This window comes from Xenopus laevis, chromosome 2S (assembly GCF_017654675.1).
Source record: "Xenopus laevis strain J_2021 chromosome 2S, Xenopus_laevis_v10.1, whole genome shotgun sequence".
Lineage (NCBI taxonomy): Eukaryota > Metazoa > Chordata > Amphibia > Anura > Pipidae > Xenopus > Xenopus laevis.
The window spans coordinates 166,152,465-166,296,643 of NC_054374.1; the positions used below are offsets into that span (position 1 = coordinate 166,152,465).

Consider the following 144,179-nt stretch of genomic DNA (forward strand, 5'->3'; position numbering starts at 1 on the left):
GTTGTTTCCTCCCATAAGGCAGAATGATATTTGGGGGTGTATAAGGCCTGTACATGGGGGTGATGACAGTGAATACACCCAGCTTGGCACTAATCTCACTGATAATGTTCCTTTATTCGGTGCCCGAGCAGAGAAGTGACTCATTATATGCGCTGGTTCCTCTCCCATAATTTAACCCCCCATTAATCTGATCCCCCCGTTTGATTTCCTCTCTTGTCTTTCATCTCTCACAGTCGCTAATACGTCAAATCTTTCAAATCCGCGGCAACATTGATTTCACCTCCCAGTGCCGCTCATTAAGACTGATGGAATTTTCTTGGAAGACTAATTCAAGGAAGCGTCTCACTCATTATACGGAGCAGCAGCCGGCCGGGCACAGCACCAGGGCATTGTTCCTCTAAACCAATGAATCCAGGTGCCAAATGCATTGGGAGGAATGCATTATCTGCATGGTTGCATTATCTGCCCCTTTCCTCAGGCTCCTGGGAAATGCATGGTATTCACTCGGGCAACTCTGCACTGACAGAAACTGGCACATAGACTGCCCCCACATCAACCCAACGTTGCTTTCATTATTGCTCCTGTAACAATTGTGACCAATTAGATCGTTCCTTTCATTATTCTAACTCCATCTCCATCTTGTTCTAATTTCTTGTTCTTGTCCTACTGTCTCCCTTTTGTCCTACTCTCTTGATCTTGTCCTACGGTCTCTATCTTGTCCCAATTTCTGAATCTTTCCTACTGTCTCCATCTTGTCCTACTGTGTCCATCTTGTCCTAATTTCTGAATCTTTCCTACTGTCTCCATCTTGTCCTACTGTCTCCACCTTGTCCTAAATTTCTTGATCTTGCCCTACTGTCTCTCTTTTGTACTACTGTCTCCATCTTGCCCTACTGTCTTAATCTTGTCCCAGTGTCTCCATCTTGTCCTACTTTCTCCATCATATCCTACTGCCTTGATCATGTACTACTGTTTCCATCTTGTCCTAATTTCTCAATCTTGTCCTACTGTCTCCATTCTGTGCTAATTTCTTGATCTTGTCCCACTGACTCCCTTTTGTCCTACTGTCTCCATCTTGCCCTACTGTCTTGATCATGTCCTACTGTCTCTAGCTTGTCCTAATTTCTCATTCTTGTCCTAGTGTCTCCATCTTGTCTGACTGTCTCCATCTTGTTTAAATTTCTTGATCTTGTCCTACGGTCTCCCTTTTGTCCTACTGTCTTTGTCTTGCTGTACTATCTTGATCATGTCCGACCGTCTCCATCTTGTCCTACTTTTTCAATATTGTCCTACTGTCTCCCTTTTGTCCTACCGTCTTGATCTTGTCCTACTGTCTCAATATTGTCCTACTGTCTCCAACTTTTGCTACTGTCTCCATCTTTTCCTACTGTCTTGATCTTGTCTTACTGTCTCCATCTTCTTGTTATGTCATATCTTCCCCTGCTGGCTTTATCTTTTCCTATTGTCACCATCTTGTCCTACTGTCTCCATCTTGTTTTAATTTCTTGATCTTGTCCTTCTGTCTCCCTTTTGTCCTACTGTCTCCATCTTGTCTTCATTTCTCAATATAGTCCTACTGTCCTTCTCTTATCCTACAGTCTTGATCTTGCCCTACTGTCTCAATATTATCTTACTGTCTCCATCTTGTCCTACTGACTCCATCTTATTCTAATTTCTTGATCTTGTCATACTGTCTCCCCTTTGTCCTACTGTTTCCATCTTGTCCTACTTTCTCCATCGTATCCTATTGTCTTGATCATGTCCTACTGTCTCCATCTTGTCCTACTGTCTCCTTTCTGTCCTACAGTCTTGATCTTGTTTTTATTTTCATATCTTCCCCTGTGGGCTTTTCCTACTTTCGCCATCAACATTTTGCCAGTTTTTTTTCTAATATCTCCATCTTGTCCTACTGTCTCCATCCTGTTCTAATATCTTCTTATCCTGCTGTCTCACTTTCACCTTCTTTCTTTATCATTGCCACCTTACAATACTGTCACCTACCTTACTTTTCTTCCACTTACTTTTACTTAGAACTCTGTGGGCCACACAATATGCAGGGACCTGGGTAGTAGCCCCTATATGGACCAGCTAGACACATTTCTGGATACAGATATCCGTGTGGTCACTGTCACTCATCACTGGCCATGCCAGACTGGGGAGCCGAGCCAAAGTGAGAGTCGTGCTGAGAGAAGGACACCACGTGTGCTGTTTTCTTGGCCAGTGAGATGGGTGCAACAGATGTCGGCTTGAGGATCTGATCAGGCTTGAGAAAGGGTCAAGCAGAATGTTACGGAAATCCCTCTTCCTCCTCGGTGAGCTGATTCTCTGCTCCCCCCACCCACCACTGCCCCCTAAATACATGACATATAGTCGTCTCCCCCCTTTCCCCTCAGCAGGTTCATTCCTAATTCCAATATGTCAAACATGAAGCTCTACAGCTGCTCAGAGTATTAAAGGGATAATGTTCTGTGTTAGAGAGCAGGGCTTTCTGTCACTTTAGTTCCCGTCTTTCTCCTCATACACAAATTCCTCCTCTGCTGAGTTAACATAGACTCCCATAAAGCATTGCACCCCATGAATCAGGTAATTCTTATTGGCAGCAATAAAGGTAGTCAGAATTCCCATAATGCACCAGAGACTACCCTGATATTACCAGGTTTGGACTGGTGGGTGCAGGGCCCACTGGGACTGCTGCCCAGGGGCCCAAGCACCCCCCAAGGGTCCCCCCAATGGGGGGAGGACTAGTAACGAGCCCAGGTCCCAGGTTTTCCTTACCCAGACCCTTATCCGAACAGAACAGACAACCTACTCATATAAAAGGGTTGCCTCATAGAGCCTCTTAGTTGTGCAACGTTACAGTAAGTGAAGCAACTAATATTTCGGGTGAAATGATCTGTTACGGCTCTTGCTCCCAAGGTGATTTCCCGGCAAGTTTCTTTTTAATAAGACAGAGAATAAAGTTCCCGGGAATATCTTGGATCGGGGAGCAGATATCTGTTTTATGTCACGTTTGTTTGATCAGCACATTCCCGTTCAGTAACTTGAAAGCTCAATAGAAATACAGGGAAAATGGAGGTTTAATTGAGGGTATTGTGTGATTTGTGATTTCAATAGAACAAGGAGTCTTGTACATGTTGGTGATGATCCCTCTACAATGTGAACCCTGCACATATGTGCACCCCAACAATTAATATACAGCACAGAGAATATTTTAGTGGGACCCACAAAGCCCTTTGTTCATACAACACATTATAAAAATCCTGCTGACCAGGAGGCAGATGAATGGCTGGTGGGTTCCCCATCCCTCCCAAGACTTTGCCTCCATTCAATCCGCACCTTCTCATGGCCGATGATGGGACCACTGCAAATGCCCAGATAGGGTTAATGGAGATCAGCTACCGGCGTTGGCCAGAAATTACTAAATCAATCCAACCCTCTTGACTTTCAAGGTTCTGTTTGGCTGAACACTAAGTTAAAACTAAATTCAGGCTTGGGCACATGATTTATCTGATCCAACTTTTACTCCAGCTGAAAGTGTGGGGCTTCACTATGATGGGGTTATGTTGGGAAACCTAGAAGGGAGGCTTAATGGACAACTGGGGGAATAGAGGGGTGGCAATGAGGTCCTGTAGACAGTACATACTGGATCTCGGCCAACTTGATCTAACTCAGGTTAGTTGGGTAAAATGTTCCTCAAGGAATTAGGCCTGGAGCTCTTTATATGGATGTAGCCTCTGGTCCTGCCCCTGAGATCCAGATAAGCCATGGTGCTGGTACCTGCACCAACCAGTTAAATCATCTAAAATTTCATGACCCACAAAACATATTGTCATGTAACTGTGTAGGCCCCTGATGTTAGGGTCTTGGCATGAGAACGTGTATGTGCCTTCCTATATACAGGTCTGGGACCTTTTATCCAGAATGCTCGGGACCTGGGGGTTTCCGGATAACCGATCTTTCCGTAATTTGGGTCTTCATGACTTGTCTACTAGAAATTAATTTAAACATTAAATAAACCCAATAGGCTGGTTTTGCTTCCAATAAGGATTAATTATATCTTAGTTGGGATCAAGTACAAGCGACTGTTTTATTATTACAGAGAAAAAGGAAATAATTTTTAAAAATTTGGATTATTTGGATAAAATTGAGTCTATGGGAGACAGCCATTCGGTAATTCGGAGCTTTCTGGATATCGGGTTTCCGGATAAGGGATCCTATGCCCGTATTTATATTTTTCCCCTATTAATAACATTGGGACCAACCATAATTTTTACCGGCCAGGTGGCAATCCTAGTTGTGTGCAGTGTAAGTGCAGGAGTGGACGTTGTGGGTGTGATATTTCCTTGTTTTATATTTCAATTCTTTGGGGCTGGAACACCCCAGCCAGTTGTAGGCTACATTCTGTGCCCACTAGTTATAACCCAGTATCCCCAGTATCCCAGACTCTTGCTGACAAGGTTTCCCAGCAGGAGAAATGTTAGAAGGTGCAAGTGATTGTGGTGCAAAGAGTTGTGCACATATGCAATATACATGTACTGTACTTATAATTACATAGGGACAAGGAAAGATCCATAAATCCTTTACTTGGAACCTTTGCTAAATCTACCTTGACTTGATTCATATGAAAAGGAAAGCAAATTAAACCTTCACAGCTGCCTAATCTCACGGAATGGGAAAGATTTCCTATTTGATCCAAAAATTGACTATAAATGTACTTACATTATGATTTTAATACCTACAGATGACTTTTCATGATACCATTATATCAAGACTCCTTAATGTCTCTGGGGCAGGGATTTATGGGAATGTGATAGGGACCTTAGATTGTAAGCTCACTGGGGCAGGGACTGGTGGGAATGTGATAGGGACCTTAGATTGTAAGCTTCATTGGGAACGGGACTGATGGGAATGTGATAGGGACCATATATTGTAAGCTACACTTGGGCAGGCACTGATGGGAATGTGATAGGGACCTTAGATTGTAAGCTACACTTGGGCAGGCACTGATGGGAATGTGATAGGGACCTTAGATTGTAAACTCACTGGGGCAGGGACTGATGGGAATGTGATAGGGACCTTAGATTATAAACTCACTGGGGCAGGGACTGATGGGAATATGTTAGGGACCTTAGATTGTAAACTCCATTGGGAAAGGGACTGATGGGAATGTGATAGGGACCTTAGAACAAATACATGAATACGACTGGATTTGAGAGAACATGTGACTGTGCTGGAAGCTTTGGGATATCTGGGCATCATATTGACCTGCTTTGCTGTCTAGAGAGGTCACTGTCCAGAATATTATACGGGTTATGTTTCAGATCTCCTCTCACTCAACCAAAATAAATGTAGAATTATACCCTGCCCTGGGCACAAGGTGTGCACCATCTGCTAATGCTATTTGCCACTTGTCTACAGATGCCAAGGAGAGGGCCTGCCCAGCTATGGACTGAACCTTTTACTGCCCACCCTGCAGGGGCACCAGTTTAACCCCAGGGGGCAAAGCCAATACAAGAAACTGTGAATCATTCAATGAATAATATGAAGTGTATGTGTCTTCTGGAGTTGCCATTACAGATGGCCCACATAGATAAATGGCCAAACATCATCAGATGCCTGCACCTTAGAGGACAGGGACGAGCCAACTGGGCACACAAGTCAACTCAGCCGGTCACCAAGTCAGTGAAGATAAGGAGAGCCAGGGGCAGCAGGAAATCCCACACTAACATTAGGCAGAAGTCTTTTCAAGGGGTACCAGCCCAATGACCCCCAACAATTGTGACCTAGGCAGGTGCATCTTTTGCTGAGGCCTTGTTTCTGCCTTGTTTGAGGGACACCAAGTAGTTATGGGAGGACTTTAGTACTACTCACTTTGGACAAGAGTTGGGAACAAGTAATAATAGACTTTATTATGGGGAATATTTTATATTGCCAGGAAGGAAAAAGAAAACACTCCCCTCTACAGGGGAAAAGGGGCCACTGACTATGTTCCTGAGCAAGAAAGCCATAAAGACCTTAGTCCATGGCTGCCCCCCGGGCTTCCATCAGTATTCACGGGGCCTGTACAAGAACATTTTCTGGGCCCCTTGGTCCCCGAACCCACCTCAGCCTAGAGCCCAAGCCCCACCCCAGATCCCGCCCAGCCCACAGTAAAAAGGACATCAGGGCTAAAAACAGTAAACTCCCCCCCCCACACACACACACAAGTTATAAAAAGTCATTGGTTTAACTTATAAGTTAAAAAAAAAAAACATTTTTAAAAAAGATAAGAGTTGCAAGTTAAAGAGAAACATTGGTGGCCAGGGGCCTATATAGTATTAACATAATACATTGGTGGCCAGAGGTTTAATAACATTCTAAAAAAACACATTGGTGTTCAGTGGAACTTACCTTGGGCTCCTTTTGTGACTTTAGGTCTTTTCGTGGCTTCAGGACTTCAACTTCTGGTCTTTTTGTGGCTTTCGTCTTCAGTGATTTGAGTCTTCAGCACTTCAGCGTTTCGGGACTTCAGCGATGTCAAGGGCCCCCCTTTAGGCCCAGGCCCGGTACAACAGTACCCCCTGTGCCCCAGTCACCAGATCTCAACTCAATTGACCTCACTACACAACTGCACCTCTGGCAGCCACTATATAACACCATATAATGGATTGACAGATGTAGAAACCCTGGAACCCTGGTTGTGCTCATCCATGTCTAACTGTCAGTAGAGATTTCATGTCCTCCCTGCTGGTGCATCTACTGGAGACAAAGGCCCAACACACAACTTTGTATAAATCCTACAGTCTGGATCAAGCTCACACCCCCTGACACACCCTGGGGGTCATTATTCGTATAAATAACCCATTTTTTTTAAAATTCCTATTATTACCAAACGATGTATTTCTTTTACCAAATGTTTCTCTTTATTCTACCTACACATCTCCCCCACTCCTGAAGTACAGTGTGTTCCTGTGATATATTGCACCTTGCCCAAACATTGTGCAACCTGGACATATTTGTTTACTGTTGGCAGAGCGCCGCTCCTAGGTAAGGTTGGGGAATAAAAAGTCTCCTTGTACCAAGGTGTGACTTGGACCTCTGTTTATTAGAAGCTGCTTTGAGGGAGTCAGGAAACGTCTGCATTGCAGTCACTAGGGATGATGATGATGATGATCTTTCCTCTTATGACATATTTTCATCAAAGCAAGCCATCTGTCATCCTCCCATGTCTGATAGAGCCTTCTTACAGCCGTCTGCCTAGAGAAGGTGACAGTTTGTCTTGTTGATCATGCCCCAAGTGACATTTGATTCTGAACCAGGGACATATGACAGCCCTGATGAAGTCAGACTTGTACAGTAGATGCTGGTGGCCTTTATGAATCCCAGCAGGTGGCTTTGGGACTGGGCCCGGAGAGCTACTCTGCTTCTCTTGAGCCTGCCTTGGATTTTTGTTTACAAGCTCTCTCCATTAAAGGTGGGGCTGTCATCACAGCTCCCGAAACTGCGTCTCCTACACCTACTGAGAGCTCCGTGGGGACCTCGCCAGAGACAAAGTGGCAAGCGGAGTGTTTAACAAGCTCTGCCTGTGATTCATGTTCAAGCCGCTCTGCCAACTGATTAACCTGTGAAGCAACTGAAGTTCTGGAACCAGCCACAGTTATAAAACCTTTTCTTCTTGAACTCATAATAAAGCAATTTATATAGTGCCTTTAATGACGGTACCCCAACGCATGGCAGAAATAAAATAAACCCGCCTTCTTGTTGTCATGGAGGTTCTAAGTCTAGGAAAGAACTGAAGTTTTTCTGATGGTTTGGGGGTCGATGTTAAAAACCAAATTACACCATCTGGGAGAGGGGCTTGGTGGTCTCAAATAAACATCTCGTACCTGTGTATAAATAATGTGAAGGTCCATAGCTGAATCAATGTGGTTGTACAGTATATGCTGAGATTGGGTTGGACAGCTTGGATTTTTTTTTTTTTATGTCAGGGGTGCCCAAATGGTAGATGGAGATCTACAGTAGACCTTTAGCTGATGATCAGTAGATGTCAAGACACTGTCAACAAACAGCTTGTCTAAATCACTCTCCTATTATATGCTTTTCATTCAGATATTTATGTTAAGGTTACATAAATAATAGGTATTTGTTAATTATAGCAATAAACAATTTCCCATCAATCAATATTTAAGTACTATTTTCCATGGTAAAGAATGCTTTTACAGATGTAGATCATAATGGGACATCATCACTAAAAGTAGACCTGAAATTAGCAAAGTCTGGGCACTCCTGATCTACATCATGGGGCCCAACAGACCAACATGGATCAAGGATCAATCATCTCTGACAAAACCTTTCGGTTTTTAAGGTAAAATGAAGAGGAGCCATATCTCTGCAGCTCGTTCTCCCTTCTTGCTGTTCCTCTCATTGGTTGGCCCAAATAAACAGAACAATATGGCCTGTTGTACAATAACTGCCATTTTGGTCAGCGGCCAGCCAGTCGGATACTGTGCATGTTGGGTTGTGTATGATCACCTTCAGGCTGCTCAATCCCAGTAGCTGGGCATATCCAGGCCTGGTTTTAAGGCAAGGTAGGGAGGTCATCTGCTCTAGAAAACAAGATTTCGAGGGAATAATTGGCCATACATTTCCTCGGTAAAAGTGTCAGCACAATATACAAGTTACAGTAGATGAATAATAACATTAATGACAGATTTGTCTGGATTTATGGAAGATTATGTAACACTTCATATCTGGACTGTCCAAAGTGCAGCCTCCAACTGCTTTTGAAGTACAATCTCCAGCATCCCCCAAAAGCCAAATTGTGTATAACTTTCACTGAACCATCATTTGGCTCAAACATGAACATCTCTATCATTGTACTGGAAACTTGGGTACAGTGACTGGTGGACCTAGAAGCCTCTCTCCTCCTACACTGGTTTCTCCTAGAAGATGAATGAAGTGTGCAAAGTGATCTAGGTTACCCCATGAATGTTCAGCACAACTGACGCTGCACTTCACATTCAGACAAGAGAACATTTTGTGTGCTGGTCAAGGGTCAGTAGAGGGGGATAATGATATAATTCTCCTATATACGTCTATGTCATACTAAATTATTATTTAAAAATGAACAAGCTTTATAGGTCAGTCTCTCTGCTCCCAGTCTAATTTAGTCCCGCCCCCAAGTCTTTCTACTCCCACCCTAATTTAGTCCCGTCCCCATGTCTCTTTGGTCCCAGCCTAATTTAATCCCGCCCTCATGTCTCTTTGGTCCTAGCCTAATTTAGTCCCGCCCCTAAGTTTCTCTGCTCCCATCCTAATTTGCCCAGATGTGACGTCAGTGGGCGTGTCGGGATGTCAGTGGGCGGACCCATGACATCAATGGGCGGGGCTATGATGCGGCAATCAGCGGTTGCCCGATCGCCGTGTCAATCAAGGGAATCCCAACCGGTTTTCCTTATTTGGAAAACCAGGCAGGAAGTATAGACCCGGGCAGCCCCTCAAAATACCAAAAAAAAAAACCAGCACCAAGTACATTTATTTCTTTACTCCTGGAGTTTGTGTTTCTTCTCCCTCTTTCCCCACAAGAGCACAAATATGGGGGCCACCAAAATGGTGGTAAAAAAGCCAGAGCTGAAAGTCCATGAGGAGTGGGGAAATGAGAAAAGTGATATGTGTAGTTATTAACAGGCGATGGTGAAAAGGCAAATAGGAAGAGACAGAGGGAATATGAAGTAAAAAGAGGAGTAGAGGCAGGACTGAGAGAAAGGAGAGGAACATAAGGAAAGAATAAGGGACGTCATGGGGATAAAATGGAAATATCTGATCTGTACTGTTTGTCTGTAAGTGAATGTTTTCCCTCAACCAAAAAGGTGCCACGAAGGTGCAAGAAATACAACAAATACATTAGAGTTAGCGCTGCCTATAACTAGTCATTGTGTTTTCTCCACCTCTCCTGTGCATGAAATAATGTCTTTTATTGTGTATAATGTCCCTGGAGTGTCCCTAGCCACTGACTATTATTATTATTGTTATTATTATTATTATGTGCCTGTGTGTGATGTTCTTGGGCATTCATTAGTCACTAAGATTATTATTATTATTATTTTATCATTATTATCATTATTATCATTATTAATATTATTATTATTATTATTATTATTATTATTATTATTATGTGCCTGTGTGTAATGCGCTTGGGCAGTCAGTAGTCACTAATATTATTATTATTATTTTATGATTATTATTATCATTATTATTAATATCATTATTATTATTATTATGTGCCTGTGTGTGATATTCTTGGGCAGTCAGTAGCCACTGCTTATTATTATTATCATTATTATTATTATTATTTTTATTATTATTATGTGCCTGTGTGTGATGCACTTGGGCATTCAGTAGTCACTAATATTATTATTATTTTATGATTATTATTATTATCATTATTATTATTATCATTATTATTATTATTATCATTATTATTATGATTATGATTATGATTATTATTATTATGTGCCTGTGTGTAATGCGCTTGGGCATTCAGTAGTCACTAATATTATTATTATTATTATTATTATTATTAATATTTTATGATTATTATTATTATTATCATTATTATCCTTATTATCATTATTATTATTATTATCATCATTATTATTATTATCATTATTATTATTGTTATTATGATGTGGCTGTGTGTGATGCGCTTGGGCAGTCAGTAGCCACCCTGTGCTGCTTGTGGTGTCAGTGTATCCAGTGCTTTTTGTTGAATAATGTGCTAGAAATGCTGCTAAGTCATGTGACAGTATTACGTGGTACTACCCCCTTCCACATTAGCTACTTCCAACATTCATCCTGCAGCCCCAAGCTACAGTTCAACTACACCTCTCAATATCCTTACACAGGCAAAGCCATATAGTGGCGCCTTTTATCTGAAGAAAATTAGATATTAAAAGGGAAAATTTAAGCTACTCCATGTCTGCTCCTTGCGAGGCAGTTAATTAGATTCCCACTTTCCCCTCTGTTGTCAGTGATTTCAGCAGTATCTCAAACAGAGGAAATAATCTCTACACTTACTCATCTTGCCACTAGCCATGGGCTATTCCTTGCCATTTTCTTTATTTCTTTACCAGAGGATCATCATAAAAACTAGAACAGTCCGGACTGAGAATTAAAATAGGCCCTGGCATTTCAGGTACACAGAGGCCCAATCAGCCCACACAGAGGCCCAAATAGCCTCCACTAAATACTGACTTTGTATGGCACCTTATAGCAGCCCCTCTGGCATTTGCCAGAACCCACAGATTGCCAGTCCGAGCCTGGCTTCCATCACTCTCCTACCTGCCACAGATCTTACATTCTAGAGTATTCACTATCAGGGACCTAACTGCCAGCACAGGACTTGCTCTTTCTTCTATGGGACACACTGTGTATATGGGACACAAGCAGAGAGCTTTGCTCAAAGTGTCCTGGGAAATAAGGGGTTAAGTGGCCCTCCCAAACACAAAAATCACCCTCCAGCCATGGCGTGGTCAGACCTATAAAGTGGTCGACTTGTTACAAACGGCACATTTTTGGATTTTATTGCCCCCAAAGAAGTCCTAGCGGCTGTAGATCACCGGAGATGATACCATTAAGTCTTCCTGCGGGGGCTCCAGGCTTTGGCTGGCAGTTAGTGTGGGCTCCGTCCCTACATCTGGTTAAGTGTGCGAGGAATTACGAGGCCTGCATCCCATCATGGGCTTCTTTAAAATCAGCTGAATATTTAGTTTAAAGAGAGGATTTTCAGGTCCACTTGGTTAATAAGGAGGTTTTTTTCATTTAGCATTTAAAAAGTGGAAGTCGTTTGCATTAGACTTAGGGATGATATCATTAAAGGGGTTGTTCTCCTTGAAATACATTTTTTGTATTATCTAGAATGGCCAGTTCTAAGAAACTTTTTAATTGGCCTTCGTTATTTATTTTTTCTTCTGATTCTTTCCAGCTTTCAAATGGCTACAAATGTATAGTTGTTGCTGCTTTAAATTCCTCATCTTTCTATTCAGGCCTCTCCTATTCATATTCCAGGCTCTTATTCAAATCAAAGCATGGTTGCTTGGGGAATTTGGACCCTAGCAACCAGATATTGCAAATTGGAGAGCTGCTAGATAAAAAGTGAAAAAACTTCAAATAATACAAGAAGAAAACCAATATTCAGTTATTCGTATCTTTATTTATAAACCTTTATAGACAACACAAGACTGACGAACAAGAAAATATTCGGAAAATATTTGACTTAAATTTATCAGACAGAAATAGATATCAAAATAAATACGTCGATTTGTCAAAAAACAAAAAAAAGTCTGGGTTTATGTACGAGATTATGTGAAAAGAAGCACGGGACCGCACGTTGCCTTTACTTGTTGCCATTACTAGTTGCCATTACTAGTTGCCATTACTAGTGGCCATTACTAGTGGCCATTACTAGTGGCCATTACTAGTTGCCATTACTAGTTGCCAGTACTTGCCTGCAAGGGTTTTTCCTCTCGGGGCAGAGATACAAGAATGATAAAGTTCTCATACACTATGGAGCCCGGTACACAGATTTATAGGCATCTTAGTGGCTAGTGCTTGGGTAGATATATAACAGAATTACATATGAGATACAACAAAAGACTCCATTAAAGCAGATAGGAGCTCCCTATGGAAAAGTTCCCTAAATGCCTAAAACTTCCCTCTTCATCTAACTCTGGAAGGGCTGGAGACTCATCTAGAGTCAAAGGACATTCTCAACCCAGATATATTCAGCCTGCTGTAACTCCCACCATTCTCTCAACAGACCATAACTATGGGTGGAAGGGGGTTTAGGTTGGTATCAACTGGACAAGCCCAGGACAACTGGAACGATCCCAAGATTATGTTATACACAACTTGCTCCAGAGCACAAGACATTGGACAAAAGGCAAACGTTGGAGTCTTCTGAACTTTGCAGACCAGGCATTGGCCATGACACATTGCAAATATAAGATTACCCATGGTTCACGTGAAATAGCCCCTATAGATTTCGTTTTTCATTTGTTCACAGTCATAATTAATGAAAGGTGAGGACACCCTCATAACAGTTAAAAGGCGCCTTCCACGGGACCTTTGTTCCTACAATTTTTGGTTTGATTAGAGGAAGTCAAAGATTTTCTAGAGGGAGGTCACCTGAGAGAGAGGGGTCATGTCATTCCTGGGCAGTCTTTAGTGGATTAAATGAGTTTATACTAAAATGATGCCCTAGGAATAAGACATTTACTGTCGATTGGTGCCAAACTGCATCCCACAGAGCCAGGGGTAATCCTGGGGTAATCCTGGGGCTGCTGCTGCCTCAGGCACAAGCTTAAAAATCAGTGTCGGATCGGGTCAAATGGGGGCAGCATCACTAGTGCAATGAACGCAATAGAGCTTTCTGCATTAGCGGAGGTGAATTTCTGGGTTAAAACCCGACTTTTTGCCACCCCTTTTAACTGGCCACCCTTCATAGAGCCCATACAATAAGGATAGGGTTGGCACCTGTCCAAATTTCACTCAGACAATCTGGTTTTCAGAAGGGCTGCTCAGGTCAAGAAAGTAAGCCCAGTTTTCCAAATAAGGAAAACCGGGCAGGATCTCCCTTAATTGATATGGCGATGGGCAATCAATGTGTCATAGCCCCACCCCTGTAACATTGCTTCCCCTGCCTGAAAACATCATTGGTTCGCCCCTCTGATGAAATGGCTCCACCCCCTGTCTGACTCGCAGGCCACAGAAGGGCGGCAACCCTAAATAAGGGCCTGTGCCAATATCCAAGTGCTACATGTACTTCTTGTCTTACAATGGGTTGAAAGGCATAGCGAGAAACAAGGAATCCCATACTTGAAGGAGAAGGAAATTCACTGTGTGTGTGTGTGTGGGGGGGGTCCGAATGTTAAACACTCCCCAGTGACTGCAATTACTTACTTGAACCCCCATCCGGTGTCCCTGTTACAATAAAACTGCACCAGCTCAGGGTACTTCTGAGTGATCACATGGAGCGACCTTCTTCTGCTTCCTCATTCTTCAATGGTCCTGGGCCAATGCATGTGCAGTAGAGTGGAGAGAACATCTTTTTGCTTAAAGTTCAGCTTTAGTGTGCAAGTGGGTGAAGAAGGAAGAAGCAGGTAGGTACCCTGCAGGTGCAGTTTGCTACTAACAGGAGCACCAGGCCAGGGTACCAGGTAAGCGATTGCAACTTGACATTCCTTCTCCTTTACGTACAAAGCTCTGGAGCATTTTGTGCCTCCTCCCCAGTGGTAGGCATTCAAACCGTGAGTACCTTTACTTCATTAGGAATATTTTAAAGGCATGGTGAAAATACTTATCTCCTTTTAACTCTACCTCAAGGGCGTGTCTGTAACCTAACGATGTCACTTGATGATATCATCGTGTTACAGAAGTTTGTCAGGAAAGCATAAAGTCTAGTCTGGGTCTCAGGAGAAGGACAAGGTGGACAACATGCACAAGGCAGTGGACCTGAAGCTGTGAAGCTGAGTTGTAAGGTGCTGAATTATAACAGGTCAACAGGAAAGTTACATTCAGAAATACAGGATTTTGTATAAAGCAAAACAGGTTTTCAAAGCCTCAGTAATGTAGTGTATATATATATATATAATATCAAAACAGGGGGGTTGTGGGAGCACTCTAAAGGCTTTAAAGTATTTATATAAGTATAATAAATGCTATTGCATATGTACCTGTTTTGATATTGTATATTTCGCCAGGAGCTGTGGCATAGCTTCAGTGGTTGTAGCACCCCATACCCCCCCTTTGAATTAGTGGTGATCCTATGCTTTTAAAATTGGGCGTTTGTTTTGGGAATATCTCTCCTTTAAAAGCCTGATTGCTGGCTGGGGAGGATTTAGCCCTCAGTGAAAAAACAGCGTTCAATGGACATTGATTACAGGTAATGCTAAAATGCACATAAAATATAAAACAAGTTAGGGACCGCCATTCGGGGTTTACCTTGACGTGGTATGGTGGCTTATCAATTTTATGATCATAACTTTAACAAAATAACCCCTGTTTTGGGTACATATGCAATAGCATTTATTATACTTATATATACTTTAAAGCCTTTAGAGTGCTCCCACAACCCCCCTGTTTTGATATTATATATATATATATATATATATACAGGGTTTGCAAGCCGTACACAGCAGGCGTATGAATAGGACCAAGCAAAACGTAAGCCTCCCGAGCTGAACCCCTAGGGCCAACACTCAGGAAAAGGGATCCAAGGAAAGGCAGGAAATCTGAGTCATCTGCTTGGAGGGATGAAAATCAAATCCATTGTGTTATTAAAGGATAAGTAAACCTTTAAAATAAGTGAATGTAAAACTGATGAGGGGTCTATTCTAAGAACTTTTGCAATGTACATTCATAATTTATTTTGTTTTTATTCCAAGATATTAAGGGATACATGTACTGTTAATATGAATGAATTTTGTTACAACAGCGCCACCTGCTGGTCAGTTTCCCACCAGTCTGACCAGCAAGTAGTCAAGGAAGTTGTCAGGAGAAAGAAAGAGGCTGATGTTCTTCTGCTTAGGAAAGATGTGAGAAAGGTTTCTAATTTTATTCCTAAGCAGAAGAACATCAGCCTCTTTCTTTCTCCTGACAACTTCCTTGACTACTTGCTGGTCAGACTGGTGGGAAACTGACCAGCAGGTGGCGCTGTTGTAACAAAATTCATTCATATTAACACTACATGTATCCCTTAATATCTTGGAATGATAAAAAAATCAATTTTACATTCACTTATTTTAATGGTTTACTCATGCTCTGGGATTCCAAACTTCTTTTCCCAGAAATAACTGGGGTTGCAGTTTGACTGTGGCTTAAAGGTAGAGGGCTGGAGATCTCTAATACAGTTATCTGTGTTATTACAGAGAGATACAACTGGAGGCCGTGGGGTTAGATGTGGCCCTTTATAAAGGTTACATTTAATTGTAGGAGAGAATTGTTATGTTATCTGACCACACACACTCACACAATATTCTGGGTAATTGCAGGCATTGGACAACACTGCACATCGGCCAACTATCTAGGCCACCATGCTGGCAGATCATGGCATTATTATACAAATTACCAGTATTTCATACCAAATTTTCATTATAGTTTTACCAATTATTTTTTTTCTCACCAAGAGACCCCAATCAGTCCTGCTCATTAAACCAGCTCTGGATCCATGATAGGCCTGGCCACCCAACCGCGTCCGTTAGACAATGTTTATCCAATGAAGCAAGCATAAAGTATAGTTCATAATGGCATTCAATTTGATTAAAAAAATGTGAAGTACGGAGCTTTCCCTTAGAAGACAATTTGGGGGGTGCGGGGTGTTGGCTTTACAATAAGTCTTCATTCCCCACAGGAGATTCTCTTTATCTGCAAAAGGCAATGAAATCTTCCAAAGTGCATCGTTCAGCTCTTGGACTGTTCCAAGCCTTCTCCAGGTTCCCTACATTGTGCATGTTGAATATGGTTTTGCTTTGGACTTTGCAGTTCTCAACTCATCATGTCAGCTCCATAACATTGGCTTTAGGTCACAGACATCACTCATTACAAATTCTCTACTTCTCTTTCGGGACCCTCCGTCATGTTTAGGTCAGGGGGCTGGGGCCGGAAGATATTCCACTGACCTGGAAATAGAGAGGAAAGTTGAAAAACAAATGTTTATTTGTGGTTGAGATTATTTCATGTGGCACCTACAATGGACTTATTACAGATATACATTGATATAACACTGTCATATCCCATAAGCCCCTAAGGCAGAGTTTTTAAAACTATTTGGACTCAAGGTCAAATACTTTATTTAATCTTCTCTCTGTATCTCAAAGTATTACAAATAAACACTCACCCCAAATCTCCCCCTAACTGACCTTCAGACTGGGCCCCCTTAGCTCATAACAAGGTTACAGATATATAGAAACATTGGGGTGTCACCCTGCTATAGTTCCAGGGGTACCCAGGGTACAAATAAGCACTCACCCCAAATCTCCCCCTAACTGACCTTCAGACTGGGCCCCCTTAGCTCATAACAAGGTTACAGATATATAGAAACATTGGGGTAACAGTCACCCTGCTATAGTTCCAGGGGTACCCAGGGTATATGGCCGTTATATGGGTGTATATAGCAGTTATATGGATGTATATAGCATTGTGCTATGCAGTATAATAAAGTATTAGGCTGTGTAAGCTCCTGCAGGAACCCAGTGATGGATTAGTCATTACAGACAAGGCTCCCAATAGTCCCGTAATATTTGCTTGAGGGAAGAAGGATCCCGTGCAATGGGTTTAACAGAGACATTTTTCACAAGTGAGACCTGACCTTTCCTGTTCCTGCCATAACTCTTCCCTTGGTTTCATCAGCTCTGAGCACTGCAGGGATTTATATACTTACAGGGTCACACTAGATAAATTATTAGGGACTGAAACCATTTCATTTCTCATGTCCTGCAGGTTTTATTCATTGGCCTCTAACAGCACATTCACTTACAGTCCTCTATATATATACTTGTACAGACTATGAGCAAACTTAGGGGACTGTTCCTGCTGAATTGTGCTTAGTACAGGGAATACCTATGCTGCCATAGTTTTATGGGATCTCTCTGTACAGACTATGAGCAAACTTAGGGGACTGTTCCTGCTGAATTGTGCTTAGTACAGGGAATACCGATGCTGCCATAGTTTTATGGGATCTCTCTGTACAGACTATGAGCAAACTTAGGGGCTGTTCCTGCTGAATTGTGCTTAGTACAGGGAATACCTATGCTGCCATAGTTTTATGGGATCTCTCTGTACAGACTATGAGCAAACGTAGGGGCTGTTCCTGCTGAATTGTGCTTAGTACAGGGAATACCTATGCTGCCATAGTTTTATGGGATCTCTCTGTACAGACTATGAGCAAACTTAGGGGACTGTTCCTGCTGAATTGTGCTTAGTACAGGGGAATACCTATGCTGCCATAGTTTTATGGGATCTCTCTGTACAGACTATGAGCAAACTTAGGGGACTGTTCCTGCTGAATTGTGCTTAGTACAGGGGAATACCTATGCTGCCATAGTTTTATGGGATCTCTCTGTACAGACTATGAGCAAACTTAGGGACTGTTCCTGCTGAATTGTGCTTAGTACAGGGGAATACCTATGCTGCCATAGTTTTATGGGATCTCTCTGTACAGACTATGAGTAAACTTAGGGACTGTTGCTGCTGAATTGTGCTTAGTACAGGGAATACCTATGCTGCCATAGTTTTATGGGATCTCTCTGTACAGACTATGAGCAAACTTAGGGGACTGTTCCTGCTGAATTGTGCTTAGTACAGGGGAATACCTATGCTGCCATAGTTTTATGGGATCTCTCTGTACAGACTATGAGTAAACTTAGGGACTGTTCCTGCTGAATTGTGCTTAGTACAGGGAATACCTATGCTGCCATAGTTTTATGGGATCTCTCTGTACAGACTATGAGCAAACTATAGTACAACTTCAAAAGAGAAAATTAGTAAACCCCCGCTCACGGACCCCCCACTCTACCAACCAATTCTAGTGCTCTAGCTGCTGATGAAAGTGCTCAGTGCAATGAAAATTAAGGTGCTGAATTAATACTGTATCAATTAGTACAGTTCTAATTAAAATAAATAACATTTAAATAGCTAAATAAAAATCCAAGTTAAATGCAGGGTCACTCATGTATAATGCCCCTAGGTTACATTGCAGGATCATTACAGTACAAATTCCTTGATACCCCAAACCACACTGATAAGATGAATGAATTAATAATTTTATATCTAATCTCCCAGAACACATGACAGTGCCCACTTCATGTAAAAATACCTCCAATAATCCATAGCAGGATTCATGTATAATAATGTATAATATATACATATGTTGTAAGAAATTCATCCTTAGTATCGATAACCCTTCATTAAAATCAAATATTGTTTCATAAGTTATTGATAGAGGCATTACTTCTTTTCATAAGCTTTATATGGAGATACTTGTGCTAGTTCCATTATCTATAGATGGAGACTCCAGATCTTCTTCCATAAACTATAGATGGGGCACTATTCATAGTTCCATAAGCTATAGATGGAGGTATTAGTTCTTGTGCTATAAGCAATAATTGGAGGCATTTGTTCTTTTGCTATTAGCTATAGATGGAGTTATTGGTTCATGTGCTATAAGCTATAGATGGAGGCACTGGTTCTTGTACTATTAGCTATAGATGGAGTTATTGGTTCATGTGCTATAAGCTATAGATGGAGGCACTGGTTCTTGTACTATTAACTATAGATGGAGGTATTGGTTCATGTGCTATAAGCTATAGATGGAGGCACTGGTTCTTGTACTATTAGCTATAGATGGAGGAATTGGTTCATGTGCTATAAGCTATAGATGGAGGCATTTGCTCTTGTGTTATAACCTACAGATAGAGGCATTGGTTATTGTGTTATAAGCTGTAGATGGAGGCATTGGTTCATGTGCTATAAGCTACAGATAGAGGCATTAGTTCTTGTGTTATAAGCTTTAGATGGCTTTATAAATATAATTGTTGGGTATCCTGTGGTACCAGTGGAGTAACTATAGAGGGAGCAGACCCCACAGCAGCAGGGGGAACAGGGGAGCCAGGACTGTTGGGTCTGCTTCCTATATAGCTAATAAAAACCTCCTCCCCAGCCGCTCTCTTACCTGCATCGAGGAAGGGGGACGCAAGTTGGGGGTGCGAGTGGGTGGAGTAGGGTAGGGATGGGGTGGAGGCGGGACATGGGCAGACGGAGGCGGCATGGGAAGTGGGTGGGAGGATGGGGATCTGAAGGTTTTATTGTAGGGGGGCACACTCTAGTTACGTCACTGTGTGATACCATATATATATATATATATACTGTATATAGCAGCCCTGCAAGTCATTGGGGTGATTGAGTGTCAATAACAGGTGCTCATAGAAAAAACTGATTTAGTGACTGCACATATTCAGCCCCTGGCTCTCAACCGTCTCCCTCTCGTTTCTCTCTCTGATTTCTTGGCAGTCACATTTTTATGAGTTGTGTCATGAAATTCTCACTTCATACAGCAGGGCTCCGGCAAGAAACGGTGTGAGATTTATGGGTGCCAGCAGCAGAGATGATCCCATACTATATGGAGCTATAAACATCAATAGAAAGAGGAGGCTGCTCGCTCATCATAAATTAGCTTGCAGCGCGGGTGATGTCTTTCTGCACCCACAAACAGCTCGTTGCTCCGTGGCACAATGATAACCCGATATTTTCCCTATTAAACAAGAATTGAAGCACTAATGGGTTGTGCAATAAAAGGCACTAAGTTTGCCCAAGTGCAGTAACTCATAGCAACCAATCAGCAGGCAGCATTTCCTGCTCACCTGATACTGGTCACAGATAGCAGGACTAGAACACCCGAAATGTCTTTTAACATTATGTGTATACACTCAGAGTAGGGTCACCATTGTGTGTAATTGTGTCCATCTATCCCTACTGCCAACAAAATTAATCATGGGGAGGGCAATTGCAGATATAGGACCTGTTATCCAGAATGCTTGGGGCCTGGGGTTTTCCTGATAAGGGATCGTAATGTACGTAATTTGGATATCTCGACTTTACTTAGAAATAACTGAATTATTAAATAAACTAGGGATGCACCAAATCCACTATTTTGATTTCGGCCGAAACCTTCGCGAAAGCTCCGACCGAATACTGAACCAAATCCTAATTTGCATATGCAAATTAGGAGTGGAAAAGGGAAAACATTTTTTACTTCCCTCCCGCCCATAATTTGCATATGCAAATTAGGATTCAGATTCAGTTCGGCTGGGCAGAAGGATTCAGCCAAATCCGAATCCTGCTGAAAAAGGCCGAATAGAGTGGAGTCTATGGGAGATGGCCTTCCCTGTAATTCAGAGCTTTCTGCATAACAGGGTGCCGGATAACGGATCCCATACCTGTATTAGCTTACTGGTCACCTGCACCCTGGTTGGTGGGCTCTGCTAAAAAGTAAAATATGTCCTAATGGTAAAAAAAATCATTCTATTTCATTAGGGATGCACCAAAACCACTATTTTTGGTATTGTGCCAAATCCAAAATCCTTCTTGAAAGATTTGGCCAAATACTGAACCGATTCCAAGGGGTAAAGAGAACCGAGTGCTCTGCATATACCTCCCAACATTCTGGAAATAGAAAGAAGGACAAAAAGATTTGCCGCGAAGAGAGAAAAAAAGACCACGCTCATTTTGTGACCACACCCCCTAATTACCGTTTTCATTTTACAAAATGTGGTAGGTTATGAAAGTCTGAACACATTTCTGTGGTTTTTATGTGTTATTTCAGTTTTGCTAATGAAGGTGAAATGTCCTTTAAGATGCAAGTCCCAGTTTCCCCAAGAGACCTGCTTATCGTAAATTGTTACAATTGCTTATTTTAAATTGTTAAAAAAAAACTAAAGTCTAAGTATCTGTTGTGGGCTCTCTGGCCAAAAGCCAATTAAGTTAGAAACTTTGTATTTTTGTACATTTCAGTAACAAATCCGGGACTGCGGGTTGAGCTGTCAAAATCGGGACTGTTATTCCAAATAAGGAAAACCAGGCAGGATTCCCCATGATTGACACATCGATTGGCCAATCGATGCATCATAGCCCCTCCCCTCGATATCACGGCCCCGCCCTATACAGCACGGCCCCACCCCCTGGGGGGAAAAGGTGGCAACCGTAGGAGCATCTCTCAATCTTAGGGCCCCTGTTTGTCATGGGGCCCTTGACTGCAGTACTCCCTGTACCGTAATGATGGCAGGATGGATGAAATATTTTAATGTTACAGGAAATTAAAAAGTTTTTTTTTTGGTACTTTCTACTGAAACCAGCATTTGGCTTTCTATTCCCTGCGCTGCTCATTCCGACTACTGAAACAATGTATATGAGGCCAGCTGATTAACTGACCTGTGGAAAAGTATGAAGGCAACTGAAGGAGCTAAAGTCTCGGCTGGACGGGCTCTAATGTCTGCTACACTGTTTCAAGAGTCAGGACCAACAGTGCGGACAGGAGCAAACCAATACTACGTTCATTTGCAATTACATTCACTAACATCCTACTCAAAGTTTATACTGGAAAGTTGCTTCGAATCTGTTGACTTGGGAGGTCCCGTCCCACGACACAGTAATAAACATTCCTGGTTATACTACTGTTTGGATCAGGCACAGGGCCCTGACTCCCTATAAAAATACCTCCAGTCAGTGTCCGTCTGAATACAAAGCACAGACAGGCGTTTATTGGGCACCACCAAATGTCTTCACTGGGTTATTGCCCCTGACAGCTCCAGCTACTGAGCCATTCCTCTGCATTTCTCTATCTTAAGAGAGGGAAAAACGGGACTCATTTTCTTCCAAATTTCTGCTTTGAATTTGACTCCAAAATGCTGAGCGCCAGTATCCCTTGTTGCTCGAATGGTCCAAACAAAAACATTATTGTTGGCTAATGTGACTCCCACAGACAAGCACTTCATGTTCCACAAGGCTGATCCCATCCGAGACTCTCAACTTTCTTCTCATACCTCTTAATGTATAAGAACTCAATGATTAGACCTTCATATCTATATACTCATATCATGGAACACTGATCTACCTCACTGGGAATGGCTTGCAAATTGGAGTGGTTCTACTTAGACAAAAGTGGTCAGGAGAAAGGAGATTTCACCATCAGCACAGGAAGGAGTTCTTTACTGTAAGGGCAGTCAGGTTATGGGATTCCCTACCAAGAGAGGGGAATGAGTGATTCATTGGTGGGGAGGAAAGGAGATTTCACCATCAGCATAGGAAGGGGTTCTTTATTGTAAGGACAGTCAGGTTATGGGATTCCCTACCAAGAGAGGGGGAATGAGTGATTCATTGGTGGGGAGGAAAGGAGATCTCACCATCAGCATAGGAAGGGGTTCTTTACTGTAAGGACAGTCAGGTTATGGGATTCCCTACCAAGAGAGGGGGAATGAGTGATTCATTAGTGGGGAGGAAAGGAGATCTCACCATCAGCATAGGAAGGGGTTCCATTACTGTAAGGGCAGTGAATAATTGATTCATTGGTGGGGAGGAAAGGAGTTTTCAGCATCAGCATAAAACAGGTTCCATTACTGTAAGGGCAGTCGGGTTATGGGGTTCAATACCAAGAGTGAACAGGACATTCCGCGGGCCCCATACATGGACTAATAAACTGCTATGGAGAGGCCAAGTTTTTATCACCCTCTCTCTATTCCCCTTCTCCTGCCATAGACTCATGTGAGATTCAGACATTAGGGGGTTAAGCAAGTTTTCATCCCCTATAGAAACCAATCAACAAGTAACATTTACTGGTCACCTGTTTAAAAGTAAACATCTGATTGGTCGCTATGTATTTCTGCATCTGGGTAAACTTAGTGCCTTTAATAAGGGTGAGAGATCTATGGAGCAGCCTGGGCCAGAGTATTACAGTTCAGCTGGGAGACTGAAAAGGACTGGGATCAGAGATGCCGGAAGTTATTGCAGCAGTGCCATATTCCAAATATTGTATTTATTATATAACCCTGTACCTTCACTTGTTCTGGTGACCAGCCTGAAATGTTCTGCCTCTTGCTTGAAGTCTTGCTTTGCCATTTTTTTAATCTGGATCAGGTGGAAGATTCCTGCGCAGCCCAAAAAATGGATAGAAAAATAAATCCAGATGGTGAAAAGAAAACTGAGCATAAAGAATATAGAACCTTTATGTACAGGTTTGGGATCCGGTATCCAAAAACCAATTATCCAGAAAGCTACAAAATACGGAAAGGCCCTTTCCCATAGACTCTATTTTATCCAAATAATCCAGATTTTTTAAATAGATTTTTTTTTCTGTGCAATAATAAAACAGTCGCTTGTACTTGATCCCAACTAAGATATAATTAATCCTTATTGGAGGCAAAACCAGCCTATTGGCTTTATTTAATGTTTATATGATCTTCTAGTAGACTTAATGTATGAAGATCCAAATTACAGAAAGATCAATTATCTGTAAAACCCCAGATCTCTAGCATTCTGTACTAACATTCCTGCTACATTGCACTTATTTCAATATCTGTTCTGCCATAGTTTTATGGGATCTCTCTGTACAGACTATGAGCAAACTTAGGGACTGTTCCTGCTGAATTGTGCTTAGTACAGGGGAATACCTACTGTATGCTGCCATAGTTTTATGGGATCTCTCTGTACAGACTATGAGCAAATTTAGGGACTGTTCCTGCTGAATTGTGCTTAGTACAGGGGAATACCTATGCTGCCATAGTTTTATGGGATCTCTCTGTACAGACTATGAGCAAACTTAGGGGACTGCTCCTGCTGAATTGTGCTTAGTACAGGGAATACCTATGCTGCCATAGTTTTATGGGATCTCTCTGTACAGACTATGAGCAAACTTAGGGGACTGTTCCTGCTGAATTGTGCTTAGTACAGGGAATACCTATGCTGCCATAGTTTTATGGGATCTCTCTGTACAGACTATGAGCAAACTTAGCCGACTGTTCCTGCTGAATTGTGCTTAGTACAGGGAATACCTATGCTGCCATAGTTTTATGGGATCTCTCTGTACAGACTATGAGCAAACTTAGGGACTGTTCCTGCTGAATTGTGCTTAGTACAGGGAATACCTATGCTGCCATAGTTTTATGGGATCTCTCTGTACAGACTATGAGCAAACTTAGGGACTGTTCCTGCTGAATTGTGCTTAGTACAGGGAATACCTATGCTGCCATAGTTTTATGGGATCTCTCTGTACAGACTATGAGCAAACTTAGGGACTGTTCCTGCTGAATTGTGCTTAGTACAGGGAATACCTATGCTGTAATAGTTTTATGGGATCTCTCTGTACAGACTATGAGCAAACTTAGGGACTGTTCCTGCTGAATTGTGCTTAGTACAGAGGATACCTATGCTGCCATAGTACAGGTCTAATTAAAATGAATAACATTTAAATAGCTAAATTATGGGGTGCCGTTTGTCCCAAATACATTCTGTATACAAAACTCTCCCTAATACACAGAATGAATGTCTCTCATGTTATATAAGTATTTGTGACCATACACAGATATATATATATATACAAAAGACTTATTTCTATTAAGGAATGAAAACAAAATCTGGTTAGTGCACAAAAGGATGTCATTATATCACAAACTCCATTCTATACAGTTTAACAAGCAATCTGTCTCACAAATGTATAACCTCCATGTAACGGACGCACTTATGTGCAAAGTTACTTACAGAATAAATTATGTAAAAACAAAGTTGGACATAATATATAATAGTGTAACTAACTAGTGCTTGTCAAGCTAGATTTGACTGACAAAATAGATATCTGTGACAGAAAGCAAGATTTTATAGTACAGGATTCATTCTTTCCACAAAATGACAGTTTTGTTTCACAAAACAGATAAAATAACCATTATGTGAAGCAACACTGTCAGTCACATTCCTGAACCAATAAGAACAAAGCTTATTGCCATATACAAACAAGATGAGAAGTGGCCAGCTCTGCTCCACATGGCTAAGGCAAAGTATCTGACCTGATATAGAGGGCGCCCTCTAAGGTCCCCTGTGCTGCATAGTAATAAACATGAACAAACCTTTCCTAAAAGGGCTGCTGTTAAACACTACAGGTTCATAAATGGAAGTTTTTACAAATGGCTGAGAAATATAATGCTGCACTTATAATGATTGTAGTGAAAGAAAAGTATGCAAAACATAAATATGATCATTTTAGGTGATATGGCTATTCTTATTGTAGTAACCTGCTTGTGTGGCCATTTTGGTTAAGGGCATTCCTGCTGTTTTGCCATTATCTTATGACTTACTCCTATTCCTCTTCCTGTCTAAGCTGAGAGCAATAATGGGACAGGCCACACCCACCTGCCATCTTCTATTAAATGTACCAGAAGTTACTGTGCTTGTCTGGCTGCTTTGCCTGACTCTCAGAGTCAGTTATAAGTTTTGTATATGATAGTTAGACTCCAATGTCTCCTCCTAGCTGTAATCTTGCACCAATTAGCTTGTAGTAGTCTCTTAATAATGTGCTTAGCTATAGTTCAACTACTACATAATAGATTTAGCCAGAGACTTGGGACTGATTATGTACATCACACATTGTGTATAGTATGATGTGTAGGTTATATGAGCAGCCACTCCTGAGTACTGTGTGTAAACAAAAGACTTCAGGACTTCAACTTCACCTCCTTTCGTGAATTTGTGTCTTTTCACCACTTCGGGACTTCAGCTTCATCTTTTCGGCACTCCCGCATTCGGTAATATGTGAAATGGCCGCATGGCTCGGGCGCTCGTAAAGGGGACCCGGCTCTTTGAAAAATGCAGCACTTCTGGGCCCCCCTTCAGGCCCGGAACACTTATCCCCCCCCTGCTGGCGGCCCTGGACATGCATGTGACATGGGCGCAGTTGTGCTCTCTGCTCTAGTGTTGTGCCCCCCTCGACCCACTCTGATGTGAAAGGGTTAAGCACTGGGCAGATAAGGGGACGGCATCATTAGAGTCTTTTGTTATAAATAAATATAAAGCATTGTATAGCTTGTTGCTTCTATATAAATAGATTATGATGATTGCCCCTGCTTAAATGACCCCCTTTTGTTTATACACAGTACTCAGGAGTGGCTGCTCATATAACCTAAACATCATACTATCCAGAATGCGTGACTGTGCACATGATCAGTCCCAAGTCTCTGGCTAAAGCTATTATGTAGTAGTTGAACCATACCTACCAACATTTTGGAAATAAAAAGAGAGCCAAAAAATTTTTTGCATGTAGTGCAGCAATTTTTTTGACCACACCCATTTTGTGGCCGCACCCTATAATTACCATGTTCATTTTACAAAGTTTGGCAGGTTATAAAAATTTGAAAATATTTCTCCTTATCTAAACTGTTAAAATTACTTATTTTCTTATCTCAAAATTGTTATAAAGCATCTTAGTTGCACCTGTTAGCTGTACTGGCCTCTCTGCCAAAAGCCAATTAAGTTAGAAACTTTGTTTCTTTTTCTGGCTGTTCAGTGCAGAGAAAAGAGGGACTTTCCAGTACAAATGAGGGACCTCAAGTTGAGCTGTCAAAAGAGGGACTGTCCCTCTGAAAAAGGGACAGTTGGGAGGTATGTGTGCACATGATCAGTCCCTAAGTCTCTAAGGCTAAATCTATTATGTAGTAGTTGAACTATAGCTAAGCACATTATTAAGAGATTACTACAAGCTAATTGGTGCAAGATTACAGCTAGGAGGAGACATTGGAGTCTAACTATAATATACAAAATTTATAACTGTGTGGCCTGTCCCATTATTGCTCTCAGCTTAGACAGGAAGAGGAATAGGAGTAAGTCATAAGATAATGGCAAAACAGCAGGAATGCCCTTAACCAAAATGGCCACACAAGCAGGTTACTACAATAAGAATAGCCATATCACCTAAAATGATCATATTTATGTTTTGCATACTTTTCTTTTTCTACAATCATTAGAAGTGCAGCATTATATTTCTCAGCCATTTGTAAAAACTTCCATTTATGAACCTGTAGTGTTTAACAGCAGCTCTTTTAGGAAAGGTTTGTTCATGTTTATTACTATGCAGCACAGGGGACCTTAGAGGGCGCCCTCTATATCAGGTCAGATACTTTGCCTTAGCCATGTGGAGCCGAGCTGGCCACTTCTCATCTTGTTTGTATATGGCAATAAGCTTTGTTCTTATTGGTTCAGGAATGTGACTGACAGTGTTGCTTCACATAATGGTTATTTTATCTGTTTTGTGAAACAAAACTGTCATTTTGTGGAAAGAATGAATCCTGTACTATAAAATCTTGCTTTCTGTCACAGATATCTATTTTGTCAGTAAAATCTAGCTTGACAAGCACTAGTTAGTTACACTATTATATATTATGTCCAACTTTGTTTTTACATAATTCATTCTGTAAGTAACTCTGCACATAAGTGCGTCCGTTATATGGAGGTTATACATTTGTGAGACAGATTGCTTGTTAAACTGTACAGAATGGAGTTTGTGATATAATGACATCCTTTTGTGCACTAACCAGATTTTGTTTTCATTCTTTAATAGAAATAAGTCTTTTGTATATTTTTTTATCTGTGTATGGTCACTTACATACTGATATAACACGAGAGACATTCATTATGTGTATTAGGGATAGTTTTGTATACAGAATGTATTTGGGACAAACGGCACCCCATACTAAATAAAATACAAGATAAATACAGTGTCACTCTCATGTATGATGCCCTTAGGTTACATTGCAGGCTCATCAAACTTAGGGTTCCTGCTGAATTGTGCTTAATACAGTTTCTTATGCTGGTGTAGTTCTACAGTACCTCTCTGATTATATGTAGGATGCCCTATAGTAGGGATATAAATAATACCAATTATGTACAAGCATTTTGCAGGTCCAGTATAAACACATCTCAAATCCCTTTGTCTTTTCATCCTGCCACTTTATGTTCCTCTATAGGGACGAGACAAAAAACTTACCTTTAACCATTTTCCAGACATAGATCTCAACGTCGTCTGATGCTTCTTTCTCAATGGCAATCTTCCTTACACTCTCCCTCTGACCCCCACTGCTGGACGACATGTACATGTAGACTAATATCTTGTTGGGGTTCCGCACACACCTACTGCTACTGACCTCCTCTGTGGGACTCACCTTGTCATCTGAGGGGGGTAATGAGAGCAACAAGGTCTAAATGATTTTTATTTATTCACCTACAAGTGATCAGACCCAACATATGGACAGGTAAACTGGTTTTATACAGGAGTTATACAGGGAGCTCTGAGTATCACTCATGTATTATTGTATTAAGGGATATTGTACCCCCTACTGTAAATGATAAGGATATTAGAAGTCACTGAGGGGTTGTTCTGTGACCATATAAAGGCACAAGGCTGCAGGCTGAGTTATACAGGGAACTCTGAGTATCACTCACGTATTATAAGGGATAATGTACCCCCTACTGTAAATGATAAGGATATTAGAAGTCACTGAGGGGTTGTTCTGTGACCATATAAAGGCACAAGGCTGCAGGCTGAGTTATACAGGAAACTCTGAGTATCACTCATGTATTATAAGGGATAATGTACCCCCTACTGTAAATGATAAGGATATTAGAAGTCACTGAGGGGTTGTTCTGTGACCATATAAAGGCACAAGGCTGCAGGCTGAGTTATACAGGGAACTCTGAGTATCACTCATGTATTATAAGGGATAATGTACCCCCTACTGTAAATGATAAGGATATTAGAAGTCACTGAGGGGTTGTTCTGTGACCATATAAAGACACAAGGCTGCAGGCTGAGTTATACAGGGAACTCTGAGTATCACTCATGTATTATAAGGGATAATGTACCCCCTACTGTAAATGATAAGGATATTAGAAGTCACTGAGGGGTTGTTCTATGACCATATAAAGACACAAGGCTGCTGGCTGAGTTATACAGGGAACTCTGAGTATCACTCATGTATTATAAGGGATAATGTACCCCCTACTGTAAATGATAAGGATATTAGAAGTCACTGAGGGGTTGTTCTGTGACCATATAAAGGCACAAGGCTGCAGGCTGAGTTATACAGGGAACTCTGAGTATCACTCATGTATTATAAGGGATAATGTACCCCCTACTGTAAATGATAAGGATATTAGAAGTCACTGAGGGGTTGTTCTGTGACCATATAAAGACACAAGGCTGCAGGCTGAGTTATACAGGGAACTCTGAGTATCACTCATGTATTATAAGGTATAATGTACCCCCTACTGTAAATGATAAGGATATTAGAAGTCACTGAGGGGTTGTTCTGTGACCATATAAAGGCACAAGGCTGCAGGCTGAGTTATACAGGGAACTCTGAGTATCACTCATGTATTATAAGAGATAATGTACCCCCTACTGTAAATGATAAGGATATTAGAAGTCACTGAGGGGTTGTTCTGTGACCAAATAAAGGCACAAGGCTGCAGGCTGAGTTATACAGGGAACTTTTGAGTATCACTCATGTATTATAAGAGATAATGTACCCCCTACTGTAAATGATAAGGATATTAGAAGTCACTGAGGAGTTGTTCTGTGACCATATAAAGGCACAAGGCTGCAGGCTGAGTTATACAGGGAACTCTGAGTATCACTCATGTATTATAAGAGATAATGTACCCCCTACTGTAAATGATAAGGATATTAGAAGTCACTGAGGAGTTGTTCTGTGACCATATAAAGGCACAAGGCTGCAGGCTGAGTTATACAGGGAACTCTGAGTATCACTCATGTATTATAAGAGATAATGTACCCCCTACTGTAAATGATAAGGATATTAGAAGTCACTGAGGGGTTGTTCTGTGACCATATAAAGACACAAGGCTGCAGGCTGAGTTATACAGGGAATTTTGAGTATCACTCATGTATTATAAGGGATTATGTACCCCCTACTGGAAATGATAAGGATATTAGAAGTCACTGAGGGGTTGTTCTGTGACCATATAAAGGCACAAGGCTGCAGGCTGAGTTATACAGGGAACTCTAAAGATTTGCTGTCAGGTAGAATCACACTCACCTTGGCATATTTTACAGCATTTTCCTTCCACCTTCTCGGGATATTCACAGGGATATTCCTCGGGACAGATCACCCTCTGACAATCCTGGTTTCCATCTTTACATGAGCACAGAATACAGGGAATTGCCCCAAAGGTTCGGAAAACGGGATTCCAAACCTCCCCGTGGGAATATGTTTTTCCATTATAAACACAAGCTGAAATGTCATGAAAAAAACCATTAACACAACAAGAAAAAACAAAATGTGCCTGTGTATAGTTGTTGCTAATACTTCCAAGTCCAGTAACATTAGCAGGTTACCTGTGAAAAGCAACAAAAAGGCTTGAAAAATGTGTATCCAGCCAAGGGTTAATAGGAATTAGCAAATGTGGGATGAGCCATAGAGACTAGAGAAGCAGGAGGTTCCCATAGCAAGAGGCAAGAGTCTGATTGGATGTAACTCATGATATAAAGGGTAAATGGACCCAACTCTCCTGCAGATTTATTTGCTGAAATCTAAAACCTTTTTACCTTTTTTGTGTTTCTCTTTCATTAGAATCTTCACTGTTGTGCCACCCCCTCCTCCTTTCTGCTTGAAGCTCCTTGGGTTGAACCCGAGGGATGGGCTGATGATGGTCGATGCAGTGGCCCCCAAAGACTTCTTGCTCATTGGGTCGCTCACACATTGCTCATGGGAGTGTCTCTGCCAGAGTCAAGAAATATCCCCCTCATGTTAGAGGCAAAAGGAAAAGTCACAACATCCAGTTTTAGGTGGAGGTTTCTTTCAACTCAAGTTGCCCCCAAATCTCCACCCTATAAATGCAGCTTTATATGAAGGGTCTTATCATCACCTCTTAGGCCCTACACTCTACTCCAGGGATCCCCAACCTTTAGAACCCGTGAGCAACATTCAGAAGTAAAAGGAGTTGGGGAGCAACACAAGCATGAAAACTGTTCCTGGGGTGCCAAATAAGGGCTCTGATTGGCCATTTGATAGCCCCTATGTGGATTGTCAACCTACATTGAGACTCTGTTTGGCAGTACACCTGGTTTTTATACAACTAAAACTTGTCTCCAAGCCTGGATTTCAAAAATAATCTCCTGCTTTGAGGCCACTGGGAGCAACATACAAGGGGTTGGAGAGCAACATGTTACTCACGAGCTACTGGTTGGGGATCACTGCTCTACTCCATCATCTATTACTCCACCTAATCATCTACTACTCCTAACCATTCCCAGTATTTTACTCATGATCTCATAATCATCACCCCTACAGTCTACCGATGTTCTCCTACTCCTAACCTCTTTCTACACTCTACCCATGTTCTCTTACCCTAACCTCTCCCTATACTCCACCTATGAACTGCTGCTCCAATCATGCCATACACTCTACTACTACTCCTATCCCTTTTCTACATTCTGCCCATGATCTCCTACTCGTATCAGTTCCCTACACTTTACTCCTGGGGGCAAATTTACTAAAATGTGAAGTGGCTAACACTTGTCACTTGATAGCCTAGCGCAACTTCGCACCCCAATGCTGGTGAAGTTGCACTCTGGTGAAGGGGGGCGAAACTACGCAAATTTACTAAGATTTTTTTTTGTGAATGTTACCTCCTTCGCCAGAGTTTACTTCGCCAGGTCAGAGCATGCAAAGTTCAATAGAGAAGATAGGAGTTTGTAAAGAAAAAGTTGAAACATTTTCAAGTCCTGGCATTTTTTGGGTGATAGGCTGAAAACTTGTTAACATATGGCAGATTACATATACTGTGGGCACATGTGTAGGGCATTAGAACACCAATATAGACTTTTATTGAGTTTCCCTGGGCTTGTGTAGTGTTCTGTATGCGCTACATGTCCATTCAAATTTAAATTTGGTGCCGTATGCAAATTAGCCTTCGCTAGCGCAACTTCGCTTAGCCTGACGAATTAACGCTAGTGCAACTTCACTACCTTTCGCCTCCTGAGAGCAAGTTCAGATTTTAGTAAGTTAGCCAGGCGAAGTGTGGCGCTAGCGCAACTCCGCAGGTTAGTAAATTTGCCCCATAGTATCTTACTTCTAAGCTTGCTTTACATAATTCCTATGAACTCCTAACCAATCCCTGCAATTTACCCATCATCTACTAGACTCCTACTCATAACACACACTCTACATTATACCCATGGTCACTTTTCCTAACTTCTACCTACACTATACTCATGATCTCCTACTCATATCCACTCCCTACACTCAACCCATGATCTCCTACTCATAGCTACTCCCTGCACTCAACCCATGATCTCCTACTCATAGCTACTCCCTGCACTCAACCCATGATCTCCTAGTCATAGCTACTCCCTACACTCTACTCATGCTCTCCTACTCATTTCTACTCCCTACACTCAACCCATGATCTACTACTTATAGCTACTCCCTACACTCAACCCATGATCTCCTACTCATAGCTACTCTCTACAATCTTCCCATGATCTTCAACTCTTGGCATATTCTGTATTGGATCCATGACCCTACTCACAACCCCTCCTTAATTCTACCAATGATCTCTTATTCTTAACATCTCCCTACATGCTACCCATGATCCCATACTCCCAACCTCTACATACACGCTACCCATGATCTTCTACTTCTTACTCCTGCCTACATACAATGTATGATCTCCTACTTCTCCCTACACTGTATACACTTCTCACCACTCTCTGCATTATATACAAGATATCCTACTGCTCACCATTCCCTGCCCATGATCTCTTATTCCTAAACCCTCCCTACATGTTGCCCATGACTTCCTACTCCTAAACCAGAACAGTCTACAAGTAAATCTCTTACTCATAATCATTATATAATCTGTCTCTATAAATGTTGTACAGCATTGATCTACCTTTACACAAAGCTCAGCCACCAGACCCCAACAATGTATTCCCTCAACAATAACTATTAATGTATTCCTAGTTCGGCATATACCCCACAAATAACATATTTTGTTAATTCCAACAAGTTTGACTGTAAATAAATACTCAGTCTAACTTACAAAATCAAAAATAATACAAAAAATCATGCCACGTACCACACCTCTGTGTAACTGCAGTGGCTCCTCTTCCACTGACCTTTCAAATGAACTGTCTGCAAAATGTAAGTTATTATTATTGTTATTAAAATTAACATATCTTTATAAATAACAACACATTCCACAGCAAAACTTTAGGGTTTATGGGAGAGAAAACATTTTATTAATTACATTACATTGCTCAGTTAAATAATAAACTCCTCCTTATCAGTAAAACCAACGCAGCTCTTAATGTCTCCTATAGGTTAGAGAGGGGAGAGGGAGTAATGGTAAAAAACAGAACAATAATCTATTAGTATGTTACAATGAAAACACACATACAATGTTTAATTAGAAGAATAGGCTAAACATATTTTGGTGCAATTTATTAGCCTCATGCCTTTGGGATTCATTCTGTTCATTCTATATACTCATATACCTCATATACTCATATACCTCATACAATGCTGTTTTCCTTCAAGTGAAATCTATAACAATTGGCAATAGCTTTTTAACGAAGCATGTGCCAGAGATTTAATCAACAGGACCATTCTATTATATGAAATTGATATAATTACTGCCCAGTTTGCCCTTGTTAATGTGAGTTCAGTGACCCAGACAAGACCTTGTAGTAATACTTATCTAGAACAACATTAACAACAACATTTCTCCAGCTCCTCCTGGGCCTGTTTATGATATTACAGTTCTTGGCAGAGGGGATGAGAGTTTTTCACCTCCCTAATCCCAGTTTGATCTCCATGCCCCTCACTTGGGAAGGGAAAGTGTTTCAGCGAGTCTATAAAATGTGCGAATCCAGCAAAATGGCAAAAACAATGTCCTTCTGGTTGAACAATAGCTGAGCTGCGGGAATATGCGCCAGGGAATGGGAATGATGAGAACATTTTGCCCTCTAACAGTTTTGGGAAGCAGATCTGCACCTGTTATGCACATGCCACTGACACTTCATCTCTTACAAGAACCAAGAGTCATGGAATTCATATTGCACAGAATATTAACAATGGCCAGGGAGCTGCTACTACCTCTGCAAATGGGGCAACAGGAATCAGGGACAGTCAGAGTAGAGGAACACACCAGCTCCTGGCAGGTCACCAAGCCACAGTAGATTTGTCCATCCTGAAAAATATATATATTTATATTATATATAGTCTGAATATTACCTTCTATGAAATTACATGGATAGCACAGTAGTGCATAGAGTAACACTGGGAATAACAGTCTCTGGGAAGGGAGTGTGACTGTAGGATAGCAGGTATAGTAGGGAGAGATGGTGCCTATAGTAACAGTGGATAATAGTCTCTGGGAAGGGAGTGTGACTGTGAGATAGCAGGTATAGTAGGGAGAGATGTGTCTATAGTAACAGTGGATAATAGTCTCTGGGAAGGGAGTGTGACTGTGGGATAGCAGGTATAGTAGGGAGAGATGGTGTCTATAGTAACAGTGGATAATAGTCTCTGGGAAGGGAGTGTGACTGTGGGATAGCAGGTATAGTAGGGAGAGATGGTGCCTATAGTAACAGTGGATAATAGTCTCTGGGAAGGGAGTGTGACTGTGGGATAGCAGGTATAGTAGGGAGAGATGGTGTCTATAGTAACAGTGGATAATAGTCTCTGGGAAGGGAGTGTGACTGTGGGATAGCAGGTATAGTAGGGAGAGATGGTGTCTATAGTAACAGTGGATAATAGTCTCTGGGAAGGGAGTGTGACTGTGGGATAGCAGATATAGTAGGGAGAGATGGTGTCTATAGTAACAGTGCATAATAGTCTCTGGGAAGGGATTGTGACTGTGGGATAGCAGGTATAGTAGGGAGAGATGGTGTCTATAGTAACAGTGGATAATAGTCTCTGGGAAGGGAGTGTGACTGTGGGATAGCAGGTATAGTAGGGAGAGATGGTGCCTATAGTAACAGTGGATAATAGTCTCTGGGAAGGGAGTGTGACTGTGGGATAGCAGGTATAGTAGGGAGAGATGTGCCTATAGTAACAGTGGATAATAGTCTCTGGGAAGGGAGTGTGACTGTGGGATAGCAGGTATAGTAGGGAGAGATGGTGCCTATAGTAACAGTGGATAATAGTCTCTGGGAAGGGAGTGTGACTGTGGGATAACAGGTATAGTAGGGAGAGATGGTGTCTATAGTAACAGTGGATAATAGTCTCTGGGAAGGGAGTGTGACTGTGGGATAGCAGGTATAGTAGGGAGAGATGGTGTCTATAGTAACAGTGGATAATAGTCTCTGGGAAGGGAGTGTGACTGCGGGATAGCAGGTATAGTAGGGAGAGATGGTGTCTATAGTAACAGTGGATAATAGTCTCTGGGAAGGGAGTGTGACTGTGGGATAGCAGGTATAGTAGGGAGAGATGGTGTCTATAGTAACAGTGGGATGATAGTCTCTGGGAAGGGAGTGAGACTGTGGGATAGCAGGTATAGTAGGGAGAGATGGTGTCTATAGTAACAGTGCATAATAGTCTCTGGGAAGGGAGTGTGACTGTGGGATAGCAGGTATAGTAGGGAGAGATGGTGCCTATAGTAACAGTGGGATAATAGTCTCTGGGAAGGGAGTGTGACTGTGGGATAGCAGGTATAGTAGGGAGAGATGTGTCTATAGTAACAGTGGATAATAGTCTCTGGGAAGGGAGTGTGACTGTGGGATAGCAGGTATAGTAGGGAGAGATGTGTCTATAGTAACAGTGGGATAATAGTCTCTGGGAAGGGAGTGTGACTGTGGGATAGCAGGTATAGTAGGGAGAGGTCCTATATGGAGATATTTAGATGAGATACAAAAATTAGGACAAGGTGGACAAAGTAGAATAAGATGGACAACGTTGTGCAAGATGGAGACAGTAGGGCAATATTATTAATATTATAATATTAATGAGACTCTAGGTTTGTTCTCTGACCTTACATAGTAACATGGTAGTAATATGTCCTATTAGAGGAATTTAAAGCAACCATGCACCAATTACTTTGGCTGAGCAGTTTGTTAGAAGACAGAGATCACGTATCTGATTGGTTGCTATAGGTTACTGGATCAGGGCAGACTTTTACCATGTTACTTCCTATCCCTAAAATAACAACCGTGCTTGTGGATTGGCTGATTGGTTCCAGGTATTGGGACTATAACACACCGAGCAGCTGCACTGCACACACTGGTTAGATTGCCGTGCCGGGAACAGCTCGTGAGTGGTGAACATCTCGCCCTGCTGATAGATCGTCCCGTTGTGTTGGCAGAACTTCACAGGCGCCCGGAGCCCAGAAGGAGAGTGCGGCTCTGTGAGGAAACAGAGAAAGTGATCACCGTGGGGCTGGAGATACTCTGCACTGCTATATATGGCAGCCTGATGTTAAGCAGATCTCCTGCCCTTCAGCCTTGATCCTGACTAATGGGCCCATCTTTCTGGGAGAGAGGGATAAGCACATAAACACTTCTATCAAAGTCCCAGGGATGAAGAGAATAGTAGCCATACATGGAGCTTTATCTGCACTTGCCTAGAGCTGCTCCACCCATTAACCCCTTGCATCTTGGGTATCAAACCCCTATCTCTTCACTCATGATCCAAATCATCCGAAGGGGGTTTTATATGTTACCTTTGTATTTCTGCTCTGAATCTGAAGGTGTAATTAATGGTTTCTCTAAGTGCCCCCCTACCTTCTTTACAACAGATTTAGTCCTGCCAAGGCTGCTATTGTTTCAGACTTCCCTTATCACCTGCCATAGCCATCCTGTTATGTTATAATCAATATATCAGAAATGAACTATTCTTATAGCCTGTACAGCAGGGTGACTGTCACCCCAATGTTTCTATATATCTGTAACCTTGTTATGAGCTAAGGGGGCCCAGTCTGAAGGTCAGTTAGGGGGAGATTTGGGGTGAGTGCTTATTTGTACCCTGGGTACCCCTGGAACTATAGCAGGGGGACACCCCAATGTTTCTATATATCTGTAACCTTGTTATGAGCTAAGGGGGCCCAGTCTGAAGGTCAGTTAGGGGGAGATTTGGGGTGAGTGTTTATTTGTACCCTGGGTACCCCTGGAACTATAGCAGGGTGACTGTTACCCCAATGTTTCTATATATCTGTAACCTTGTTATGAGCTAAGGGGGCCCAGTCTGAAGGTCAGTTAGGGGGAGATTTGGGGTGAGTGATTATTTGTGCCCTGGGTACCCTGGAACTATAGCAGGGTGACACCCCAATGTTTCTATATATCTATAACCTTGTTATGAGCTAAGGGGGCCCAGCCTGAAGGTCAGTTAGGGGGAGATTTGGGGTGAGTGTTTATTTGTACCCTGGGTACCCCTGGAACTATAGCAGGGTGACACCCCAATGTTTCTATATATCTGTAACCTTGTTATGAGCTAAGGGGGCCCAGTCTGAAGGTCAGTTAGGGGGAGATTTGGGGTGAGTGATTATTTGTACCCTGGGTACCCCTGGAACTATAGCAGAGTGACACCCCAATGTTTCTATATATCTGTAACCTTGTTATGAGCTAAGGGGGCCCAGTCTGAAGGCCAGTTAGGGGGAGATTTGGGGTGAGTGTTTATTTGTGCCCTGGGTACCCTGGAACTATAGCAGGGTGACACCCCAATGTTTCTATATATCTGTAACCTTGTTATGAGCTAAGGGGGCCCAGTCTGAAGGTCAGTTAGGGGGAGATTTGGGGTGAGTGTTTATTTGTACCCTGGGTACCCCTGGAACTATAGCAGGGTGACACCCCAATGTTTCTATATATCTGTAACCTTGTTATGAGCTAAGGGGGCTCAGTCTGAAGGTCAGTTAGGGGGAGATTTGGGGTGAGTGTTTATTTGTACCCTGGGTACCCCTGGAACTATAGCAGGGTGACTGTTACCCCAATGTTTCTATATATCTGTAACCTTGTTATAAGCTAAGGGGACCCAGTCTGAAGGCCAGTTAGGGGAGATTTGGGGTGAGTGCTTATTTGTAAGCTGGGTACCCCTGGAACTATAGCAGGGTGACACCCCAATGTTTCTATATATCTGTAACCTTGTTATGAGCTAAGGGGGCCCAGTCTGAAGGCCAGTTAGGGGAGATTTGGGGTGAGTCCATTTACAGATAGAATACTCTTTGTTACCTAAACATCGTGGGCAGCACTGATGTGGGTCAGTCACAGTATGGACACAGTGCAGGACTGGACACTTTATTCTGTAACAGTTTACACTGCCGCCCTGTTGGAAAGAAAGGAATGTGTTAGTAATAGAAACTGTCCTACAAGTCTGTATAGGATATATAAATATATTGGGGGAATTACATTCAAATGGTAGACTTTACAATAACTTCTCAGGAAGAAGGAAAGCAGTGACATTGAGTAACTTTAAGAGAAACCTTTATTTCCCAGTAAGTCTTGCAGTGCTTGTGACGTGTCCCAGTTTGCTGATTGCGTCTGGTTTGGTGGATAAATAGTTCAAGGCTCCCATTGCATCTTGCGCCTATAGGGGCAAATTCACTAAGGCGCGAAGCGCTGAACGCTAGCGTTAATTCGCTAGAGTTTGGCATTTTTGCTACTGCGCAAATTCACTAACGAACGCTGGCGTAGTTTTGCTAGTGTTACTTTGCAACCTTACGCCAGGCGAATCTTCGCTAGCGACGAAACTACGCAAATTCACTAACTTGCGCAGTGTACTGAACGCTACCTTTTACGCTAGACTTCCTTCGCCACCTCAGACCTGGCGAAGCGCAATAGAGTAGATAACGATTGTTTAAAAAAAGTCAATTTTTTTTCTAAGTCCCAAAAAACGCTGGCGTGTTTTCTACATGATGGCTGATAGGCTGAAAAAGATCGAAAATTTTTTGGGGCTCCCCTTCCTCCCCCTACATTTCCTGACTCATGGCAACTTACCTAGACAGTGGGCACATGTGTAGGGCAAAATAACATTTTTATTTGCAGATTTGAAGGTTTTCTAGGCATTTGTAGTGCAGATACGTGTTCCTCCATTGAAATTTGAATTTCGCGCCGTATGCAAATTAGCCTTCGCTAGCGCAACTTTGCTTTATATAGCGAATCAACGCTAGCGCAACTTCGCAACCTTACGCTACCCCTGTGCGCAACTTCGGATTTTAGTGAATTTGCGGAGCCCTGGTGAAACTACGCCTGGCGAAGTGCGGCGAAGTTTCGCCTGGCGCAACTTCGCATCTTAGTGAATTTGCCCCATAGACTCTCACAGTTGCATCACATATATCAGTTCTATTAACCATTTAGCCCACAGTTACTTTTAGAAACCCATCAGTCTTTGCTGTGTTAATATATCACTTGTAGAACATCGGCAGGAGGCAGGAAAATGTTAAACATGTAGTGAGTGGATCAGTACAGCATCAGGTCGGGTTTCCGTGTGAAATACAGAAGGATCTCAGTTAACAGGAAAAATCTCTATAAAACCAGTTATTACACTGGCAGATTCAAGGTGCAGCCTGGCAATATCACTGACATATGACTAGCTGGTTCTAATTACTTATTAATAATAAGGTATCTATCAGTACCTGGAATATGGGGGGCACATGATACATTTCTCTAGGGTCTATCAACACAGACAGTTGAATTATAATGATTCATATCCAGTACACTGTGCTGGGGAATTAGAATAGTCCATCTTCGGTACTTTATGATGGAAATTATAATAGTTAATTTCCTTTAAAATATGCTGTGCTGGGGAATGGTCCATTGCCTGTACTCTAGGGTGGGGAATTAGAATGAGCCAACCAGACTGGAAAAAACCCGGTGGGCCCTCTCCTGTAATCTGCCGAGCCCCAAGTATAAACTCTTTGGCGCAGCATGCGTCCCGGTGTTCACACACGCGCCTGGGCAGCTTCGGAAGTGTGGAACCTGGTGGGCCCCCTTGCTCCAGTCAGACCCTGGGTCCAAATACTGTACTCTATGCTGGGGAATTAGAATTGTCCATCTCCTGTACTCTTTGCTGGGGAATTAGAATGGTCCACCATCTTCTGAACTCTATGCTGGGGAATTAGAATGATCCATCTCCTGTACTCTAGGCTGGGGATTTAGAATGGTCCATCTCCTGTACTTTAGGCTGGGGAATTAGAATGGTCCATCTCCTGTACTCTAGGCTGGGGATTTAGAATGGTCCATCTCCTGTACTTTAGGCTGGGGAATTAGAATGGTTAATCTCCTGTACTCTAGGCTGGGGATTTAGAATGGTCCACCATATTCTGAACTCTATGCTGGGGAAATAGAATGGTCCATCTCCTGTACTCTAGGCTGGGGAATTAGAATGATTGTATCCATCGTGTGTTTCAGTTTGAAGCCTTCCATATATAGCTGATTAGTAACTCCCAACACCCTCAGCAAACCCAGCTTTTGTTGGTGGGTATTTGTTTAGCCACGAGTTGAAGACCAAAATTCAGCCACAGATGAAGTTCATCTCCCTTCCAGAAGAACCAACTGCTATTGCTATAGATATACATATATAATATAGATATACATATATAATATAGATATACATATATAATATAGATATACATATATAATATAGATATACATATATAATATAGATATACATATATAATATAGATATACATATATAATATAGAAATACATATATAATATAGATATACATTAATAATAGCACAAAGTCCAGTAGTATCAAGTCTTATGACCTGAGAGTGCTGGACTTGGCACTATTATGTGGTTTATCTGGTTTCACAGCAGAACATGATAGACAGTCATTTGTGAACATGTAAACTAGAATTATTTGAAATCAAGCTGCTTGTTTCTACTTTGGTGCTGATCTGTGTCGGCCTGTCCATCTAATTCCAGTGGTTACTCCCTGCACTGAAGGTTTGGGGCATGGGCACCTGGAGCCACCGTTTATAGTGGTAATTTCATCCCCTTCCAGTAAGCGACTGCCTGTATTACGTGTATAAGAAGCCGATGAGGCCTGGAATGCTAATGTGCCAGGTGATGTAAGTAGTGTTTGGCAGCTATTCCCTGCACCCCTGCCATGTTTGTGTCGTCTGGACACTCCGGGAGTTGTGTGTACATCATTATCAATTAGCTATTAAGTGCTATAAACTCTGCCTGCCGGGGCCCATGAAAGGGTCCTTGTTACCGTGTCTGGGAGCTCACAATCTGTGGTCAGAGAAATGGATTAGTCACACTTATGGCTGAATGTGAGTGGGAGGCAGTCTGGGGATAATGCGGCAGTGTATGTGGACGGAGCTCTGTACCTTCACTCCCTGCTTCTTCTCCCCAGGATCAGGTGTGCCCTACTGTCTCAGCATTGGGGTGTCTGGATAGGGCAGAGTATGAGTTTGGCTCTGAGCTCTGTGTTTCCACTCACTGTCTCTTCTACCTGTCCCCATGCTGTAGGTGTCTGATAGAGGTGCCCTGGGATAATAGGGTGTTAGTGTGGCCCTGAGCTCTCTACCTTCACTCCCTGCCTCCTCTTCCCTCTCCCATGCTCATGTGTGCCCCCTGCTGTCTGGGTATAGGGGTGCCTGGGGATAATAGGGCAGTTTATTAATGTGGCCGTGGGCCTTATTATTTAATTTCCTGCCTATAATCCCTATAATCAGGTGCACCATCAGGATAAAATATAGAAGGATGCTATTATATAACACAGGAGGGAATGTAACAGTTAACAAGCCTCCTGAGTGTCAGTGGTTCCAAAGACTTGTCATTTAAATATAAGAAGGCAGATACACAGACATACAGCAGCGAGGGAGACAAAATCAGGCATCTGTATGTCAGAGACAGGAATTCTGTGTCTTAACATGGAAAATAGAATGAGTGGAACTGTGGGTAACAGTGGGGGGCGGCTGTTTAGTAAGAGCAGAGCACAGCAATAACATACACAGCAGAAAGCACTTGTTGTAAAGACACAGATGCAACTTTCCCTATACTGCCCAATGGCCCTAGGATTGGACCAATACTGGTAAATTACAAGGAGGCAACAGCAGGGGTGACACAGCACAAAGTGAATATGGGAGCATTGGTTTCCTCCAATTTCTTGGCAAAAACGAATTTATAGACTGCTCAGCTTGCGTAGATATTTATACATAGGATAACAAAGTCAAAAGTGACCCGCTGAGTGTAGCAGATACTACAACTAGACGATGATTTCTACCCCACCCGCAGCGTTGGAAGTACCCACCTCAGTGCAGGTGCAGCGGATACAATACACGACTCCCTGTGGCTCGAGGTAGGGGTGCCAGCTCTCTCCCGGGGTGTACCGCTTGCCATGGAATATGCAGAACAAATCCGGACCTGGGGACAGGGAACAGGCTGTAAGTATAGGACTCCAAGTCACCATTGTGCCTTACTAAACTCCAGTGATCCCCGACCAGTGGCTCAAGAGTAACATTTTGCTCACCGACCCCTTGGATGTTGCTCCCAGTGGCCTCAAAGCAGGGGATTATTTTTCAATTCCAGGCTTGGAGGCAAGTTTTGTTGTATAATAACCAGATGTAGTGACAACTCCTGTAGGCTGCCAGTCCACATATGGGGCTACCAATAGCCAATCACAGCCCATTTTTGGCAGCCCAGGAACTTTTTGCATGCATGATATTTTATAACTTCTGAATGCGGCTCATGAATATAAAAAGGTTGGGGACCCATGTTATACGCACTGTCTCAGAGTTAGTTACAGCCCATTTGTCTTACTATACACACACTTATAGACATGTCAACTGAAATCAGCTTGTGTTATTCTACACGACAACCCATGTAACAAAAGAAAACAAATACAACTAAATAAGGTCCATGTCGAAATTGGTTTTCTTTCATTTCTGCTGTTTATAGACAAACGCTAAGATGGATTATGGAGGGAGAGACAACATGGTGTAGAACTATTAGCTGTCTATGACCCTTTCAGAATCTGATAAAATTCTGCAGCTGGGAGAATGTCCTACGTAACCCCCCATGGGTACCAAATCATCCCCCAGGTGCAAAACCGGGGGCAGAGGACAGAAAAAGCAAACTTCTGCTAGCCAAGGATCTGTTTCCATGCTGGAGGTGATAATAACCAGTTACACTATGGGGACACATATATCAAGCGCTTCCTACTGCAGCCCCACCGCAAAAACGTGGGAGATCCTGGATACTGCTCAGCATGTGGAACATGTTCCAAAAACACACAGGTTGCAATACAAATCATATCTGAGCACTATTCACCCAGTGATTTTGTATTTTTAAATTTAAAAAAAAAAAAAAATGTTCTTGTTTACTAAAGAAGATCAGTGACACCACAATAGATTATTACAGTAAAGCAGCGACACCACAATGGGTTGTTTTCTAATTAAAACCATTAATGCCACAATGGGTTACTGATTGAGGAAAATCAGTAACACCACAATCACTTGTTTACTACACAAAAGCAATAATGCCACAATAGGTTGTTTACTGAGGAAAACCAGTGACACCTCCAATGAGTTGCTTATTATAGTAAACAAGACATGCCAAAATGAGTTGTTTGCTAAGGAAAACCAGTGATGCCTCAATGGGTTGCCTATTAGGGAAAACAACATATGCCAAAATGGGTTGTTTACTGAGGAAACAATGTGAGGCCACAATGGCTTGTTTATTAAGAAAAAACAGATATGCCAGAATAATTCGTTTACTAACAAAAACTAATGTAACAACGGGTCATTTGATAAGGAAAACCACAGATGCCCCAATGGGTTGTTTACTAGGACTAACCAATGAAGCCAAAATGGGTTGTGTATTAGGGAAAAGCAGTGATGCCACAATGGGTTGTTTACTAGGACAAGCCAATGAATCCAAAATGGGTTGTGTATTAGGGAAAAGCAGTGATGCCACAATGGTTTATTAAGGATAAACAACGATGTTGTATGTTTACTAAGGAAGACCTGACACAGTATAAAGGAAAAGCAATGGTGCCACATTAGATGAGTTGTTTACTATGAAAAACTATTGATGCTACAATGGTTTGTTGACAGCAAAAACAGTGATGCCCAAATTAGTTGTTTACTAATAAAAAAACAGTGATGCCACATTAGGTTGCTTATTAGATAAAAAGAGTGACACCCAGATGGGTTGTTTACTATGGAAAACTAGTGATGGGCGAATTTATTCGCCAGGCATGGATTCTGCATTTCGCCAGCTGCAAATGTTTTCACGAAACGGCCGTGAAAATTCCCCATGGAAAATTTGCTGTGACAAAAAAAATAGTGGCATGTCAAAATTGTTGTGCGCATAAAAATTGTCAAGCATCAAAATTTTTCAGACGTCCATTTACTTTAAGCATTTGGACAAAAGAGGCGCATATAAAAAATTGTTGCTCGTGTCAAAATTGTTGCGTGTCAAAATTATTTTGACGCCCGTTGATTTCAATGCGTTTCGCAAATTTTTTTCCTTTTTTGCAAAATTTTATTTGCCAGTTTTCTGCGAAGCGAATTGCGATATATTTGCCCATTACTATGGAAAAACAGTGAGGCTACAATGCTTTGTTGACAACAAAAAACAGTGATACCACAATTGGTTGTTTACAAAGGAAAACCAATGATGCCACAATTGGTTGTTCACAAAGGAAAACAAGTGATGCCACATTAGGTTGTTTATTAGACAAAAGCAGTGACACCCAGATGGGTTGTTTACTATGGAAAACCAGTGATGCTACAATGGTTTGTTGACAGCAAAAACCTGTGATGCCACAATTGGTTGTTTACTAAGGAAAACCAGTGATGCCACATTAGGTTGCTTATTACAGAAAAGCAGTGACACTCAAAAATGTGTTGTTTACTTATGGAAAACCAGTGATGCCACATTAGGTTGCGTATTAGAGAAAAGCAGTGACACCCAGATGGGTTGTTTACTATGGAAAACCAGTGATGCTACAATGGTTTGTTGACAGCAAAAAACAGTGATGCCACAATTGGTTGTTTACTAAGGAAAACCAGTGATGCCACATTAGGTTGCTTATTAGAGGAAAAACAGCGACACCCAGATTGGTTGTTTACTATGGAAAACCAGTGATGCTACAATGGTTTGTTGACAGCAAAAATCTGTGATGCCACAATTGGTTGTTTACTAAGGAAAACCAGTGATGCCACATTAGGTTGCTTATTAGAGAAAAGCAGTGACACTCAAAATGGGTTGTTTACTATGGAAAACCAGTGATGCTACAATGGTTTGTTGACAGCAAAAACCTGTGATGCCACAATTGGTTGTTTACTAAGGAAAACCAGTGATGCCACATTAGGTTGCTTATTACAGAAAAGCAGTGACACTCAAAAATGTGTTGTTTACTTATGGAAAACCAGTGATGCCACATTAGGTTGCGTATTAGAGAAAAGCAGTGACACCCAGATGGGTTGTTTACTATGGAAAACCAGTGATGCTACAATGGTTTGTTGACAGCAAAAAACAGTGATGCCACAATTGGTTGTTTACTAAGGAAAACCAGTGATGCCACATTAGGTTGCTTATTAGAGAAAAGCAGTGACACTCAAAATGGGTTGTTTACTATGGAAAACCAGTGATGCTACAATGGTTTGATGACAGCAAAAAACAGTGATGCCACAATTGGTTGCTTACCAATAAAAACCAGTGATGCCACATTAGGTTGCTTATTAGAGGAAAAACAGCGACACCCAGATTGGTTGTTTACTATGGAAAACCAGTGATGCTACAATGGTTTGTTGACAGCAAAAATCTGTGATGCCACAATTGGTTGTTTACTAAGGAAAACCAGTGATGCCACATTAGGTTGCTTATTAGAGAAAAGCAGTGACACTCAAAATGGGTTGTTTACTATGGAAAACCAGTGATGCTACAATGGTTTGTTGACAGCAAAAACCTGTGATGCCACAATTGGTTGTTTACTAAGGAAAACCAGTGATGCCACATTAGGTTGCTTATTACAGAAAAGCAGTGACACTCAAAAATGTGTTGTTTACTTATGGAAAACCAGTGATGCCACATTAGGTTGCGTATTAGAGAAAAGCAGTGACACCCAGATGGGTTGTTTACTATGGAAAACCAGTGATGCTACAATGGTTTGTTGACAGCAAAAAACAGTGATGCCACAATTGGTTGTTTACTAAGGAAAACCAGTGATGCCACATTAGGTTGCTTATTAGAGAAAAGCAGTGACACTCAAAATGGGTTGTTTACTATGGAAAACCAGTGATGCTACAATGGTTTGATGACAGCAAAAAACAGTGATGCCACAATTGGTTGCTTACCAATAAAAACCAGTGATGCCACATTAGGTTGCTTATTAGAGAAAAGCAGTGAAACCCAGATGGGTTGTTTACTATGGAAAACCAGTGATGCTACAATGGTTTGTTGACAACAAAAAACAGTGATGCCACAATTGGTTGTTTACAAAAGAAAACCAATGATGCCAAAATATACATAGCGCCTGGCATGCCAACTGCCACCTGCCCTCGACTCATAGACAATGCAACTGATGCTGTATCCTTAGCAACAGCACGGATTAGAGGAGGACAATATTAGAGGCAAGTTACTGGTTCTCATGTGATAAACAGATTTTGTTTCTGGCGGAACAAGAGAAAGTCTGTGATACAGTGAGAGGCAGGTGGCAGTGTAATAGCCTGGCCTGAGCGGAAGGTTCCCTGGGGGGGGGGTGTATAATTGGGTTAAAGTCGGCAGCACATGTTTATTATTTCTGCACCTACAGAAGAATTCAGCCGTTCTCTCCCTCGCCCCACACTCCATTCTCTAACCGAGCCCTGGTTATAGGAACACTTCTCAGCAACCTGTGCCTCTACAATAACCGCACTGTTAGTGCAGCCGGCACTTCCAATAAACCTTACCACTGGCCAGTGCTTGTGGCAAGCATGTGCTCAGATGGGCCACCAATAACTCCTCTGGATAATTCACCCTTTAGTTGCTGCAGAATCATCCGTTTACTGTAGTATTGTTTTATTTATTGACTCTGTTCTTCTTTGTACTCCAGACAAATAAAAGGGGAAGTAAGCCAAAAATTTTAATTCTGAGCAAGTTGTTTTGAATTTTTTTTTCTTTTATTACGCAAAACTTAATTTCATTTTTTTTTCATCCCCTTTAAAGCAGCAGTATTGGAATTTGGTTTGGTTTTCAAATCAAATAAAAATAAATACATAGAATAAATAATATGTGTTGGAAAGAGTATAATATTACTACTTCATTCCTTCCCATCAAGGCATTGAAGATCTCCTTCTGACTGGAAATGTGTCAAAAGAGTCAATCAACAAACTGTATATGAGTCAGTGCTCCCCCAAGGGTACTCAGGGTACAAATAAACACTCACCCCAAATCTCCCCCTAACTGACCTTCAGACTGGGCCCCCTTAGCTCATAACAAGGTTACAGATATATAGAAACATTGGGGTGTCACCCTGCTATAGTTCCAGGGGTACCCAGCTTACAAATAAGCACTCACCCCAAATCTCCCCCTAACTGGCCTTCAGACTGGCCCCCCTTAGCTCATAACAAGGTTACAGATATATAGAAACATTGGGGTAACAGTCACCCTGCTATAGTTCCAGGGGTACCCAGGGTACAAATAATCACTCACCCCAAATCTCCCCCTAACTGACCTTCAGACTGGGCCCCCTTAGCTCATAACAAGGTTACAGATATATAGAAACATTGGGGTGTCACCCTGCTATAGTTCCAGGGGTACCCAGGGCACAAATAAGCATCACCCCAAATCTCCCCCTAACTGACCTTCAGACTGGGCCCCCTTAGCTCATAACAAGGTTACAGATATATAGAAACATTGGGGTAACAGTCACCCTGCTATAGTTCCAGGGGTACCCAGGGTACAAATAAACACTCACCCCAAATCTCCCCCTAACTGACCTTCAGACTGGGCCCCCTTAGCTCATAACAAGGTTACAGATATATAGAAACATTGGGGTAACAGTCACCCTGCTATAGTTCCAGGGGTACCCAGGGTACAAATAAACACTCACCCCAAATCTCCCCCTAACTGACCTTCAGACTGGGACCCCTTAGCTCATAACAAGGTTACAGATATATAGAAACATTGGGGTGTCACCCTGCTATAGTTCCAGGGGTACCCAGGGTACAAATAAACACTCACCCCAAATCTCCCCCTAACTGGCCTTCAGACTGGGCCCCCTTAGCTCATAACAAGGTTACAGATATATAGAAACATTGGGGTGTCACCCTGCTATAGTTCCAGGGGTACCGAGGGTACAAATAAGCACTCACCCCAAATCTCCCCCTAACTGGCCTTCTATGTTTATAACAGAGCATTCTGTCCCAGTGGCTGCACAGATTCTATCTGACCCCTATTGGAAGCAGCAGTCCTGTTCTGCTTTATGGCTGAGATTATATATATTAGATTCTAGTTTAGCTATAACACAGGTTTTAGACCACAGTGGTTTGAAATCATGTCTGAAAGTCATTAAAAAAAGAAAGCACTTGCAGAAAGGAAGCAATTTCACAGGAGTCTTCGGGTGTATATTGTTCAAACTGCATATATTTATGCCTAGCATGACCTGAATGTGCATTAAAATAATGCAGAAATATGAAAAAATAAATGACAGTACTCATTTAATTTAATGGTGAGCACCTCCTTTTTTGAAGGGAAGTTAAGTAACATTTAGGATGCTCTTTACCTCTTCTCGATTTGAGATTGGACATAAATAGCTGAAGGGATAACATGGCTCTTGTCCAATGTCCTTTTGAGATAATGGCTGTATAGCCACGAAACGCGTCAAGCTCATAGTTCCCTGATGTTTTCTGTGCTGATTTTAATGGACGAATAACATTTTGAATTTTGTAACTAGTTCTTTACTTTCTCCCTCCGTGGTGCACCGTGTCTTTTTGTGTGGTCTTGTCCAATGTTTCCCTGCGTCCGGGAACATTTCTGGATTGTGTGATACAAGAACCATATCCCTTTCTTAACTGAGCACTTTCTTATCTGCACTAATTGGCTCTCAGCAGCAGCAAGAGAACCACAGACTCTGGGTTTGTGATAATAGTGAACTCTAAAATTATCAGGGACACCAAAAGCAGTGATTTCCATTAGTACTGGGAATATTTACGTCTACTATTCCTGATAGAAAAGCAAGGTTACAAATGCACAAACCTGCCTAATTAGAGTCCGGGGCTCAAAGAACCCTCCAAAGCATTGGTTGGACCCCAGATTTAAAGAACAGATAGCAATCGTCTTCCAAATGGCATTATCGTTCTTGCCTATTAATAACATTGGCATCAAGTATGAGCAGCCATATAACATAATGTGGAATTCCTGTCTATTAGGAACAATGAGGAAAGACTCAATGCCATTAAACTGGGCAGCTTTATAGAAGCAGGAAACTTTGGCGATTGCACCTGGACCTGTACCCCCTTGGGACCCATCGGAGCTGAGATTAGTGATATCATGGGCAGAAGGGCAGATGGAATATTTAGGCTTGCATTACAGGAGCACCCTGACACTCAATTCCGTAGTGAGGGGCTGTCGGGGGCCAGTGGGCACTATTCAGCAGGAAGTTATATTTTGGACCTTTGAGAAAGAGATGTTACCTTCATTAAACGAATAACTAATATTCTAAACTTATAGAGACATGGCTTCTTTATAGAACCAGAGAGGGGCAATGCTGAGCCATAGAGACAGGTCAGCTTCATAAAAACAGGAAGTGTCACTCTGAACCATAGAGACAGACCAGGGTTACACAACCAGGAAGTGTCATGTTGAACCATAGAGACAGGTTAGCTTCATAAAAACAGGAAGTGTCACTCTGAACCATAGAGACAGGCCAGCTTTACACAACCAGGAAGTGTCATGTTGAACCATAGAGACAGGTCAGCTTTATACAACCAGGAAGTGTCATATTGAACCATAGAGAGAGGTCAGCTTTACACAACCAGGAAGTGTCATGTTAAACCATAGAGACAGGTCAGCTTTATACAACCAGGAAGTGTCATATTGAACCATAGAGAGAGGTCAGCTTTACACAACCAGGAAGTGTCATGTTAAACCATAGAGACAGGTCAGCTTCATAAAAACAGGAAGTGTCACACTGAACCATAGAGAAAGGCCAGCTTTATACAACCAGGAAGTGTCATGTTGAACCATAGTGACAGGCCAGCTTTATACAACCAGGAAGCATCACGGCATCATATTGAACCATAGAGACAGGTCAGCTTTATACAAACAGGAAGTGTCACACTGAACCATAGAGATGGGCCAGCTTCATAAAACCATGAAGTGTCATGTTGAACCATAGAGATTGGTCAGCTTTATACATACCTCCCAACTGGACTGTTTTCTGTGGGACAGTCCTGATTTTGACAGTTCAGCCCACAGTCTTTTCTCGTTTCTTACTGAAATATCCCGAGTTTCTCTTTGATCTCCTGTGCTGATGCCAGGAAAAGATACAAAGTTTTTGAAACTTAATTAAAATAAGAGGCTTTTTGGTAGAGAGCCAAGAACACTCAGCACTTGCACTTTGATACATTTGTCACAATTTAAGATAAATAAAGAAACAATTCTCACAATTTAAGATAATTAAATAATACAGTCTCTAAAGGGCAAATTCAGCTTCATTAGCAAAACTGCTACAACATAACATAAAACATAGCCCTACAACTGTCAGAAATGTGTTCATACTGCCAAATCTTGTAAAATGGACATGGTAATTAGTGGGTGTGGTCAGTTTTTTTCGATGTGCTGGGCACATACAACCATAAAGCAACCTGCTGAACCACAGATATATACTGTATATAACCTGTCTTGCTTCTCATAATACAGTGAATATACAGTATATGATCACATCATTTGTATGTAGGGTTGCCACCTGTCTGGATTTCACACGGACTGCCCAGTTTTTGGAAGGAAATTATTAAACGGGGGTGAAAAATTTAAATCCCCCTTTGGCTTTGGGGAGTGAATATAAGACTTTTTCCAATAGCGATTCATTATTTTCTATGAGCAGTTTTTCAGGCAATAGCAGCGCAATCATATCCCCCACATACCTGCTCCAGCTTCAGCATCGCAATTTACATTTTTGACCATAGAGCCCCTTTAAATCCGGACAGGACACTGAAGTGAATGACATAGTGATCAGCCAATCGATGATCACCACATCATCAGTCCCGCCACCTACGTCACCCACCCTGCCTCCGATGTCCTCCAGTCTGCCCCCCACCGCCCCGCCTCCAACACCATCTGCCCCCAACATCACGTCCCGCCCCCTATCCAATTTTCCCCAAATAAAAAAGGTGGCAACCCTATTTGTATGTCCCCTTCGGAACATTTTCAAGGTTCAAACATGGTGGTACCATGATATTAGTATTAAACTATTATATTTTTTATGAAAATGGTTTATTAAGATAATTGCACTGCGTATCTTGACAGCGCTATATAAATAAATGATGATGATTAAGATGAAGAAGAGTTTTTCTTATGAGCCGTTTTACACAATATATGTTTATATAGATCTACACGGGTAGAGTTGTCCTTTGCGGAAGATTCGGCCAAATACCGAACCAAATCCTAATTTGAATATGTAAATTCGGGGCAGGAAAGGAAAATGTGTGAACATTTTTTTCACTTCCTTGTAACTTCCTAGTTACGTAATTTCCCTCCCTGCCCCTAATTTACATATGCAAATTAGGATTCGGTTTGGCCAGACACAAGGATTCGACCAAATCCTAGCCGAATCCCAAACCGAATCCTGGATTCTATGCATCCCTACCTTTAAGCATATAACCCTGATGTTGATGAACTACAGCTTTCAGCTTTAGCCCATTATATTATGTAAAAGCCTGGTAGGATGTGAAGTCTAGATGCCCATTAATAAACAAGCCCCTCCATGTAGCACCAGGCCACTGTTTGTGAATAGAGATGAGAAGGAAAGTAGATTCCGCACACCGGCTTGTCAGTTAAAAAACATCATCTTTATTCGACCATGTTAAAACACACGCTGCTTGATGCGTTTCGGGCTCAGCTGCCCTTAATCATAAGCATTATGATTATTATATGCTTATGATTAAGGGCAGCTGAGCCCGAAACGCGTCAAGCAGCGTGTGTTTTAACATGGTCGAATAAAGATGATGTTTTTTAACTGACAAGCCGGTGTGCGGAATCTACTTTCCTTCTCATCTCTATTTGCACATGGCGTGGGACGCCGAAGTTCCTGCACCTGGACTTGATCAGCAATTTGCCGGCTTTTGAATTTACAGAAACTGCGGTGAGTCGGAGCGGTTACTTTATATCTCCACTGTTTGTGAATGCCTCCAATGGGCAAGTGAGTGGGCTATTAGTGTGGATTCAGTCACTCAGGGATCTGCAAGAAGAACTCTCATCTCCAGCCCAAGCAAAGACACGACAGCTCATACATACACAAATGGGTTAATTCTCGTTTTCCAAGAATTCGTTGTTTCACCCTGCACAAAAGTAAAAGAATCTTTAGACAAGTGTAAGGCGAAACCCTCGTAGGATTATCACAATGTCTAGTAGTGAGTAATGAGTAAGTGGAAATAAAAAATGAAGCCTGTCCGACATAAACGGATCATATGTAAGCTCAGCAGCTCACCCCAAGGCCTATTACTAAACAATCAACGAGGGAACCTGCTTTTTATTCCTCATATGGGCATGGACTTTGTGTATTCTGGCCCAAATCTACTGGAACGATCTCATGGCAAAGAAAAAAACGATTTCCAACTCCCTCACCTTCAGGGAAACCCCCATTTTCGGCATGTTTGAGAATATAATGACTATTTTAAGACTTAAATCCTAGTCAAAATAAGGAAAGTAAAAAAAAAAAATCAGTTTTCCTGAAATTCTGGTGCCAACGTCCATTTTAGGTACTGGGACTGGAGACCAGTGTGAAACCTGCGTATACTTAGTAAGTACATTGATCTTTTTTTTTAACTCATTTATTTAACTTTTTTGGAAAAGTCATCATGTTCTCCAGATGTCATCACGTTGCCCTGCAGTTTCCATATTGTCTATATTTGTGGTGCGTTACCAACATGGACCTCAGGTTCTCTACCAACTGATGTTCTGGGGTTCCTACTAAGTGCAGGTTCCTCACTCTAACCCACCTAAACACAGTTATGGTGCAACTTATAAAACTGTGGATTTTATTGGGTGACTGTAATATTATTATGGGTGTTTAACCCTATTTGGTGACACCTCACTGGGGCTTTTTCTCAGTCTATGAATCCCTCAGCTTGTGCTCTATGGATACCCCTATAAAGCCCAAGAAGATGGAGGTTTAATGAGTGTTTTTGATACAGACTGACGGTGGAGTTGCTTCATCTGTTCCAGGCAGTAGCTGGTGGGACAAACCAATCATTCAGAGCTTTGGGTTAAAACAGCTGTTTCCATTAAAGGGGGATTTACACCAGAGCGATAGCTTATTAAATCTTTCCTGAAGGAGACGAGCCAGAAGGTTCCAGGAGGGGAGATACTGCAGGTGGAGAATCTCCTCTTGGAAAGTAAAGGGACACTGGGGAATTCATGATCTATGGCCGCTTATTGCAAAATAGGAACCTCACTGAGCTGGGAAGGATCATGTGTCTGTCACTCAAACAACGAGAAGTTCAAGGACTCCATGTTAGTAATGAGTTGCTCCAGGAGGATGGGAAAGAGCAGCAGAAATATTGCCAAAGTATGAACAGATTATTCATTCACTAGTAACAACTGTACTATTGATGTGTTGCCACACACTGCTGCACGGACTGGACTGGAACACATCTATATGCAGCGTTGCACTGGTGAACTCTAGGGTAACTGCCTCAGGGGCCCCCCTAATCTGCCACCCCCCACACCCATCTGCCAGCCTCCCCTGTGCACCCCTTGTTTTGTCTTTTTGTGGCTGTGATTGGGGTCAATTGGGTCAGGGAGCAGCACCCAGGGTCTCAGTTGGGGAGTGGGTTGGAGGGTCCCACCGAGTTTATTCCCGGGGTCTCGCAGGCCCAGTCCTACCCTGTCTACATAGTGGATTCTGACTTTAACAAACAGTATATAGCTGCAAATTGTATATACTTCATATACTGATACTGTTATCTCTGCACCCTGCTGTATCCAACAATTATTACTATATCAGCACCTGCACCCAGATATTTTTCAGAAACTATTACTATAGAATTGTCTGAACCCCACTGTATCATCCACTGCACCCTGCTATATATAACTGTATATTCTCTATATTTCTCTATATATCATTCTCTCTATCCTACTGTGTTTATGACTTCAACTCTATGTCAGACTCTGGGCCACTGTATGTCACACCCTTATACTGTAGCACCCTCATACACTGTAATACTGTAGCACCTCATCTAAAGCTCGGCATATACACTGTAGTACATACACGCTGTAGTATCTGCTCATTTGGTGATGTTGTCTAATGATCTGATCTTAACTTAACTTGTCCAGCAACATATTGGTCTAAATCTAGATAATCTGAATGTTTAGCCCCAGGGCCAGTGTACAGTTTATAATGGGGACCTTTGAGACTTGCTGGGAGAGAACTAAATCAATTCGCCAATGAGACTTTGTAATTTGCCCAATAAATTTGTGGCCAATTTCCGCCGTGCAGGGGCCAATAAACTGCCAGTGTGTAGCTGATCTAATCCTAGCTCTATAATATACTCAATATACAAATGCCCTATGATTGACTGTATGGGGGGAGCCCCTTCATCATCATCATCATCTCTTTATAGTGACAGGTATATAGTGACAGGTATATAGTGACAGGTATATAGTGACAGGTATATAGAGACAGGTATTTAGAGACAGGTATATAGAGACAGGTATTTAGAGACAGGTATATAGAGACAGGTATTTAGTGACAGGTATTTAGTGACATGTATTTAGTGACAGGTATATATAGTGACATGTATATAGTGACAGGTATATAGTGACAGGTATATAGTGACATATATATATAGTGACATGTATATAGTGACAGGTATATAGTGACAGCTTTATAGTGACAGCTGTTTGGTGCTATATATATAGTGACAGGTATATAGTGACATGTATATAGTGATATAGATATATATATATATATATAGTGACAGGTATATAGTGACATGTATATAGTGATATAGATATATATATATATATATATAGTGACAGGTATATAGTGACAGGTATATAGTGATATAGATATATATATATATATATATAGTGACAGGTATTTAGTGACAGTCAGGTGATGTCGTAAGAACTGGGGAATCTTGTTAAAGCCTTTGGGTTTTGTACAGTCTGAGCAGTAGATATAGAGACAGTGATAGATTTGTACTTGTGTTGGTTACGCAGCCTTTTATTTCCCTTACACTCCCCCTACTGGCCAACCTGGGAACTGACCAGTAAATCATGGAGCTGGACTGCTTAATTATCTCTCATTAATTGGCACAATCATCCACATAGTTATGTGTAAGGAAATTGATGCTACGTTTGTAAACAGATCAAATGAATTGCTTTATATATAAACTATAATGATGGATTCTGGACATTTTACCCAATGCAATCTTTTAGCAGCCCAAGCGCACAAATACACACACAAACACACACACACACACACACACACACAAACACACACAAACAAATAGCCACACACACACACACACACACACAAACCTCACAAAAAGCACACGTGCAAAACACCCTAAAACCACCCTTTATTGCCCCTTGTGTGAATCAGCTGAAACAGTGCTTAAAGGGATACTGTCATGGAAAAACATGTTTTTTCCAAAAATAGTGCTGCTCCAGCAGAATTCTGCACTGAAATCCATTTCTCAAAAGAGCAAACAGATTTTTTTTTATATTTAATTTGGAAATCTGACATGGGGCTAGACATTTTGTCAATTTCCCAGCTGCCCCCAGTCATGTGACTTGTGCCTGCACTTTAGGATGGAACTGCTTTCTTACAAATCAGTACAAAATAAACATTGCACAGAGCACAGAATAAAAAACAAATCAAATAATCAATCTGTAACCTTCAATATTATCATTAAAGTTTAACTTTCTATTCCTCAATCCATTTACTTTTAGGGTTTCAGAGATTTAGCTGCTGATGTTCTCCTTATCTTTCCTCCTGAACCCCACTCATTCCTGGGGATCCCTCATCCTCTTCTAGGAAGACACTTTGCCCTTCACTTGAAACCTCCAGCTTTCCCTTCCTTTTCTTCCCAGAATCCTCTTCCAGACCCTTCAAGCCTCCTTAGACCTGTTGTTTTACAGGGGAGTCTAAAGTGACCCCCAACTGTCCATCACCATTTCTTTCCTCCTCAGAATCCCCCCCACCTCTCTGTCTCTGCTTTCGTCTCTCTCCAAAACGTTTTAGTTCCTCTTCCTCCTGTTCCATCATCTTCCCCCAACCTTTGCTCTTGAAAAAAGTTCTATTGGAGGTCACTGGCTTTGCCTTGGATGTAAATCTCTTCTTCTTTTTCCTTTTGTTTCTTACCTTCTACTACTGCTCTGTTTGCTTCAACCCTGACCTCCTTCATCTCTGTGTCACCTTCCTCTGTCCTCTCTATGCTGCTCTTCTCCCTAGCAGGGACATTCACTAAGACTCGTTGTTGCGCCAGCGTCCGCTTCGCCAGCATCTGCTTCGCCAGCGCTACGCAAATTCACTAAAATCCGAAGTTGCGCTCAGGGGAAGCGTAAGGTTGCGAAGTTGCACTAGCGTTAATTCGCCAAGCAAAACAAAGTTACGCTAATGATGGTTAATTTGCATACGGCGCCAAATTGAAGTTACAATGGAGGAATATGTAGCATCACTACACAAGCCTGGGAAACCTTCAAAACAGCAAATAAAATGTTTATTTTGCCCTACACATGTGCCCACTGTATAGTTAAGGTGCCATGAGTTAGGAAATGTTGGGGGGAAGGAGGGGAGCCCCAAAAAAATTTCGATCTTTTTCAGCCTATCCCCGATAAAAAATGAAAAAACGCCAGCGTTTTTTGGGACTTAGAAATTTTTTTAACTTTTTTTGAAGCAATCCCTATCTACTCTATTGCACTTCACCTGGTCTGAGGTGGCGAAGGAAGTCTGGCGTAAAAGGTAGCGTTTAGAATAATTCGCACGTCAGTGAATTTACGTCCATTGCACAAGTTTGCCAGGCGTAAGGGTGCGAAGTAACACAAGCGAATTTACGCCAGCGTCCGTTAGTGAATCGGCGAATTAACAAAAAGGCGCTATGCTGGCACATTCACGCTAGCGTTAGACGCTTCGTTGTTTAGTGAATTTGAAGCACTGGCGGGGCTGCTCTGGGTAAAAACAGGAGCTTCTCTCTTTCCCTATGAAGAAGGAATTTGGGAGATGCCTGGTGATGTTATTCTGTACCTGCAGCTTCACCTGCACCTGCCACCCAAAATCCTTCCTCATCATACACCTTTCTCAGGGGGGTCAGCACAGAACATTTAAGCCAGACCAGAACATCGGGGGGTGGAACGGACTCATTTTTGAACATTACAGTGACCAGTAAGAAGAAAAAGAAGTAGCCCGTTTGACCTTTAATACATGGAATTTCCAAGTTGTAATCAGTCTAAATGACCTATAAATGAGGAATCAACACTCTACAATAGGGATGTAGCGAACGTCGGAAAAAAAGTTCGCGAACATATTCGCGAACTTGCGCAAAAATGCGAGCGGTTCGCGAACGGTTCGCGAACCCCATAGACTTCAATGGGAAGGCGAACTTTAACATCTAGAAAAGACATTTCTGGCCAGAAAAATGATTTTAAAGTTGTTTAAAGGGTGCAACGACCTGGACAGTGGCATGCCAGAGGGGGATCAAGGGCAAAAATGTATCTGAAAAATCTGCCTGTGTGTGCTTGGAAGAGATAGTGTAGGGGGAGAGCTGTTAGTGATTTCAGGGACACCAGTCCCACTCCCCAACACTGCTAGACTAATAGCACTGGGCTCTTATAGTAGTAGTAGTAGTAGTAGTAGTAGTAGTAGTAGTAGTAGTAAAACAACAAAAAAATAAATAAAAGCAGTCCTTACAAGGACTACTGTTATTGCAGCAGTCAGCAGATGAGATCTGAAGCAGGACAGCTGCCCACTGCAGCTACATACAGAGCACTGCAGTAGAAGGTAGATTACTAGCCAGCAAAGCTACCTAAGCTTAAATGTCCCTCAAACCCCTGCAGACTTCTGTCCCTACAATAACAGAGCAGTATCAAAACGATTACTAGCCAGCAAACTTTCAACTGTCCCTGAAATCACTAACAGGCAGCAGCTCTCTCCCTACACTATCTCTTCAGCACACACAGGCAGAGTGAAAAAACGCTGCAGGGCTTCGGTTTTTATAGGGAAGGGGAGTGGTCCAGGGGAGAGCTTCCTGATTGGCTGCCATGTACCTGCTGGTCTGGGGTGAGAGGGCAAAAAAAAGCGCCAACAATGGCGAACCCAAAATGGCGAACGTCGCGCGACGTTCGCGAACTTCCGGCGAGCGCGAACACCCGATGTTCGCGCGAACAAGTTCGCCGGCGAACAGTTCGCGACATCTCTACTCTACAATTCTCCCCAACTAAACCCTCAATCAAATATGTAAAGTGCAAGTGCTTCGGGTCCAATAGCCCAACAAAGACAATACGACTCAGATTAAATACCCAGAATCAATTATTAATAACCAAATAAATACAAATTAATTAAACCCAATCAATTGTAGGTTATAAATAAATGAATAAAGTGAGGTTGTTTCTAAAGTGCTGTGCGTAATAGAAAAATTAATTACAGTTCCCAATTCATTCCATCAGTTAATTAGAGTAGGACACCATTATCTTACGTAGATTGAGTGACCAGTAAATTAATTAAAGGATAAGTAAACCTTTAAAATAAGTGAATGTTAAACTGATGAGGGGGCTATTCAGGGCCGCTCCGGCCATGAGGCAAGGTGAGAATCTTGCCTCAGGCAGCACGGAGCGGCCAGTTACCAGGGGCGGCAAAAAGCCGCCTCTGGTAACTTTAAGAGCCGAATTTCCGTTTTTTAAAATGGAAATTCGGCTCTTCTAGCGCAGCGAGCGCAATAGCGCTCACTGCACTTGCGATGCGGCCCCTCCTCCATCCGCTCAGACGCTGGTAGTTAGAAGAGCGGAGCAGGAGGAGGGGCAGCATTGGGGCTGCTGCCTCAGGCGGCAGCAGCCCCTGAAACGTGCCTGGGGCTATTCTAAGCACTTTTGCAATGTACATTCATTATTTATTTTGTTTTAATTCCAAGATATTAAGGGATACATGTACTGTTAATATGAATGAATTGTGTTACAACAGCGCCACCTGCTGGTCAGTTTCCCACCAGTCTGACCAGCAAGTAGTCAAGGAAGTTGTCAGGAGAAAGAAAGAGGCTGATGTTCTTCTGCTTAGGAAAGATGTGAGAAAGGTTTCTAATTTTATCCTTTAAAGATTGTTTAATATAAAGTGCTAGTGCTGGGATAGAATTAATAGGATTCCGCAGAAGAATTAAAAAATGTGAAAAGACAGGATTAATCTGGATTCCAGAATTAAAAATTGCTAAATTGGTGAAAAAAGGCCACTTGCTCAGGTTCAGAAAAGAGTAAAAAATGGAAAATGGAGAATGGTGGAGTTGTCCCAAAAGCTACTGGTTATTGTTTTCTAAATCCTTGGGACACCACAGAGATGGAGGCAACCGTGACTGTGGTCACAAATATTACACTACCTGTCACTCTCAGGTGCATCAATCACCTCTCCTGGAGCTCTAACACTCAGCTCTAACACTCAGCTCTAACACTCAGCTCTAACACTCAGCTCTAACACTCAGCTCTAACACTCAGCTCTAACACTCAGCTCTAACACTCAGCTCTAACACTCTGCTCTCTCTGTTACACCTGCATTAACCTCTTCATTGCTACTGGGGAACATCACTGGGGAATTGTAGAAACTTCCAGCCGGGCCTGGGGAATCCATTGCAGGTTCTTCCTCACACTGGGGCTGCTCAGGACCTGGAGCAGGTAAATATCTGGTGCCTTTGCGCATGACTTTAATCTTCCCACGCAGGGGGCCTCTCTCTCCAGTCTGCTCCGCACTCTTCTTTGTACCCAGTCCTGGGCCCACTGGCTTTAGTCTCATGAACCTTAGAAGCTGCATCAGGTTTTTTCCTCATTTTGATCAAAATGCAAAACAAACAAAGAAAAGAACAAAAACTCTCACCAGGTTTTACCCTGATGCACTGAAATCCAACCCCCAGACCCTCAAGGGACCTGAGGAAACTTCCCACTGCAGCAGCAGCAAACGCCACACAAGCTCTTAGGGAAGGGGCACACGGCGATTCTGCGCTAAGCGAGTTGTCGCTGCGTTTTTTAAGCCGAAATAGCTTTGCTAACTTTGGCGCTGGCGTCAATGCAAATCGCGGCGAAATCGCTGCGCTAATTCACACGTGGCGATTCGTTTTCTATTGTCGTCCGAAGTTGCCTCGCTGGGCGTTTCCGGGCGACAGTAGAAAAAGAATCGCCGCGTGTGAATTAGCGCAGCGATTTCGCCGCGATTTGCATTGACGCCAGCGCCAAAGTTAGCAAAGCTATTTCGGCTTAAAAAACGCAGCGACAACTCGCCCAGCGCAGAATCGCGGCGAAATCGCGCCGTGTGCCCCTAGCCTAAGTATGAGGGTCTGTTATCTTGTGTTAGGGAGCTGTTATCTGGTTACCTTCCCATTGTTCTTTTGTTTGGCTGCTGGGGGGAAGGGAGGGGGTGATATCACTCCAACTTGCAGTACAGCAGTAAAGAGTGATTGAAGTTTATCAGAGCACAAGTCACAGGACTGGGGGCAGCTGGGAAACTGACAATATGTCTAGCCCCATGTCAGATTTCAAAATTAAATATAAAAAAATCTGTTTGCTCTTTAGAGAAATGGATTTCAGTGCAGAATTCTGCTGGAGCAGCACTATTAACTGATTCATTTTGAAAAAACATGTTTTCCCATGACAGTATCCCTTTAAGGAAAACTATACCCCCCCAAACAATGTAGGTCTCTATAAAAAGATATTTCATAAAACAGCTCATATGTAAAACTCTGCTTCATGTAAATAAACCATTTTCATAATAATATACTTTTTTACTAGTATGTGCCATTGGGTAATCATAAATAGAAACCGCCATTTTTAAAAACATAAGGGCTGACCACGCCCACTTTGTGACCACACCCCTTAAATACCATGTCTGTTTTACAATATTTGGCAGATTATAGAAAGTTTGAACATATTTCTATGGGTCATTTTTAATGTGTTTTTACAGTTTTGCTAATGAAGGTGAAATTGCCCTTTAAAGGGGTGGTTCACCTTTAAATTTAACTTTTAGTATGTTATAGAATGGTTAATCTAAGAAACTTTTCAATTGGTCTTTTTTTTATAGTTTATAACTATTTGCCTTCTTCTGACTCTTTCCAGCTTTCAAATGGGGGTCACTGACCCCATCTAAAAATTCAATACTCTGTAAGGCTACAAATGTATTGTTATTGTTACTTTTTATTCCTCATCTTTCTATTCAGGCCTCTCCTATTCATATTCCAGTCTCTTATTCCCATCAGTGCATGGTTGCTAGGGAAATTTGGACCCTAGCAACCAGATGGCTGAAATTACAAACTGGAGAGCTGCTGAATAAAAAGTTAAATAAGTCAAAAACCACAAATAATAAACAATGAAAACCAATTGCAAATGGTCTCAGAATATCCCTCTCTACATCATACTAAAAGTTAAAATAAAGGTGAACAACCACTTTCAGCTGTGAGTCTCAGTTCCCCCAAGAGACTTGTTTATCTTAAATAGTTACAATTGTGTCTTTGCTTATCTTAAATTGTTACAAATGTATCTAAGTGCAGGTGCTGAGTTTTCTGGGCTCTCTGCCAAGAGCCTTTTGTTTAATGAAATTTTAGAAACTTTGTATCTATTTTTGGTGTCATTGCAGGAGATCAAAGAGAAACTCGGGACATTTCAGTAAGAGACCCGGGACTGCGGTATGAACTGTCAACATTGGGACTGTCCAATGAGAAACAGGACAATTGGAAGGTTTGTATTCATGGACCATGGGCACAAAATGACCCTCCTTAGGGCCCAGGCATAGAGAATTCATACCCATGGTGCCATGCAGTGTGTCCTTTGCACCTTGTAGTTGTGTAAATTGTGTCAATTCCTAAACACTTCCACCACTTGCTTTTAATGTCCCGCATGAAGCAATGTGGGCACAGAGGGGTTACTGGGCCCCACGGCAACATCACGGGGTTCCTAACATTCCAAATTTAGGTAAAAATTCGGCATCTGAAAGCTGGCAGTGGCAGACCCTAAATTCCATTATTTCCAGTTGAAAATGACGAGTAGATTGTTTTTTTTACACGTTTTTAAGCAAGTTTTTGAAATGCACATTTTTTTAAAATAAATAAACACATTCTAGTTTGGTGGGTTTGAGTTTTATTTCTAATTAAATAAAAATCAAACAATCACAAATTTAAATTTTGACATTTATCAGCCCCTTAGCCCCTCTCCAAATAACGATTATACGGCAACATGGAGTGAGGAGGTCGCAGGCGGCACTTACTGGCTCCTCACTGGGCCGAACATTAATCAAGTACAATTTGTTGGAGAATATTCACAACTCCCGCTCATTGACATGTTTTCATACCTCCCAACATTTTTGAAGTAAAAAGAGGGACAAATAATTTTTTTCCACACGTAACGCGGCAATTTTTTGACCACACCCCTTTCTGTGGCCACACCCCCTAATTACCATGTTCGTTTTACAAAATTTGGCAGGTTATGAAAGTTTGAAAATATTTCTCCTTATCTAAACTGTGTTTTGTGTCTCAAAATTGTTACAAAGTATCTTATTTGCACCTGTTAGCTGTTCTGGGCTCTCTGCTAAAAGCCAATTAAGTGAGAAACTTTGTTTCTTTTTCTGGCTGTTCAGTGCAGAGAAAAGAGGGACTTTCCAGTACAAATGAGGGACTGCGGGTTGAGCTGTCAAAAGAGGGACTGTCCCTCCGAAAAAGGGACAGTTGGGGGTTTTGATGTTTTACACCCACAATCTCACTATTATTCCTGCAAGAAACCCGCTGAATGCTGAGCCACTCACTGTTCCGGCTCCATGAGTTCTTGCACACTCAGCTCCACATCCAATGGAACCACTGCCTGCACACTTGCCACTATATCCAGTAACACACCCATAAATTACATGAAAGCACAAGTATATTGTTGGTGCACATTCACAACACTATGCTCACAACACTATGCTCACAACACTATACTCACAACACTATACTCACAACACTATACTCACAACACTATACTCACAACACTATACTCACAACACTATACTCACAACGCTATACTCACAACACTATACTCACAACACTATACTCACAACACTATGCTCACAACACTATACTCACAACACTATACTCACAACACTATACTCACAACACTATACTCACAACACTATACTCACAACACTATACTCACAACACTATACTCACAACACTATACTCACAACACTATACTCACAACACTATACTCACAACACTATACTCACAACACTATACTCACAACACTATACTCACAACACTATACTCACAACACTATACTCACAACACTATACTCACAACACTATACTCACAACACTATACTCACAACACTATACTCACAACACTATACTCACAACACAACACTAGGACTCATGAGAGCTGCTGTACTCATTACTAGAAGCAACTGTCAGCACAATTTGCATGTTTCACAACTTACAGGTGCTTGCACACTTACACAACTTTTGGTTTGTGCATTCACTGGCACAACTAAGTGCTTGTATACTAGCTGCTTGCACACTTACTGCCACAAGGAATATGACAAATAATCAGTGGCAGAACAATGAAAGTTACATACTCACATCCACAAGCAACTTGCTGACTGCTTGTATCTACTCCTATTACACACTCACTGCCTTCTTGTACACTTACAGCCATAGCAATACTGAGTACTTGCAGACTATGTGCCACTAACTGCCACATACAACTCACCTCATTCTTGGAAACCTCTTGGCACAACCACCTTACTGAGAGCTTTAACACTTACACTTAACCAAACATTAGTGCCTAAACAGCTTTTATTGCTACAATCAACTCACTTACTACTTGTACAAGTAACACTATGGCAAATTCACGTGTATTCTACAGCTCACGGAATGTCACATACACTACAACCTGTCTACATTGACTACTCACAGTTTTACCCACCTTCAACTCATTCATTGCTTCTATACTATCATCTCACTGGCTGCTTGTACACTAACTGCCACATCTCACTCACTGACTGCTTGTACACTAACTGCCACAACTAACCCTACTGGCTGCTTCTACACTAAGAGTAGGACTACATCGACGTTTTCACCATTATCCGATGCGCTTTAACAAAACGCCCGCGTCAAATCGCATGCAACTGAAATCAGGTAAGTAAAGGAAATGTCGGTTGAAGTCGCAGTGTTGATTCACAGCGACACGACTGACGGATTCAGACGTAGTGTGCAGCAACTGCATCCGACAGTCGTAAACTAACTGCCACAACTAACTTACTGGCTGCTTGTACACTTACTGCCACATCTCACTCACTGGCTGCTTGCACACTTACTGCCATAACTAACCTACTGGCTGCTTGTACACTAACTGCCACATCTCACTCACTGGCTGTTTGCACACTTACTGCCACAACTAACCTACTGGCTACTTGTATACTTACTGCTACATCTCACTCACTGGCTGCTTGTACACTAACTGCCACATCTCACTCATTTGGCTGCTTGTACACTAACTGCCACATCTCACTCATTTGGCTGCTTGCACACTAACTGCCACATCTCACTCACTGACTGCTTATACACTTACTGCCACAACTAACTTACTGGCTGCTTGTAACTAACTACTACATCTCACTTGCTGACTGCTTGTACAGTAACTGCCACATGTCACTCAATGGCTGCTTGACCGCAAACTGACACAACTAACTTACTGGTTGCTTGTACACTTACTGCCACATCTCAATCATTGGCTGCTTGTACACCAACTGCCACAATTAACTTACTGGCTGCTTGAACACTAACTGCCACATCTCACTCACTGGCTCCTTGAACTCTAACTGGCACATCTCACTTACTAACTGCTTGTACACTAACTGCCACAGCTCAATCACTAGCTGCTTACACACTAACTGACACAACTAACTTACTGGCTGCTTGTACATTAACTGCCGCATCTCACGCACTGACTGGTTGTACACTTACTGCCACAACTAACTTATTGGCAGCTTGTAACCTACTGCTGTATCTCACTCACAGACTGCTTATACACTAACTGTCAAATGTCACTCACTGGCTGCTTGAACACTAACTGCCACAACTAACTGACTGCTTGTACACTTATTGTCACATCTCATTAACTGGCTTCTTGTACACTAACTGCCACATCTCATTAACTGGCTTCTTGCCCACTTACTGCCACAACTAACTTACTGGCTGTGTGTACACTTACTGCCACATATCACTGACTGACTGCTTGTAAACTTACTGCCATATCTCACTTATTGACTGCTTTTACACTTACTGCCACAACAAACTTACTGCCTGCTGTACACTTATTAACACATCTCACTCATTGACTACTTGTACAGTAAATGCCACAACTAACTTACTGGCTGCTGTACACTTACCACCACTAAGCTTTTGCACACTTTTAGCATATGCTTAACAGAATTGATTTTCAATGTGAAGCTGTTGTGGCAGTTACTATGAGTGTGCAAGAGCAAGTCCTGTATGATCAGCACATACACGTGCATTTGTGTCTCCATTCAGACTCAGGACACACCTGTGCAGCTCCCACTCTGCTCAGAAAATACTGACACTGTGTCCTTGTAGCCATGTGGGCTCACACTCGCATCTGAGCTCCGCTCCATCACCCCCTCCCCCATGTTCTCTCACCCCCATGTTAGACCCACGTCTAATACCTTTAACACCTATGAGCCCGAGTGGGGTGAGATTGGCACTAATGTGATCAGGTTACACACCAGCGCCGCTCACACTTCACTGACACACTTCCCTGTCACTAACATCTCAGCCAAAGCCAGTGGCTCCTGTAGGGTCCCAGGTACTTACGGGCTCGGGCTCGGGCTTGTGTGTGCGACGAGAAGGAAAGCAGATAAAATCCCAGGACGAGGCACAGCTCTCTGGCTTCAGGGAACATGATTCCAGCCCCAGGCGATGCTGCTTGATCCACCAGCTGACACTCTCGGCTTTAAGGGCAGAGGAGAGTGAGTGTGTAGAGTGAGTGTGTAGAGTGAGTGTGTAGAGTGAGTGTGCAAGAGCTACGTCAGGGGCTCCAACAAGCGTCCCAAATGCTTCCCACAGAGGCAGCACCATCACTAACTGTCACCCAAGGCGCCACCTTTAGGGGAACACAGGAATTAACCCCTTATCTACCAGGGACACAAGGATAAATTATCATCTCTCTGCTTATTAATTCCTTCATAGAATTCTCTAGCTGATCACTCCAGGACCATTATATATATATTATATTATATACCTCTGTACTGTTCACCATTTTCCAATTCTTCACAATAAGCAACTGATATCTCTGCTCTTTAAAGGGGAAGTCCATCTGTACTACAGAGTCTGCACACTCCAGGCTTTTTATTTTATTATATTTTTATTTTTTATATCTGCCACTGAAATTAGTCTCTGGTTTCAGGAGTCGCACACATTATAGACCTGAGCTGTATCCCAGCTTGTCTTCCTCTGTGTGTGTTTGTGACAATATGTATAATGCATGTATACAGTATTTGTGTGCCTAAGTACCTGTATACTGGATTGAGATGATTTGTATTCATATACAACGTAAGTATATATATATAACCCCTATTTGGGTACATATGCAATAGCATTTATTATACTTATATATATATATATACTTTAAAGCCTTTAGAGTGCTCCCACAACCCCCTGTTTTGATATTGTATATTTAGCCGGAAGCTGTGGCATAGCTTCAGTGGTTGTAGCACCCATACCCCCCATTTTAAACTAGTGGTGATCCTATGCTTTTAAAATTGGGCGTTTGTTTTGGGAATATCTCTCCTTTAAAAGCCTGATTGCTGGCTGGGGAGGATTTAGCCCTCAGTGAAAAAACAGCGTTCAATGGACATTGACTACAGGTAATGCTAAAATGCACATAAAATATAAAACAAGTTAGGGACCGCCATTCGGGGTTTACCTTGACGTGGTATGGTGGCTTATCAATTTTATGATCATAACTTTGTAACAAAATAACCCCTGTTTGGGTACATATGCAATAGCATTTATTATACTTATATATATATGTGTGTGTGTGTGTGTGTATAAGCATGTGTGCTTCTGCATGTGTGGGTGTAGCTATTTATTTGCTACAAAGTCCATATGTGTGTGTATTGGCTGTGTGTATGTATGTGTGTGTGTGAGGGGTTCTGTGTATGATTATGATTATTCTTTTAACCTACCTAACTGCCAGTTGATCCAGAGGAAGGCAAAAAAAAAAAAAACCCATCAGAAGCCTCTCCAATTTGCCTCAATTCCTTCCTGACTCCAAAATGGCAATGGGACCAGTCCCTGGATCAACTTGTACTATGAGCTATCTCCCATATCCCTGTATTCCCTCACTTGCTAAACACCATCCAACCCCTTCTTATACCTATCTGATGTATCAGCCTGTACCCCTGATTCACTTCCCAGCTCTCCCTGTAACACCCCTTTCCCTCCTCTAATCTCATTGGCTCCCTCCTTTCTGCTGGGAGGAGCTACTGGTGAATAAAGCATCCGACCCTTCCTTGTACCTATCTAATGTATCAGTCTGTACCCCTGATTCACTTCCCAGCTCTCCCTGTAACACCCCTTTCCCTCCTCTAATTTCATTGGCTCCTTCCTGTCTGCTGGGAGGAGCTACTGGTGAATAAAGCATCCGACCCTTCCTTGTACCTATCTAATGTATCAGCCTGTACCACTGATTCAGGGAGACAATTCCACATCTTCACAGCTCTCACTGTAACAAACCCCTTCCCAATATTTAGCTGGAACCTCTTTTCTTCTAATCGGAATGGGTGACCTTGTGTCAGCTGGAAAGACCTACTGGTAAATAAATCATTAGAGAGATTATTATATGATCCCCTTATATATTTATACATAGTTATCATATCACCCCTTAAGCGCCTCTTCTCCAGCGTGAACATCCCCAATTTGGCCAGTCTTTCCTCATAGCCAAGATTTTCCATATCTTTTTTTTTTTACTGTGATCCCTTAACAAGCCTTCAATAGATGTCAAACTTACAGGCCTGTAATTGCCAGGCTGAGATCGTAATGCCTCCAATCCATAGGCACCATACCAGAGGAAAGAGAGTCTGAGAAAATCAGAAATAGGGGCTGGTCTAAAACTGAATTAAGCTCTCCTACTACCTGAGAGCATGGTGCTGGCAGGCCTGGTGTCTGTTTATAGATTCACATCAGAATCAGATACAATCCTCTCACCCTTTGTTGTCACTGTTTTGTTAGCAGGAGTCTATTATATGGGGGGTACCAACCCCGAACAGTTGGGTAAAAAGGAAAGGAGAGGGGATAAGAGACAGAAGGAGAGAAGGGAAAGGGGGTTAGGGAGTAGAGAGACAAATGGGGGAGAGGAGAAATATAGAAGGGGAGAGAAGAGGGAGGATGGGGGAGAGCTTATTTACAGGAGAAAATGGGGAGCATTGTACCTGGTGCCCATGGGGGGTCTTGAACTACAGTTCCCAGTGGCTGGGAGTCTGCAGTAGGTGGAGTTTGCTTTATTGCCCAAGTTATTGCCCTTGACACTGGCAAAGAGAAATGAATGGTGACAAAATCAGAAGAAAGTAATGGTGACAAAAAAATCAGAAGAAAGTAATGGTGACAAAATCAGAAGAAATTAATGGTGACAAAATCAGAAGAAATTAATGGTGACAAAATCAGAAGAAAGTAATGGTGACAAAAAAATCAGAAGAAAGTAATGGTGACAAAATCAGAAGAAATTAATGGTGACAAAATCAGAAGAAATTAATGGTGACAAAATCAAAGAAATTAACGGTGACAAAATCAGAAGAAATTAATGGTGACAAAATCAGAAGAAATGAATGGTAAAAAAATCAGAAGAATTTAATGGTGACAAAATCAGAAGAAATTAATGGTGACAAAATCAGAAGAAATGAATGGTGATTAAATAAGAAGAAATGAACGGTAAAAAAATCAGAAGAATTTAATGGTGACAAAATCAAAGAAATTAATTGTGACAAAATCTCAACTCAATTGAAAAGAGATCCAGATAAAGTGCTGCTGTTATTTTAACTGGAACTCAGGGCAAGCTCTGGGCCAGTGGCACAGGGAATGGGCTAGCACACCGGCATCCCCTTAAAACATAACCCTTTCAGCCCCACAACACCAAAATACCAAAGCACTGGCCAGAACCCCCCACCCAGTGCTTCAGTACCCCCTGTGCTGCACCGCTCATTAGAAATCAGTTCAGGTACAGGCTGCTCATGGATCCCTAGTATTCATCCCTAGTAATGTTCCTGCCTTGGAGTAACTGCCGGGTTACTAGGATGAAACAGCCATAAAGCACAGCCAAACTGCAGCACAGAATTAAAGTTATGCCCCCCCCCCAAAATGTCCTTAAAAGGGTGGTTCACCTTTCAGTTAACTTTTAGTATATTATAGAATTACTAATTCTAAGCAACTTTTCTATTGGTCTTCATTTTTTCTTTCTAGTTTTTTAATTTGGACCCCAACAACCAATGACCGAAATGACAAACTGCAGAGCTGCTGAATAAAAAGCTAAATAAGTCAAAAAACTACAAATAATAAAAAATGAAAACCGATTGCAAATTGTCTCAGAATATCCCTCTCTACATCATACTAACAGTTAATTTAAAGGTGAACAACCCTCTTTAAAGGGCAAGTACAGCTCTGCCAGTGCCCTGGTATATGTGACACAAATGCTTCCCGTTAAGGTGAACTTCAGTTCATTGATGTGATTATGTTACAGACTCAGATCCATTAACAGCTCAGACCTGTGTTTACAACTGGAAACTCCTTGTATTTATTTTGCTTTCCTGTAATTCCCAAGCGTGATGGGGGGGGGGAAGCTTCCTGCTACACCAAAGGATTCTGGGTAAAGACCTGCCTTCATCTATAAATCACCCCCTGCTGTAAAATCCAGGAATCCCGGGCAGAGGGGGGGGGGGGCTCTGGTGATCATTTTAACTGTAGTTCTCCAGGGGTCCAACACATTCCTGACCCTCAGACTGGGCCCCCTTAGCTCATAACAAGGTTACAGATATATAGAAACATTGGGGTAACAGTCACCCTGCTATAGTTCCAGGGGTACCCAGGGTACAAATAAGCACTCACCCCAAATCTCCCCCTAACTGACTTCAGACTGGGCCTCCTTAGCTCATAACAAGGTTACAGATATATAGAAACATTGGGGTGTCACCCTGCTATAGTTCCAGGGGTACCCAGGGTACAAATAAACAATCACCCCAAATCTTCCCCTAACTGATCTTCAGACTGGGCCCCCTTAGCTCATAACAAGGTTACAGATATATAGAAACATTGGGGTGTCACCCTGCTATAGTTCCAGGGGTACCCAGGGTACAAATAATCACTCACCCCAAATCTGCCCCTAACTGGCCTTCAGACTGGGCCCCCTTAGCTCATAACAAGGTTACAGATATATAGAAACATTGGGGTAACAGTCACCCTGCTATAGTTCCAGGGGTACCCAGGGCACAAATAAACACTCACCCCAAATCTCCCCTAACTGGCCTTCAGACTGGGCCCCCTTAGCTCATAACAAGGTTACAGATATATAGAAACATTGGGGTGTCACCCTGCTATAGTTCCAGGGGTACCCAGGGTACAAATAAACACTCACCCCAAATCTCCCCCTAACTGACCTTCAGACTGGGCCCCCTTAGCTCATAACAAGGTTATAGATATATAGAAACATTGGGGTGTCACCCTGCTATAGTTCCAGGGGTACCCAGGGCACAAATAATCACTCACCCCAAATCTCCCCCTAACTGACCTTCAGACTGGGCTCCTTTAGCTCATAACAAGGTTAGTCTGTACAGAGAGATCCCATAAAACTATGGCAGCATAGGTATTCCCTGTACTAAGCACAATTCAGCAGGAACAGTCCCTAAGTTTGCTCATAGTCAGTACAGAGAGATCCCATAAAACTATGGCAGCATAGGTATTCCCTGTACTAAGCACAATTCAGCAGGAACAGTCCCCTAAGTTTGCTCATAGTCTGTACAGAGAGATCCCATAGATACATATATACACATTTGAGCTCAGATATTGGAGTGAATGTATATGAAGACATATATGATTTGCTGTTAAACTACAGATCCCAGCAGCCAAAAACCTTATTTCCCACAGAGACACCCCCCAGCTTTCCGTTTGACCCCTTAGACCCCAACAAATATTGTAATTTTGGCAGCTGACGACCCTTCTCAGCCAGTGTGACCCCCGATATCTGTCGGTTCCAGATCAGATTGGAGAGGCAGCAGATTGAATCTAGTACCTTGTACCTGACCTTATTTAGAGACTTGCGGAGACAGGGGGGCTGGATCCCGGCCAATCACGTCAGCTTCCAAAAAGTGATGCTAATCCCCAATTCTGGCAACGGCAGAGACTCGCAGGCTGCACTGGTGTCATGATGTGAGTCTCACAATTATCCTGAATGTTGCACAGGGGGGTCTGATGGGACGACTTAACCCTTGTCCTACCAGGGGGTTCAGAGGGGCCCCTGACAACGTGGCCCTATCTGAGAGGAGAAAAGATAACCTAAACCCAACCTGCTGAGTGCATCTAATAATTATTATACATTTTATATAACTCCCCCACCTCCCAGGAAGCACTAGAAGATCAGAAGCCACTAGGGGGCAGGGTCCTTAAATACAAGTACAAATCCTGCATTCGATTCATTCTAATCATACAGTTCATATTAAACTTGTTCCCCTTTACATTTACTGTTAGTCTGATGTAGAGAGGGATATTCTGAGACAATTTGCAATTGGTTTTCATTTTTTATTATTTGTGGTTTTTTACTTATTTAGCTTTTTCAGCAGCTCTCCAATTTGTAATTTCAGCCATTTGGTTGCTAGTGTCAATTCCCCTAGCAACCATGCATTGATTGGAATAACTGGAATATGAATAGAAGAGACATGAATATAAATATGAGGAATAAAAAGTAGCAATAACAATACACATGTAGCCTTAAAGAGCACTGGTGTTTTAGAGGAGGTCACTGACCCCTATTTGAAAGCATCAGAAGAAAAAGAGAAAAATAAATCAAAAACTATAAAAAATAAAGACCAATTGCAAAGTTGTTTAGAATGAGTAATTCTATAACATACTAGAAGTTAACTGAAAGGTGAACTACCCATGTAAAGAATTTTATTTGGGGGGGGGGGGGCATAGCTTTAATTGTGTGCTTCTTTGCTACAGTTCGGCTGTGCTTTATGGCTGCTGTTAGGTGTTTTACCCAAGTAACCAGTGGACTGTCACACTACATTGTTACATGAGTCACAACCTCCGTTTGAAATTACCCCATTTGAAAGCTGAAAAGATTCAGAAGGAAAAGGCAAACAAAAATAAAATAAAATAAATAATGAAGAGCAATTGAAAAGTTGCTTAGAATTGACCATTCTATAATATACTAAGGGGCAGATTTATCAAAAGTCGAGGTGAACTTTCAAAATTGAAAAAAATCGAATTTCTACCTATTTTTGTGTACTTCGACTAGGGAATAGTCCAAATTTGATTCGAATTTGAAAAAAAATTCGAAACCCAAATATCAAAATTGATCACGTACTGTCTCTTTAAAAATGCGACTTCCACAATTTGCCATCTAAAACCTGCAGAATTGCTGTTTTAGCCTATGGGGGACCTCCTAGAACCTATTTGGAGTCAATTGGTGGACTCTGAAAAATGTAAGTTTTTTTGAGAAAAACTTTGAATCGAATTCGATCAAATTCGATATTCCTTCGATTCGTACTATTCGAATACGGACCCATTCGATAGAAAACTGACCTATTCGACCAAAAAAAAAAAAATTCGAATTTCAACGTTTTTTCAATTTAAAATTTGACCCTTGATAAATCTGCCCCTTAGACTTGAGAAAGACACCCGCCCATCATGTTTAACCCTTTCAACCCTGCAGCTAGAAGCAACAGCCACAGTAAGATTAGGAAAATAAGCAGAACACAGTTTTTCTTCTGTTCGTTTCCAAGGAGAATTCCACTGTCCAAGGAAACAGCATGGCAGCTCCATCTCATATGCACAAAGCAAATAAGGGGCAGTGAGTGAAATGTGAAACAAGGGTTAATAAGACACAGCTTTTGGTGGCCCAGCTCTGTATCTGCCTTGAAAAAGCAAAAAAAAAAAAAAAATTGAATTTATTTCTATGGTATTATTTTGTCTGATGCATCTCCATTAACAAAGACTATGGAGACATCTAGTGGCAGTCACAGGTACTGTCTGTTGTACATGAAGGGTAACCTAGTTTGACTCTCCCGGCAGCTCCTCATTCCCCCTCTCTTGGTAGGGAATCCCATAACCTGACTGTCCTTACAGTAAAGAACCCCTTCCTATGCTGATGGTGAGATCTCCTTTCCTCCCCACCAATGAATCACTCATTCCTCCTCTCTTGGTAGGGAATCCCATAACCTGACTGTCCTTACAGTAAAGAACCCCTTCCCATGCTGATGGTGAAATTTTCTTTCCTCCCCACCAATGAATCACTCATTCCCCCTCTCTTGGTAGGGAATTCCATAACCTGACTGCCCTTACAGTAAAGAACCCCTTCCTATGCTGATGGTGAGATCTCCTTTCCTCCCCACCAATGAATCACTCATTCCCTCTCTCTTGGTAGAGAATCCCATAACCTGACTGTCCTTACAGTAAAGAACCCCTTCCTATGCTGATGGTGAGATCTCCTTTCCTCCCCACCAATGAATCACTCATTCCCCCTCTCTTGGTAGGGAATCCCATGACTGTCCTTACAGTAAAGAACCCCTTCCTATGCTGATGGTGACATCTCCTTTCCTCCCCACCAATGAATCACTCATTCCCTCTCTCTTGGTAGAGAATCCCATAACCTGACTGCCCTTACAGTAAAGAACCCCTTCCTATGCTGATGGTGATATCTCCTTTCCTCCCCACCAATGAATCACTCATTCCCCCTCTCTTGGTAGGGAATCCCATGACTGTCCTTACAGTAAAGAACCCCTTCCTATGCTGATGGTGACATCTCCTTTCCTCCCCACCAATGAATCACTCATTCCCTCTCTCTTGGTAGAGAATCCCATAACCTGACTGCCCTTACAGTAAAGAACCCCTTCCTATGCTGATGGTGATATCTCCTTTCCTCCCCACCAATGAATCACTCATTCCCCCTTCTCTTGGTAGGGAATCCCATAACCTGACTGTCCTTACAGTAAAGAACCCCTTCCTATGCCAATGGTGAGATCTAATTTTCTCCCCACCAATGAATCACTCATTCCCCCTCTCTTGGTAGGGAATCCCATAACCTGACTGTCCTTACAGTAAAGAACCCCTTCCTATGCTGATGGTGAGATCTCCTTTCCTCCCCACCAATGAATCACTCATTCCCTCTCTTGGTAGGGAATCCCATAACCTGACTGTCCTTACAGTAAAGAACCCCTTCCTATGCTGATGGTGAGATCTCCTTTCCTCCCCACCAATGAATCACTCATTCCCCTCTCTTGGTAGGGAATCCCATAATCTGACTGTCCTTACAGTAAAGAACCCCTTCCTATGCTGATGGTGAGATCTCCATTCCTCCCCACCAATGAATCACTCATTCCCCTCTCTTGGTAGGGAATCCCATAACCTGACTGTCCTTACAGTAAAGAACCCCTTCCTATGCTGATGGTGAGATCTCCTTTCCTCCCCACCAATGAATCACTCATTCCCCTCTCTTGGTAGGGAATCCCATAACCTGACTGTCCTTACAGTAAAGAACCCCTTCCTATGCTGATGGTGAGATCTCCTTTCCTCCCCACCAATGAATCACTCATTCCCCCTCTCTTGGTAGGGAATCCCATGACTGTCCTTACAGTAAAGAACCCCTTCCTATGCTGATGGTGACATCTCCTTTCCTCCCCACCAATGAATCACTCATTCCCTCTCTCTTGGTAGAGAATCCCATAACCTGACTGTCCTTACAGTAAAGAACCCCTTCCTATGCTGATGGTGAGATCTCCTTTCCTCCCCACCAATGAATCACTCATTCCCCCTCTCTTGGTAGGGAATCCCATGACTGTCCTTACAGTAAAGAACCCCTTCCTATGCTGATGGTGACATCTCCTTTCCTCCCCACCAATGAATCACTCATTCCCTCTCTCTTGGTAGAGAATCCCATAACCTGACTGCCCTTACAGTAAAGAACCCCTTCCTATGCTGATGGTGATATCTCCTTTCCTCCCCACCAATGAATCACTCATTCCCCTCTCTTGGTAGGGAATCCCATAACCTGACTGTCCTTACAGTAAAGAACCCCTTCCTATGCCGATGGTGAGATCTAATTTTCTCCCCACCAATGAATCACTCATTCCCCCTCTCTTGGTAGGGAATCCCATAACCTGACTGTCCTTACAGTAAAGAACCCCTTCCTATGCTGATGGTGAGATCTCCTTTCCTCCCCACCAATGAATCACTCATTCCCCTCTCTTGGTAGGGAATCCCATAACCTGACTGTCCTTACAGTAAATAACCCCTTCCTATGCTGATGGTGAGATCTCCTTTCCTCCCCACCAATGAATCACTCATTCCCCTCTCTTGGTAGGGAATCCCATAACCTGACTGTCCTTACAGTAAAGAACCCCTTCCTATGCTGATGGTGAGATCTCCTTTCCTCCCCACCAATGAATCACTCATTCCCCCTCTCTTGGTAGGGAATCCCATAACCTGACTGCCCTTACAGTAAAGAACCCCTTCCTATGCTGATGGTGAGATCTCCTTTCCTCCCCACCAATGAATCACTCATTCCCCCTCTCTTGGTAGGGAATCCCATAACCTGACTGTCCTTACAGTAAAGAACCCCTTCCTATGCTGATGGTGAGATCTCCTTTCCTCCCCACCAATGAATCACTCATTCCCCTCTCTTGGTAGGGAATCCCATAACCTGACTGTCCTTACAGTAAAGAACCCCTTCCTATGCTGATGGTGAGATCTCCTTTCCTCCCCACCAATGAATCACTCATTCCCCCTCTCTTGGTAGGGAATCCCATAACTTGACTGTCCTTACAGTAAAGAACCCCTTCCTATGCTGATGGTGAGATCTCCTTTCCTCCCCACCAATGAATCACTCATTCCCCTCTCTTGGTAGGGAATCCTGCTCCAGAGAGGACTGGGCTGAGCCAGAGCCGCCACTAGACATCTCTCCAGAGGAACCAGCTCATGCCTTGGCCAGTGGGAGCTTTCCGAGCCGCATTATCCTATGGAGAGTCCCAGGCGCTGTAACAGATACTGAGGAATTAAAGGACCAATAACATCCCCGGGGGAACGTGCAGCCTGTGGGGGGAGCCGAGGCCAAACCGGTGCCACTACCTCCTCCTCCTGCGCTGCTGCTGGTGATACTGGTGCTACTGGTGTCCCTTGTTCCTCTTCCCCGCTCCTTCACTCGCTGTCAGTCACTAGTCAGGGAGGAGAAGTCGAGAGCTGCGCCATCAATAGTCGCCTTCTCTGAAGAGAAGCGGAAGTGGAGTTTCTGTAAGTTATTTCTTAACAAATACTTAGTTTGTCTCGGTGGTTTATTTTCATTTATTTAATAAACAATAATCTGAGGTATTAGAGAGAATATAAATTACAAGAAAATCATACCTCCCAACTGTCCCTTTCTCAGAGGGACAGTCCCTCTTTTGTCAGCTCAACCCGCAGTCCCTCATTTGTACTGGAAAGTCCCTCTTTTCTCTGCACTGAACAGCCAGAAAAAGAAACAAAGTTTCTCACTTAATTGGCTTTTAGCAGAGAGCCCAGAACAGCTAACAGGTGCAAATAAGATACTTTGTAACAATTTTGAGACACAAAAACACAGTTTAGAGAAGGAGAAATATTTTCAAACTTTCATAACCTGCCAAATTATGTAAAACAAACATGGTAATTAGGGGGGGTGGCCACAGAAAGGGGTGTGGTCAAAAAATTGCTGCGCTACGTGCGGAAAACATTTTTTGGTCCCTCTTTTTACTTCCAAAATGTTGGGAGGTATGAGAAAACAAAGGTGACTTTATGGAGGGATCGGTTCTTATAGCAGAGGATCTGCTGGAGCTGAATGTGTGGTCACTAGGGGTCGCTGTGATTAATAGTTACACTTGAGATTCACATTGGATTCTGGACTCACTCATAGAAGCAGTTTCAGTTTACAGAACCAGTTGATTGGGGGAGGAGTCCGGTCACTGGGCGTGTTGTTTGGAGACTCCTGGTGTCAGTAAGTCAGAACGTGGGCGGTGCTTGTGCTGCGGGGGGAGGGGTTACAGAGTCCCACGAGTGAGGGACAGACGCGGGATGTCACACAGTGAGTAGTAGGGGGAGGATACAATGTATGAGCCAATGAGAGGCTGTATAAGTGACAGGACGAGTCCAAGTAGCGGTTTACCCCCCTGACATATTCCCTTCCAGTCTCTCCGAGTTCACGGAGGAGGATATCCGTTTTAGGACACGCCCCCCAGCGTCCGGGGATGTGATTCCCGCTCGGACTGTGGCGCAAACACATCGGGGTTTCCCTGGGCTCTGCCCCTCCTTGAGGTGATGTCTCGGGCCCGGAGAGTGACTGGCAGAGCGGCTCAGGTGCGGGAGTGTGGCCGGGGGACACCGTGTGTGTATTATATATGTATATATGTGTATGTGTGAGTATTGGCCGCTCATTTACTCAGGACTTTATGTAGTGACAGGGACTGTGTTTCTCTGGCGCTGCTCATTCACCAGGGGCTTCTCATTGGACTTGTTTGTTTCTCTGGGGCCACTAGCAGCTCCCTGGCCTTGCCCTCTCCTTACACTGACCTTTCACTCTCCTTACATTTGACTTATATTGGTCTTACACACTGGCCTTGTACTGATTGTCCTGGGCTTATACTGCGCGTGCCCCGGGCTTACAGTGGGCAGTGACAGGCTGAGGGTGTGAGTGTTTATATGGGGGGCAGTGACAGGCTGAGGGTGTGAGTGTTTATATGGGGGCAGTGACAGGCTGAGGAGTGTATGGGGGTGACAGATATGGGGGTACACTATATAGTGAATAAAGTTCCCCCTATTGTAAAATATAAGGATATTATAAGTTACCGAGGAGTTTCATGACCATATAAAAGTACGAGGCCGAAGGCCGAGTGTTTTTATACAGGTCATGGAACTCCGAGGTAACTTCTAATATCCTCATATTTTACAACTGGGGGTACTTTATTTATTATAATACACAAGTTTTAGTGAGTCGTGACAGAAATGACATCAGAACTCACCGTTTATAACTGATGACATCAGAACTGACCGTTTATAAGGATATAATTTACAAGATATTCATGGCTTTTGTGTATTATATCTGATATTAATGTTCCTGGTTACACTTCTCTCCAGTCTCAGTTTCGCACTTTCACTTTGTGTTCATCTGATAAATCTGATCTGTGATGTCCCATAATCCCTTTCTTTTATACAACAGCCCCTCACATTCCACTGCACATCCTCATCTTGTAGCCACACCAGCCCCTGACTAGCCAGTCTCACATGTACATATACCCCCCCCCCCCCCACTAATGCTGCTTCTCTGGGCTCAACTACATCAATAGCTCATCTGTTCTCCCCTTAGGGTTCCGCAAGGCAAACAACATTTACACGTCCAAATTTATAGGCACAACATTTACACGTACAACGTTTATACGCCCAACATTTACTACTCACCCCAGCACCCTGCCCTGTCAGTGTGGGACTCAGCCTGCTCTGCCAGTGTTTCTTCTGCCCAATACCCTCACCCGTTTGCCTCTTGTTGTATATTGGTGCCGCCAGGGCTTCTGCAATATACACTGAATATGCTCTTAGTCCAACCAACATCAAGCAGTGCTCCTGTCTATAGTCCATGATCTGCAGGAGTGACTGTCAGACACTAGTACCATCCCCTATGCTGGGCCTGAATTTATATGAAGCTGATTGGGAAAACCAGAGCCTAATTGACTAATTAATCAATTAACCAGCTAAAAAAGGGCAGAGTTTTACCAGAAACAGGTTTGGGGCTATAAAAATATCTCTTGTTCACGGAGGAGTGGGACACAGACGTGTGCTTGAGATATTTATCAAAAGAACTAAAGCCGAGTAGGCCTGACAGACAAACGTTATATGGGTTAACAATAACAAGTAGAGATATAAGATGAATTACCAGAGAAGCAGTATATGGAGAAGCTGAAAGAATGAGAAGAGATGGGAGTTGGTTCCATGGAACTGCCGTGTATAACTGTCATTTCTAATCACTTAGGAAATATTAGCACTAGTCGCGTAACTTCAAGGTGGATTTTAATATCTTAATAAATTGCAATAGGGGGTTCATTATTCATTATAATCTACACTTAAATGAATTTCTCTCTTTGCTGCAGAAAAATGTCTGAGGCACAGGGTATGATTTCTCAGCATTTTCCCTGATATATACAAACAAACAAAGTCTTCTGCTGATGGCCTGATTGGAACTGTTGTAATTGCTGTATTTAAATCCTGTTGTCCTTCTTTTAAAGATAAACAATGACAAAGAAAAAGAGGAAAAAGATTCAGAGGACCGAAACCAGAGGCTGCACCAGGAGGAGGCAGAAGGTTTAGCACTTAAACTGAGTCAGGTGAGAACAAGTTCTAGGTCTCCTGTTTTCAAACCCAACGGCAGCACAACATCAGGCTACCCAGCCCCCGAGCAGCACAACATCAGGCTACCCAGCCCCCGAGCGGCGCAATATCAGGCTACCCAGCCCCCGAGCGGCACAATGGCAGGCTACCCAGCCCCCGAGCAGCACAACATCAGGCTACCCAGCCCCCGAGCAGCACAATGTCAGGCTACCCAGCCCCCGAGCAGCACAATGTCAGGCTACCCAGCCCCCGAGCAGCACAATGTCAGGCTACCCAGCCCCCGAGCAGCACAATGTCAGGCTACCCAGCCCCCGAGCAGCACAATATCAGGCTACCCAGCCCCCGAGCAGCACAATTGTCCAATGTGTTGTAGTGGGTTCTCTCTGATTCAACCCTCTCTTTCTTGCTAATTGACATGTGAAATTGAGAGCTGGTAGTGTCTGGAGACTTGTTTGAATATCCTTGTTTATTAAGTCCATCCTGCCACCCTTAATCTTAAAATTTGGGATGCACCGAATCCAGGATTCGGTTTGGGATTCGGCCTTTTTCAGCAGGATTCGGATTCCACTGAATCCTTCTGCCCAGCCAAACCGAATCCTAATTTGCATATGCAAATTAAGGTCAGGGAGGGAAATGGTGTGACTTTTTGTCACAAAACAAGGAAGTAAAATATGTTTTTCCCTTCCCATCCATAATTTACATATGCCAATTAGAATTCGGGGGGTTTTTTTGCGAAGGATTCACAGGTTTGGCCGAATCCAAAATAGTGGATTCGGTACATCCCGACTTTAAACCCATCTCTGTTAATAGTCTATATGCATTATATATTTGTATGTATATGTATGATCTTTATTTATGTAAATATGTATGTCTGTCAATATTCTATATGTATGAAGCAAGGCCAGTCCCATTTATAATCCCATCACTGGTAACAAATTGGGCATTTGTTGTGTATTGAGGTACAAACATCCCCACCCGTCAAATGGGCAGAGCAGTAATATATTAGTTACAAGTGGGATTATTAAACGGCTGAATATCTCTTCCTTCCTTTCTCTGCTTTAGGGAACCTCTTAAAGGAGAACTAAAGCCTAACTAAAGAAGTAGGTAGAAATGTTGTACATGATGTTTTAGGCTTCTGTACCAGCCCAAGGCAACCACAGCCCTTTAGCAGTAAAGATCTGTGTCTCCAAAGATGCCCCAGTAGCTCCCCATCTTCTTTTCTGCTGATTCACTGATTCACATGCTCTGTGCTGCTGTCACTTACTGAGCTTAGGGAGCCACTCACAATATACAGTACACATAGAAAAGAAATGTCACAATATAAGGCTGATTAGTAATTAATACACATAATTACTACATGGCAGCACAGAAACCAGTGCAATTAGCATCAGAATTGAATAATCAGCAAACCTGTAGCATCAGCTTATATTACAGCCAGGGAAGCTCATTTTCTGATGGATAATTAGTGACGAGCCCTAAGCTTAGTAAGGTCACTATATAAAATGTGACATTTTAAACCATATTAATTTTTAGGGTTTAGTTCTCCTGTAAGTCACTCTTTGCCCTGCAGTTTATTTGGTTTCCAAGGTGCTGTCTGTATATTTGTTGTTCTCTGTTTAAAGCCTGGTTTGTAATCTTCCCCAGCGCCTCTCTGACTCTGAGAATGAAGAACCAGTCCCAGACCGGATCCCTCACCGATCAGCCTTTGTTTCCAAGAGCAGCGCCAACTCCCTGACCTCGTTGGCCTGGTAAGATCGGACGCTCCATTAGGCAAAGTTTGTTAAATTGACTGTAGTTTTTGTTTCTAGCGTTCCATGATGTGGTGGTGGCTACTGTCGTGAGCAGGTGTTTATTACGTTATCTCTAATGTGACTCTCTTTCTTTGTTAGGGGCCGGCACAGTAAGGTGGAGAGGAGCCAGAGTTGCACTGATACAGTGAATGAGAGTTACCCGCTGGGCAGGAGGAGGGTACGTCCTCCAAAATCCAAGGTAACAAACAACGGGTTCCCCTTATAGGTGCTCTAATAATATAGAGGCACATTCATCTAAGGTCGAATTTCGAATTCTCGTGTTTCTAAAAACTCCCGTTAATCTTAAATTTTACCAATTGAAATTTGTTTGAAAAAAAAAAAATCAAATTTTTCAAACTCGGATGAATTAAATCGACCCAAAAACTCGAATCAAATTCGATTCGAATTTAAAAAACTTGGTTCAAGTTTGTTTTTTCTCTGGGGGAAAAAAACTCGAATCTCAGGAAGGCTGCAAACAACTCCAAATTCTCTGGACGTCTCCCATTGACTTAAACAGCAATTTGGAAGGTTTTAGGTGGCGAATAGTCGAATTCGAGTTCTTAAAGGGACAGAGCATGGTAAATCTCAAAAATCGAATTTGACAGTTTTGACAGATAAATCTGCCCCATAATGTAACACTGATAACAAATATTTTATTTAGCGCCTGTAATGATCCAATGCCCCAGGCTGGTTTTACTTTGAATGATATTTTCCCAAAATCAGCTCTCCGGTGCCTGGCAGTTTTTTGTTGGCTTGGGTGGGTGTGTGAATGTCATAAGCTGGAGTACTTTAGACATATTAATGAACCCCATAAATAAAATGAGAAGCATTTAGAGTACAGATTTGGGGTATATACATGTTTGTACTGAGATAGCAGGGGCATGTAAACCATGGTATCTGTTTTAATAGGAATCTAATATTGAAATCCGCAGTATAACTAGAAGTTAGAGGGACCCAGTGAAATATTTAATAGCTCTTCCCCTTTCAGGAACATAACCTATTCATTAAAAGCACATTACACATTGTCTATTAGTCAGGTTTGAATACACATTGATGTGGTCCTCATTGTCTCAATGTAGGAGGCTGTTCCTGCTGCATTGTGAGTAGTAATACCAATTGTTGTATGGTATCTCTCTACACAAGAAACTAGGGCTGTTCCTACTAGGGATGCACTGAATCCATTATTCGGTTCGGGATTCGGCCTTTTTCAGCAGGATTCGGATTCAGCCAAGTCTTTCTGCATGAAGAGAGAAAATGAAGAGAAACAGATGCTGATAGAGGAATAGTGAAGATAAACTTGATTATTTCAGAAATAGTACAGAATATTTAATTGATTATATTTAGAACATTTCTTATTTCAGTATGATGAAGCTTATATTAAATTTTCATTTTCACGATAGTTCTCCTTTAATACAAGAATATACCTTTGCTAATACATTCATTTTGCAGGTGTGCTTTGGAGGGTGCCTTCATTCAGCCGTTGTTGGAGTCCTGTTGTCTACAGAGAACAGCCGATCATTCTCGGCCCCTGTTCTGACAGCGGAAAAACGACTGTCCCTAAACCCTCTGACCTCCTTTGTGCCGCTGCATAAGTCCGATCGATCCATCAGCCCCGAGAGCAACGACAGCATTTCCGAGGAGCTCAATCACTTCAAGCCAATCGTGTGCTCTCCTTGCACCCCTCCCAAGAGACTGGCCAACGGCAGAATCCTAAGCCCCGTCATCATCAAGTCGACACCCAGAAACCTAAGGAAAAGCCTCCAGAAGCCCACAACCTACGAGGCCAGCCCCATGATCCTGAAAAAGTGGGAGCAAGTCTGTCATGACCGGCAGATGAAAAGGACCCTCTCCAAAGGGACGCTGACCTCTTCTGCTGAACCTGATGAAGATTCTTCCTCCCAAATCAACCACGTGCCGTCCAGCAGGGAACTGTCCCCTTGCAAGAACAGTCGCAGTGGCAAACGCAACACTTTACTGGGGGATCTGGAACTTGTACCCTCTTCTAGCAAAAGTGTTCATCTGGCAATGAGTAATGAAGGAAAGAATCTAGTTTTGCCAAGCGAGCACCTTGTGGGCACTGGGCCAAGTGGGGCTACAGACTTTACTGACCTCAATTCCAATTCGCATACAGGCTCCAAATCCGTGAAAGGAAAGACTCTGCCTCATTCCAAGTGTCTTCAGGGAACATCACTTAAATCAGCAATGAAACACCCTCACAGAACCAGCGCCCAACCAGTGAATATGCAAAATGGAGCTGCCGAGAACATCAGCCCCCAGCTTCCCCAACGTAGAGGCCAGAAGAAGAGATGTAAAAGCAAGCACTTGGAACAGAATGGCTCTGTTAAGAGGTTCAAGGTCACACGTGGGGACAGATGTGTTCAGGGGTTGGACCTGCGGGGGAAAGACCCAGAACAGAGACTGACCCAGGAGGAGGAGGACAAAACGCTGGCGCTTAAACTCCAACTGACCAGCCACAAAGAAACACGGGTGGTAAACCGACGCAAGGGGAGCCGGGACGAATACCCCTTACGTTCCAAAAGCACGGCCGCCGCAAATTAGCACTTCATTATTTTTGCATTTTCTAGTAGGATCCAATCTTTAAAGGATAAGTATACCTTTAAAATAAGTGAATGTAAAACTGATGAGGGGACTATTCTAAGAACTTTTGCAATGTACATTCATTATTTATTTGTCTTTAATTCCAAGATATTAAGGGATATTAATGAATTTTGTTCCAACAGCGCCACCTGCTGGTCAGTTTCCCACCAGTCTGACCAGCAAGTAGTCAAGGAAGTTGTCAGGAGAAAGAAAGAGGCTGATGTTCTTCTGCTTAGGAAAGATGTGAGAAAGGTTTCTAATTTTATTCCTAAGCAGAAGAACATCAGCCTCTTTCTTTCTCCTGACAATTTCCTTGACTACTTGCTGGTCAGACTGGTGGGAAACTGACCAGCAGGTGGCGCTGTTGTAACAAAATTCATTCATATTAACAGCACATGTATCCCTTAATATCTTGGAATAAAAACAAAATAAATAATGAATGTACATTGCAAAAGTGCTTAGAATAGCCACCTCATCAATTTTACATTCACTTATTTTAAAGGTTTACTTGTATTTTAAAAGAAAAAAGTGATTTATAGAAATTATTTTTGTTTCCCCATATTTTTTTCATGAATAATCTATAAACGGGTAAGAGGGGATTTGGTGTAGAACCACAGTGGATTAAAGGAATTGTTCAGTATAAAAACTGGTAAATTGGCTGTGCAAAATAAAAAATGTATCTAATATAGTTAGTTAGTCAAAAATGTAATATATAAAGGCTGGAGTGACTGAATGTATAACATAATAGCCAGAACACTACTTCCTTGCTTTCCACTGATAGGTTACCAGGCAGTAACCAATTAGTGACTTGAGGGGGGGTCACATGGGACATAACTGTTGCTTTTGAATCTGAGCTGAATGCTGAGAATCAATTACAAACTCACTGAACAGTTATGTCCCATGTGGCCCCCCTTACAGTCACTGACTAACTCAGAGTTAGAGAGCTGAAAAGCAGGAAGTAGTGTTCTGGCTATTATGTTACACATCCACTCACTCCAGCCTTTATACATTACATTTTTGCCTAACTAACCGATACATTTTTTGTTTTACAATTCCATCATATTTATTTACCCAGATTTATTTTTACACTGAACTGTTCCTTAAAGGTGGATGACGGCAGAAGAAGAATCCAAATGGATTTTGGTAGCAGAATCCTGACCTGGTAGATGGATGATGGCAGCAGAATCATGACCAGTTCAGATAATCATCAGCAGGACCATAACCAGCCAAGATGGACGATGGCCGCAACTTTTAGGCTTTAGAAGAACGTTGTCCATCCATTTCATTGGGTGAATATCAGTGTCCTGTTCCCAAATTCTGTATCTCTGATTCCTTGTCCTGTAAAGTAACTGCCTCTCTCTCACCGCTAGTGTGGGCATCGCTATAGCTTAGTGATACTTAAGCAAGGGCTCTTCTATGTTACTATGCAGTATTTATACATACAGAGTCCAGAGAAACGGACCCTGTATTCCTGTGACCCCTCCAGACAACACTAAGAAGAGGAAAGCATCTCATTTTATAAAGTAGCAGCTATGGAGCTTAATGTATTGCAGTGTTCTGATCTTGATGGTTCTCAGGAGAGGAACTCTTGAAGGACAACCCCCAGTCTGAGGCTGCTCTGATGTTCTTCTGCTTAGGAATTGGAAACCTTTCTCACATCTTTCCTAAGCAGAAGAACATCAGCCTCTTTCTTTCTCCTGACAACTTCCTTGACTACTTGCTGGTCAGACTGGTGGGAAACTGATCAGCAGGTGGCGCTGTTGTAACAAAATCCATTCATATTAACAGTACATGTATCCCTTAATATCTTAGAATAAAAAATTAAAAAACCATCAATGTACATTGCAAAAGTGCTTAGAATAGCCCCCTCATCAATTTTACATTCATTTAGTTTAAAGGTTTACTTACCCTTTAAGTATTGTATATTTCATGCCTATTGGCCTCTAGGAACAAAAGTGTGCAGCAGTTGTGCCACCATGGCCATCAATCCCACTGATTGGGATTGTTCTGCTCGTTTGCAAATGGAATTCCTCTCTTGAGACCCACAGTAGTTCGAAGTGAAGTCGGTAAGAGTTGGTGCGCCCCCAAGTGTTTAATATAGGGATATTAGAAGCACTGGGATGTTGTCTGGCCGTTAAGTGGTGCAACTGATAGGTGACTTCTGATATCTCTGTTTTGAGCAAGGGGTAAATTCTCCCTTTAATACATGCGTTTATGGTGTAGGTGTTTATAAAGGGGGAGCAGCTGCAGGTAGAGTCCTGCGTGGGTCCATTTATGGCAACCTGAACCTGCAATTTGACCCGCTTGTTTCCACTAACTGACTCGCAATAGGCCAACTGACCTTCTGACCCGGGAGACTCGAAATTGGAAGTGACCTCACATTTGCCTGGTAGTGAGGTCACATTTGCCCGGAAGTGACGTCACATTTGCCCGGAAGTGACGTCTCATTTGCCCGGAAGTGACGTCTCATTTGCCCGGAAGTGACGTCACATTTGCCCGGAAGTGACGTCACATTTGCCCGGAAGTGACGTCACATTTGCCCGGAAGTGACATCACTCCAGTGCTGAATCTTCCTAAAAAAAATGTAAACTGGAAGAGCCACGACAGTGTGTGGGTGGTATCAAGCCCGCGTCTTTGTTTGGTACCCAGATGGTTTACCCACGGACTGTCCACACGGCCAAGGAATCTGACTTTTTGCTGAAACCCGACCACTTTGTGGATATTCCGTGCGTACCCGACCTGATGCAGGATTTTAGCTGGAGATATGAGGAGATAAAAGGGCCGCCCCTTTGTATGTCTGAGTTGTGATTAGTAGTGATGGGCAAACCTGACCTGTTTAGTTTTGCCAAAAATTTGCAAAAATTCACCATAATGCATTGAAGTCTATTGGTGAAATATTTTTTTTCACCCGTTGGAGTCTGTGGGTGTCATTTTCACGGCAAAAAATTTGGCTCATCATTAGTGATTAGGGAATTAAAGGACCAGTAACATAATTTTTTTTTTTAATTCATTTCTACTTAATGGAAAAAAAGACACTTTAAATTTATTAAGAAATAACTTACAGCTTCTCCGCTTGCGCTTCTCTTCAGAAACGCTGACAGGGCGACGATCCATCGCACAGCGATCGATTTCTCCTTCCTGGCTATCTCCTATAGAAGGCAGGGAGGAGAAATCGAGCGCCGCACGCTGGATCGCCTTTTCTGTAGAGGAGCACAAGCGGAGAATTGGAAGTTATTTCTTTACAAAGACTTTGCAAATTTAAAGTTAAATTGTGGGGTTTTTTTTCGTTAAGTAGAAACGATTTATAAAAAAAAAAAATGGTTACTGGTCTTAACTTCTATAACAAGACCAACCCCTCACGATTGATTGCTCATGATTAATTGGTTGGTCTTTTCCTTGAAATCAAGATCAGTGATGCATGCTGGGAAATATCTTTTTATATCTGTCTCTCTCTGACATCACTGAGACACAGTTATAAGGTTTTATTTCACTGTGTATAGAAGCTCTTATATATAATAATGGCTGCTAACGGCTTAGGCCTGCAGGGGTCACTCTCTTCAGCACACGGGAAGGGGACAGGCTGCAGTATATGATGTTATCATAGAAGGGTTAAACGCTACATTTTGCCAAGCATAATCTCTATGTCCTCAAGTGATGCCTGCTGGGAAATAAATGGGCATATTTTTTTTGTAATTAAATGATGGAAATTTGTGGTTTTTTTATTATATATATTATATATTTTTTATTTTATATATGCCAACTTCGGTTTCATATGTATAAATACAAATATACAGAGAAGGAATGTTCTGGGCACACAATAAGCTATACCCTCATACTGTACTGTCTAAGGGAATCAATATGGCACCTCCTCCCATATGTATAAATACAAATATACAGAGAAGGAATGTTCTGGGCACACAATAAGCTATACCCTCATACTGTACTGTCTAAAGGAATCAATATGGCACCTCCTCCTCCCATATGTATAAATACAAATATACAGAGAAGGAATGTTCTGGGCACACAATAAGCTATACCCTCATACTGTACTGTCTAAGGGAATCAATATGGCACCTCCTCCTCCCATATGTATAAATACAAATATACAGAGAAGGAATGTTCTGGGCACACAATAAGCTATACCCTCATACTGTACTGTCTAAGGGAATCAATATGGCACCTCCTCCTCCCATATGTATAAATACAAATATACAGAGAAGGAATGTTCTGGGCACACAATAAGCTATACCCTCATACTGTACTGTCTAAGGGAATCAATATGGCACCTCCTCCCATATGTATAAATACAAATATACAGAGAAGGAATGTTCTGGGCACACAATAAGCTATACCCTCATACTGTACTGTCTAAGGGAATCAATATGGCACCTCCCTCCTCCCATATGTATAAATACAAATATACAGAGAAGGAATGTTCTGGGCACACAATAAGCTATACCCTCATACTGTACTGTCTAAGGGAATCAATATGGCACCTCCTCCTCCCATATGTATAAATACAAATATACAGAGAAGGAATGTTCTGGGCACACAATAAGCTATACCCTCATACTGTACTGTCTAAGGGAATCAATATGGCACCTCCTCTTCCCATATGTATAAATACAAATATACAGAGAAGGAATGTTCTGGGCACACAATAAGCTATACTCCCATAGGAAAACAATATGGCAGCATTCGGAATGTCCATTGATAAGCATTATAATATATCGTTTGTGTTTTTAGCTACCCCCCACCTCCACCAAGGGGCTCCTATAATGCTGGGGACCAAAGATAAATTCTCTCTAGTCATATCCTAAACCATCTATATGCCTGGTGGAATAGGGAGTGTGGGTAAAGACTGAAGGGGATACAGTATATCCCCCTTTTTCAATATGGGTCAAGGAATAGGACTTATGCTGAACATACATTTTATAAATAGACAATATCTAGGTTTTATTTTATTTCTTGCATTAAAGGAGTGGTTCACCTTTAAGTTACATTTTAGTATGTTATAGAATGGCAATTTCTAAGCAGCTTTTCAATTGTTTTTGTAGTTTTTTTTTACTTTTTCTTCTGACTCTTTTTAGCTTCCAAATGGGGGGGGTCACTGACCCCATATAAAAAACAAATACTCTGTAAGGCTACAAATGTATTGTTATTGCTACTTTTTATTCCTCATCTTTCTATTCAGGCCTCTCCTATTCATATTCCAGTCTCTTTTTCAAATAAATACATGGTTGCTAGGGGAATTTGGACCCTAGCAACCAGATGGCTGAAGTTACAAACTGGAGAGCTGCTGAATAAAAAGCTAAATAACTCAAAACCCACAAATAAAAAAAAATAAAGACCAATTGCAAATTGTCTCCGAATATCCCTCTCTGCGTTAACAGTTAACTTAAAGGTAAACAACCCCTTTAAACAGGAAAAAAAAGCTGTAACTGGCAGTAAAGTCGCATTCTACCTCATGGTTCTTCGGAACACAATCAAAACAAAGCAGCCCACTGATGAGGCCTCTGTATAAACAAACCCCTCCTTCCCCCCAGCTGGTATGTTGTGAGAAAAGGAGAAGCTCATTGGACAAGGCCCTCTCTGTGGGCTGCTGATTTGATTAGCAGAATGTGACTTTACTTTCAGTTTATATATCTATATCCTATTTCACAGCACAGTTGCGTGGTCTTGCTTTATGGCAGGAAGTCTACATATACTCTCATTAATGGATTCTCTTCCTGCAGCAGCAGCAGCAGACTATTTCTATAAGCATATATATATATAGTATATATATATATATATCTAATTCTATACTGAATTAATACTGAGCTGAGTTTATTATCAATTGTGTGTTCTAGTTGGGGTAACATTCCCAGCATTCCCCTTGATATCAGCTGATACAAATAGTAGTCGTTATTATTAACCTTCGCAGCACTCCCCAATCTGGCCTATATACCCTTGTTCCACGCAAAGCCTCTTTTTCAATTAAAGGAAAACTATACCCCCAAACAATGTAGGTCTCAATAAAAAGATATTGCATGAAACAGCTCATATGTAAAACCCTGCTTCATGTAAATAAACCATTTTCATAATAATATACTTTTCTAGTAGTATGTGCCATTGGGTAATCATATATAGAAAATTGCCATTTGGGATCGTACGATTCACTGTACTCACAAACATACCAACAAACTATACTTGTTAGGTCACATGAGCCAATTAACAGACAGAGTTGTGTCTTTTGTTTTCAGTTACAGTTTGTTACAGTTAGAGCTGCAGTATTTCTGGTCAGGTGATCTCTTCCTGTTACAGTTAGAGCTGCAGTATTTCTGGTCAGGTGATCTCTTTCTGTTACAGTTAGAGCTGCAGTATTTCTGGTCAGGTGATTTCTTCCTGTTACAGTTAGAGCTGCAGTATTTCTGGTCAGGTGATCTCTTCCTGTTACAGTTAGAGCTGCAGTATTTCTGGTCAGATGATCTCTTCCTGTTACAGTTAGAGCTGCAGTATTTCTGGTCAGGTGATCTCTTCCTGTTAGAGCTGCGGTATTTCTGGTCAGGTGATCTCTTCCTGTTACAGTTAGAGCTGCATTATCAAGTTTAGGCTCAGCCTGTGACAGCCTACCTTGCTGTCTGTGGGGATATTCAGCTTCTGCAGGCTGGAAAGCCTCGGCTTAGAGTCTCGATACACTAGCAGGTTCTTCAGCGCATTGTGCAGGGCCCTGACATTGTTCTGTATTCCTGTAACACAACGGGATACCCTACTCTATGCCATTAATATATAGGATCGTATTATACTTGCCATAACCATTAAATAACCTCTCCCTGGGGCGGAGTCTGACATTTTTTGCTTGGGAGAGTGGCAACCAATAAAAGGCTCTGAGTGTTCACTTGTCCTTAGCCCATGTCAAGATATAGGATACCTCCCCTCTCTTCTTACTGGCTAATACACTGGAGTTAGTCACTCCCCCGACCATGCTCATCATTAAACAACTTCTTTACAGAACAATGGACACCTTGACAGAGCCCGTAGGTAAGGTAAGTTTTACCAAATTTTGCCGCAAAGGTGGCATCCAGAAAATTCCCCTCCGCCCCTGAATCCACAAAAGCAGACACCTTGACAGAGCCCGTAGGCCATGTAAGTTTAACAGGTATCAAAATCCTAGAGGTTGACTGGGGAGAGGAAACTTCTGCACCCAAATGGAGCTCCCCTTCTCCATTTAGGCTTGGAAGTTTCCCGGCCTCTTAGGACATAAATTCAGAAAATTACCCTTCTCCCCACAGTCAATGCAAAGACCAAGGGAACGCCTGCGGGCTTTTTCCTCAGAGGTTAGATGGGATATGCCCAATTGCATGGGTTCCTCCTTAGGTTGGACCATGGAAGGGTTAGGTGACTTAATATTGGACACCACATTAGAAAAGTTATACTTAACATTGGTAAACCCAGAATGCAAAGAAGAACCCCTTTCACCCCTTCTTTCCCTCTGCCTCCTATCTACCTGGATGGCAAGTGACATGAGATCATCCAGGTTGGAAAATACCAAGCTATCTTTGACAGAATCAGACAGCCCAATACGGAGCTGGCTGCGAAGCGCCATATCGTTCCACTCGGTGCAATACACCTCCGCATCCCGTTTCCCCTGGCGCAATTTACAAATCATGGAGTCAGCAGAAGATGCACGATCCGGGTCATCATAAAGTACAGCCATGGTTTCAAAGAATGAATCAAGGGAAAAACAGGCAGGAACAGATAGGGGCAATCTGAGAGCCCAAATTTGGGGATCACCCTGTAATAGGGTCATTACGAACCTCACTTTTTCTTCGCCAGTAGTGAATGAATGGGGGAAAAAGTTGAGGTATAATTTACATGCCTCTTGGAACACAGAAAATTTGGACCTGTCCCCATTGAATTTGTCGGGGAACACAATCTTGGGTTCATGGGTTTTGGATACATTACCCAACAAAGCAGGAGAACCCACAGGATCGGCCACAGGAGGGGTGACTACTGGAGCTGGAGACTGGACAGAAGCATCCAGTCGACAGGTCAAGTTGTGAAAACCTTCCATCTGGTAATCTTGCCTCTGCTCATGTTCTTCCAGGCGCTGTAACAGTGTGGTAAGAAGCGCTTCAGTGGTGGAAGGAGCAGCAGCAGCTCGACCTTCTTCGTCCATCTTTTGGGCCCGTGATAATGTCACGGTCGGCACCCAACACCAGAACAAACACCAGGGACCCTGGTCTCGGCTCGTGCTTCACCAGTAGTGTGACCTCCTTTGGGCCTTGGGAGGAGCCCTCGGCTTACTTGGATGCCACCTGGACGTAAACGAGAGGTGCAAGATGAGGGTTCTGGATAGGCAGAGGGGCATGACTGTAGAGCAAAGTCTTTGGACAGAAGGTCATGGTACAAGGCTTAGGCAAAAGGGTAGTCAGATCAGGCCGGGTCGAGGCAGGCAGAGAATAAACGTTATCAGACAGGCATGGGTCAAACCAGGAAGTCAATCAGAGGGTTAATCAGAAGAGGTAGTCGGTAATCAGGCAAGGGTCAGGATCCAGAAGTCAGAATAGTCTAAATAGCCAGGCAGGGGTCACAACAGGAATCAAACAGGTTCATATATATATAGCAAACAAATAGCACAAGGCTCAGGAGCACCAGGAAACACAATCCTATCATGGGCAAGGTCCCACAGTCCTAATGGGCTTTAAATCGTTTTTGAATTTCGCGCCATTGCGTGCTGACGTCATTACGTCAGTGCGCCTGCGCCTTTAAATCCCCCAAGAACGTACCGCGTGCGCCCTAAGATGCTGGCGCCTGCGGCCTAATAGAGGCTGCTCGTCGTGGCGTCCCTGCCGTCCCCCCACTAGACCACCAGGAACGTTCTTTACAGTTTGGCATTTTGTTCCCCCTCTGAGCGCTGCTAATGCCTTACATTATCCCCTTCTATAAGAAATGCACCAGGGCATGTTCTGCAGTTGCCATTTTATTTCCTGCTGCAAGTGATCTCCTGCATCAAAGTGTGAGCATTCAATGGAGACATTGTGCAAAAGACAACAATAAAGTGGCGGCTATGGACTCTGCAGAACAGAACTCTGGACAAGGGTAGTCAGTGGAGGTGCCTAACTAATTGCCACCCCAATCTGGTTCTCAAGTTTATTGGTATTCTGCCCAAATCCTTTCTTCTTACCTGGGAGATCTCATCATCAGGAGTTTCTGGATTTTCCTGGTCAAGAAAGGGAAAGAAAAAGATGTTTTATTTCTGTTGAAGATCATCTACTCTACAGTCTTGTATAAAATATAGGCTGATTTTAATTCAACGCCATTCTCTCACTTATGTTTACCTGACACTTGAAGCTGATGCCACTTGCTGCTTCTAACTCTGGTACCTCCTGATTAAGAGACATAAAGTCAAATGTATAAAGGAAATGAACACAATCTGTATTTTATCTCTATTACCAGTACGTTGAACACTTACTTGGCAGATGTTATGGCCAGAGTCCTCACTTGGTTCCTGTTTAAGAGAGAAAAGGTCAAGTCCTAAATGAGCGAAGGTTTTTAGAGCAGAAGTGAAGATATTGTGTCTGTGTCTTTTATTCTTTCTTACTTACTTGGCTCATGATGTTTCCAAGGTTAATCGGTTGTTCCTGGTTAAAGGGATACTGTCATGGGAAAAAAAAAAATTTCAAAATGAATCAGTTAATAGTGCTGCTCCAGCAGAATTCTGCACTGAAACCCATTTCTCAAAAGAGCAAACAGATTTTTTTATATTCAATTTTGAAATTTGACATGGGGCTAGACATTATTTCAATTTCCCAGCTGCCCCCAGTCATGTGACTTGTGCCTGCACTTTAGGAGAGAAATGCTTTCTGGCAGGCTGCTGTTTTTCCTTCTCAATGTAACTGAATGTGTCTCAGTGGGACCTGGATTTTACTATTGAGTGTTGTTCTTAGATCTACCAGGCAGTTGTTATCTTGTGTTAGGGAGCTGCTATCTGGTTACCTTCCCATTGTTCTTTTGTTTGGCTGCTGGGGGGGAAAGGGATGGGGTGATATCACTCCAACTTGCAGTACAGCAGTAAAGAGTGATTGAAGTTTATCAGAGCACAAGTCACATGACTGGGGGCAGCTGGGAAACTGACAATATGTCTAGCCCCATGTCAGATTTCAAAATTAAATATAAAAAAAATCTGTTTGCTCTTTTGAGAAATGGATTTCAGTGCAGAATTCTGCTGGAGCAGCACTATTAACTGATTCTTTTTGAAAAAAAATTTTTTTTCTCATGACAGTACCCCTTTAAGAGAAACCCCCCCACAAATCTCTACAGTAAGTGCAGATCAAATGTGTATAGAAATGATATTAGTTTGGAACTAGTGATGGTGAATCTGACCCGTTTCACTTCACCAAAAATGCATTGATGTCTATGGGTAACACATTTCACCCATTAGTCTATGGGCATCATTTTTGCAGAGAAATGTGGCGAATATGGTAATAATCACTAATGGGAAATTCTAATATTTCCATTAATAGTAACCGTTGGGCTCAACCGACTAAAGCTGGCCATAGATCATAGATCATACGAATTGAGGATTCGTACGATTTTCGGAACGTGTGTGGAGAGTCCCGTCATTTTTCATCCGGCGGAGATCGGTCGTTTGGTCGATGGGACAGGTTAGAAAATTTCTGTCGGCTGCCGATAATATCTCTGCGTGTATTGACGATCGTACGATTTTCAGTGGGAGACTGTCACTAGTTTTGGTTGGACATAGATATCGTACGATTACTGTCAGGGGCAGAACATTGCTGATCTGTTCTTTAACTAATCTGACTGGTAAGACTTTGATCTGATTGGTTAGTGGCGGGTCGGGAGATGGGAAAGTCCGATCGTACCATGATTTGTACGATCGGATCTTTGTATCTATGGCCAACTTAAATCTGCATCAATTCCATGACTTTGTGCCACTTTGTCCTGCTTTCCAGCATAGTGAGTTTGGTTGAAAAAAGACACACAGCCTTTTAAGCAGAGTCGGACTGGCCCACCGGGATAACTGGAAAAGTCCCGGGGGGCCCAGGTGTCAGTGGCCCTTGTGCTGCTAAACATGTGGCCTATCAAATAGCCATTCCCTATTTCTATGAGAACAAAGTGGCTAAATAGATGGAATATTAGATTATAGTATGTAAAGAAAAGAGACTAGGAGAATAGAGGTTGAGTGAGGAGAGGAATAATAATAATAGTACTGAGAGTGGGCCCTGGTCTAAGATTAATTGGTGGGCCCCTAGTCAAAGGTTTTTGGGTGGGCCCCTGGTGTCCCAGTCTGACACTGGTTTTAAGTCTATATATAACTGCCAGTTGATCCAGAGGAAAGAGAAAAAGTAGACTAAAGGAATCTCATCTAACAACCCCATGTGTCATTGCTTAAGTTTGGTAGTAATAATGGAAATAGGTCTGTCAGGACTAATGCTACTGGGCCAATATCAATTAGGGGCAGATTTATCAAAGGTCAAAGTAAAAATTTGAATTTAAAATATTTTAAAATGGAGCAAATTTTTGTGTAATTCGACTAGTGTATAGTCCAAATTATTTTTAAATTTGAAAAAAAGTTGAAAATTCTAATTTCAAAATTTATCATGTACTGTCTCTTTAAAAATTCGACTTCGACCATTCACCATCTAAAACCTGCTGAATTGCTGTTTTAACCTATGGGGGACCGCCTAGACACTATTTGGAGTCAATTGGTGGACTTTGAAAAATCTATGTTTTTTTTTTGGAAAACTTTTGAATTGAATTCTAATGAATGCCCTATAACTTTGATTCGTACAATTCGAATTTGTCTGAAAATGGGACTATTCTATCGAAAATGGACCTATTCTGCCAAAAAAAAAAACTTTGACTTAATTTCGGTTGGTTTTTTTTAAATTTGAATTTCAAAGATTTTCAAATTCAAACTTGACCATTGATAAATATGCCCCATAGTGTTAGTTGTTTTGTGTCTTTTTTGTATGATTAAAGTATACAGCCATTTATTGTACAATGCTGCACAATGTGCTGATATATTATAAATACATGTTAATAATAATAATAATAAGAATGATAACTACAGTCAGGGTCTGTGTAGGGATTAAGTCTGATATTAATCAAAAGCCAAACCTTGATAATATTATTCAAAGGAGAAATAATGGGGAAATGTGGGGCAAGTCTATGAATGAAGTGACTAAACCCTCAGTATAGTAGTATAGTATAGTAGTATAATAGTACAGTTTTCTCTGCTTACCACAATAAATTCAGCTTGATCCGTAGATTTGTTCTAATTTTTGTCTTTTTTCTATTGAAGAATGAAAAAAAAGTTTTTATCACAAAAAGAAATATACAAATAGGCAAAGATATAATTTGAAATGAAAGCTTTAGTTAAGAGAAAATTCCTATATTTATATATATATATAACATTAAGGGGCAAATTTATCAAAGGTCAAATTAAAAATTCTAATTCAAAAAATTAAAATTTAGAGCTAATTTTGTGTACTTCGACTAGGTAATAGTCCAAATTCGAAATTTAGCATGTACTGTCTCTTTAAAAGTTCAACGTCAACCATTCACCATCTAAAACCTGCCGAATTGCTGTTTTAGCCTATGGGGGACCTCCTAGAACCCATTTGGAGTCAATTGGTGGACTTTGAAAAATCAAAGTTTTTTTTGAGGGAAAAACAGGTTCGTACGATTCGAATGCGCAATTACTTTGATTCATACAATTTGAATATGATCGAAAATAGACCTATTCGCCCCAAAAAAATTCATTTTTAATTTGAATTTTGAAGTTATTGGATTTCAAAAAAACTTCCATAACTTTGAAATTCGACCCTTGATAAATCTGCCCCTAATATTTCAAATGTCCTGTAATATATTACAATGCAAGTAGGATAAACTTTACATTCAAATTGCAATGAATTCATATTTTCTGAACAGAATAAACTGTGCCCTTAAATGTTAGTGGTTTATCTATTTAAATTAAAATTTGTCAAGTCAACCGTGAGTGTGGCTTAACTATAGAGGAATCAGAGGCTCCCCAGGGAACAGAGGGAGTCTGATACTTTCCCAGAACTTTTTTTTAGGATTCAGATTTGGTGGAATGTCTGGCACTTACAGTAACTTAACTGAATCATCTGCACATTAAAGTCAAGAGATATTATTGGGACTTATTTCAAATCTAAATATGCTAATAAATAATTGTATTTGGTTTATTATTCTGTAGTGGATGATTCTGTGTTTAGAAATATGGAATTGGTGCAAAAATAAGTGTCCTAATGTCTCTCCTGTAGTAGCAGAATTGTATAACATATATATCATTATCATTGTAAAATAGTATTTCTGCTTGTTTGCAGCACAATACAGTTTGACTGAGGAGCTAGCAATCTATTGACTCATGTTCAGTTTCGCTGGGAACTAGGGTTGCCATTAGTGATGAGCAAATTTATTCGCCAGCCATGGATTCGCTGTGAAACTCCAAATTTTGACATCTGCGAATTTTTTTGCAAAACTGCATCAAAAATTAGTCACGCAAAAATTCACCGTGAATAAAAAAAAACGCCCATTGACTCTAATGCATTACGAGAAAAAAGTCACTATAAGAAAAAATGTCCATTGACTTTAATGGATTTGGAGAAAAAAGTCACCATTAGAAAAAAGCCCATTGACTTCCATGCGTTTTGCAAAATTATGCTGTTTCGCAAATGTTTTTGCAGTTTCGTGAATTTTTCAGTAAATTGAAATGGGGCAGATTCACTCATCATTAGTTGCAATAATATTTTTTCTCTGTGAAAATGGGCAGGGGGGGCAGTGACATTGGGGGCTGGGTGACATGTGGGGCGGGTGACGTAAGGGGAGGGACTGATGACACAGTGATCAGCGATTGGCTGACAATGTCCTGTCCGGATTTGCTAATCAGGACAGGAACTTTTCAGCTGGGCCGTTCTTCCAAAAACCGGGCTGTTGGGGTGAAATGCAGACAAGTGACAACCCTACTGGGAACTGTTCATTCATCACAAACTGGCCAATCTATAGAGACATTTGAATTTCCCTCCATGAAGTTGACAAAATGAAATGTAGAGAGTATCAAGTCCTTACTTTGCAAATGCAAGAAAAACACTTTTTCAATTGCTTCCACATTGTGTCGCTAGAATTCTTTCTATGGAGACAAAACATAAACGTCACATTAGTGATCCCTTCTATACACAATCCCTATATACATATATATTAGGGATGCACCGAATCCACTATTTTGGATTCGGCCGAACCCCCGAATCCTTCACAAAAGATTCGGCCGAATACCGAACCGAATCCGAACCCTAATTTGCATATGTAAATTAGGAGTGGGAAGGGGAAAACATTTTTTACTTCCTTGTTCTGTGACAAAAAGTCACGCAATTTCCCTCCCCGCCCCTAATTTGCATATGCAAATTAGGATTCGAATTCGGTTCGTCCAGGCAGAAGGATTCGGACAAATCCGAATCCTGCTGAAAAAGGCCGAATCCCGAACCGAATCCTGGATTCGGTGCATCCCTAATATATATATATATATATAATGGAGAAAATATCAGCAGCAGGATATTATGGGATGTGGGAGCAAGAACAACGCAGCTCCAATTCTCTATAATTGTAACATACTCAGCTACTTCAAAACGACTGAATGAGGCAACAATATTGTATAGTTGTGAGGTGTAAGGTGATGCCCCCAAGATAAACCCCCCAACCATCGACCTGCAACCCCCCTGCAACTCATGCACCAAATCCCCCCACAGTGAGACGCCAGTTGATGAGTTGGGGGGATTCTCAATGTAGGGAATGATGCCGCTGTAGCTTGTAGAATAGAGATCCGTACAAGTAATAGTCACATTATTGTACAGGTATGGGACCTGTTATCCACAATGCTCGGGACCTGAGGTTTTCCAGATCTTTCCAGAATTTGGATCTTTATACCTTAAGTCTACTGGAAAATCATATTAAATAAAGCCAATAGGCTGGTTCTGCCTCCAATAAGGATTAATTAGATCTTAGTTGGGATCAAGTACAAGCGACTGTTTTATTATTACACAGAAAAAGGAAATTATTTTTAAAAAGATTTCATTGTTTAAGTAAAATAGAGTCTATTGGAGTTTTATGGATGATGGTTTTCCAGATAATAGATCCTATACCTGTAGTCTCCTAGATTTATATATGGGGCTCGGTGCAGTTGTAGCCAAATAAAACCCACAGGAGATTTAGGGCTCAGAACTAATAATCATTAGCAAATATTAGCAAAAGACTCACAAATCAGATGGGACCACGGTGTAATGTTTTAGTGCAGGACAATAGCAGTGACAGTAATTTATATTCACAAATTTGCTACGTTTTTGTTGACTTACCCACTGGGCTTATAAAGTCTGGGTGAGTTTGGACATAAAACAATTCTTCATACCCCTTAAATTTCTCAGGGATTTCCTTCTATATATTTGTGTGATCCGTGTGGCTGTTCCTGCTTGAATGTTATACACTGAGAGTGGTTGTGCCCCCCCAGTAAGGAGTTCTGGCCATACAGAAGCCAACAGGTCACAGCTTATTGGCCCCATGTACCACCAGTTTAACCCCTGCCCCCTCCTGTACAAGCCAAATCAACACCAGTAACCAGTGCAGAGAAGACTCGGATGAGCAAATAAATGAACAATCTGGCAGATTTATCAAGGGTCGACTTGAAAATTCGAATTTTCAAGGTTTTTTTATAACCACAATTTGACTAGGGAATGGTTCAAATGAAATCCGAGTTTTTTAATTGAATTTTTTCCCTGTGTCTCGCACTGAGCACTGAGGGCTATTCCTGCTGAATTGTGCTTAGTACAGGGAATACCTATGCTGCCATAGTTTTATAGGATCTCTCTGTACAGACTATGAGCAAACTTAGGGGACTGTTCCTGCTGAATTGTGCTTAGTACAGGGAATACCTATGCTGCCATAGTTTTATAGGATCTCTCTGTACAGACTATGAGCAAACTTAGGGGACTGTTCCTGCTGAATTGTGCTTAGTACAGGGAATACCTATGCTGCCATAGTTTTATGGGATCTCTCTGTACAGACTATGAGCAAACTTAGGGGACTGTTCCTGCTGAATTGTGCTTAGTACAGGGGAATACCTATGCTGCCATAGTTTTATGGGATCTCTCTGTACAGACTATGAGCAAACTTAGGGACTGTTCCTGCTGAATTGTGCTTAGTACAGGGAATACCTATGCTGCCATAGTTTTATGGGATCTCTCTGTACAGACTATGAGCAAACTTAGGGGACTGTTCCTGCTGAATTGTGCTTAGTACAGGGAATACCTATGCTGCCATAGTTTTATGGGATCTCTCTGTACAGACTATGAGCAAACTTAGGGGCTGTTCCTGCTGAATTGTGCTTAGTACAGGGGCAGAGAGTACAGTTATGAAATTCTCTATGAGCTATGTAAGAATTACAGATGAGGGCTCATTGGCTGACTGTCCCTCTCCCAGCTCCCGCTTGTGGCCGGATATTCCTGCAAGAAATCCTAGTCTCCTAGCAACCGGCGGACGCCATCATTTTACAATCCAGAGCACGGACAGACCGTGTAGACTACGATTCCCGGCATGCTAAGGGTTCATGATCTCGTCAACCTAAAGCTAATGTCACGCGCAAGCGCTCCTGGGAGTTGTGGTTTTTACGATCTGACATGAGGCGGAAGATGGAAGGCGGGGCTGAAGCTTTGCTTTGACCAATGGGCTGATGAAGGATTGTACGTCACCCCCTAGTTCCGACCAACGGGTGGGCGCCAGGTCTGGGGATTCGCGGGATGAGAGAAGATGGCGGCGAGAGGCGGAAAGAACGGGCTGCTGGAGAAAGTAAGCGAGGTTCGGACTGGGCGCTGCAGGGGGCGGTGGGGTTGTACATGGGCGGCTGATACACCTGCGGGTGCGACTAGTGGTCCCTGGAATATTCTTTATACACGGGCCCAGGGCTGGGAAAGTCTCCTGTGTGTGACTCGCTCATAGGGGCCCCGAGGAGCCGCCTTGTAACTTGTTCCCTCACAGAATGTGACTAGTCATGTGGCATTAAATGCTTTGTCGGCTCTAGAGACGCTCCATATGGCTGGGGTTCCGTTATACGGACATGTCTGAGGCTCTGGAGCTTAGGATTCCATTATACGGACATTTCTGTGGCTCTAGCCCTGAGGTTCCATTATACAGACACTTCTGTGGCTCTGGAGCTGAGGGTTCCATTATACGGACATTTCTGTGGCTCTAGCCCTGAGGTTCCATTATACAGACACTTCTGTGGCTCTGGAGCTGAGGGTTCCATTATACGGACATTTCTGTGGCTCTGGAGCTGGGGGTTCCATTATACGGACATTTGTGGACTGACAGACTTGACTAGTGACTTCCAGCTGCTGCGGCTGAACTGTCTATAACTGAAAGCTCTCAGGGGCTTCTGGGAACTGTAGTTCAAGCCCTGCAAGGCTGGACTGTTCCACTAAACCTTGTATTGCGTGGGGGAAATGTTTCCGTGTGGTTTTGTAGAACAGTCAGTTTGTTGGGGGGATGTGCAACTTGGGGTATTGCCCTGTCCCCCAGTAGGTTGGCCAGCAGGGAATGCTGGGAGTTGTAGTGTAAGAGCTCCAGTCCCTGTGGCCATTTGTGTATGTGATTGTGTCTTGTCTCCTATATTGGGGAATGTCTGATGTACCATATGTTCCACCCACAGGCTCCCTGTACTGCCACTCACACAACTCAGCTCATACTTTATAGATTGGATAGACTCTCAGCAACTTTTCAATTGGTCTTCATTTTTTTCTTTTGTATAGTTTCTTTTTTAATTGACGTGGCTTCTGGCTCTTTCCAGCTTTCACACTGGGGGTTAAAAAAAACTACTACTCTGTAAGGCTACAAATGTATTGTTAGGCCTCTCCTATTCATATCCCAGTCTAGTATTCGTATTGGTGCATGGTTGCTAGGGGAATTGGGACCATAGCAACCAGATGGCTGAAATTGCAACTGGAGAGCTGCTCAATAAAAAGCTAAATAACTAAAACCTCAAATAATAAAAAAAAGACAAACAATTGCAAATGGTCTCAGAATATCCCTCTCTACATCATACGAAAATGAAAGGGTTAGTTAAAGGGGAACTCCAGCTTCCAAACCAAAATTAGATAAAGAGACCACATAACACAGAAACCCCTAATATTCCCATCACAGATTATCATTTGAAATCCTGGCAGGGAAGGAGGGGCTAAACACTGATGTTACACATTGTAACAACTGCTCCACAGCTTACAGACAACATGCAGGAACTACATCACCCACAATGCATTGCACTGGGATCTTCCTTTCCTTATTGAAATCACGTGTGCAGGGAATTGTGGGGTTTGGAGGATGCAGGCTGAGGACAGAGGGCTGTTGATACAAAGTAACAGTAGTCAGACAGCTCAGCAAAGTAGTCAGACAGATCAGCAGGGGGCTGGGCTTAGGGAACTGTCCGAAACCATTAAATATCAGGAAAAGTCTATATTTTTTTTAATGATGTATATTGCAAAGTTGCTTGAAATTATGTTTACTTTTCAAAAAGCTCAAGTTATGTTTTTGTGGAGTTCCCCTTTAACCTTCTAACACTTTTTCCAGTTTTGTTGTTTCCAGTTCACCAGAATTGAAAACTTTTCACAATTACTTCCTATTTTCTATTTGTGGCCGTTGTTCTAATATTGAAGTGTAAAGTTTAATTTTTCACCTTCTAAATCCGCTCTGGGAGGGGGTGGGGTCGCTGACTCTGTTCTAAATTGATACATTTAGTTGATACATTTCTTATCTCTGTCCCTGCTGAGCAGAATCTCTGGGTTTCATTACAGGCAGCTGTTAGACTTGATACAATAGTTGCTAATACTCCAGAGATGCAGCCGCTAGATGCAGCCGCTAGATGCAGCCGCTAGATGCAGCCGCTAGATGCAGCCGCTAGATGCAGCCGCTAGATGCAGCCGCTAGATGCAGCCGCTAGATGCAGCCGCTAGATGCAGCCGCTAGATGCAGCCGCTAGATGCAGCCGCTAGATGCAGCAAATTGTAACGGTTCAGATGCCCCTGGATCCCTGAGCTGCCAGACTGAAACACCAGAGACATAAACATAACATTTTACACTTCAATTCTGAAAATACTATAAAGATGGAAAAAAACGAAAGCAATTAAAAAAAAAAAAGTTTTTATTTCTGGTAAACTATCCGAAAACAAGCAAAGTGAAAAAAGTGTTTGGAAGGTGAACAAGCCCTTTAATCAGTGTGGGGGCTGCCATGTCGCATGCAGCATCTTGTCTTTATACTTGTGAAGGGCAGGCGCATTAAGTTCTCCCATGCAAGTGATTGGGGGGCAGTGCAAGTAGATGCAGGTGGGTCCATAGTGTTGCCTCCCTCATCTCAAGCCGTCCCTTGTCCATTTGGGCGCCCCTCCTTTTTATGGGTGCCCCTAGCTTTTACTTTACATAGATCCCCCGGCACCTGCAGACAGGGACATGTGCTTTAAAGTAGGGATGCACCGAATCCACTATTTTAGATTAGGCCGAACCCCCGAATCCTTCTCGAAACATTCGGCTGAATACCGAACCAAATCCTAATTTGCATATGCAAATTAGGGGTGGGACGGGGAAAACATTTTTTACTTCCTTGTTTTATGACAAATTTTATACAAATTAGGATTCTGTTCGGCCGGGCAGAAGGATTCGACCGAATCCTGCAGAAAAAGACAGAATGCTGGCCGAATCCCAAACCGAATCCTGGATTCAGTGCATCCCTACTATAAAGTCATTGGAGGGGCAATTGGATTTTGTGAGAGAATCTCTTTCATTTTTGTGAGAGAATCTCTTTCATCCCTTTACTAATTACCTGCTCACCAGTGAAAAATTCATCCATAACCTGCGCCCACCCACATCCCACTCCCCCCCTCCATTTATAGACCCGTGCAGCCCCATCGATGACATCATAAAAGGGGCAGGTGGGCAACAATAAAAGCGGCAGTTTAAGGGCGCAGGTGGGGAGAGCAGGCCAAAGAGCTGAACCCCAACTAGGGATGCACAGAATTCAGTATTCGGTTCGGAATTCAGCCTTTTCCAGCAGGATTCGGCCAAATCCTTCTCCCTGGCCAAGCCGAAACTGAATCCTAATTTGCATATGCAAATTGTGGTTGGGAAGGGAAATGGCGTTACTTTTTGTCACAAAACAAGGAAGTAAAAAATGTTTTTCACCTTCCCACCTCTAATTTGCATATGCTAATTAGGATTCGGTAAGGTATTTGGCCAAATCTTTTGCAAAGTATTTAGGGGTTCGGCCGAATCCAAAATAATGTATTCAGTGCGTCCTTAACCCAAACGCACCCGCAAGTTGTGCACTCCGCAGCTGAGGTTGAATAAAGACTCTTTTCCTAAAGCCCCAGGCTCTGTCTGTAGTTCTGTCCTTTACACTTGTTATTTCACAGCAAAGTCTCGTGTGTCAGTCACTTGTGTAATTGCGGCACATTAAATGCAATCGGAATCAATTGAGTTGTTTGAGGAAAGAGACGGCAGAAAGTTGAGTGGCGCGTTCATTACCGGGGCAGACGTATCCGAATTCTTCTAACCCTCCCAGAAGTGCCGTGTCCCCGGCAAACTCCTATTTCTACCAATGTAAATGACTATAATGTGGGTTATCTATGGGCTGATTGTTTATAGCCGGGAATGTTCACTCAGACTTAATTGATGATCTTGTCACTTACCAACTCTGGAAGGAGTGAGTGCAGTTGTATAAAATATAATCGTTGCTGTTTAGGGAAATACCTCTTGGGATTGAACGAGTGCAATGAGTAAAATGTTACGGGGCAATGCCTATACATTTCCATGCTGGTTTTCTGCCTAATCCTGTCTCCTTTATATCTCCCTACAGTGGAAGATTGATGATAAACCAGTAAAGATTGACAAATGGGACGGATCTGCCGTGAAAAACTCCCTGGATGATGCAGCCAAAAAGGTATGATGTCATCGAAGCAGGTTGTCTGCAAGACAGAGAACCTATGGCCAATATAAAGTTCTAACTCTATGGCCTCCTGCTCTGTCATCTACTGTCCCATCTACGTCTCTCCCTCTGACTGTCTGTAAAGTATTCCATACACTGCTGGTTCTCACTATCCAACTCCGAGTTTACAGTTTCCTTCTTTTATCTCAGGTTCTACTGGAGAAATACAGATATGTGGAAAACTTCTGTCTGATCGACGGCCGACTCATTATCTGCACCATCTCCTGCGTCTTTGCTATTGTGGCCCTCGTGTGGGACTATTTGCACCCCTTCCCCGAATCTAAACCCGTTCTGGCCTTCTGTGTCATATCATATCCTTGCACCCCAATGTTTCTATATATCTGTAACCTTGTTATGAGCTAAGGGGGCCCAGTCTGAAGGTCAGTTAGGGGAGATTTGGGGTGAGTGCTTATTTGTGCCCTGGGTACCCCTGGAACTATAGCAGGGTGACACCCCAATGTTTCTATATATCTGTAACCTTGTTATGAGCTAAGGGGGCCCAGTCTGAAGGCCAGTTAGGTGGAGATTTGGGGTGAGGGCTTATTTGTACCCTGGGTACCCCTGGAACTATAGCAGGGTGACACCCCAATGTTTCTTTATATCTGTAACCTTGTTATGAGCTAAGGGGGCCCAGTCTGAAGGTCAGTTAGGGGGAGATTTGGGGTGAGTGTTTGTTTGTACCCTGGGTACCCCTGGAACTACAGCAGGGTGACTGGGAGCTTATATGTAAATGTGGGCAGTCATATCTCGGTGCTAATGGGAAAGCAGATTCCTTCTGGCAGGAAATATCCGATATTCCTCTCTGACTCCCCCCGACTTTACAAAGCATTTCCTTAACCCCCATGCACGTATTTCCTGATGATGGGAATCCTGACTGTCTATACCTCGTATAAGGAGAAGAGTATATTCCTGGTGGCTCATAGAAAGGATCCCGCAGGAATGGACCCTGACGATATTTGGCATCTCTCCTCCAGCCTCAAACGGTAAGAATAGGGTTGCCCCCTTTTCCGACGGTGGAGACCCGGTAGGGGGCGGTGCTGTGATGCGGCGGGGGGTAGGTTGTAACATCAGGGGGCGTGGCTATGATGCCAGGTGGCAACCCTAGGTAAGAACCACCTAAAGAATAGAAAAAGGCTTCCCGGGTGGGGATAATGAATGCACCGGATCTCTCCTGCAGTCACGTGACTGTCAGTCACCAGGAATGCTCCATGCGCTGCTCATCAGTCTCTAACTGTCATCTATCCCCCAGACCCACTGAAATCATTATAGATTGGATCCTTCTGACACTGCTGTAATAAAGATCTGTCAGTTAAATTGCCTCACTGTTCCTTAACAGCTGGGCATATAATATTAGGGTGCAAGAACAAAGAGAAGCTTTCCTCAAGCTTAAAGGAAAACTAAACCCCAAAGTTAAAACACCCTACCCATACAATTGTAGTGATAAAGAGCTTTCTCTCTGTCACCCGCAGGTTTGATGACAAGTACACGCTGAAGGTCACATACATCAACGGAAAAACCAGGGCCTATCGGGATGCGGAATTCACCAAATCCATTGCCAGATTCTTTGATAATAACGGCACGTTAGTGATGGACTTGTTTGAGCCAGAAGTCTCCAAGCTCCATGACAGTTTGGCCATGGAGAAGAAGACAAAATAAGCTTTGGACCCAGCGCCTTTCTTATGCTTTGAGGGAACCCCCAGAGGTGATACAGTAAAGGAATGTTCTTTCCCTGCCTGGGGGTGGAGCTTGTAGCGCTTTGCTCTTCTAATGTCCTCAATGGGAGGAGCCACAGGCCCCTTGGGCAGCGAAAGGGCCAACGCTAAGGTTTTGTCCTGAAATCCTCACTATTAGAAGTAGTTCTTCCAACTGTCATTTTGTTATAGTGTGCAGGAATTATGTGCAGAAAGGCGGCCACACACATCCCCATGAACTGCGCGATCATTTGTGTGCGTTTTGGGTCTCATGCCGAGAATTGTCATCAATTGCAACAGCATCGATTGGCTATAAAAATACATATGTCATGGCCGATAACCCAGTGTATGGGATAGAACCACATGATTCTTACACAAGGCACTTTGGCCATTACTGTCACATAATTGCACAAAAATCCCTGTATTTAGCTGGGAAGACGATTAAAGGATAAGTAAACCTTTAATATAAGTGAATGTAAAACTGACGAGGGGGCTTTTCTAAGCACTTTTGTAATGTACATTCATTATTTATTTTGTTTTTATTCCAAGATATTAAGGGATACATGTACTGTTAATATGAATGAATTTTGTTACAACTGGTGGGAAACTGACCAGCAGGTGGCGCTGTTGTAACAAAATTCATTCATATTAACAGTACATGTATCCCTTAATATCTTGGAATAAAAACAAAATAAATAATAAATGTACATTACAAAAGTGCTTAGAATAGCCCCCTCATCAATTTTACATTCACTTATTTCAGAGGTTTACTTATCCTTTAACTGTACCCTTTTTCCAGTTAAAATATATGTTTTTAAGGATCTCAGGACAAAACCTTAGTTTTGCAGAAATCTGTCCATTCTTTATTTTTTATATTTATTTGGTGGAATAAAATCCTTCCATTGTTTCTGTTCACTGTCTGAGAGAAGAAATGTAAACGCATTGAAACTCGTGTAAAAGCTCCGCGTTCTCTTTAGGCCAATAAAAAAAAAAAGAGAATTTTTATATCTGTTCCTGTTTTGCTTTTGTCCCCAATTGTCACATTTCTGTCGCTCCGCCCCCGAACCTCTGCTGAGCGCGTCTTTCTGATCTGCCGTTTTCTAAGTCTGTTTTCCAATAAAAGGAGAGAATAGATGCAAAGAGGCTGTTTCTGCTCAATGATTGTGGGTTTGGGGCGGGAAATCATGTGACTTTGTCACAAAACAAGGAAGTAAAAGTGTTTTACCCGTCACACCCTTAATTTCCATATGCAAATTAGGATTCGGTATTCGGCCGCATTATTCAAGAAGGGTTTGCCCGAATCCAAAATAGTGGATTTGGTGCATCCACAGAAAGTTACTGGTTAAAGGAACAGTAACACCAAAAAATGTAAGTGTTTTAAAGTAATGAAAATATCATGTAGTGTTGCCCTGCACTGGTAAAACTGATGTGTTTGCTTTAAGAAACACTACTATAGTTCATATAAACAAGCTGCTGTGTAGCAATTTCGGAAATTGAAAAACGGCTATATGGCACAGGTTAACTTAGGGATAAAAGATAACATCATTAGACAGACAGAGCTTATCTGCTATCTGCTGTGTAACCTGAGCCTTTCTCCTTTGAATGGCTGCCCCCATGGCTACACAGCATCTTATTTATATAAACTATAGTAGTACTTATCTTATCTACTGTGTATCCTGTGCTTGAATGGCTGCCCCCATGGCTACACAGCAGCTTGTTTGTATAACTATAGTAGTACTTATCTGTTATCTACTGTGTATCCTGTGCTTGAATGGCTTCCTCCATGGCTACTCAGCAGCTTGTTTATATAAACTATAGTAGTACTTATCTGTTATCTACTGTGTATCCTGTGCTTGAATGGCTTCCCCCATGGCTACACAGCAGCTTGTTTATATAAACTATAGTAGTACTTATCTGTTATCTACTGTGTATCCTGTGCTTGAATGGCTGCCCCTATGGCTACACAGCAGCTTGTTTATATAAACTATAGTAGTACTTATCTGTTATCTACTGTGTATCCTGTGCTTGAATGGCTGCCCCCATGGCTACACAGCAGCTTGTTTATATAAACTATAGTAGTACTTATCTGTTATCTACTGTGTGTCCTGTGCTTGAATGGCTGCCCCCATGGCTACACAGCAGCTTGTTTATATAAACTATAGTAGTACTTATCTGTTATCTACTGTGTATCCTGTGCTTGAATGGCTGCCCCCATGGCTACACAGCAGCTTGTTTATATAAACTATAGTAGTACTTATCTGTTATCTACTGTGTATCCTGTGCTTGAATGGCTGCCCCATGGCTACACAGCAGCTTGTTTATAGAAACTATACTAGTACTTATCTGTTATCTACTGTGTATCCTGTGCTTGAATGGCTGCCCCCATGGCTACACAGCAGCTTGTTTATATAAACTATAGTAGTACTTATCTGTTATCTACTGTGTATCCTGTGCTTGAATGGCTGCCCCCATGGCTACACAGCAGCTTGTTTATATAAACTATAGTAGTACTTATCTGTTATCTACTGTGTATCCTGTGCTTGAATGGCTGCCCCATGGCTACACAGCAGCTTGTTTATAGAAACTATACTAGTACTTATCTGTTATCTACTGTGTATCCTGTGCTTGAATGGCTGCCCCCATGGCTACACAGCAGCTTGTTTATATAAACTATACTAGTACTTATCTGTTATCTACTGTGTATCCTGTGCTTGAATGGCTGCCCCCATGGCTACACAGCAGCTTGTTTATATAAACTATACTAGTACTTATCTGTTATCTACTGTGTATCCTGTGCTTGAATGGCTGCCCCCATGGCTACACAGCAGCTTGTTTATATAAACTATACTAGTACTTATCTGTTATCTACTGTGTATCCTGTGCTTGAATGGCTGCCCACATGGCTACACAGCAGCTTGTTTATATAAACTATAGTAGTACTTATCTGTTATCTACTGTGTATCCTGTGCTTGAATGGCTGCCCCCATGGCTACACAGCAGCTTGTTTATATGAACTATAGTAGTGTTTCTTAAGTAAACACAGCAGTTTTACTAGTGCAGGGCAACACTGCATTATATTTTCATTACTTTAAAATACTTTTTATTTTTTGACATTACTGTTCCTTTAAATGAAGGAATGTTGGCCTGGAACATAGTATTTGTACCTGGATAGAGAACTGGCTAAAAGATAGACTACAAAGAGTGGTGGGAAATGGAACATTTTCTAATTGGACCAGTGTTGTTAGTGGAGTCCCGCAGGGCTCTGTACTAGGTCCCTTGCTTTTCAACTTGTTTATTAATGACCTGGAGGTGCCATTGAAAGTACTGTTTCTATTTGTGCAGATGAGACTAAATTGTGCAGAACTATAGGTTCCATGCAGGATGCTGACACTTTGCACAGTGATTTGTCTAAACTGGAAAACTGGGCAGCAAACTGGAAAATGAGGTTCAATGTTGATAAATGCAGGTTATGCACTTTGGCAAAAATAATATAAATGCAAGTTATACACTAAATGGCAATGTGTTGGGAGTTTCCTTAAATGAGAAGGATCTTGGGGTCTTTGTAGATAACAAGTTGTCTAATTCTGGGCAGTGTCATTCTGTGGCTACTAAAGCAAATAAAGTTCTTGTATAAAAAAGGGCATTAACTCAAGGGATGAAACATAATTGTGTCTCTTTATAGGTCCCTGGTGAGGCCTCATCTGGAGTATGGGGGCAGTTTTGGACTCCAGTCCTTAAGAGGGATATAAATGAGCTGGAGAGAGTGCAGAGACTAAGTGCAACTAAACTGGTTAGAGGGAGGGAAGAGTTAAATTATGAGGGGAGACTGACAAGGTTGGGGTTGTTTTCTCTGGGGGAAAAAAGGCGCTTGTGAGGGGACATGATTAGACTTTACAAGTACATTAGAGGACATTATAGACAAATAGCAGGGGACCTTTTTACCCATAAAGAGAATCACGTACCAGAGGCCTCCCCTTTAGACTAGAGGAAAAGAAGTTTCATTTAAAGGAACAGAGTAGGGGGTTCATCACAGTGAGGACAGTGAGGTTGGGGAATGCACTGCCGGGTGATGATTCAGTTAATGACTATGGGATGGGGAGTGAAGTTAAATTGAAACACTTTGCCGTGTGAGCTAGCGCTCAGTGGGTACAGCCCTAACCCACAACATCTCAACCCAAAACCCTCTTCTGCTTGTGTCCCACACCCGGCTGCACTACAATCTCACCACTCGTGTATGTGAATCACCCACCATAACAGATGGTTCTGCACACAAAAGGGGGTGGCTTGAGCTTTGTCCCGTATCTTGGGGGTCCCAGGTGAAGCTGCTTATCACTAGCGCACGTCTATGTAACATAAGGGACACACTGTGCTGCGTGTTGAATATATTTCAGCAAAACAAATAAAATCCAAAATCAGCTTTATAAATAAAATCCAAAATCATTGAGAGAGCAATTTCTAATGTAGGAATCAAACAGCCGTAAGGCAGGATTTAGTGTTATTTTATTAGCAGTGTGAGTCCAGTACGGGGCACATTAACGGTCCAGTTTCAAAGTAATGGAAATTTTTTTTGCACTCCCATAACTTCGAAATTCAAATAAATCGAAATTTATTACATTTTTTTTTTTTTTCCGGGTGAATAGGCTGTATTTGACGAAGTATTTTTTAAAAAAAACCTAATAGGTTCTAGGAGGTCCCCCATAGGCTAAAACAGCAATTCAGCAAGTTTAAACAAACGGCACACGATCAATTTCGATATTCAAATTTCTTTCAAATGCAAATCAAATGTGAAAGTCAAAGTACACAAAAATAGCTTGAAATTCTAATTTTTTTACTTCGAATTTTCAATTCGACCCTTGATAAATCTGCCCCTACATGTTTCAGGCTTCAAGGGAGAAAGGGCTTGGCCCGAAACATGTATGGGAAAATTAATCAAGGGTCGAATTGAAAATTCAAATTTTGAATTGAGTTTTTTACAGCCAAAACTGTCAAATTCGACTAGGGAGTTGTTAATTCAGTTTAAGTTTTTTTTTTTTTTTTAATTACCGTATATACTCGAGTATAAGCCGTCCCGAGTATAAGCCGAGGCACCTAATTTTACCTCCAAAAACTGTGAAAGTTTATTGACTCGAGTATAAGCCTAGGGTGAGAAATGCAGCAGCTTCTGGTAAGTTTCAATCAAAAAATTGAGGGTTTCTGCTCCCATTGGAGGTGCCGGCGTCTCGTTTTTGGATGCCAGCAACCATTCTTGGATGCCGGCGAATATTCTTGGAGACTATTCTTGGACGCCGGCGACTATTCTTAGTCGCCGGCGACCGTTTTTGTGCTTGACCCGAGTATAAGCCGAGGTAGAGTTTTTCAGCATATTTTGGGGGCTGAAAAACTCGGCTTATACTCGAGTATATACGGTAGATTTTCCAGATTTATCATACTCTGTCCCTTTAAGAACGCAAATTAGACTATTCGCCACCTAAATCCTGCCAAATTGCCATTTTAGTCAATGGAAGACGTCCTGGGATCAATTTGGAGTTGTTTGTAGCCTTCCTGACATTCAAGATTTTTGGAGAAGAAACTCGAATCAAGTTTTCGGGTCAATCTTATTCACCCGTATTTAGAAAATTTGATTTGTTTTCAAATAAATTTCGATCGGTTGAATTTTGAGTTCATGGGAGTTATAAAAAAAAAAACTAGGGATGCGCCGAATCCACTATTTTGGATTCGACCGAATCCTTCGCAAAAGATTTGGCCGAATACCGAACGGAATCCTAATTTGCATATGCAAATTAGGGGTGGGAAGGGGAAAATATCTTTTACTTCCTTGTTTTTTATTAAAAGAAAAATCTAAGGTTTTTTTTGAATCGAAGTAAGATCAAATTTCATTCGAAGTACTTTAAAAAAAATAGTCCACCAATTGACTCTTAATAGGTCCCCCATAGGCTAAAACAGCAATTCGGAAAGGTTTTAGATGGCGAATGGTACAGGACAGTACATGATCAATTTCAATGTGCGAATTTTATTCGAATCGAATTTGGACTATTCCCTAGTCAAGTACACAAAAATGGCTCGGAATTCAAAATTTTTGTTACGTCTAATTTTCAATTCGACCCTTGATAAATCGGCCCCTACATGTTTTAGGCCAAGTACATGATACATTTCGACAGTTCCAGTCGCTAGAATGAGGGAGTTAGAAATCTCATCTGGATCATAAGTGTGGGCTCTGCAGAGTTGGATTAAAGGAGAAATAAACCTATTAGACCCCTCGGCCCTAGCCCTGCCTCAATGGACTCCCTAAAGCAGAACAGACAGGGATCTGACACCCAGACTACACTGTTCTGATGGTGCCCAGTTCAGAGCTGGCAGTTGCCACTGACAATTGATAGTCCGGCCAGGGCAGCCATTATAAATCACGGGGGCCCCGGACAACAACATTTTTAAAAACATTGGTGTCATTAAAGTTTTTAAAAAAATTATTGGTGGTCAGGGCCCCCCATAAGTAAAAAAAAAATGTTGGTGCCAGGGCCCCCCATAAAACATACATCCCTACTGTCCTGTTTTTAGAGGGACAGTCCCTCTTTAGACAGCTCAACCTGCAGTCCCTCGTTTGTACTGGAAAGTCCCGTTTTTCACAGCACTGAAAAGCCTGAAAAAGAAACAAAGTTTCTAACTTAATTGGCTTTTGGCAGAGGGCCCAGAACAGCCACAGAAGATAAGATACTTTTATAACAATTTCGAGATAATTTCGAGATAAGCAAATAAGTAACTGTTACAATATCAGATAACAGGTTCGCCTTCATTAGCAAAACTGTAAGAACTGAAAAAAAAACAAAAATATGTTCAAACTTTCATAACCTGCCAAATTTTGTAAAATGAACATGGTAATTAGGGGGTGTGGCCACAGAAACAGGCGTGGTCAAAAAAAATTTGCCGCGCTACGTGAGACAACTTTTTTATCCCTCTTTTTATTTCCAAAATGTTGGGAGGTATAGATAAAGTTTTTTTAAAAAATCATTGCCACCAGGGCCCCTTTAATTTTCTTTTCAAATTCGAATCGAATTTGGACTATTTTTTTTTTTTTTCTTCGAATTTTCAATTCAAACCTTGATAAATCTGCCCCTACATGTTTCGGGCCAAGCCCTTTCTCAAGGGCCTGAAACATGTATGGGCAGATTTATCAAGGGTGGAATTGAAAATGAAATTCAATTTTTTTAATGGCCAAAACTGTCAAATTCGACTAGGGAATTGTTAATTCAGTTACGGCCGGGCAGAAGGATTTGGCTGAATCGGAATCCTGCTGAAAAGGCTGCATTCCTAGAAAATACTCCTATGAATTTGAAATCTGACCGTTGATAAATCTGCCCCGGATTGTACTCACACTGCTAATAAAATAACACTTGCAGTTTAGTAAATCCTGCCTTACGGCTGTTTGATTCCTGCGTTTGAAATTGGTGACTTTTGTGGTGTTGCACAGACACCTGGATCTACAGCCGAAAGAAGTTGGAAGGCGCACGACTGAAGCGTAACCTGGTGTAGAATTTAGAGAGAACGTGTGGAAGGAGTGAAGTCACAGTCCTTGTTTGTGTCTCCGCTGGTGTGTAACAAGGTTTGTCATTCGGGCGAAAGCTTTGCCACAATCGGAGCAGGCGTAAGGCTTTTCTCCAGTGTGAGTCCGGTGATGCTCGAGGAGACTGGCGCATTTAGAGAAACACTTGCCGCATTCAGAGCAGACAAATGGTTTCTCCCCCGTGTGAATTCTCCGGTGTGTAATCAGGTTGGAGTTTTGGCTGAAACACTTGCCGCACTCAGAGCAGACAAAGGGTTTGTGGCCGGTGTGACACCGCTGATGGGCTAATAGATTGGATTTCTGGCTGAAGTTTTTGCCGCATTCAGAGCAGGTGAAGGCTCCCATGTGGAACAGGTGATGTTTAACCAGAGTCGATTTGTGGGCGAAACACTTTCCGCACTCGGAGCAGCTGAAGGGTTTCTCGCCGGCGTGACTTCTCTCGTGCACAAATAGGTTTGACTTTGAGTTGAAACCTTTGCCGCACTGGGAGCAAGAGTAGGGGCCCTTGTGCAGCTTCTGATGTTTCACCACAGACAATTTATCCGCAAAACCTTTTCCACATTTAGGACATGAATACGGTTTCTCCCTTTCCCCGTTGGCTTTAAGTTTCTGTGCGTAATCGGCTGGTTTATTAAAGAGGAAAGGTGAATACTCTCTTCCCGTTGGGCCTCTGGGAGTGTCGAGGAGACGGAATTCTTCATAGAAGGAATAATTATTGTTACAAAGTCTCACTGGATCACTTTCTGTAGGTTCCTTCTCACCAACATCATATGCACCTTGATCATTGCTCACATGGAATTCCAATGCAGAACGTTGCTCTTCCGGGGGGAATTCCCAGCTGCCTGCTGAAGAGAATTATGTATAAGCGCTGTACATTCACTAACACAAGCTATTTACTATATTCATTAGCACCTATAAAATGTATTACATTCATTAAAGGATAAGTAAACCTTTAAAATAAGTGAATGTAAAACTGATGAGGGGGCTATTCTAAGCACTTTTGTAATGTACATTCATTATTTATTTTGTTTTTATTCCAAGATATTAAGGGATACATGTACTGTTAATAGGAATGAATTTTGTTACAACAGCGCCACCTGCTGGTCAGTTTCCCACCAGTCTGACCAGCAAGTAGTCAAGGAAGTTGTCTGGAGAAAGAAAGAGGCTGATGTTCTTCTGCTTAGGAAAGATGTGAGAAAGGTTTCTAATTTTATTCCTAAGCAGAAGAACATCAGCCTCTTTCTTTCTCCTGACAACTTCCTTGACTACTTGCTGGTCAGACTGGTGGGAAACTGACCAGCAGGTGGCGCTGTTGTAACACAATTCATTCATATTAACAGTACATGTATCCCTTAATATCTTGGAATAAAAACAAAATAAATAATGAATATAAATGACAAAAAGTGCTTAGAATAGCCCCCTCATCAATATTACACTCACTTATTTTAAAGCGTTACTTATATTTTAACTCCTTATGTTAATTAAGAGGCAGACGAAACAACAAAAACATTTTCTCCAGTGTACTCTATGGGCAATAAATTAACTTTATGATTCCAAATGATGACAGAATGAATCCACATAAAGGTTGTACTGATTCTCATATATGGCAGCACCCAATTCTACCCAGGCTCCGATCATCATGGGCATAGTCTCCTCGTCTGTGCCTCGAGAAAACTGCCAGTACTACAAGTTTCCAGTGCAATTGAATTGGCAGTAAGGAAAGAATGAGGAGGGTGTTTTTTTTCATGAACTCCTAAAAACTAGATGGGGTGGGGTTTGTACACAGGTGTTTTAGTAGGAGGTTCTCTCACCTGTGCTGATTTCTGGAGGCGGGGTTTATACAGGGGTGTTTTAGTAGGAGGTTCTCTCACCTGTGCTGATTTCTGGAGGCGGGGTTTATACAGGGGTGTTTTAGTAGGAGGTTCTCTCACCTGTGCTGATTTCTGGAGGCGGGGTTTATACAGGGGTGTTTTAGTAGGAGGTTCTCTCACCTGCGCTGATTTCTGGAGGCGGGGTTTATACAGGGGTGTTTTAGTAGGAGGTTCTCTCACCTGTGCTGATTTCTGGAGGCGGGGTTTATACAGGGGTGTTTTAGTAGGTTTTCTCACCTGCGCTGATTTCTGGAGGCGGGGTTTATACAGGGGTGTTTTAGTAGGTTTTCTCACCTGCGCTGATTTCTGGAGGCGGGGTTTATACAGGGGTGTTTTAGTAGGAGGTTCTCTCACCTGTGCTGATTTCTGCAGGAATTTGCTCATAGTCGCCCTGCTGTGGGAAGGCCAAATCTTCTTGTTTAACCTGAAACATATCAGCACGTGAGTCACTTACACCATATTCCTGGTTACATTTCATTCAGATCATAAGATAACAGAGACCCCCCTCCTGAGACAACGGCCTTGGATCCCTCATACAGAAGGGATAATTCAAACCAATGATGTTATTAATGCCAGTGTCTCTGATGGAGTCGGTCCGTTACAGACTCTACAGCTGGTACCTGATATTCCTGCGTTATCCTATTCTTTTCCCCTGCAGACTCTTGTACATAGAGGTCCCTGGGAGTTGTGAGTGGTGAGTTACTGTCACTTGATTCCTCTAAGGAAAAAGAAATAATAGAAAAGAAGAAAAGCAGTGATCAAAAACAAGCCGTACGGCTGAGCTACTTACTTTTGCCTCTCTATATTCTCAATAAAAGCTACATATAATGGATAAAATAGTAGCCTTTATTATCAAAACACTTGAAGGTTCATTTATTTATTTTTAGATATTAGGGCTCTAAGGGTTCTTACTGACGAGCGGTTGTAGCTGCGCTCCCCTGCGTTCCGTTTTTCTGCGTTCAGCCGCAGGGGAGCGCAGGAATAGACGCATTACGTTTTTTCCAATGGGGCTGTATCACACAGGCGCGTGTAGGCGCCGAACGCAGGAAAAATGCGTCTCAACCTGCGTTCGGTGCCTACACGCGCCTGTGAGTACATCCCCATTCGAAAAAAAAACGTAATGCGTCTATTCCTGCGCTGCGGCTGAACGCAGAAAAACGGAACGCAGGGGAGCGCAGCTACAACTGCTCGTCAGTAAGAGCCCTTACACACAGGCGGTTTTTCCTGCGCTCCCCTGCATTGCACTTTCTTTCGTTCAGCTGCAGGGGAGCGCAGGAAAAACCGCCCGTATGTAAGAGCACAGACGCATGGATGCACAGAAAAATGCAACATGCTGCATCCCACCTGTGTTTGCCGCATACATGCGTCTGTGTGAGTACAGCCCCCTTCTCAATAATTTAGTGTGTCTACTCCTGCGCTCAAAAAAATAAAACAGAAAATAAAACAGCCGTGTGTAAGAGCCTAAGAGAAACTGGTAAGAAAAAAAAAATATTGGCCCAGACTAATCTGGGTAATGACAGTGATCTCCTGCGGCAACCAATACGATTTTGTTCTTGTTTGCACCAGGAAAGCACCGTGTATTTGTGGCACATTTATCAAAGGTACAATTTCATATTCATGTTTTTAAAAACTCCTATGAACTCGAAATTTGAACAGTAGAAATGTATTTCAAAAATCGATTTTTTTTTTTTAAACTCGGATAAATGGAGTCGACCTAAAAACTCAAAATGAATTAGATTTGAATTTAAAAAAACTCAATTCCAGTTTTTCTTCGAAAAAAAACCTTGATTGTCAGGAAGGCTGCAAACAACTCAGAATTGATCCCAGGATGTCTCCCATTGACTTAAACAGAAATTCGGCAGGTTTTAGGTGGCGAATAATCAAATTTGAGTTCTTAAAGGGCCAGAGTATGATAAACCTCAAAAATCTAATTTGAACAACTCCCTAGTCTAATTTGACAGTTTTAACCATTAAAAAATTAGAATTTTCAATTCAACCCTTGATAAATCTGCCCCATAGAGAAGAAGCACACAACTGCAATTGCAGGGTACAACCATTCAAAATTCTTAAAGCGGAAGTGCAGCAATTCAGGGCACTTTCGGGGCTTGACAAAGGGGCGTACCGGAAACTTTGTACCCTGCAATTGCAGACGTGGGCCAGTGTGCTTCTTCTCCACGTGTATTAGGAGGTTGGCGGAGCCCCTATCACTAGGCAACAAGATTCTTCAGTTAAAGGGGATTTTATGGGTGTGCAAGTAGAAACAGTTCAGGTGTGTGAGTAGGAGGAATCTCACCTGTATTGTGTATATTTGTAGGGATTTGCTCATTGTTGCACTGCTGCGTCACATCCTCTTGTTTAACCTGGAACATAACCGTGAGCAGAACAAGGATCACTTTATATTTCTGGTTACAGATAACAGAGACCCCCCTCTTTCACTCAAAGCCCCCCCCATACAGAAGTCTCATTTACACCAATGAGTAGCACAGACTTACAGACACTGACAGAATTCACTACCTGATATTCCTGCGTCACCCTATTCTCTTCCCCTGGAAACTCTTGTACATAAAGGTTCCTGGGAGTTGTAAGTGGAGCGTTTGTGTCCCTGGATTCTCCTAGAAAAGATATTCAGTTAGTGAATCATATCTGCTTCATATTATCTACCGGGTGCTCCGTAACAGTCAATATAATAATATATTTAATAACAGTTATATAAGAAGAGACGGATCGGCAACAGACAATTACTTTGCAAACAATATAGTGGACAAAATACAACTGTTTCCATGGAGACCTAAACGAATCTTGTTGCTGGTGATTCTTTTCTCTCTCATGTTATATCTCACTGACCTGCATTAAAAGCAGATGCTCATCTCCACTGCCTGTGCACTGATCCTAACCAACACAGCTTACATTCTATATGTACAGTTGGAAAAAAGAAAGAAAAGTAAAAACAGTACAAAAGTGCAGAGGTGTGTCTGCTTCATACTATAGGCTAGAGTCCTGCGCGGGTCCATTTTGTGGAACGTGACCCGTACCTGCAATCTGCAACCCGGACCCGCATTCTTACCCGCTACCCGACCCGCAAGTACCTTATCCACAACCCGGACTCGCTGACTATCAAGAATCAGGAAGTGCTGTCATTGTAATCCGGAAGTGACATCATAGGAAGTAGTCATTATCAGAAAAAAGGAGTAAAAATTGCTATTGAGAAGACCCGCGGCCCAACCCACGTCTATACCCGCTCCCTGCAGGATACTCCAGGTCTTTGCGGGTGACCCGTGGGTATCCGACCCGCTGCAGGACTCTACTATAGACTAGTGTTCAGTGTAGGCTACAGTAAGTGTATGGATGTAGAATGCACCAGAGATATATTACTGACCTGCAGGGGGAGCCGGGGGCATTTCTCTCTCTGGAGGATCTGTACAGTCTCTCTCACATTCCAAATCTCTCTCATTCCGGGTGATCTCAGGATTTATACAGTCATGGTCTGCTGAGCAGAGGGAACGGCTTGTTACGTTGCATTGATTAAAGGGGAAGTATCAAATACAATGGATGACAGTTTATACTTTACACATATTTCAGATGATCAAGTGATTTTACAACTGACAAGTCATTTATCAGTTATTGTCACTGTAAGTTCACTAAACTGTTTCCTTTACATCATTTAACCTGCTGCTGATAGCAAATCCCTTCCATACACATAACAGTGTTATATACTGTAAGTTACCCATATTTGCTGCTGCACCTTATACCAAACACTAGGACAGCCCCCTTGGTGCTCAAAAGAAACTGACTGAGCTACAGACTCATTACCCCTCCCCCTACAGGAATGCATCAGGATGTTGTAGTCCCACCCACTGCTGGAGTCACAGACTCCCTGCCCCTGCCAATCTAAGTTTCCATCAGTGTTTTAGTCCCACCCACTGCTTGAGTCTGACTCCCTGCTCCTCCCACTTTCCAACACCACCCACTGCTTGAGTCTGACTCCCTGCTCCTCCCACTTTCCAACACCACCCACTGCTTGAGTCTGACTCCCTGCTCCTCCCACTTTCCATCAGTTTTAGTTCCACCCACTGTTTGAGTCACAGACTGCCTGCCCCTCCCACTTCAAGTTTCCAGAGTGTTGTAGTTCCACCCACTGCTTGAGTCAGACTTCCTGCCCCTCCCACTTTCCAACAATTCCCATTAGTGTTTTAGTCCCACCCACTGCTTAAGTCACAGACTGCCTGCCCCTCCCACTTTAAGTTTCCATCAGAGTATTCTAGTCACACCCACTGCTTGAGTCAGACTCCCTGCCCCTCCCACTTTCCAACAATTCCCATCAGTGTTTTAGTCCCACCCACTGCTTAAGTCACAGACTGCCTGCCCCTCCCACTTTGTTTCCATCAGAGTATTCTAGGCCCACCCACTGCTTGAGTCAGACTCCCTGCCCCTCCCACTTTCCAACAATTCCCATCAGTGTTTTAGTCCCACCCACTGCTTAAGTCACAGACTGCCTGCCCCTCCCACTTTGTTTCCATCAGTGTTTTAGTCCCACCCACTGCTTGAGTCACAGACTGCATGCCCTTCCCAATTTAAGTTTCCATCAGAGTATTTTAGTCCCACCCACAGCTTGAGTCAGACTCCCTGCCCCTCCCACTTTCCAATAGTTTCCATCAGTGTTTTAGTCCCATCCACTGCTTGAATGATAGACTGCCTGCCCCTCCCACTTTAAGTTTCCATCAGAGTGTTCTAGTCCCACCCACTGCTTAGATCATGAGTTTGATATGTTCCAGGGTGTGTGCTAGTTTATTGGATGAAGCACTTACGCAGGGGGCTCTGCTGACTCTCCATCTGGTATTGCTGTCTTTGCTCTCCCATGGTGAAGCCAAAAGAGACATCTTTACAGCGATTAAGGACCTACAGAGAGAGAAACACACTCTCATCCTTCCACTCTCTAGACATTCCATTGCCCGTATAGAATTTCCGGCCGCTCTCACCTCTCCGGTCAGTAAGTGGACAATAGTGTGAGTGAGCGCTAGAATGTTCTTCTCATGGATCTGGGAGTTTGGGGGAGGGGCTGGGATAGGATTCCTCACTTGGCACATCCCCTCTGATACACAGGAACTGACGCTCTTTTTATTTGGCTCCTTCTGCTTCTTCACCACAACATAATCCTGTGTATTGGGAACAACAAATCTCTCAGTGGAACCAGCAATAACCCCACATTTACCCCCTGCACTGGGGGATGAATAAATCTCACGCCTCATGGGATGAACAGAAAAAGTCTAAGACAGAGGAATCTATTGTGGCCATTTGGTCCCATGGGTGATTGGCTGCTCCCTACTCTGTTCTCAACCAGTCCAGGTCTCCCACAATCCTCCCTGCCGACATTACAAACATTATTTTGATTGGATTCTCACCCCACACAGTAACAAGTAGCCTCCTGTTTATTGAGGCTGCATATGTGGGTGTATATATATATATATATATATATATATATATATATATATATATATATATATATATATATATGGGTGGATATATAAATATGGGTATATCCCAAGTAGTAGTGATGTGCTGGCCTGCCCGATACTCCGGGTTTACCCGTGGTTCTGCGGGTTCGGGCTGACCTCGCAACCCCCTGTGCGGGTTGAGCTCTTCTGACGGCTCTCCTCGCCCACGACCTTACAAATGGCGGCTTCCGACTTGAACTTTTATAGACGCGCCTGCCCCTTTTGTGACATCATCGGCGGCGCAGGTCTATAAAAGGAACCCGGAAGTCAGACGCGGGTGGAGGGACTGCGGGTGGGTCGTGGGTAGGGAAGATCCTGACCTGTATATCACTAGCAAGTAGCCATAGTGCCAGGTACTGGGCCCCAGGGAGGATGATCCGTCATAGTAACTACTCTGGGGCCTGTTAGTTGTGTGTTACCCTCTCACCTCTCCAGTCAGGAAGAAAATGGTCTCCAGGGTGAGATTGAGGATCTTGTCAGCCACTTGCTTTGTATCCATGCTCATCATTGTGACACACACCCCCGAGGGACCCGGGGCCCCACCTTGGGAAGCCTCCCCTCTAGTGGAACATACAGTCAGTGTGCTGAGAGCTGGGGAATAAATACGTTATTTATACACATCAGTCACACAGAGCCTCATGCTGACATTAAAGGGGACGTTCACCTGTAAGTAAACCTTTAGTAAGTTATACAATGACCAATTCTAAGCCACTTTTCAAATGCTCTTCATTTTTTTTTATTTATAGGCTTTGAATTATTTGCCTTTTTCTTCTGACTCTTTCCAGTGTTCAAATGGGGGTCGCTGACCCCATCTAAAGAAACAAATGCTCTGTAAGGCTACAAATGTAGCTTGTTACTTGTAATTGTTACTTTTTATTCCTCATCTTTCTACTCAGGCCTCTTTTCATATTCCAGTCTCTTATTCAAATCAATGCATGGTTGCTAGGGGAATTTGGACACTAGCAACCAGATGGCTACAAACTAGAGAGCTGCCGAATAAAAAAAGAAATAACTCAGAAACACAAAAAATGACAACCAATTGCAAATGGTCTCAGAATATCCCTCTGTACATCACACTAAGAGTTAATTTAAAGGTGAACAATCTCATTACAGACCAGGCAGATAAACACTGCTAAGGCCTCACCCCCAAAAGTGTATATTGCGGGCCCTTCTACAGCCCCTCCCCCTTCTACTGCCCCTCCCCCTGCAGGTTAGGACAGACCCTATTCCCGTTACATGAGGTAAAAAGAGCTGCAGGTCTCCCCAGGTGCATGATGGGATAAATCTGCTTCCCCCCAGTGCATGATGGGATGTGAAGCCGCTACCCCTCACCTGCGGCAGCACAGCTCGGCTCCCAGATCAGGAATCCCGTTGTTATTATTATTATGACAGCAGCAGCCTCTCTCTCTCAGGGGAGACACACACACACAAGCGCTAAGGAAGTGACTGTCTCACAACCACGTGACCAACTCTGGGAGAGGGCGTGGCTAATTTCCCCCCTCTATGGACGTGCCCAATCGCAGTACCACGTGACGGCCTGGGAGCACGAGCCAATAGCAGAAGCGAGCAGGAGGGGAGGCGGGGCTCCTTGTCACTTGTCTCAGAGCATTGTCTGTTCATTTCTGTGTCACTGTTCTCTCGTCTGTGTGTGTGAATGTGACTGTATTACTATACGTGTGTGTAACTCTCTCCTTCTCTTCCCATAATCCCCCACATCTGAACAAACACTTCCACTGTCCTTTTATCTCTGCCCACCTGCCACTCACTCTTTACTTTCTGTGACTGACAGGATGTGTGTCCTCTCAGCAGGGCCACAAGAGTAGTCACATGACTAGGGCACAGTGATCAAACTAGTCCCTGGCATTTCCACTAAATAGTGACAGTGTATGTATGGCATCTTACAGCAGCCCCTGGCATTTGCCTGAAGCCACAGATTGTGAGTCTGACCTGCTGCTAGAGTTGCCACCTGGCCGCTAAATATGATGGTTGATCCCAATGTTATTAATTGGGAATAAAGATAAATATATAGGAAGGTCAGTGATCCCAATGTTATTAATAGGGAATAAAGATAAATATATAGGAAGGTCAGTGATCCCAATGTTATTAATAGGGAATAAAGATAAATATATAGGAAGGTCAGTGATCCCAATGTTATTAATAGGGAATAAAGATAAATATATAGGAAGGTCAGTGATCCCAATGTTATTAATAGGGAATAAAGATAAATATTTAGGAAGGCTGGTATTTTTTCCAGAAAAGGTGGCAACCCTACCTGCTCCCCATGTAATATTTTATTGTCCTTTCCCCCCCCCCTCTGCCCATGGCCCAATGCCCAGTCTCCATTTCATTCAATCTTTCTGCCTTCATCCTCCATCAACCAGTCATGCCTTTCAACTCTAGCCCCAACCTGTCTGCTCTGCACCCTGTGCCACCCAAATGTCTCACTCCCCAACCTCCCCTTGTGCAATTCTGTCTCCTCCAGACCAATGTATTAGTGGGGATAGTGTTTGTTCACTTTATTCCTGCTGCTACACATGTGCCTGGTGCAACTCTGGGGACTATATACCTTGTATTAAATATCTGGGGCCCATATGTTGTGGCCCTTGTATGCTAACCCTCACCTCTCCAGTCAGGAACAATACGGTCTCCAGATTGTCTCGGCCGCCTGCTTTGTATCCATGCTGATCATCGGGGCCCCACCGTAGGAAGTGCAGTATGAGGCCACTAGAACATGAAATGGATCTTCTGAGAGCTGGGTGGGGAATGGATCTGTTTATTCAGATATAAAGGGTAGACTGATACATGCAGGGCTGTTATTAGGGGCTAAGCTGATACCCACTGCCAAGGCCTCTCCCTTTCTAGAGGGAAAAACATTGTTGCTTCACTCCCAAACTCCTGAAGAAGTGATTGACACTAACACACATGCAACGTATCCGCAGCCCACTGATATTCTGCAATTGGGATAGATCTGTTGCCTCTCTGCCCTCCCCAGGTGTATGGTAGGTTACATTTGCTGCCCCTTCCTTCTTCCTTCCACATGACTGTGGGCTACTAATTGGCTACACTGTGTAGAAGGCCAGCAAATGAGCACACACTTTAAGATATTTGGGGTCTTGTTACAACCATTTATGACCTCCCAGAAACTCTATCACTCCCTGAAACTTTATGGGGTGGTGAGTCCCATCTGTGTCACTGGAAGAGCAAAACAATATTTTCACTTTTCTTCTCAGGAATGGAGGAGTCAATGATATTCATATAAAATTCTTCAAGACCGAATCAATAAATCCAGTTGGCTGGTTCTGAGCTCAGTGTGGTTCTGCACGTCCCAATCAGGACAGTAACATCAGAAAAACACAAAGCTCTTCTTTATGGGCCGACTCCTGTGCCAAGAACCTTCCCCAAATTACTGGTTGAAGGGATACAGTCAGAATTATAATGTCGCATAACCTGAGGGTTCTGGCAAATGCTGAAATACAGCCCCCCATTATTACACTCATTATTAAGTGGCCCATTTGGGCCTCGGTCTATTTAAAGAGGTTGTTCACTGTTACTAATGATGTAGAGAGGGATATTGAGACAATTTGCAATTGGTTTTCTTTTTTATTTGTGGTTTTTGAGTTATTTAGCTTTGTATTCAGCAGCTCTCCAGTTTGTACTTTCAGCAATCTGGTTGCTAGGGTCCATATTCCCCTAGCAACCATGCATTGATTTGAATGAGAGACTGAATGTGAATAGGAGAGGCCTGAATAGAAATATAAGGAATAGAAGGGGACAATAACAATATATCTCTAGCCTTACACAGTGTCGGACTGGCCCATAGGGATACCAGGAAAGTGGGACCTTCTGCTCAGCCATTTGCCTTGTGTATAAGAGAAGAAACGGAGGGAGACTAATGATGATATTCGACCAGGCGTGATTAAAAGAATAAAGAAAGTGAATGACAAAAAGAAGGAAAAATAGTTTGGCGAGTGGGCCCCAGGCACCCCAGTCAGACACTGGCCTTACAGAGCGTTTGTTTTCAGATGGGGTCAGCGACCCCTTTGGCCAGGGCCTATTTTGAACCCCAGTCCAGAGCTGGAGAGATGCGTTGGCCCTTGCTTATGGAACGCATTTAGGGACATCCTGCAGCGAAATACATCTCCTTCCTGCGATGTCCTATGCCTATTCCGAAGGCATGAAGATGTATTTCGCTGCAGGATGTCCTAAAATGCGTTCCGTATTACAGAGTTACACACACTCCTCCCCTCAGGTGAATAATGGGAGAAATCTCGTGAGCTGTACAGATACCAGCACTATTCAGGTCCTCATAACAGCCCTGGCCAATAGTTGCGGCTCCACTGCATCATGTGACCCCCCCACGGCACCACCCATAGATAGAGCGCATCAGACATTCACGCACACGCAGCAGCTGGCTAACTTCCTCCGCCTCATGCGTGCAACCTTGGCAACCGCGTAAGAACGCTAGCGCGATGTGATGACGCATGATGCTGCTGCCTGCGGGACACGTCACCTATGAGCCGTTTACTGATTGGCTAAAGAGGACGAGCTTCCCAGTGAGTGAGTAGGTATCTGAGCGCGGAGCTGCAATGACGGGTGTAGGGGAGGGGCGCAGTTGTGTTACTCCGGTAGAGAGATTGGGGTATAGGGCGAGTAGTATCTGTCCCATAGTAGGGGAGGATTACTGGGTTATTATTACTGATAACGAGCTCTATTCTTACCTACAGGCGCTGAGCCTGAGTATAGGGCCCCACATAAGGGCCACACACAAGGGCCCAGCAGCATCAGCCAATCCCAGTCATGTCCCTGCACACGTGACTCCTCACATCTGTGAGACCCTGAGACCCCCTGCTCCTTGTGATCATTCACTGGCCCTGAATTCTTTCCTCCCTGTTCTTCTCCAGTCCCAGACCTTTAGTAAAGGGGAGATTCATCTTTAAGTTAATGTTTAGTATGTTCTACAATGGGCAATGCTAAGCAACTTTTCCATTGGGCTTCATTGTTTATTTTATCGTTTTTTTATTATTTGCCTTTTTCTTCTGACTCTCTCCAGCTTTCAAACGGGGGTCACTGACCCCATCTAAAAAACAAATGCTCTTTTAGGCTACAAATGTATTGTTACTTTTTATTCCTCCTCTTTCTATTCAGGTCTCTCCTATTCATATTCCAGTCGCTTATTCAGATCAATGTATGGTTGCTAGGGGAATTTGGATCCTAGCAACCAGATGACTGAAATTGCAAACTGGAGAGCTGCTGAATACAAACTCAAAAACCACAAATAATAAAAAATGAAAACCAATTGCAAATTAACTCAGAATATCCCTCTCTACATCAGACTAACAGTTAACTCAAAGGTGAACCTCTTTCATAACCGTTAAGTGTAAAAATGAAAACTAGTTAATAGTTAATTAAAAATATAATGTATAAATGCTGGAGTGAGTGGATGTGTAACATAATAGCCAGAACTCTACTTCCTGCTTTTCAGCTCTCTAACTCTGAGTTAGTCAGTGACTAGTGATGGGCGAATTTGTCCCGTTTTTGATTTGCCACAAAATTCAGGAATTTCCTGCAAAATTTCGAAAAATTTGCGAAACGTGAATTTGGACGCCGGCGACAATTCGCCAGCATTAAAATTGTCACTGGCGTCGATGTTGATGCCGGTGCCCATTAAAGTCAATGGGCGTCCGTTAATCGTTTCCGGTGAATTTTCGCGGCAAATTCACAAATGTATTCGCCGGCGGCTAAACTTGGAAATTCGCACCTGGCAAATACATTTGCCCTTCATAGTCACCCATCAGTGACTATAAGGGGGGCCACATGGGACATAACTGTTCAGTGAGTTTGTAATTGATCCTCAGCATTCAGCTCAGATTCAAAAGCAATAGAAATGACCCATGTGTAGGGATGGCGAATTTGACCCGTTTAGTTTCACCAAATATTCGCCGCCTGCGAAATGTTGCAGACGCCCATTAAACTCCATGGGCATCTAAAAAATTTTGTCGCATGTCGAAATTTTTTTGACGCGCGTCTTTTTATTTTGACACACGACGCCATACAAGTCTATGGGCGTCATTTTTTCGGCGAAACAAGGCGAAAAAATTCGCCCATCCCTACCCATGTGGCCATCTGTCAAGTCACTGATTGGTTACTGCCTGGTAACCAATCCATGGAGACCAAGAGAGATGCAAAGCAGGAAGTAGTGTTCTGGCTATTATGTTACACATCCACTCACTCCAGCCTTTATACATTACATTTTTGCCTAACTAACTATATTAGATACATTTTTTATTTTGCACAGCCAATTTATTTACCCAGTTTTTATTTTTATACTGAACTGTTCCTTTAAGAGTCAAAGTAATGCCCACGTTCAGGCTCAGTAACATTGTCCACTGAATGTTCTAGAAGGATATACAGGGACACTTTGTGGTTAAATGAGTTGTCCAGCTGGAATTATATGCCTCGTATATAAAATCTAAAGATGGGGAGTTTCTATTGGTCTGTGATTGTTTTCCATGTTCTATACAGCAAGTACCTGAAACACATGCATGGCCACAACTGTAACAATATACCTCAGTCTCCCAGTGTAAGTAATGTGTAAGTAATGTGTAAGTAATGTGTAAGTAATGTGTAAGTAATGTGTAAGTAATGTGTAAGTAATGTGCAGCCGCCATTGCCTTTCACTTTACACCCTGTGGCCCTTTGATCTTGGCCTTGGGCAATGGAGGCACGCTGCTAGCTCCTGGGCTACTGTATTTCCTTCGAGTTATATGCACCTTATTGTCTTACACCCCTTGCCTGTGTGTGTGTATATATGTATATATATATATATATATATATATATGTGTCATTCTCCTGGGCTTTTGAATCCTGTTCCCATTCCAGATCCTGTTCCCATTGCAGATCCTATTCCTGATCCCATCCTGTTCTGTATTATGTTTTCTTATTGTTCCTGCTGTAAATATTAACTCTTTCCAGTCAGTTTGGTATCATTCTTGGAAAACGGCTTCTAATAACCACAATGTGCAATTGCTAATTTTTTAGCCACCTGTAGTTTATGTTCACTTTTAAGTCGTTCTACTACGGTCATTATACTGTCTACTTGTTGCTAGGGGTTACTTTCATTGGCAAGAGCTGGAGCACAGTGCCAGGTGCAATGAAATCATTTTAATAATTCAAGAAACAAAAAAGAAGACCATCAGAAAAGCCGCAAAGCAAGGGTCATTCTTTAACATACTACATTTTAAAAGTCGGTCCCTGATTCAAAAAAGAAGACCAACTGAAAAGCTGCAAAGCAAGGGTCATTCTTTAACATACTACATTTTAAAAGTCGGTCCCTGATTCAAAAAAGAAGACCAACTGAAAAGCTGCAAAGCAAGGGTCATTCTTTAACATTCTACATTTGGAAAAGTAGGTCCCTGATTAAAAAACCCCAAAATAGAATACCAGCTGGAAAGCAAGGGTCATTCTTTAACATACTACATTTTAAAAGTAGGTCCCTGATTGAAAAAAGAAGACCAACTGAAAAGCTGGAAAGCAAGGGTCATTCTTATACTACATTTTAAAGTCGGTCCCCAACTGAAAAGCTGCAAAGTAAGGATAATTTTTTGAACAGGCTACATTAGGAAAAGTAGGTCCCTGATTCAAAAAAACAAAAAAGATGAACTAAAAAGCTGCAATTCTTTAACATTCTTTAACATTTTATGACAACGTTTCTGTTCACATTTAAATAATATTAGAATGCACATAATGAAATAAATGACATAAAATGAATTCTGTAAAGCATCACTTTTACCTGCCAAGTGTCATCCTCATAACCATGTTTTATCTCTTTAGAAGATCCCAGATCTGTCACGAGTGGGTAAAACAGAACCCAAACAGCTGTATGTCTGTTATCATGAGCAACGAGAAGGCGACCGAGAAGATCCTCAATCTCATCCTGGAGATCATTTGTCTGCTGACTGGAGAGGTGAGGGTCTTTCCCTGGGAGCACAGTACAACAGGGACAAAATTACAGTTATTAAAGGGGTCGTTCACCTTTAAATTAACTGTTAGTATGACGTAGAGAGGGATATTCTGAGACAATTTGTAATTGGTTTTCATTTTTTATTATTGGTGGTTTTTGACTTATTTAGCTTTTTATTCAGCAGCTCTCCAGTTTGCAGTTTCAGCCATCTGGTTGCTAGGGTCCTAATTCCCCTAGCAACTATGCATTGATTTGAATAAGAGACTGGAATATGAATAGGAGAGGCCTGAATAGAAAGATGAGAAATAAAAATTAGCAACAACAATACATTTGTAGCCTAACAGGGCATTTGTTTTTTAAGGTGGGTCAGTGACCCCCTTTTTAAAACTGGAAAGAAGAAGGTAAACAAAAAAATAAAAAATGAAGCCCAATTGAAAAGATGCTTAGAATTGGCCATTCCATAACATACTAAAACTTAAAGGGTGGTTTACCTTTAAGTTAACTTTTAGTATGCTATAGAATGATCAATTCTAAACAACTTTTCAATTGGGCTTCATTTTTTTTTTTTTATAGTTTTTTTTTGTTTACCTTCTTCTTTCCAGTTTTAAAAAGGGGGTCACTGACCCACCTTAAAAAAAAAATGCTCCCTAAGGCTACAAATGTATTGTTATTGCTAATTATTATTTCTCATCTTTCTATTCAGGCCTCTCCTATTCATATTCCAGTCTCTTATTCAAATCAGTGCATGGTTGCTAGGGTTATTTGGACCTTAGCAACCAGATGGCTGAAATTACAAACTGGAGAGCTGCTGAATAAAAAGCTAAATAACTCAAAGATCACAAATAATATAATAATGAAAACCAATTGCAAATTGTCTCTCTACATCATACTAAAAGTAGACTCAAAGGTGAATGACCCCTTTAAACCAGATTTCCATCTGTTCTCGTGCAGAGAGCACTATTGCCCCCCTTCATTTGCTCTGATGCTGATTCCATCAGCAGGGCGAGGGGGGGGCAACATAGGAAGACCCGGGACCCCAATAATGCCCCTGGGAAGGAAAAGTAATAGTTAAAGGGGAACTATTGTGAAAATGAAAATTTTATGTTTCAATGTTTTTTATTAGGGTTTTTCAAGAAAATTATTACAGCCATTGGAAAGAGAGAGAAAAAATAGGCATGTTGTAAATAAGTAATATGTTTACATTAAAGGTTGTACATATATGCAGCGGACCAACATCAGCATCGCAGCACAATAAACAAATTACCAATATTCCACTAACTGTAAAACAGTGTTATCAAAGTGGAGCAGAGTCTCCCTGGCAACCTCCGGAAGACGCATCCACATCTTTATATTAATATGTATCATAAGATGTGTGACACTTAACAATAAACTTGTGGAATACTATATTTTTATTACTTAATGATACATTTTTATTAAATAAACTATTTTACCCCATGGTCATCAGGTAACTGTTTTTAAATGATCTAAACCTAAATCTAAGGGGGAACTAAAGAAAAAGGAAATTATCCAACCGGACAAATTGCTTAAGACTTAGTTATTCATTTTTCTCTGTCTGATGGAAATATTACACAGAGTCAACTAGAAAATATAGGACTGTGGGAGGTCAAGAATTCAGTGCTTCAAGAAGCTATATCTCAAATAATTTTGACTGAGGATATAATGAGGACCATAAGCTAGTTCTATTGAGGAATGGTTGTAAGTTGTCTGATTTCATTGCCCAGGACTTTTCTGCTCGTAGGTTGAACTCCACCATCTTAAGGATGTCTTCAAATCTTGGTATATGTTCAGATTTCCAGTTATCTACTATCTGCATTCTCGTTGCTATAAATATATGATTAAATAAGATTCTCTCTTTGGGGGGTAATTCAATTGTTTTTATATGCAGTAATGACATATATGGGGGAATATGGACAAGGTTTACTGGTAATTTTTTGAGACAGACTTCCACTTTTTTCCATAAAGGTTGAATCCTTGGACAATGCCAAAAAATGTGTTCCAAGGAACCCACTTGATTGCATTTCCTCCAGCAAAGTGGTGAAACCTGGGAATCAAACTTGGAGATTTTTTCAGGTGTGAGGTACCACCGCCAGATCATTTTAAGTAAATTTTCCTGATGAGAAACACAGTGGGAAGATGAAAATTTTATATAAGCTTCAGCATACTGAAATAAGAAACTTTTTAAATACAATCAATTAAATATTCTGCACTGTTTCTGAAATAATCAAGTTTATCTTCACTATTCCTCTCTCAGCATCTGTTTCTCTTCATTCTCTCTTCATGCAGCAGTTGGGTGTCAGATATTCACTGACAGTTAGATCCAATATATCTTATAGGGGGGCTCCTTTTGCCTAGAAGATTTATTAGAGGTCACTCTATTAAACTCACCAGACATCATGTCTCTCTACATGCAGAATTTGTGCAAAAGGTAGTTATTTTGTTAGATTTTGTTTGTACTGGAATCAGTTATTTGAGTGACCTCTAATACATCTGCTAGGAAAGGAGCCCCCCTATAAGATACATTGGATGTAACTGTCAGTGAATATCTGACACCCAACTGCTGCATGAAGACAGAATGAAGAGAAACAGATGCTGAGAGAGGAATAGTGAACATAAACTTGATTATTTCAGAAACAATGCAGAATATTTAATTGATTGTATTTAGAAAGTTTCTTATTTCAGTATGACAAAGCTTATATTAAATTTCCGCAATAGTTCCCCTTTAAAACAATGGGCCATTCAGTCTTATTACTGTTATTATATACTAAGCTGCTTTTCCAACTGAATTTAAGATCCATAACTATCGGTCTAATAATTGCTGTCTGCTGCAGGAGTGCATTGTTGTGAAGAAGAATGGTGACCATATCACGGATGTAATCAATAAAATCCACAGTCCTAAAATTAATCCCCCTCCTCAATTATCAGCATGTAATAAGATCCCTCACCTGCCAGTCACTGAGGTGAGTTTAGCTCAGTAATAATGTTTCGATCTGACAATGCCATTGTAGGGAATTAAAGGGCAATTCTTTTTTTATCCAGGTTCCACTTCACTATGAGGATGGAGTTGTTTGTCTCTCCACGGAGGAATGGGAATATACAAAAAGGCACGAATACTCAGAAAAACACAAAGGTCGTAATAAAGGCATAATGAGAGAAAATCAACAGCCCTGCAAGCCAGTTGGTAGGTCAGAACCATCTCATCCTGCAGCCTTTATTATTATTATTAACATGTATTTATATAGTGCCAACATATTGCGTAGCACTGTAAAGTAAATGTGATTATACAACTAAATCACATGAATTATATACATAGAACATATGGAGTTACATACATCACAATCAATACAGGTACAAAGAGGTGAGGAAGGCCCTATGCATAGGCATACAGTCTAAAGGGAAGGGAGTAATACACAAGGTGTGGGAGTGGGCAAGATCGAATTAAGTGGGTGAGAAATGTGGTACTGTATGTGATGTTGCGTTTGGTAGTTAAGCAGAGTGAGGGGAGGCTTCTCGAAAGAAGTGCGTTTTCAGAGATTTTTTGAAAGCAGAAAGGTTGGGAGAAAGTGGGACAGACCGTGGGAGAGAGTTCCAGAGGAGGGGTGCAGCCCTTGCAAAGTCTTGAATGCGAGCATGTGAGGAGGTAATGAGAGAAGAGTTGAGTAGCAGGTCAGTAGAGGAGCGTAGTAAGCGAGTGGGTGAGTATATAGAGATGAGTTCAGAGATGTAGGGTGGAGCAGAGTTGTGAAGTGCTTTGAAAGTCAGGGTCATTAATTTGAATTTGATTCCGAGAGGTAACGGAAGCCAGTGCAGGGATTGACAGAATGGCGAGGCAGAGGAGGAGCGGTTGCTGAGGTGTATGAGCCTCGCAGCAGTGTTCATTATGGACTGGAGAGCTGACAGTCTCTGGAGGGGGAGGCCCATTAAAAGAGAGTTACAGTAGTCTAGACGCGATATGATGAGAGAGTGAATAAGAATTTTGGCAGCGTCTTGGGTGATAAATGATGGTATTTTGGATATGTTCCTTAGGTGGAAGTGACATGATTTAATAAGTGACTGGATATGAGGAGTGAATGACAGGGCAGAATCTAGGATAACCCCAAGGCACCGGGCCTGCGGAGAGGGGGTGATAGTGGAATTGTTAACTATGATGGATACTTCGGGGATGTTACTGGTGTTAGTTGGAGGAAAGAGAACCATTTCAGTTTTAGAGAGGTTTAATTTAAGGTAGCGTTGCGACATCCAGGTAGAGATAGAGGACAGGCAGGAGGAGACGCAAGTTAGGAGTTCTGGGTTGAGATCAGGAGATGAGAGATAGATCTGAGTATCGTCAGCATAGAGGTGGTAGTGAAAACCATACGAATTTATTAATTTGCCAAGGGAGGAAGTATAGAGGGAGAATAGTAATGGTCCCAGGACAGAGCCTTGGGGAACTCCAACAGAAAGGCCATATAAAGGCACAAGGCCTTGTGCCTTTATATGGTCACAGAACAACCCCTCAGTGACTTCTAATATCCTTATCATTTACAGTAGGGGGTACATTATCCCTTATAATACATGAGTGATACTCAGAGTTCCCTGTATAACTCAGCCTGCAGCCTTGTGCCTTTATATGGTCACAGAACAACCCCTCAGTGACTTCTAATATCCTTATCATTTACAGTAGGGGGTACATTATCCCTTATAATACATGAGTGATACTCAGAGTTCCCTGTATAACTCAGCCTGCAGCCTTGTGCCTTTATATGGTCACAGAACAACCCCTCAGTGACTTCTAATATCCTTATCATTTACAGTAGGGGGTACATTATCCCTTATAATACATGAGTGATACTCAGAGTTCCCTGTATAACTCAGCCTGCAGCCTTGTGCCTTTATATGGTCACAGAACAACCCCTCAGTGACTTCTAATATCCTTATCATTTACAGTAGGGGGTACATTATCCCTTACATGAGTGATACTCAGAGTTAAACCCCTATCTAAACCCCTATCTATTAGTTCACTACTGAATGTTGACAATAGAAGCTGTATTTATTCCCTATAAATGACAAAATGAAGCAATGAATATAGTGAAGGTTCTGGCAGAGATACAGGTACATTAGCACTTTTGAGGTTACTGAGTGTGTACTTTGTCCTGAACAGGTTGTGACGTTGTTGGTGCAGTGAATAAAACAGACTCAGGGATGAGAAGTGAGGAAATCCTAAAGGAACCAGATACAATTGCAGGTCTGTAAATTTACAGCTTTTCAGTTGGTCTTCTTTTTTGGGTTTTCAGTGATTTTCTTGCAGTTGTACTGTGCTCCTGCTTGCTAATCAATGTAACCCCTAGCAACTAGTAAACAGTTTAAAGGATAAGTAAACCTTTAAAATAAGTGAATGTAAAATTGATGAGGGGACTATTCTAAGCACTTTTACAATTTACATTCATTATTTATTTTGTTTTAATTCCAAGATATTAAGGGATACATGTACTGTTAATATGAATGAATTTTGTTACAACAGCGCCACCTGCTGGTCAGTTTCCCACCAGTCTGACCAGCAAGTAGTCAAGGAAGTTGTCAGGAGAAAGAAAGAGGCTGATGTTCTTCTGCTTAGGAAAGATGTGAGAAAGGTTTCTAATTTTATTCCTAAGCAGAAGAACATCAGCCTCTTTCTATTTGATGTGTGGGAGGAAATGAGGTGCCTGGAGGAAACCCACACAGACGCAGGTATAATACACACACTCCTTGCAGATCCTACTCTGGCAGGAATTTAATCTGTGACCCCAGTGCTGCATTGCTAAGCACAGTTCTGCCCTAAAAGATCGTTTTAATGTGAATTACCCTTTAAATGGGATGTTTACCTTGAAATGAACTTGTAGTACGATGTAGAGAATTCAAATCTGAGACAATTTGCAATCGTCTTTCATTTTTAATTGTTTGCTGTTTTTGCTTTTTATTCAGCAGCTCTCCAGTTTGCAATTTCAGCGATCTGGTTGCTAGGACCCAATTACCCTAGCAACCATGCATTGCTTTAAATAAGAGACTGGAATAGGAGAGACCTGAATGGAAAAATGAGTAATAAAAAGCAGCAATAACAATACATTTGTAGCCGCACAGAACATTTGTTTTTAGATGGGGTCAGTGACCCTCATTTGAAAGCTGGAAAGAGTCAGAAGAACAAGGAAAATAATTTAAAAAAAAAAATGAAGACCAGTATAAAAGTTGCTTAGAATTAGCCATTCTATAACCTACTAAAAGTTTAATTAATTAAAGGTGAACCACCCTTTTAATCGCACAATGTAAATTCCCCTTCCCAGAATACTTTGATTGGCTGGCAACTCTTTGCTGAATGCCTGTATACGGGAATTCTCTCTTTCTCCTACAGATTGTAATGGAAATATTCCGGAGAGCTGTCCCATTGCTCCGTGCTCTGGGCAGGATTATACAGATGGAGAGAGCGTGGCCTCACACAATTCTCAGGTAAGGGAACTGCATTGTCTCTCTGCAGCGGCTCCAATTACCCACAATGCCTGATGTTGGGAATACATTATATTAACAAATATGGTGGATTTTAGTTTTCCATTTGTATCATAGAAAAATATATTCCTGTACAGGCTTTGGCACATGGTGCTATTGCAGGTATAGGACCTGTTATCCAGAATGGTCAGGGCCTGGGGTTTTCTGGATAATGGATCTTTCCATAATTTGATCTTCATACTTTGAGTATATTAGAAAATCATATAAACATTAAATAAACCCAATAGGCTGGTTTTGCTTCCAATAAGGATTAATTATATCTTAGTTGGGATCAAGTACAAGCTCCTGTTGTATTATTAAAGGTATGGGACCTGTTATCTAGAATGGTCAGGACCTAGGTTTTCCGCATAACAGATCTTTCCATGATTTGGATCTTTATACCTAAAAGGGGTTGTTCACATTTGAGATAACTTTTAGTAAGATGTAGAGACGGTTATTCTGAGACAAATTGCAATTGGTTTTCATTTTCTATTTTTTTAAGTTTTTGAGTTATTTAGCTTTTTATTCAACAGCAATTCAATTTGCATTTTAAGCAATCTGGTAGCTATGGTCTAAATTCCCCTAGCAACCATGCACTGATTCGAATAAGAGACTGGAATATGAATAGGAGAGGCCTGAATAGAATGTAAGGAATAAAAAGTAGCAACAATACATTTGTAGCCTTACAGAGCATTTGTTTTTTCTTGAAGCGGTCGGCAACGCCCATTTGAAAGCTGCAAAGATTCAGAAGAAAAAGGCAAATAATTATAAAACTATAAAAAATAAATAATGAAATCCAACTGAGAAGTTGCTTAGAATTGGCCATTCTGTAACAAACTAAAAGTTACCTAAAAGGTGAACCACCCCTTTAAGTCTACTAGAAAATCATGTAAACATTAAATAAAGCCAATAGGCTGGTTTTGCTTCCAATAAGGATTAATTATATCTTAGTTGGGATCAAGTACAAGTTACTGTTTTATTATTACACAGAAAAAGGAAATCGTTTAGAAAATTTTTGATGATTGGGAGACAGCCTTTCCGTAATTCTGAGCATTCTGAATAACAGGTTTCCAGATAACAGATCCCATACCTGTACAGAGAGAAAGAAAATAAAAAATGGGATTATTTGTATAAAATGGAGTCTACGGGAGATGGCCGTTCCATAATTCTGAGCTTTCTGGCTAACAGGTTTCCAGATAAAGGATCCCACACCTGTATTAGGTGCATCAGTAAAACAGCTATGGGCAGAGATATAAGCTGCACAGCCCTTACTGTACGCGGCCCCTCTAACAAGCCATACAAATTCTTTTTTTTAAATAAATTTTGTTTCTATTTGGACCCCAACTCCACCCTCCCACCAGTATTGGGTAAAAAAGTGGTTCTATTAGAAATTAATTTATTTATGGAGAGGCCCTTCAGTCTAACAGTGGCCCTTTACTAACTGAATCCACCCCTGAAAACTTCCCTAGTTGGCTGTCACCACTTCAACAATGGAATCTCCTTATATTCCCGGTGGTCTCTGTTTTTTGTCAGTCACCCCAGTATCTGCCATACGCAGAGTGTTTCCTCATACTTATCATGGGGAATTAGGAGAGTTGTTTGTTTGCCTGGGCACATTGGCAGTTAAAATGTCCTATATGCCATTGTCCAAAAGTGCTCTTGGGTTTCTTCTTAAAGGATAAGTAAAGCTTTAAAATAAGTGAATGTAAAACTGATGAGGGGGCTATTCTGCACTTTTGTCATTTACATTCATTATTTATTTTGTTTTTATTCCAAGATATTAAGGGATACATGTACTGTTAATATGAATGAATTGTGTTACAACAGCGCCACCTGCTGGTCAGTTTCCCACCAGTCTGACCAGCAAGTAGTCAAGGAAGTTATCAGGAGAAAGAAAGAGGCTGATGTTCTTCTGCTTAGGAATAAAATTAGAAACCTTTCTCGCATCTTTCCTAAGCAGAAGAACATCAGCCTCTTTCTTTCTCCTGACAACTTCCTTGACTACTTGCTGGTCAGACTGGTGGGAAACTGACCAGCAGGTGGCGCTGTTGTAACAAAATTCATTTATATTAACAGTTCATGTATCCCTTAAAGAAGAACCCTTTAGCAAAAAAAACCTGTAGACCCTGCTCCCCCAGCCTAACTGCCCCCCCCCCCCCCCACGGGGAAATGCATCAGAGTTCACCGCAGCCATTTTCTTGGTCTTCGTGTCTTCTTCTGGCACTTCGGCAATTTCCATCCATTTCGGCGCAGGTGCAGTTGTTGCAAACCGGTAAATTGCTCCAACTCTGAATTTGCCAGTCTCCGTTTCAACTTACCGAAGACCCGGAAGATGGCTGCGTGGAACTCCGATGAATAAATCTGCGCTGAGGGGTAAGTAAAAAGTTAGGGGCATTTCCCCGGGCGGCAGTTAGGCTGGGGGGAGGAGGGAGGGATGGGGTAGGGTTTTTTTTAGCTAAAGGGTTGAATTATCCTTTAATATGTTAGAATAAAAACAGAATAAATAATGAGTGTAAATTACAAAAGTGCTTAGAATAGCCCCCTCATCAATTTTACATTCACTTATTATAAAGCTTTACTTATCCTTTAAGTTTTGAATCATGCCTAAGCTGCTATATAGTCATTCCTGTTATGGGCGTTATTAAATAAAAAGGTAATTTCTGCTCCTGGGTTCCGTTTTTGTTTTGCCCAAAAGCTATAGACTAAGGTAGTTCTCTCCACTCACTCACTGACCATCAGATAACGGTGCTGATCCCAATTGAACAGAAAATAGCAAAACCCCCAGAATTCATTCTCACTGTACTAATGTTTCTTACATTCATATAGAGAGAAAGGAGCTGCCATGTAAAGTCACGGCTCACGTTAATAACGTGGACTGTTTGTCACTGTGTTTTCCAGGTCCGACCAATAGAAATGATGTCACATACGTATAAGGAAGAGGAGATTCCTATAGAAATCCGTATTGGTGAGAGGAGATGATAAAACTGCAATAATACAATGCTTTTATAGGTCTGCTTCACCTTACTATTAGTATGTTATAATTGGTCTTTATTATTATGTTTTTTTATTATTTGCCTTCTAAGGCTACAAATGTATTGTTATTGCTACTTTTTAATTCATCATCTTTCTATTCAGGCCTCTCCTATTCATATTCCAGTCTCTTATTCAAATCAATGCATGGTTACTAGGAGAATTTGGACCCTAGCAACCAGATGGCTGAAATTGCAAAGAGGAGAGCCGCTGCATAAAAAGCTAAATAACTCAAAAACCACAAATAATAAAGAATGAAAACCAATTGCAAATTGTCTCAGAATATCCCTCTCTGTACTCAAGTATAAGCAACTCAGCCTTGTGCCTTTATATGGTCACAGAACCCCTCAGTGACTTCTAATATCCTTATCATTTACAGTAGGGGGTACATTATCCCTTATAATACATGAGTGATACTCAGAGTTCTCTGTATAACTCAGCCTGCAGCCTTGTGTCTTTATATGGTCACAGAACAACCCCTCAGTGACTTCTAATATCCTTATCATTTACAGTAGGGGGTACATTATCCCTTATAATACATGAGTGATACTCAGAGTTCCCTGTATAACTCAGCCTGCAGCCTTGTGTCTTTATATGGTCACAGAACAACCCCCACTGACTTCTAATATCCTTATCATTTACAGTAGGGGGTACATTATCCCTTATAATACATGAGTGATACTCAGAGTTCTCTGTATAACTCAGCCTGCAGCCTTGTGTCTTTATATGGTCACAGAACAACCCCTCAGTGACTTCTAATATCCTTATCATTTACAGTAGGGGGTACATTATCCCTTATAATACATGAGTGATACTCAGAGTTCCCTGTATAACTCAGCCTGCAGCCTTGTGCCTTTATATGGTCACAGAACAACCCCTCAGTGACTTCTAATATCCTTATCATTTACAGTAGGGGGTACATTATCCCTTATAATACATGAGTGATACTCAGAGTTCCCTGTATAACTCAGCCTGCAGCCTTGTGTCTTTATATGGTCACAGAACAACCCCCACTGACTTCTAATATCCTTATCATTTACAGTAGGGGGTACATTATCCCTTATAATACATGAGTGATACTCAGAGTTCTCTGTATAACTCAGCCTGCAGCCTTGTGTCTTTATATGGTCACAGAACAACCCCTCAGTGACTTCTAATATCCTTATCATTTACAGTAGGGGGTACATTATCCCTTATAATACATGAGTGATACTCAGAGTTCCCTGTATAACTCAGCCTGCAGCCTTGTGTCTTTATATGGTCACAGAACAACCCCTCAGTGACTTCTAATATCCTTATCATTTACAGTAGGGGGTACATTATCCCTTATAATACATGAGTGATACTCAGAGTTCCCTGTATAACTCAGCCTGCAGCCTTGTGCCTTTATATGGTCACAGAACAACCCCTCAGTGACTTCTAATATCCTTATCATTTACAGTAGGGGGTACATTATCCCTTATAATACACGAGTGATACTCAGAGATCCCTGTATAACTCAGCCTGCAGCCTTGTGTTGTGTGTGTGGGTTAGAAATGTACAAATAAGGGCAAGTTGTTGACAAACACATGAATTCAGAAGTATTTTTTCTGTTTTGAACAGGTGAATATGGTGACAGAATCACATCCCAGAAGTCTCCCATTGGACAGTACTCAGACAATGCAGTGGCAGAACATGAAGTCTCAAAAAAGTATCAGGTATGCATTGTCTTGATTTTAATTTCTAAAATCTCAGCCCATGAGACCTAAAACCTTGCACTTAATTGCTGTGGAGTCAGTAACCAGAATTACCTGTACTTTTTATGAAGTCAGCTAGAGACCTACTGTAATGTAATGGAGTGCAGATCTTCTTGAGCCCAAACCGATGTGAGGTAAGAGGTGTGTGGATCATTTATAATCACGGGTGTCTCCAATTATAGACTTAAAGGATAAGTAAACCTTTAAAATAAGTGAATGTAAAATTGACGAGGGGTTATTCTAAGCACTTTTGTAATTTACATTCATTATTAATTTTGTTTTAATTCCAAAATATTAAGGGATACATGTACTGTTAAAGGAGAAGGAAAGGTTAAAACTAAGTAAGCCTTATCAGAAAGGTCCATCTAAATATACCAGTAAACCCCCAAAGTAATGCTGCTCTGAGTCCCCTGTCAAAAGAAACACTGCATTTCTTTCCTTCTATTGTGTACTCATGGGCTTCTGTATCAGACTTCCTGTTTTCAGCTTAAACCTCATTGCCCTGGGCGTGAGCATGCTCAGTTTGCTCCTCTCCCCCCACCCCTCCCTTCTCTACTGTAATCTGAGCCCAGAGCAGGGAGAGACTCAGGCAGGAAGTGATGTCACACCACATTAATACTGCAGCTCCTATTCTAAACAAACAGAGAGTTTCTAGAGATTTTTACTCAGGTATGGTAAAACATTCTACAGAATAAATATAGCATTCTAGCTTGCACTGTTGCAGCTAATCTATTGGCAATAAAATGCCTCCTTAGCTTTCCTTCTCCTTTAATATGAATGAATTGTGTTACAACAGCGCCACCTGCTGGTCAGTTTCCCACCAGTCTGACCAGCAAGTAGTCAAGGAAGTTGTCAGGAGAAAGAAAGAGGCTGATGTTCTTCTGCTTAGGAAAGATGTGAGAAAGGTTTCTAATTTTATTCTTATTTTTATGACAGATCAGGCTGCCTGATTCAATAACCCAACCGGAGAACAGTGAAAATATATTGTTACCCCAAGAGGATGCATTTCTACCCCAACAGTGGAAGACGGAGGCAATCCCCATGGAAATATCTGAAAGTAAGATAAAAAAAAAAAGTGGTTCGCCTTTAAGTTAACTTTTAGTATGTTATAGAAGCAATTTATCAATTGGTCTTCAATATTTATAGTTTTATTTGCCGCCTTCTTCTGACTCTTCCCAGCTTTGCAATGGGGCTCCCTGACCCCCATCTTAAAACCAAATGCTCTGCAAGGCTACACATTAATTGTTATTGTTACTTTTTATCACATTTCTTTTCAGACCCTGTACAATTCATATTATATTCAAATTATTCAGATCAATGCATGGTTGCTAGGTTAATTTAGACCCTAGCAACCAGACTGCAGATAATGCAAACTGGAGAGCTGCTGAATAAAAAGCTAAATAGCTCAAAAACCACAAAAAATGAAAACCAATTGCAAATGGTCTCAGAATATCCCTCTCTACATCATACGAACAGTTAACTCAAAGGTGAACAACCCCTTTAAGGCACTAGTTCATGACGTGCAGAAATGGGGAATTCAGAGGGATTTTGAATATATTTTTTAATCATAATTAATAATCACTTTCCTATCTGTCTGGAAAGTGCTTTACAGAGTGTTAGAGCTCAGCGGCCACTTGTGGAAAACTGAAAGAGGGTGTCAAGGAGAGAAATTTGTATTTTGGACTATTTTTGTACCCGACACCTGCAAATGCCACATTGTTAGTTTAGTGTCAGGCATCACTTGATACCTATAAACTGTCATACATTTGGGTTTTTCTCTGTTTCCTGACATAACTTGTAGCAGCAAAGTCTTCCAATGTATTGCCATGTTGTCTAAAGGACACTCATTTTCCACCAGATCCTGTCAGCTTGGAAACCCAGTTTAACTCCAGTCCCATTTACCACCCTGACCCGCTGCATGAAACGGATCAGTACCAGGATCAGTACCAGGATGCTGAGCAATATCAAGAGCAGTGTGTTAGTGGTAAGCCTTACAGCCTTGCTGAGGATAAGGGTTCTCATTTGGAGGAAATTCGGGATCACGCTGAGTTTCCCAGAGACAACAAATACCTTTCACAGGTGCTTCCCAATAGGTCCATCCAAGGTTTTGCTCCGCCCATCACACAGGATCCATCAGTGACCTATAACTGTGCAGTGTGTAGAAAGGACTTTAGGAATAACCGGGAATTTCTGATGCACCTGAAATCACACAGTCCTGAGCCAACGTGCTCTGGGAGCAGTGAGAACTTGTCTAATTATTCAGGCTTTGCCCAGCAGAACATCCAGAGAGGAGAATGTGTTCAATCGGTACTTCCCAAAATAAAGATGGCCGCACCTCAGCAAGTCCGTGCCGCAAAGAGAGGCTGCGTGTGTCCGACTTGCGGCAAAGGTTTCAGCCAAAGTTC

The 144,179-nt window shown here is 42.1% G+C and overlaps 5 protein-coding genes across 20 annotated transcripts in view; 3 read left to right on the forward strand and 2 right to left on the reverse strand.

The window, feature by feature from the left end:
- Positions 1-15,716: 15,716 nt before the first annotated feature.
- LOC108709042 (chordin-like protein 2) lies at positions 15,717-66,990 on the reverse strand. Of its 2 annotated transcripts, none has more exons than XM_041584647.1 (11): positions 66,726-66,990; positions 42,783-42,895; positions 38,750-38,843; positions 36,789-36,931; positions 34,686-34,779; positions 33,667-33,722; positions 31,133-31,304; positions 30,624-30,818; positions 28,553-28,735; positions 23,580-23,672; positions 15,717-16,655 (listed from the first exon to the last, which is right to left on the reverse strand). In XM_041584647.1, the coding sequence occupies exons 1-11, from the start codon at positions 66,811-66,813 to the stop codon at positions 16,576-16,578; spliced, it is 1,311 nt and encodes a 436-aa protein (XP_041440581.1). In that variant the 5' UTR covers positions 66,814-66,990; the 3' UTR covers positions 15,717-16,575. The 2 variants fall into 2 exon arrangements, with proteins under 2 accessions (XP_041440581.1, XP_041440580.1); XM_041584646.1 differs by lacking the exon at positions 66,726-66,990 and adding an exon at positions 60,434-60,782.
- An 11,239-nt stretch (positions 66,991-78,229) lies between these two features.
- rnf169.S (ring finger protein 169 S homeolog) lies at positions 78,230-84,954 on the forward strand. Of its 2 annotated transcripts, none has more exons than XM_018250443.2 (5): positions 78,230-78,535; positions 80,396-80,494; positions 82,143-82,246; positions 82,388-82,487; positions 83,738-84,954. In XM_018250443.2, exons 1-5 carry the CDS (start codon positions 78,518-78,520, stop codon positions 84,845-84,847), a joined length of 1,431 nt encoding a protein of 476 aa, XP_018105932.1. In that variant the 5' UTR covers positions 78,230-78,517; the 3' UTR covers positions 84,848-84,954. The 2 variants fall into 2 exon arrangements, with proteins under 2 accessions (XP_018105932.1, XP_018105931.1); XM_018250442.2 differs by having other exon boundaries at positions 78,234-78,476.
- Positions 84,955-101,590: 16,636 nt separating this feature from the next.
- Positions 101,591-108,221, forward strand: spcs2.S (signal peptidase complex subunit 2 S homeolog). Of its 2 annotated transcripts, none has more exons than XM_041584649.1 (5): positions 101,591-101,743; positions 105,795-105,878; positions 106,074-106,234; positions 106,772-106,906; positions 107,393-108,221. In XM_041584649.1, exons 1-5 carry the CDS (start codon positions 101,705-101,707, stop codon positions 107,577-107,579), a joined length of 606 nt encoding a protein of 201 aa, XP_041440583.1. In that variant the 5' UTR covers positions 101,591-101,704; the 3' UTR covers positions 107,580-108,221. The 2 variants fall into 2 exon arrangements, with proteins under 2 accessions (XP_041440583.1, XP_041440582.1); XM_041584648.1 differs by having other exon boundaries at positions 101,608-101,752.
- Positions 108,222-114,631: 6,410 nt separating this feature from the next.
- LOC108710063 (gastrula zinc finger protein XlCGF48.2-like) lies at positions 114,632-124,026 on the reverse strand. 9 transcript variants are annotated; one of them, XM_018250446.2, is made up of 10 exons: positions 123,868-124,025; positions 122,963-123,126; positions 122,020-122,196; positions 121,849-121,939; positions 120,420-120,530; positions 119,558-119,652; positions 119,337-119,403; positions 117,664-117,761; positions 117,398-117,467; positions 114,634-116,017 (listed from the first exon to the last, which is right to left on the reverse strand). In XM_018250446.2, exons 2-10 carry the CDS (start codon positions 123,041-123,043, stop codon positions 115,173-115,175), a joined length of 1,635 nt encoding a protein of 544 aa, XP_018105935.1. In that variant the 5' UTR covers positions 123,044-123,126; positions 123,868-124,025; the 3' UTR covers positions 114,634-115,172. The 9 variants fall into 9 exon arrangements, with proteins under 9 accessions (XP_018105939.1, XP_018105938.1, XP_018105937.1 ...); XM_018250447.2 differs by having other exon boundaries at positions 114,634-116,014; positions 119,558-119,655; XM_018250444.2 differs by having other exon boundaries at positions 119,558-119,655.
- A 2,861-nt stretch (positions 124,027-126,887) lies between these two features.
- LOC108710068 (oocyte zinc finger protein XlCOF7.1-like) overlaps positions 126,888-144,179 on the forward strand; it is an 18,663-nt gene continuing 1,371 nt past the window's right edge. The window contains exons 1-10 of one of the 5 annotated variants that reach the window (XM_018250459.2): positions 126,896-127,096; positions 130,366-130,498; positions 133,345-133,473; positions 133,553-133,694; positions 135,654-135,737; positions 136,878-136,972; positions 139,907-139,973; positions 141,641-141,735; positions 142,711-142,831; positions 143,633-144,179. The exon at positions 143,633-144,179 is cut by the window's right edge and continues 1,370 nt beyond it. In XM_018250459.2, coding sequence (XP_018105948.1) covers positions 127,017-127,096; positions 130,366-130,498; positions 133,345-133,473; positions 133,553-133,694; positions 135,654-135,737; positions 136,878-136,972; positions 139,907-139,973; positions 141,641-141,735; positions 142,711-142,831; positions 143,633-144,179 — 1,493 coding nt within the window. In that variant the 5' untranslated portion in view covers positions 126,896-127,016. Of the gene's footprint in view, positions 127,097-128,810; positions 129,116-130,365; positions 130,499-133,344; positions 133,474-133,552; positions 133,695-135,653; positions 135,738-136,877; positions 136,973-139,906; positions 139,974-141,640; positions 141,736-142,710; positions 142,832-143,632 lie in introns of those variants that run through there. The other 4 variants (XM_018250462.2, XM_018250460.2, XM_041584652.1 and 1 more) reach the window with 4 other exon arrangements.

Coding starts and splice junctions, on each gene's coding strand:
- LOC108709042 (XM_041584646.1), bottom strand. CDS start 60,692: ATGCAGCTTCTAAGGTTCATGAGACTAAAGCCAGTGGGCCCAGGACTG. Junction 36,932..38,749: donor GTGCTGCCCACGATGTTTAG/GTAACAAAGAGT, acceptor GTTTCCTCACAG/AGCCGCACTCTCCTTCTGGG. Junction 30,819..31,132: donor GAAAGAGAAACACAAAAAAG/GTAAAAAGGTTT, acceptor ATGACATTTCAG/CTTGTGTTTATAATGGAAAA.
- rnf169.S (XM_018250442.2), top strand. CDS start 78,438: ATGTCTCGGGCCCGGAGAGTGACTGGCAGAGCGGCTCAG. Junction 80,495..82,142: donor TAGCACTTAAACTGAGTCAG/GTGAGAACAAGT, acceptor AATCTTCCCCAG/CGCCTCTCTGACTCTGAGAA. Junction 82,488..83,737: donor TACGTCCTCCAAAATCCAAG/GTAACAAACAAC, acceptor TTCATTTTGCAG/GTGTGCTTTGGAGGGTGCCT.
- spcs2.S (XM_041584648.1), top strand. CDS start 101,705: ATGGCGGCGAGAGGCGGAAAGAACGGGCTGCTGGAGAAAGTAAGCGAG. Junction 101,753..105,794: donor TGCTGGAGAAAGTAAGCGAG/GTTCGGACTGGG, acceptor ATCTCCCTACAG/TGGAAGATTGATGATAAACC. Junction 105,879..106,073: donor TGGATGATGCAGCCAAAAAG/GTATGATGTCAT, acceptor CTTTTATCTCAG/GTTCTACTGGAGAAATACAG.
- LOC108710063 (XM_018250444.2), bottom strand. CDS start 123,043: ATGATGAGCATGGATACAAAGCAAGTGGCTGACAAGATCCTCAATCTC. Junction 119,656..120,419: donor GCCCCCGGCTCCCCCTGCAG/GTCAGTAATATA, acceptor TATCTTTTCTAG/GAGAATCCAGGGACACAAAC. Junction 116,018..117,397: donor TCCTGCAGAAATCAGCACAG/GTGAGAGAACCT, acceptor AATTCTCTTCAG/CAGGCAGCTGGGAATTCCCC.